At 51.0% G+C, this 107,504-nt stretch overlaps 5 protein-coding genes and 2 long non-coding RNA genes across 15 annotated transcripts in view; 4 read left to right on the top strand and 3 right to left on the bottom strand.

Annotated features, from left to right (window-relative positions):
- The first annotated feature begins 215 nt into the window (after positions 1 to 215).
- On the top strand, positions 216 to 13,169 carry LOC127033856 (myelin protein zero-like protein 2). The gene is made up of 6 exons (XM_050922145.1): positions 216 to 492; positions 5,225 to 5,391; positions 6,591 to 6,801; positions 7,062 to 7,209; positions 9,596 to 9,688; positions 10,245 to 13,169. Exons 1-5 carry the CDS (start codon positions 396 to 398, stop codon positions 9,654 to 9,656), a joined length of 684 nt encoding a protein of 227 aa, XP_050778102.1. The 5' UTR covers positions 216 to 395; the 3' UTR covers positions 9,657 to 9,688; positions 10,245 to 13,169.
- A 7,694-nt stretch (positions 13,170 to 20,863) lies between these two features.
- On the top strand, positions 20,864 to 35,824 carry MPZL3 (myelin protein zero like 3). Its single transcript, XM_050922155.1, is given in 8 exon segments — positions 20,864 to 20,891; positions 20,894 to 20,980; positions 24,769 to 24,935; positions 26,616 to 26,826; positions 27,971 to 28,136; positions 28,878 to 28,941; positions 31,044 to 34,375; positions 34,418 to 35,824. Coding segments are annotated over 7 exon segments (735 nt in total). The 5' UTR covers positions 20,864 to 20,878; the 3' UTR covers positions 31,071 to 34,375; positions 34,418 to 35,824.
- On the top strand, positions 31,169 to 55,038 carry LOC127033865 (junctional adhesion molecule-like). 2 transcript variants are annotated; one of them, XM_050922154.1, is made up of 8 exons: positions 31,169 to 31,257; positions 38,781 to 38,835; positions 40,760 to 40,923; positions 44,536 to 44,761; positions 45,293 to 45,431; positions 51,999 to 52,059; positions 53,606 to 53,701; positions 54,090 to 55,038. In XM_050922154.1, the coding sequence occupies exons 2-8, from the start codon at positions 38,787 to 38,789 to the stop codon at positions 54,330 to 54,332; spliced, it is 978 nt and encodes a 325-aa protein (XP_050778111.1). In that variant the 5' UTR covers positions 31,169 to 31,257; positions 38,781 to 38,786; the 3' UTR covers positions 54,333 to 55,038. The 2 variants fall into 2 exon arrangements, with proteins under 2 accessions (XP_050778111.1, XP_050778110.1); XM_050922153.1 differs by lacking the exon at positions 31,169 to 31,257 and adding an exon at positions 35,872 to 35,957.
- A 4,052-nt stretch (positions 55,039 to 59,090) lies between these two features.
- SCN2B (sodium voltage-gated channel beta subunit 2) lies at positions 59,091 to 67,442 on the top strand. Of its 2 annotated transcripts, none has more exons than XM_050922142.1 (4): positions 59,091 to 59,340; positions 63,951 to 64,117; positions 65,578 to 65,677; positions 66,821 to 67,442. In XM_050922142.1, exons 1-4 carry the CDS (start codon positions 59,271 to 59,273, stop codon positions 67,018 to 67,020), a joined length of 537 nt encoding a protein of 178 aa, XP_050778099.1. In that variant the 5' UTR covers positions 59,091 to 59,270; the 3' UTR covers positions 67,021 to 67,442. The 2 variants fall into 2 exon arrangements, with proteins under 2 accessions (XP_050778099.1, XP_050778098.1); XM_050922141.1 differs by having other exon boundaries at positions 59,093 to 59,340; positions 65,467 to 65,677.
- Positions 67,443 to 82,277: 14,835 nt separating this feature from the next.
- LOC127033757 (uncharacterized) lies at positions 82,278 to 88,410 on the bottom strand. The gene is made up of 3 exons (XR_007769203.1): positions 88,324 to 88,410; positions 85,109 to 85,204; positions 82,278 to 82,933 (listed from the first exon to the last, which is right to left on the bottom strand). It is a non-coding gene; the product is annotated as an uncharacterized LOC127033757 (long non-coding RNA).
- Positions 88,411 to 96,529: 8,119 nt separating this feature from the next.
- On the bottom strand, positions 96,530 to 101,670 carry LOC127033743 (sentrin-specific protease 2-like). 7 transcript variants are annotated; one of them, XM_050921892.1, is made up of 10 exons: positions 101,062 to 101,670; positions 100,784 to 100,899; positions 100,643 to 100,690; positions 100,116 to 100,184; positions 99,827 to 99,892; positions 99,362 to 99,450; positions 98,781 to 98,889; positions 98,151 to 98,259; positions 97,675 to 97,741; positions 96,530 to 97,464 (listed from the first exon to the last, which is right to left on the bottom strand). In XM_050921892.1, exons 1-10 carry the CDS (start codon positions 101,648 to 101,650, stop codon positions 97,209 to 97,211), a joined length of 1,518 nt encoding a protein of 505 aa, XP_050777849.1. In that variant the 5' UTR covers positions 101,651 to 101,670; the 3' UTR covers positions 96,530 to 97,208. The 7 variants fall into 7 exon arrangements, 6 of the variants coding, with proteins under 6 accessions (XP_050777849.1, XP_050777850.1, XP_050777851.1 ...); XM_050921897.1 differs by having other exon boundaries at positions 97,210 to 97,464; positions 97,675 to 97,745; XM_050921893.1 differs by lacking the exon at positions 100,643 to 100,690 and having other exon boundaries at positions 96,531 to 97,464.
- Positions 101,671 to 105,629: 3,959 nt separating this feature from the next.
- Positions 105,630 to 107,504, bottom strand: part of LOC127033758 (uncharacterized) — a 2,534-nt gene continuing 659 nt past the window's right edge. Inside the window, exons 2-3 of the long non-coding RNA XR_007769204.1 lie at positions 106,377 to 106,437; positions 105,630 to 105,710 (exon numbers count right to left, since the gene is read on the bottom strand). This is a non-coding gene — a long non-coding RNA (uncharacterized LOC127033758). The remainder of the gene's footprint in view (positions 105,711 to 106,376; positions 106,438 to 107,504) is intronic.

Raw genomic sequence — 107,504 nt, 5'->3', positions numbered from 1 at the left:
ACGCTCTCCTGCTCTATGCTGTATGTAAATATCCCGGGCCAGACTTTCTTCTAGGAGCAATCTGCCTAAAAAAACAAAATAAACAAAACAACAACCAAAAAAAAAAATAGAGGGCTGGTTTCCAGTGGGAGGAGGAGGGAAGCTGGGCGGAGTGATGATTGCTACACAGAGGGGAAAGGAAAATCCGCCTGGTTTGTGCACAGAGGTGTGGTGGCTCCACTTTTAGTTCCCAGGCTGGGTCCACTCTGAGAGTGACTCAGGCAGGAGCAGCACCCCGTGTTGAGAGCCTGCCCTGGCAGGGAGGGAAGGGCAGGACAAGGAGTTCTCGCTAGTGGCGTGTCTGGCTGTAGGACTCCTGGGAGCTCCCTTCTCCCCCGGTTTGGAGAAGTTCTCTTATGTCCCTGCTCAGTCTCTGGACTATGGACTTGCCTCCCCCTGTGCATGGCCCCAGCTGGATGGGGGCTGTGCTCTTCCTTGGAGGACAGCTCCTAGGTAAGGAATTATGCGGGCATTTTCCCCCTTGGCCTCAGCTGCCTCCTTTGCTTTACCTTCCTGTTGTTCCGGTTCCCTCCCTCCTAAAGCCAGTGCCTGTAGAATTCTGGCATTTCTTTCCGGGGCTGAGTGTCTTTTGGGGCTGATTTTGCTGAGAGCTACATGGAGTGACTGTGCATATGGACACAGGTCCTGGACAAACAGATTCAGGTGTGTTCCAGCTAGAGACGGAGGCCTGAGCATTCTGAGATTGGGTTACATGCTCTTTCCTCTCCTCTGGCCTCTCAGTCCCTGCTCCAGCCAGGAGAGAGGACTTTACTCTTTGAATTGGCCTGCTTTCACCACTTTTGTTAAAAAGAGGATTAAAGAGGCAGGTCAGGTTTCAGATCCACTGCAGCAATGTAAATCTGGAATACATACCCTGACTTCAGTGGAATTTTACAGGGTTTACATTCGCATAAGAGATCCAGAATTTGGTCCATAGACCCCATGTGGTCTTACATTGCTTCTGTCACTTCACTTCCAGCATGCGTGCATGCACACAGGCTTTTCTGTGATCTGTTGTGAAAAACATTTACACTTACAGACAAAGTTTGTACTAAGGTGTTTTTTCAAAATGGTGGTTTTCACTTTGATGTGAAAGCTGATCTTTGCCAAAAAGAGATTTTCAAATGCAAAACCATGAACAAATATTTGAGGTGTTCCTTCTTTTGAATGAGGTCCTGATTTCAAGAAGATGAACATCGCTGTGAAATGGCATGGGATTTTTTAGGCAATTGAGTGAGGAGGATGCCAAGAGCACAGATTCCAGGGTTTTGAATTACATGCTTGATATTTCAGAGCCTCACTAGATACTGCCGAATATGGTAGCATAGAGGGTAACAGGAAATAAGCCCATAAGGCAAGGTGAGTCTGGGTGATCAGCTGCAGGTAAAGGCAGTTGCTGTGTGAAGCCCGCCGTGTTGTACTGTATGGGTATTCCGGATGAGTAACACCTCTTTCCCTCAGCTCTAGTCTCGCCCATCTCCCATCTCTGGGCATTTTCCCATGCTGCCCACTTTGGGGGGAGGAGTCTCTATTCCTCCTCACAAGCCACTGTCTGCCCTCACTCAAACCCTCTTCTTCCAAGGTGCCCATAACAAGAGTGTATAATTGTTACATAAAGATGTAAAGCAAACTCACCCCCCATCCCCCTACCCTGGACTTCTGGTTTCCCCAGCATGTCACAGCATTGCCAACCACATGCATGTCAGGCCTCGGGGAGAACCATGAGATGTAAAGATCAGAAGTTTGGGGTGCTTTTACCTGCCTTCTGGTGCTGAGGCAGAAGGGATCGTGTTTGTCAGGCTTCTCTGTGAAACCACAAGGGCTGGAAACTTTTTTTGTCAATGAAAGCCGAGATTTTCAGGTAATAACCTGATTCCAACAGTTGGGCCTTTTCCAGAAAACAAAACAAAATGTATAATGAGCCTTGAAATAACATTTCCAGAGTTGGCAGCACCGTGTCCTGCCTGCTCAGGATCTGTCCTTTGTGTTCTCTGGGGCAGGGACTGACTTTCTTTGTACCCTGTGCAGGGCAGAGCATAGTGTTGGCACTACATGAATTAAGATGGGAGTAACAATGTCCCCACAGTTCTCTCACATTTCCCCCTGTGCTGTGTGCCCAAGTGATGGGATACATTGGAGGCGAGGGGGTTGATGTCAGCCTTAACTCGGAGTTTCCTGATTGGTTTTATTGGTGTCACCGTGCTGTCAGGGAGGTGTATTTATGAAAGGGGTCTATTACAGGAGTGGGTGGGCGAGATTCACGGCCTGCAATATGCAGGAGGTGTTTGAGTGACCAGTCACGAAAGTCCTCTCTCCATGGGCCAAAAATGGTGGTTTTTTGCTTTTTCAGTTCAGCTAAACCTATTGCGCTAACTCAAGTGAAATCTCCCTTAACACCTCTATTGACATAGCTTAACCCTTTTAGCTTGATTCTAGCAACTAGCTTGATTAGATTCTGATATCACACTGGCGTAAATTAGAAGTAATGTCACTTGGGCCTGGTCTACGCTTAAAGGTTAGGTCAGCATAGCTCCAGTGCTCCAGGCTACAGAAAAATTCACATCTCTGAGCACTGTGCAATACAGACCTAACCCTGCTGTAGATGTGGCTAGGTCATGAATGGGGTGGAGAAAGTGAATAGGAAAGTGTTCTTTACCCCTTCACATAACACAAGAACATGCGGTCATGCTATGAAATGAATAGGCAGCAGGCTGAAAACAAACATAAGGAAGTACTAATTCACACAATGCGCAGTCAACCTGTGGAACTCCTTGCTGTGGGATGTTGTGAAGGCCAAAAATATAACTGAGTTCAAAGAAGAATTACATAATATCAATGAGGATCATTTTATCGATGGCTACTAGCCAAGATGGTCAGGGTCACGGTCCCACACTCCAGGTGTCCCTAAGCCTCTGAGTGCTAAAAGCTGAGACTGAACAACAGGGATTGGATCACTTAATAATTGCTCTGTTCTGTTCATTCCCTTTGAAGCATCTGACACTGGCCACTGTTGGAAGACCAGATAGTAGGTTAAATGGACCATTGGTTGGATCCAATATGGCCTTTCTTATGTTCTTAGGTAAGCAGAAGAATTCTTCTGTTGACTTAGCTACCGCTGCCTGGAGAGGTGGATATCCTAGAATGATGGAAAACCCTCCTGTCATTGTAGGAGGTGCCTCCTACAATGTCGCTGCAGTGCTGTAGCTGTGGGGCGGTAGTTCATGTAGTGTAGACATAGTGAGGCTGTGTCTACACCACAAACATTACAGTGGCACAGCTGCTGTAGTGCGGACAGTTGCTACAGCAACGGAAGAGGTTTTCTGTCACTATACTGACACCATCCCCTTGAGATGCAGTAGCAAGGTCAATGGAAGAATTCTTCTGTAGACCTTCTTTTAAAATGTCTGTCATGGAATTGCAGTGCTGTATATTGCTGCTCTGCAAACAGATGCTATGCACACACAGAAGTCTCTCTGACTTTAGGCACTGCTGGGCAAGCACTGTTGTCTATAAATGTGGAAAAAGGGACCATTTCCAGTGCTCTCAACTACAGCAGCCCATGCTTCTTCAGTACAAAGCACTCGGGGCCCAAAGCCATGTCTGGATCAAGCTCTCCTGCATTCCCGTAGAGAAGTGCCGCTAAGCCCTACCCAAGGACAGAGGGAACACGTCCACCCTGAAGTCATCCTTGTGCAGTGTTTGTGTATCAGCTGATTAAGTCTGTGAAACACTTTGGGATCCTTCAGGTTCCATACATGCAAGATCATTGTCAATTAAATCTATCCCTTGCGATTCTTGGTGTAATTTATTAGCAGGAGCTAATAGGGCAGGCACTAGCCCAGACTGAGTGGATAAGGCTTCTGGTTTTTGGTTTTAACTGATAAACTTTGATGAAAGACCCCTGACACACACAGAATGAATTTGGTGTTTATTCACAAACATGGAAACACACTGGAAATGGTTACCTGTATCTAGGGGTGGTTACTTGTATCTACTTGTATTACTTGTTACTTGTATTAATGGGCAGCAGGTTTAAAACAAATAAAAGGAAGTTCTTCTTCATGTAGCGCACAGTCAACCTGTGGAACTCCTTGGCTGAGGAGATTGTGAAGGCTGGCACTGTAATAGGGTTTAAAAGAGAACTAGATAAATTAATGGAGGTTAAGTCCATTAATGGCTATTAGCCAGGATGGGTAAGGAATGGTCCCTAGCCTCTCTTTGTCAGATGGTGGAGCTGGATGGCAGGAGAGAGATCACTTGATCATTACCTGTTAGGTTCACTTCCTCTGGGACGCCTGGCATTGGTCACAGTTGGTACACAGGATACTGGGCAGGATCAGGGCCGGTACTACCACTAAGGCGAACTAGGCGGTTGCCTAGGGTGCCAAGATTTGGGGCTGCCACAAAGTGGTGCCCCCAATTTTTTTTACAGCGGTTCCTCCCCTAGCCTGTGGTCGCTGCTCCACTTTTCCTGCCTCCCAGGCTTGCAGCACCAATCAGCTGTTTGGTACCGCAAGCCTGGGAGGAGAATTAGAGCGGGGCAGCATGCTCGGGGAGGATGCGGAGCAGAGGTGAGCTGGGGTAGGGAGGTGCTTCACGGCTCCCGGGGGAGAGGAAGCCTCAGGGCAGGGGGGGAGCTGCCGCGGCGGTGGGGGTGCCTCAGGGTGGAAGGGGAAGGGGGGAGCTGCTGCAGGGCTGGAGGAGGTGGGGGGGACGCAAGGCAGAAGTTTCGCCTGGGGAGCGAAACGTCCTTGCACTGGCCCTGAGCAGGGTGGCCCTTTGGTCTGACCCAGTACAGCCGTTCTTATGTGAGGGCTCGTCTACACAGTAGGGTAGTGCACTCTACACAGGTGTGCTTTCTAAAGAACATTAATGTGTTGCACATCATTAGATCCTGCCAGGGCACACTAAAGGTTTCCTAGTGTGCTTTAATGTAGTGCTGTTTAACTGTATTAAATTAAAGTGCACTAGGGAACATTACAAAGATTACTCGTTATAGTATATACACACTAAGAGAGCCCTGAAACCCCTCCCCCCCAATTTTTGGACATCTACATAAAACTCAAATTGCTAAAAATACCTCCCCCCCATGACAAAAGCCCTGAGTGTGGACCAGAAAGAGTGAGGCGCTATCTTCTAGACTGTAGCTGCTTTTTTAAATGTCCATCCCCTGTTTTCCCTGCAGCACTCTGGCCTGTGGCAGCTGTGGACGTTCACACTTCCAGGGAAGTGGAGGCTCTGAATGGGACCAATGTGCGCTTAAAATGCACCTTTTCCAGCTCCAGCCCTGTTAGCCAGAGAGTGACGGTGACCTGGAACTTCCAGCCCCAGGGAACGAACTCTCCTGAGTCTGTAAGTGGGACCTTTATGCTCCAGTTGAGCGATAAGGTATTGCTCAAACAAGCCTCTCCCCATGCATAGAATTTGCTGCAATGGGAGTGTAACTAACAATAGAGGGTGTGAGTGTGGGTGGGGACTACAGATTAGCAGAGGCATGTGGGGTAGGTGACTGTGACTAACCCCCTCTGCGGTGAATTTTGGTTTCAGGTCCTATCTTTGCTGGCCATCTAACCTGGCTGGAGGAACCATTTTTAGGTCCTTCCGGCGTGTATGGTTAAACGCCGGGGGCCAAGTGCAGCTGCACCTGCTCACATCGCAGCCTGATTTGGTCCTGTGTCCCTGCCAAAGTCACAGGTCTGGCTTGTGACTTTGCCTGGCCCACAGTGGGAGGGGAAGTACATCAGGAAGGGCCATGGTTCAATGCACGTAACACAGCTTCAGCACTGGTGTCAGGAGAGGGCCAGCCTGAACCTGGTGTGCCCCAGGAGGGATCCCCCCCCCAGGGGTCAGATGGTCTCTGAGCTCTGCTGGGAGCGACTGACGCAGCACAGCTCCTGCCTGCCTGAGCCACACACCTTCTCCAGCCTGTGCTACCTTGGGGCCTTGCTGGCTCCCTACAGGCCCCTGGTGGATGTGAAGTTGCATCTGCTTTCAGAGGTGAGAAAATGGGGTCAGGGTGCAGGGCATCTGCAGCCACGGTGAAGGAGATATCAACAGGGGAGGGAGAATTTAAGGGGGACGTGTCCCCTCAGTCCCATCCCACCATCAGGGCTGGTTCAAGAGTTTTTGCCTCCCCAACCTTCCCCCTGCCCCCCTCCCCCAAAAAGCCGTGATCTGTGGGTACTCTGCCACCACCGCTTCAGTCTTCGGCGGCGGGTTCTTCACTCCAAGAGGGAGTGAGGGACTTGCCGCTGAAGATCCAGACGAGTCGCTCCTTCCCCATGGCTGCCCCAAGCACCTGCTTGCTGGGCTGGTGCCTGGAGCTGGCCCTGCCCACCATGCTTGTCTAGGCTCCTTTGCGTGGCTGCTTTCCATCCATGCTGCCTCTCTTGCTCCTCAGCCTGAGATGGAGACACCGGGATCCCTGTCCTGCTTTGAGCACTTGCAGAATGGGCTTGAGCACAATTCCAGACAGGCAGGTTCCTCCTCCACAGGGCAGGCGCCGCCTCACGCTGCACAGTAACGATGAAGCTTCCTCTATGACCCTCTAGGTGCTCTACTACCATGACGAACCCTATCCCCCAACCAGTGGGCGGTTTAAAGAGCGAGTTACTTGGGATGGGAACATTGACCGGAATGATGCTTCCATCGTCGTCTGGAACTTGAATCCCACTGACAATGGGACGTTCACTTGCCAGGTGAAGAACCCGCCAGATGTTGATGGCACGATTGGCGAAATCCAGCTCCGTGTTGTGCAGCAAGGTACGTGGCCTGGGGCACTGTCGTGGTCAATATGAAGATAGCTGTACAGGGAACTGCACAAGTGGATGATCTCCCCCCATGTATGGGGGAATGCACGAAGGGAAAGGGATTACCAGGGAGAGGTACCAGGAAAGTAAATTAATGCGATAAGGGATGTGGGTGAGGAAGGACTGAACTCGGGAGTTCCCGACTCCCAGCCCTCTGTTAAGTCCCCTCCCAACCAAACCCCCCTCTCTTTCACCTGTTTCTCTTCTGTGCAGTGCATTTCTCGGAAATCCACATCCTGGCTCTGGTCATAGGGTCTGCCTGTGCTCTGATGATCATTGTGGTGATAATGGTAGTTGTCTGGCGACACTATCAGAACAGACGAGGGCAAGAGAAGAGCACTGAGATGGTGGAGACAGAACTGTAAGGACAGGGGCTTCTGGGAAACTTCAAAGTATCTTCATAGGGGTCTGGCCGGTGCCTAGCATGGGGCAGCCAAGAGTCTCTAGTGCAAAACCTACCATCAGCCGGCAATAATGGACCCCTTTGTTGGTAGTCACACCAGGGAGCTCACAGAGTAAATGAGCTCCTCTTACCCCTGGAGGGGGTCCATCAAGTCAGGATAGAAGCCAGCTGTGGAGGTTTCTGTGTGGGGGAAGCTTGCTCTGTGTGTTCTAAGGATAAGCACAGCGCCATTGAGTAGTGGCTGATGCAGAGGATATGTCCTGTGTGATTAGGAGAAACACTAGCTTCTATTTGCTAAACCAAGGGGTACATCAAATACTCATTACTTTCTGATCAAGTGTAACTACAGCTCTGAATGAATTTAACTAGCTTGTTTGCTAGAAGGGAGCAGGAAAGCTTTACAGCGACTTAGAACTAGGGGCGACTCTAGACATTTCACCGCCCCAAGCAGGGCGGCATGCCGCGGGGGGTGCTCTGCCGTCACCAGGAGGGCGGCAGGTGGCTTCAGTGGACCTCCTGCAGGCGTGCCTGCGGAGGGTCCGCTGGTCCCGCAGCTTCGGTGGTCCAGCCTGCGAGAGGTCCACCGGAGCCGCCTGCCACCCTCCCGGCAACCGGCAGAGCACCCCCCGCGGCATGCCGCCTCCAAGCACGTGCTTGGTGTGCTGGGGCCTGGAGCCGCCCCTGCTTAGAACAGAACAGCTACAGGTTGGTAGGAAGGGTCAGTTTCAGAATGCTGTGAAAATGAGCTGGTGGCCACAGCATTTGCTTGTCTCATGGCTATCAAGATATTCTGTAGTTAAAGGTTTCAGGGCTTGGCTACACTCGAAACTCCAAAGCGCTGCCACGGGAGCACTCCTGCGGCAGCACTTTGAAGTGCGATTGTGGTCACAGCACCAGCGCTGGGAGAGAGCTCTCCCTGCGCTGCAGGTACTCCACCTCCCCGAGGGGATTAGCTTACAGCTCTGGGGCACTGTTTACACTGGTGCTTTACAGCGCTGTAACTTGCTGCACACAGGGGTGTGTTTTTTTCACACCCCTGAGGGAGAAAATTGCAGCGCTGTAAAGCACCAGTGTAGCCAAGGCCTCAGAGTGGGAGGCGTGTTCATCTGTATCAGCAAAAACAATGAGGAGTCCTTTTCATGTGCTATAATATGTATTCTGCTTACTGTATTTTTCACTCCATGCATCTGAAGAAGTGGGTTTTAGCCCATGAAAGCTTATGCCCAAATACATTTGTTAATCTCTAAGGTGCCACAAGTATTCCTCATTGTTTCTGTAGTTAAAGGCATTGCAGCTGGGTGATGTGTTTGGGGTTTAGTGAGCAGTTTGCAGGAGGACCAGAGTGAAGGCTGAATGCAGAACAGACAATGTTACGGGTAGTGGCATTAAAAGACTTTATCACAATGGAGCCATTGTCCAAAAGGTTTAGATGGTGAAAGTGGGGCAGTGATTGGGACCATGTCTAACCAGTTGTGACTGAGCTACTGTGCAATTTACAGGAACATACAGCTATGCTGTAGCCTAAACACATGTAACCAACTAATGTAATGAACTTGCTATGCAAATAAAGGAGCCTACAGGAAACCATGTCTTCTAGTATATAGAGTTAATGTACCCTGTGCACTCCCCGGCTGGCTAGCCAGCTGGGGCACCTGGGCAGATGTGTTAGGAACAAATTTGGGGCACCAGTGGAGATTAGTGTTGTTTTGTATCTCCAGGAGTTGTTGACTGCATCCCCGCTATTCACCTCCATCCCTCTGGGTGGGTCATGTAGTGCTACGACTGGTATTTTCTTTTCCAGCCAAACACAAGCTGGTGTTTAGCAGAGTGCAAATGGGTCAAAGATACATCAAGAGGGCTGCTGTGCTGACAGTGGGACTGAGGGATGAGTGTCACCTATGCAGGGATACCTCTGGGAAAGGGGTCACATCCAATTAAAATCCAAATGATAGATTTTCCCTTCTGCCCTAGTGCAGACCCCAGGAGCTGTCTGTGGACCTTCCACTTAACAGGCTTATTGGCAGGGAGTCTAGTTTTCAGTGATAAAAACCCCGGAATTCTCCTATTTAAAAAAAATATAAAAATCCATATTTTTCTGTGCTTAAAATGAAATGCCCTGGGCAGTGGGGCTCCTGCTGTCACTTCACTAAAATTTAATTAATAGTTTTTATTTTTTTCAAATGCAAAAACTAAAGATTGTTTTAAAAACAAACAAATCAACCAACCAAACTTCATGTTTTTCCAAGGCAAATGTATTTCTAGAATCTCTTCTTATTACCTCCTTGTGATTCAGAACCCAGGGCAGCTGGGCAGGGGGTCTGATGGCTGCTTTTGGCTTTTCTAGAACAGAAAAGGAGAAGCTGAAGAGTACAGAAGAGAAGGTAGCTGTCCCGTTAGAAGATTAAGGCTCTCTGACTAAAGAGTACATACAGTGCAGGTAGGTGCTTTCCAACAGCTTTCTGACCCGCTGCAGGTTTTGAAGAGGGTTTTTTTATGTGGCTGTTCCATGACCTGTGTGAAATGAGTGGGTAAGTCTCAGGTAAGTTCCTAGCAGACAGGTCATGGTATCCACATTATAAAAACTGCTACTGCCGTAGTCACCGTTAGTACTGAATGGCTTCCTCATTGGCAGCCTCAGAGACAGAGCAAGGATTGAATGGGCCATGGAGACAGAACTTCCCTCTCACCTCTACAGGAGGTTTCTCCCGGTCAGGGTTGATGCTCATTGGTAAGGAAGCTTGAACAGTTGCTACCCAGTATGTAGCTGTTTTGTGGATAAATAAGAGTGCCATTTTCATCTATGCTTTTAGATTCACTTTGCCTTCCTTGTTTTAAGGCCATAACAGGAAGAACATTCCTGCTGCTACTAATAGGCTCTGCTAGTGCATTCATACATCATTTTACCTTCCCACTTCTTGATATTGTCATCTGCCTTCACTATTTTAAGGCCCAAGAATGTTGTAGTAATATGTTGTCTTTTTTCCTTCCCGTAGCTTCTCCCCTGCAGAAGTTTCAGAAGCAGGTGGCTAATCTTGTGATTTCGGATGTTAGAACAAAGCTGAATTACAGATGTCTGATGCTGCAACTGTGGTATCCCTGTTCACCTTAACATTTGTGCCACGGCAAGATGGTGAGATTAAAATAAGTGTGAGATCTTATTTCCTTCCATTGAAACAATGCAGGGGAAATTTGGCCTATCAACAGAGAAGTTGTCTTTGGTCTTCAGTCCAGATGTAGCCATTTGGAGAAATATACGTCGTTTGCAGAATTTCATTTGATTCACTCTGTTGAAGAAACAAAATCCCAAGAGGACTATAAGAAATTCAAAGATTCAGGAACAGATTTTTTCAAAATTCTCGTCTTGGCCTGTGGAAGAACTGTGGAAAAAATGCCTTTAATTTTTTTGAACTGTTTTTTACTGTTTTTCCTCCCTCCCTTATAAAACAACCCCCTCGCCCCCCACCATATTTGTAGAACAGAAAAGGGAGGGGGGAAGAATGATAGCCACTCTGAATGAAAATGGGCAATGGTTAACCCATTCCCATTGCAAACTGTCTGTGCTTGCCACACTCTTATTGGTTCTTGCTTTAATTCTTACCTTTGGTTTGCACTATTTTTTCTCTCTCAGAGAAGCTCTTTAAATCTTTCTAAACAGAAGAATGATGAGACGGTTTGAACACAGGGACAGCTTAATGCGAGAACGGGGTTTTGATCCCGTTGTTACGCAACGTGGAAAGTGTTCCAGGTTTGGACCGTGTGCCATTTCTTTGGCTGGAATTGTGTTTAGAAGCGGATGCATTTTTCAGTTTGACTTCTGTTTGACATTTTAGGTGACTTAGTGTGTCTGAAAGTGACAGACTGAGAAGCCTGCCTATTATCAGCTGCAGTGTGGGCAGATTCTATGGTGGTCTCTGCCCATTCCTATTCTACTGATGCACCAAAATCCTGACTTCCCTTTGCTGATTCAGACCTGCCCCCCGCCCATTTCTATTGCTTCATCTCAGTCGTGACCTTCAGCACCCCCTGTTGTTTCCCAGGACCTAGGCACAGTTTGCAGATGCCCTTCAACTTTGGCTTGCAACGGTCACTTCTGTTCCTGCCTAGAGTTTCTCCTAAATAAACACTACCAGCTGTGCCTAATCACAGTACAGTTTTATTTCATATCAAAGTTCAATGGCTTAGTTCCATTGTATCAAGATTCTGGGAGGTCCAAAGCAGCACTGATACCTCTCAGTGAGGCAAGTAGCTTCCTTTTAGATAAGCAAATTCTGCACAAGGAATTTGTCTCAATGCTAATTACTGCTCCAGGTTACTAGTAGCACACCTTCTTACTAAATATGTGGTGAGCACATCAGATTCAGTGCTGCTGCAAATCTCAATTTAAAATAAAGGACACAAATCAATACCTCAGAGCTCTTTCTGTATTTAATTGGCAATAACTCAAAATATGAGCTTGTTTGTTTAACAAGTATTTTTGTTTTTATGGCCCTGCCTGTGAAATGCTTACTATATTATCTCAGTTCGTTTGTTTTCTTTTCTTATCATGGGTATCATTCATAAATTTGTTTTGTGGACATTCAGAAGCTATGACAGTATAACTACCACAATGTAAGCCTAGGGAAACTGCAAACCAGCCTGTCCTCAACACAGTTGTTCTGGTTTTTGACACAATGGAGTAGGTGCCCCCATATCATGACAATGAGTAATTATTTGGATAAAAGAGGAGTTTAACATACACCCCTAAGTGACTGAATGATAACATTTTGTTGCAGTATAAGTATGCTTGTGTGCAGCACAATGCTGTGGCACTGGACTGTGTATAAGGAGCAGCAACTAATACAGAAATTAATTGCCAACAGCTTCTTCCTGCTGTAGCTGCTGTTCTTCTCTCAGATCTTATACCCTTTCAGGTGCAGACACATATGCCCTCATTGAAAAACTCTAAATTGGAACTGGGATCCACATACAATTACAGCAGGATTCCAAGAAGGAACATTCCAAAGCAGTCCTGCAAAGCTCCCATTGACTTCAATAAAAGAAAGATTGGAGCAGTTGGGGAAGGAGCATATTTGTACAGTGTCCAGTCTCACTTCAAACTAAAAACAAAACATTGGACACAAGACATTAATATAGGTAAACCCAGTTTATCCAAACTCTCCAAATTTCACTTGACCCAAAATTTGTTTCTGTCCTCCAAGGCCCAAAATCATTTAGAGAATCTAGTGCAAGTCACAGCTATGGAATCTGTGCTGTTACTATTTTGAATCTTCAAATGAACTGGCTGCAGATTAAATTGAATTATCAGACACTGCTGTGCTGTGGAAACCCATATCCTATAGTCCAACATACCATCTGTAATCAGCTACCCATTTTAGTAGCAATTTTTAGAGCAGTATTCCTTCATTCTGTGTTTCATAGTTTCTCTACTTCCTCTTCTGCAAACATAATTGTCTAATTCTGCATGTCAATTTCAAGGCCCTGATCCTGCCAGCTGTTCTGCTTGGGCAGACCCCTTCAATAGAGAGGAGACCCATTTACTTCAACAGGTTTCTGGTTGGGTGCAGGAGTCTGCTCACATGGAACAACTTATAGGACCAAGACTCATGGGAAGTATCTAGATGATGTGCATGAGCATTTTTATACTAGTCAAACAGCTGCTTAGTTATAGACAAGTTTGATATTTTAATTTTTTTTGCTGTAAAACTTGTTTCAGCACAGAGAAACTACAGTAAGTAAGGGGCTGTGTCCCATCTGTGCAGACAGATATTCTTTTGTACTGTAACTTATTTTAAATGAGCTTTTCAAGTCATTGTATGTAAATTATCCATTTTTAGCATTAAAGCATGTCCTACTTGCCTGTTGTTTTTTAATTGAAAAACTAGGTTTACTGCACAAGTTCATTATGGCAAGAAAATGATAAATGCCACAATACATAGTGGAGAGACAAGGTGGGTCAGATAAATATATTTTATTGGACCAACTTCTGTTGGTGAGAGAGACAAGAGTCCAATAAAAGATTACCTCACCCACCTTGTCTCTCTAATATCTTGGGACCAATATGCTACAATTACACTACATAGTGCATATGTTTAGTATGAACTTTCCACAATGCCGGAAGAAGGCGTTTTTTTTACAAGACTCTACTATAAATAGACCTTGAACTGAATTATTTTTTTTTGGGAGACTGGACTAGTTAACTGTGCAGAGCACTGACATGCAGGAGTCCCTGGGTTGCTTGCTTGTAGGAGGCAGAAATGCATTAATTTCCTTTGGAAGGGAGCACTTTGCTTTGCTCAGTAATGATCCCTTTCATAAGTGGTGATTGTGATCGGCACCTGGGGCCGCCATACCAGACTGGGCTGTCCTGTATAGTAATTTTCCAGAGCTCAGTTGAAAGTTGATGGCCAAGGGTCTTTGAGCATCTCTCAACTACTTCCTGTGTTTATTTCCATGTGCTGACTTGCACAGTGCCTCCTATATCAGGACCAGCTTCTTATCCACTAAGTAACCTTCCTCAGACCCCTTTGTATAATACGCTTATTTTGCAGGGCCTTCCTGCTGATATCCAGTCCTGCCAGAGTGCGTTTATTAGGTCTTCTTGCAACTGATGGGCTGAAAAAGGCACAAACTAAGACTCTTGGACTGGGTTCTAGAACAAGTCTATAACAAGGTGGTTCTGAAGGAAGAGTGGCTTGAGGCATGAGATTAGAAAGCTACTGATCCACAAATACTTAAATAAATTGAACTCCCAAGGGAAGATGGTGCAGTGTTAGGGCAAACGAGTCTTCAAAATAGTATTGTAAGGCGTAGGCAAATTAAGTGATTATCAACACATGTAGAATCTATCTACCTACCTTGCTTAATTTCAGAATCCAGCTAGTGCTATTTTATTTGATGAGTGGGGAAGGTAGATGCTACAGATACATTTCTCCTTATCTTCCCTCCCTACTCATATGCCCTGCCTCCTAGCAAATCTTTCTCTAGAATCTAGCAGTAAAACTCCAATGTTTGCAAAGACTAGGTTACTTGTGAGGGATACCTGAGCACATTTATTTTGCTGTCTTTGACTGCCATCTCATGGAAGTAACTAAATCCAGAGTCATCTTTAAAGAAATACTGTTTGCCTTTCATCTCACTGTATCCATTTCAATCCAACATTCCTTTCCTGTCCTACCCACCTTACTAGTTGCACTACAAACTGGTTTATCCTAGATGCTTTCTCATTTGAATCATAGCTACACGCTGTCCAGCATATAATAATTTCCTCTGCTGAGGACCCAAACTAATTTAAAACTTTATGTCCCTAGTTTTGAGAACACCAGCTGCACTTCAGAATATATTTCTGCACAGAGAAAGGCACGGTTTATTGTACACGGTTGCCACTTGTTTTGTGCTTGTGAGAGGCTCAAAAATTAGCTTTGGAGGCCTATGAAAACACATCATATTGTGACACTACATTGCCAGATGATGACATTTTGATGCAGTGATGTCATTTAATGAAACCATGCAATGAGGTTTTTGAGACAATGCAGTCAAAGGAAAAGGCAAGTCTACGTGATTGGAGACTCTCTACTGAGAAGAGTAGACAGGCCTGTAACTAGACCGGATCGGGAGAACAGAAGAGTGTGCTGTCTGCCGGGGGCTAAGATACAGGATGTGGACTTGAGCCTGAATACGATCTTAGCGGGAGCGGGAAAAAATCCGTTGATTATCCTTCATGTGGGAACGAACGATACAGCTAGTTACTCGCTGGACTGTATCAAGGAGGACTATTTCAGACTGGGGAAGAGGCTTAAAGACATCGAGGCTCAGGTGATCTTCAGTGGGATTCTGCCGGTTCCTAGAGCGGGGCGACGAAGGAGGGACAAGATTATGGCGATCAACAGATGGCTCAGGGAGTGGTGTTATAAGGAGGGCTTTGGGATGTACGGTCACTGGGACGCATTTACGGATAGACAACTGTTTGCTCAGGATGGACTTCATCTCAGCAAGGAGGGAAATAGGATTCTAGGATGGAGGCTCGCCGACCTCATCAAGAGGGCTTTAAACTAGAAAGTTGGGGGAGATGGTTGGGAAATGTTCGGGAGATCTCCACGCCAGAACATAACCTGGAGAGGGAAGTAAACAAAGTGAGCGGGGATACCCTTGCGGCCCCAAGATTTGATCCAAGGAGGAATAGTGGAGTAGAAACCAGAGTAACGGGTGATGCTGGTGGCAGACAGTTTGTGCACGACGGGGCAAAGAATGTCACTGACGCCAAACGCCGAAAATTAAAAGGTTTGTACACTAATGCGAGGAGCCTAGGTAACAAGATGGAGGAACTGGAGTTACTCGTGCAGGAAGTGAAGCCGGATATTATAGGGATTACCGAAACCTGGTGGAATAGTAGTCATGACTGGAGCACGGGTATTGAAGGCTATGTGCTGTTCAGAAAAGACAGGAAGAAAGGCAAAGGTGGGGGAGTAGCCTTGTACATCAATGATGAAATTAAATGTAGCGAAATAAGATGCGATGGAATGGATAAGACGGAGTCCGTCTGGGCAAAAATCACGCTGGGTAAAAAGCAACTAGAGCTTCCCCTGAGATAGTGCTTGGGGTGTGCTACAGACCGCCGGGATCGGATTGGGATATGGATAGAGACCTCTTTAATGTCTTTAATGAAGTAAACACAAAGGGGAAATGTGTGATTATGGGGGACTTCAACTTCCCGGATATAGACTGGAGGACGAGTACTTGCACAAATAATAGGGGTCAGATTTTTCTGGATGTGATAGCGGATGGATTTCTTCATCAAGTAGTTGAAGCACCTACGAGAGGGGATGCCATTTTAGACTTGGTGTTGGTGAGCAGTGAGGACCTCGTAGAAGAAATGGTGGTAGGGGACAACCTTGGTTCGAGTGATCATGAGCTGATTCAGTTCAAACTAGATGGAAGGATAAACAAATGTAGATCTGCGATTAGGGTTTTTGACTTCTCGAGGGCTAATTTTAAAGAGTTAAGGAAATTAGTTAGGGAAGTGGATTGGACGGAGGAATTAGTGGATTTAAATGTGGAGGAGGCCTGGAATTACTTTAAGTCACAGCTGCGGAGACTGTCGGAAGCCTGCATCCCGAGAAAGGGGAAAAGAACCATGGGCAGGAGTTGCAGGCCAAACTGGATGAGCAAGCAACTCAGAGAGGGGATTAGACAAAAGCAGAAAGCTTACAGGGAGTGGAAGGAAGGCAGGATCAGTAAAGAAAGCTACCTTGCTGAGGTCAGAACATGTAGGGATAAAGTGAGGAAGGCTAAAAGCCGCATTGAACTGGAACTTGCAAAGGGAATCAAAACCAATAGTAAAAGGTTCTACAGCCACATAAACAAGAAGAAAACAAAGAAAGAAGAAGTGGGGCCGCTATACACTGAGGATGGAATGGAGGTTAGGGATAACCTAGGCATGGCCCAACATCTAAACAAGTACTTTGCCTCGGTTTTTAATAAGACTAGTGAGGAACCTTGCGATGATGGAGGGATGATAAACGGGAATGTGGATATGGAAGTGGATATTACTGCAACTGAGGTAGAGGCCGTACTTGAACAGCTCGATGGGTCAAAGTCGGAGGGCCCGGACAATCTCCACCCGAGGATATTAAAGGAACTGGCGCGTGAAATTGCGAGCCCGTTAGCGAGAATTTTTAAGCAATCGATAATCTCGGGTGTTGTGCCGTATGACTGGAGGATTGCTAATGTAGTTCCTATTTTTAAGAAAGGGAAAAAGAGTGATCCGGGTAATTATAGGCCTGTTAGCTTGATGTCTGTAGTATGTAAGGTCTTGGAAAAAATTTTAAGGGAGAAAGTAGTTAAGGACATAGAGGTCAATGGTAATTGGGACGAATTGCAACACGGATTTACTAAAGGTAGATCGTGCCAAACAAATCTGATCTCCTTCTTTGAGAAGGTGACGGATTACTTAGATAAAGGAAATGCGGTAGATATAATTTACCTAGATTTCAGTAAGGCGTTCGACACGGTTCCGCACGGGGAGCTGTTAGTTAAATTGGAAAAGCTGGGAGTGAATATGAAAGTTGTAAGGTGGATAAGGAACTGGTTAAAGGGGAGACTCCAGAGGGTCGTATTGAAAGGTGAACTGTCGGACTGGAAGGAGGTCACCAGTGGAGTCCCTCAAGGATCGGTTTTGGGACCGATCTTATTTAACCTTTTTATTACTGACCTTGGCACAAAGAGCGGGAATGTGCTAATAAAGTTCGCGGATGACACGAAGCTGGGGGGTATTGCTAACACGGAGAAGGACAGGGATACTATTCAAGAAGATCTGAACCATCTTGTAAACTGGAGTAATAGAAATAGGATGAAATACAATAGTGAAAAGTGCAAGGTCATGCATTTAGGAATTAATAATAAGAATTTTGGATATACATTGGGGGCGCATCAGTTGGAAGCGACGGAGGAAGAGAAGGACCTTGGGGTACTGGTTGATAGCAGGATGACTATGAGTCGCCAATGTGATACGGCTGTTAAAAAAGCAAATGCGATTTTGGGATGCATCAGGCGGGGTATTTCCTGCAAGGATAAGGAGGTGTTAGTACCGTTGTATACGGCGTTGGTGAGACCCCATCTGGAATACTGTGTGCAGTTCTGGTGTCCCATGTTCAAGAAGGATGAATTCAAACTGGAACAGGTTCAGAGACGGGCTACGAGGATGATCCGAGGAATGGAAAAACTGCCTTATGAAAGGAGACTCGAAGAGCTTGGCTTGTTTAGCCTGGCCAAAAGAAGGCTGAGGGGGGATATGCTCGCCCTATATAAATATATCAAGGGGGTTAACGTTAGGGAGGGAGAGGAATTATTTAAGTTTAGTACTAATGTAGCCACGAGGACGAATGGGTATAAACTGGATATTAGGAAGTTTAGACTTGAAATTAGACGAAGGTTTCTGACCATTAGGGGAGTGAAGTTCTGGAATAGCCTTCCGAGGGAAGTAGTAGGGGCAAAAGACTTTCCTGGCTTTAAGACAAAGCTTGATAAGTATATGGAGGGGATGTTATGATAGGATCGTTAATTTGGGCAATTGATCTTGAATTACCACCAGACAGGTCTGCTCAATGGTCTGCGGGGAGATGTTGCATGCGATGGGTACTGAGTTGCTGCGGAGAACTCCTTCTTGGGTGCTGGCTGGTGACTCTTGCCCACATGCTCAGGGTTTAGCTGATCGCCATATTTGGGGTCGGGAAGGAATTTTCCTCCAGGGCGGATTGGCAGGTGCCCTGGAGGTTTTTCGCCTTCCCCTGCAGCGTGGGGCACGGGTCGCTTGCTGGTGGTGTCTCTGCAGCTTGAGGTCTTCAAACCATTTTTGAGGATTTCAATAACTCGGTCCTGGGATAGGGGTTGTATAAAATTGGATGGGTGGGGTTCTGTGGCCTGCCTTGTGCAGGAGGTCAGACTAGATGATCAGATTGGTCCCTTCTGACCTATGAGTCTATGAGTCTATGAGTAATGCTCCCACCTCATGATGGTGAGAAAGCATTGGATAAAAGAAAAGTATTACCGCACTAACCTAAGGGTATGTCTACACTACGAAATCAGGTCAATTTTATAGAAGTCGATTTTTAGAAATTGATTTTATACAGTCAATTGCATATGTCCACACTAAGCTCATTAAGCTGTCAGAGTACTGTGGCTAGCATTGACTGTGGGTAGCTATCCCACAGTTCCCGCAGTCTCCACCACCCATTGGAATCCTGGGTTAAGCTCCCAACGCTTGATGGAGCAAAAACATTGTCACGGGTGGTTTTGCGTACATGTTGTCAGTCGCCCCTCCCTCCATGAAAGCAATGGCAGACAATCGTTTTGTGCCTTTTTTCCTGGGTTACCCGTGCGGATGCCATATCACAGCAAGCATGAGCAAGTGCAGAATGGTGGCAGAATGTGCCTTTGGACATTTAAAAACTTGCTGGCACTGTTGGTCAGATCTTGGTGCAACCAACATTCCCATTGTTATTGCTGCTTGCTATGTGCTCCATAATATCTGTGAGAGTAAGGGGGAGACGTTTATGGTGGGGTGGGACGTTGTAGCAAATCACTTGGTGTCCGATTTTGAGCAGCCACACACCAGTGCGATTAGAAGAGCACAGCAAGGCGCACTCTGCATCAGAGTGGCTTTGAAAACCAGTTTCATGATTGGTCAGGCTTTGATGTGACAGTTGTGTGCGTTTCTCCTTGATGCAAACCTGTCCCCTTTGTTGATTTTAATTCCCTGTAAGCCAACTACCCTCCCCCTTCAAAATAAAGTAACTATTGTTTTGAAACCATGCATTCTTTCTTTATTAATTAAAAAAAAATGAGATAGTGGACAAGGTAGCCCGGGTGGGGTGGGAGAGGAGGGAAGGCCAATGCCACATTGGTTATTGTAGCCACACTAAAAATTAAACTGCTTGAATGACAGCCTTCTGTTGCTTGGGCCATCCTCTGGAGTGGAGTGGCTGGGTGCCCAGAGCCTCCCCCGGCGCGCGTTCTTGGGTGTCTGGGTGAGGAGGCTGTGGAACATGGGGAAGAGAGTAGGTGCTTATACAGCAGGGGTCTGTGCTCTTGTTGGCTTTCCTGCAGCTCCAACAGACGCTTCTTCATGCCTGTTTGCTCCCCGCAACAGATGCTTCATCACGTCCATTGGCCTCAGTATTGTGTCCTGCCTCTGCTCTTCGCACTCACTTAATTCTTTCCTGGCCTCTGCCACTGAATGCCTCCGTGCATTAAGCTGTGCCCTATCAGTGTGGGAGGACTGGATGAGCTCGGAAAACATGTCATCGCAAGTGCATTTTTTTGCCTTCTAATCTGCAATAACCTCAGGGACGGAGATGATAGGGGGAGTATAGAGACATTCTGTGCTCTAAGATCCTGGGGGGACTGCATGGTCACCTGTGCTGCTGAGTTCACCACGCTGACCAAACAGGAAACTAAATTAAAAAGTTCCCGGGGCTTTTCCTGGGTACCTGGCTAGTGCATCGAAGTTCAAAGTGCTGTCCAGAGCGATCACAATGGAGCACTCTGGGATAGCTCCTGGAGGCCAATACAGTCGATTCGCGTCTGCACTATCCCAAATTCGACCCAGCAAGATCGATTTTAGCGCTACTCCCCTTGCCGGGCAGGAGTAGAGAGGTCGATTTTAATTGCCCTTTAGGTCGATGGAACGGGGTTGCTTGTGTAGCCGCGTTCATTATAAAATTGACCTAACGCGGCTAAATTCGACTGACCCCTGTAGTGTAGCCCAGGGCTAAGTCACGGAACGAGAAGCTTTGGTTGCAACATAATGATTGTGTACAGCACAAAGACCTCATGGCGTGGGGCTGGGGGTTTAACGTCATGGCACTGCACAATGATGTTGTGAGGCAATGTTGTGTTACGTCTGGAGATGGCCCCCCCCCGAACTTCAGGCTACTCGGCTGGGGGCAGCTGGCCCCAGTCTCTACCAGGGACCAGCTCTGGGTGTCTGCGCACATGCCCCGAGGCGTGACGATGTCCTGCTGGGGTCCTGGGCAGCACTATCGGGGGCTTGCACGTGGCTGGTGCTGCTGCCCCCCCGCAAAGAGCCGGTGCTGGGTAAGGAGGCGGCAGAGCTGGGGCCAAGCCCGTTGCCATGGAAACACCCTGGGCGCCATCTTGGGCCTGCACGCCCGGCCCTTCGGGGCGCCTAACTTCCGGTTTGGCCTCACCTGGCCCTTGCCCTCCCTTCCGCCAGGTAGGCCCGTGCTGGCTGCGCCGTCAGCACCGCGAGCGGCTGCCGGGATGCGGGGCTGGGCGGCTGGCGGCCTCCTGCTTCTGTACGGTGAGCGCGGGCCGGGGTCGAGGCCTCAGCTTCCGGCCGGGGGGGTGTCTGCGGGGCTGGGGCAGGAGGACCGGGGCTGGGGCATGGATGGGGGCCATGGGGAACTGGGGGTGGGGCTGGGGGGCCATAGGGAACTGGGGGTGGGGCTGGGGGTGGATGGGGGTTATTGGGGAACTGGGGTGGGGCTGTGGGGCCATGGGGAACTGGGGGTGGGGCTGGGGGTGGATGGGGGTTATTGGGGAACTGGGGGTGGGGCTGGGGGGCCATAGGGAACTGGGGGTGGGGCTGGGGGTGGATGGGGGTTATTGGGGAACTGGGGGTGGGGCTGTGGGGCCATGGGGAACTGGGGGTGGGGCTGGGGGTGGATGGGGGCTATGGGAAACTGGGGGTGGGGCTGTGGGGCCATGGGGAACTGAGGGTGGGGCTGGGGGTGGATGGGGGCCATAGGGAACTGGGGGTGGGGCTGGGGGTGGATGGGGGTTATTGGGGAACTGGGGGTGGGGCTGGGGGGCCATAGGGAACTGGGGGTGGGGCTGGGGGTGGATGGGGGTTATTGGGGAACTGGGGGTGGGGCTGGGGGGCCATGGGGAACTGGGGGTGGGGCTGGGGGTGGATGGGGGCTATGGGGAACTGGGGGTGGGGCTGTGGGGCCATGGGGAACTGGGGGTGGGGCTGGGGGTGGATGGGGGCTATGGGGAACTGGGGGTGGGGCTGTGGGGCCATAGGGAACTGGGGGTGGGGCTGGGGGTGGATGGGGGTTATTGGGGAACTGGGGGTGGGGCTGTGGGGCCATGGGGAACTGGGGGTGGGGCTGGGGGTGGATGGGGGCTATGGGGAACTGGGGGTGGGTCTGTGGGGCCATAGGGAACTGGGGGTAACTGGGGTTGGGGGTGATTGGGGAACTGGGGGTGGGTCTGTGGGGCCGGGGGTGGATGAGGGCTATGGGGAACTGGGGGTGACTCTGTGGGATTGGGGGTGACTCTGTGGGGCCATAGGGAACTGGGGGTGACGGGTTGGGAGTGATTGGGGAACTAGGGGTGACTCTATGGGGTTGGAGGTGATTGGGGAACTGGGGGTGACTGGGGCTGATGGGGCCCTGGGGAACAGGGGGTGATTTGGGGAGCTGGAGGGGACTGAGGGGCTGGGGGTAGATGGGGGCCCAGAGGAACTGGGGGTGGGTCTGTGAGGTTGCAGGTGATTGGGGCCATAGGGAACTGTGGGTGATTCTGGGGTTGGGGGTGATTGGGGCCCTGGGGATCTGGGGGTGACTCTGTGGGGTTGGGGGGTGATTGGGGAACTGGGGGTGACTGTGGGGCTGATGGGACCCTGGGGAACTGGGGGTGACTCTGTGGGGCTGGGGGTGGATGAGGGTCCAGAGGAACTGGGGGTGACTCTGTGGGATTGGGGGTGTTGGGGGGTGGATGAGGAGTTGGGGGACCAGGAGTGAGTCTGTGAGATTGGGGATGATGAGGTGGAACTGGGGAGGTCTGTAGGACTGGGGGTTGTGGATGGAGGGCCATGGTGACCTGTGGGGTTGGGTGTGTATCTGGTGGTCCAGGTTGGAGGTGGAAAGACCAGACATGGGGGCAGGGGCCGGACTGGTGGGACAGATGAAGAAGGAGGTTTGGTTGAGGGATGCAGGAATTAGGGAGGGATGTGTCTGTGGGATTAATTGAAAGAGGATTATATGTGGGGTTGGCAGAATGTTTAGGGGCAGCTGATGGAGGGTATGTCTGTGGTTTGTACTTTTAGGGGAGCTGTTTTAGGGGGTTCTGTTTTGGTGGGGGGTGTGACTAGTCCCCCCAGTTCTCCCCCCAGTATTTTAGGGGCAGAGAGGGTTTGGGGGCAGTTAAAGAGAAGAGGGAGACATTTGGGGTGGGGAGTGTAAGTAGCTTCAGATGGGGTGTCCCAGAAGTGATTGAGTAACAGTGACCCAGCTGCACCCCAGCAAGCTTTCTGAGTCACCCGAACACACCAGTTTTCAGCTCGGATCCATCAGCAGTAGGTGGCGGGGAGTGAGGGCTTTGCATCAGGTGCAGCCTTAGCATTTGAAATGGTGCGTAAGTGCGGTTGAAATGTCCAGGCTTTGTCTAGGGAGCAGAGCCTCCCCTGATGCCTGTGTTTGGGCCCTTGCTCTAGACACTCCATCATTTAGAGGTATTTGCAATAGAAATGGAGCAATAGAAATGGATATGGAGTTGGGGAGCGCTAGAATGGGAGTCAGGCCATCTGGGTTCGATCCTTGACTCTGTCAATGGCTTGTTTGGGCAAATCACTTCACCTGTCTGGGCCTCAGTTTCCTCATCTGTAAACTGTGCTGAGTGATTCCCATTCACCTTTGTAAAGCTCTTAGAGATGTTTGCATGAAAAGTGCTATATGGTGTAAGTGTTAATTTTTAGTGTCTTCTGATGACTCGTTACTACTTCACACAACAGTCAACCTGTGGAACTCATCACTGGGAATGTTGCCAAAAATATAAGAGGATTAAAAAAAGAACTAGATAAATTCATGGAGGATAGGTCCATCGATGGCTATTAGCCTGGATACTCAGGGGTGCAACCCCGTGCTCTGAGTGTCCCTAGCCTCTGAGTGCTAAAGCTGGGAGTAGAGGACAGGGGATGGATCACTTGATGATGGCTTGTTCTGTTCATTCCCTCTGAAATACCTGGCATTGGCCACTGTCAGAAGACAGGATACTGGGCTGCATGGACCATCAGTCTGAGCCAGTATGGCCATTCTTATCTTCTTACTATGTTTTTATGATGATGAAACAAATCCCTTTTTGAGTCCTTTGATAAACTCACTGGCCAGTGGTTTTTCCCCATCAGACTTTGTGAGACCCTGGCTACAATTCTTGACAGTTGTGACTTTTTCCCACCTTCCTTCGCTCTACAGTGCAGGCAGTTGGGCTAAGACTTGTTTACATTTGTGGAAAAAATACTGTAATTTGTTTTCAAGTCTCTGTATTTTGTATTTATTACTGCACAAGGCTTCTGTAATGCCATAAACTTACATAGCACTTTACAAACTTAAAAAGAAGCATGTTTTCAGCACCAAAGAGCTTACAAAATAAAGAAGACAGGCATGAGCAAACGCAGAACAGAACTTCAGAGAGGGACTGTATGTTGATTTATTAATGAGAAGAAGAGCTCTGAAGTTGGCACTTTTGACCTTCTCTCTGGTCTAGTTGTGTTCGATTACCTACTCTTGAACTTGTTTGTCCCCGTAACTGGGTAATGGAGGACTTTGGCAGTGACCTCCAAACAAATACCCTGTTTGTGATCTAAGCATGAAACAGTGCTGAATTCCTGCCACCATTAGAGGAATCCCCGTGTCTGCATTCCCCGTATTTCTTGGGGGTGGGTGGGTTCAAGGGATGGGATAGATGTATGTACAGATTCAGACAGCCATCAGTTATATAAAGTAATAATTGGAGATATACCAATCTCCTAGAACTGGAAGGGACCTCAAAAGGTCATCGAGTCCAGTCCCCTGCCTTCACTAGCAGGACCAATTTTTGCCCCAGATCCCTAAGTGGCCCCCTCAAGGCCTGAGCTCAAACCGTGGGTTTAGCAGGCCAATGCTCAAACCACTGAGCTATCCCTCACCCCAGTTCTTCACTGCGGTGGCTTTGCTATCTCACTTGTGTCCCTTACAAAAATTCCCATCTAATCTTTCTCTTTGGGGTTTGTTTCATCAGGTGTCTGCAATGCTCTTTCATTGGAAATTAACGTGGATCCTGAAGTACAAGCTTTTGTTGATGAGCAGGTTACCCTGAAATGCACATTCAGATCCTTCTCTCCCATAACTCAGAAGCTGACTGTAGACTGGACTTACCAGCCCCTCACAGGTGGTCGTATGGAGACAGTAAGTGCTTGCAGATGAGTGTCCCAAAGAATTTTTCTTGCAGCTGGCAGAACTCTGTGGGAAGGTTGAAGATCCTGTGGCATTTTGTGTAAAAAGTCATTGTTCGTGTCAGTGTGCTTTTCTGCTGTGTGGTGAGCTCTTTGGTTGTCACCCTCCACTCCAGAGGTGGCTACATTTCAGTGCTGCTGTATATACATAGGTTGAATTTCTTTAAAATCCTTTGGGCTGAATGGTACCATATAAATGCAAAGTATTATAACCCTGAGAGATGACTGTCCCATTGCAAACTAGACATCCATATAAATGCACTGGGGATCACGTGGTTTGGAAAGCTCCCCATGCAGAACATACCGTGGCAGCTTTGCCATATGGCAGAATGCAGGTATAATTTATCTTAGAGTGGCAGTGGTGTGTGTGGAGAGCCAGTCTGCAGGCACTGATGATGACAGATGGTCCTAAAGGATTTATGGGCTCTTACCAGTTGTTGGCAGTGGTATGAAATCCAGTCACAGGTGCATAGATGTAAAATACATTCATAAATGGCTCATTCTCTGTGTAAATCATCAGCGATTTCCTCTGCTCAGCTGAGGTTGAGCTCCTGGGAATGGTAGGTTGCAGCTGGAAGGAAGTGGTGGTGTCTGTGTGAAATAGGCTCTGGTAAGTCCCCTGTTGCCAGCCAGCAGGAGTGAACTGAAGGGAAGTTAACACTATTTTGTGAACTAAAGTCAGATCTGCTGAGCTGCAGCATTCAGTTATGCCATGCCTGTGACAGGGTTCCAGTGCTTTTACAGGGAGCTGGGGAGGGAACACTACAATTCCGGACTGGCACTGCCAGATGACCAAGGAACTGATTGTATGTGGTGTATTTGTAGCTGTGACCTGCAGAAGAGCTCTGTGTGGCTCGAAAGCTTGTGTCTCTCACCACTGACAGTTGGTTCAGTAAAAGATTACCTCACCCACCTTGTTGCTTTGACTGATTATCTTGAAAAGCTGTCTGTCTATGGTATTACCATAGTGTCTCACAGTCTTAATGTATTTATACCCACAACACCCCCGGGAGGCAGTGATGTGCTATTATCCCTCCTTGATAGATAGGAAACTGAGGCAGAGAATAACTAAGCGACTTGCCCACGGTCACATAGTCGCAGGATAGTACCCTAACCTCCAGAGCAGTGGTTCTCAACCTATTTACCATTGTGGGCCGCATATGCAGCTTTCTGTGTGTTATGTGAGCCACATCCACACACACTATATATTACTTGTACGGCCCTGAGGATGTCACATGGGCCACAGCTGTGTGCTGATTGGGCTGTAAGCGGGCTTCAGGTCGAGAACCGCTGCACCAGAGCATCCTCTTCTGGCTTAGATCCTCCATGGCCAGAAAGATGATGGTGACTGTGATGCGAGCCCTGGAGACTGGTGGGCAAGAAGGGAGATCCTCAGGGAGACCCTGACATGCATTTCCACCCTCTTTTCCCCCCTTGGTAAAAATATAAAAAAGATCTGAAAAGCTGGTGCAATGGTGCCCAGTGTTGTAGGTTTGTGAGCCCCTGGTGTATCTGAGGTGGGATGCCTGTGAAAGGGTGGTTCATTCTCATTCCGTTACTTTCCTAAAGTAGTTTTTTTCTCTCTCTTTTTTGGAGAATGACTTACTGGAACAATTATTGTCTCCCCCTTCAGATTTTTCATTATCAGTCTATTGCATACCCAGCTGTAGTGGGAACATTCAGAGACAGAATTTCATGGGTTGGGAATGTTGCCAAGGGTGATGCCTCCATTGCTATCCAAAACCCGATGATGAATGACAATGGGACGTTCACCTGTGCCGTGAAGAATCCCCCAGATGTGCACCACAACATCCCCCAGACCAAGCTGACAGTCACACACAGGGGTAAGTCTCTAGCATGGCAATATTCTCCCTATATATTTATCATGAGTGAATTCCTGTTTTGCCAGAAATCTTTGGAGTCTATGTACCGGATCTAGTGTCTAGCTTTCCTTGAACTACAGGTTTAAATGCAACCAGGGCATCAGCTCAGCCCCGCTCCTTTCCAGTTAGATAAATTGAGATCCATGAGGTTTGGTGTGTGTTCTTTTGGTGAAAACTTAAGGTTGTGTCTGTCCTGCATAGAGACAGAAGATGCCAACAGCATTTTCCTAAGAGCAGGCATCTACTCTGGTGTCTGTTTTAGGAGTTCAGATCATCCCAAACCTCACTGGGGGTCAGCTCATGTACAGTGGAACAGGAGGTGGCAGTGGAGGTGATGGGCGTCCCTGAGCAGAGGCTCAGTACGCAAGATTGGCAGTCCCGGGTTCCCACCTAAGAGGGTACAGCATTAATCAGGTAGCATTGCTGGGAGCTGATATCTTAACAATGACTTGACATTTCACAGACATTAACAAATAGCTGCCTTAGACAAATGCCTCATCTACCCTGTATGAAAGCGCAGTCCCTGGGCTTCCAGATTGGGTGTGTCCATCAGTTTGATGTGATCCCCTCTCACTTAGCTTTGAATGTGCTGCTCTCAGGCTAGGTCTACACTACACAGCTTTTACACAGCAATTGTGTTGCTACAGCCGGGCTGCTAAAAGTCACACCGTGTACCAGCTGTTTTTTGGCTCTCCGGCTGACAAAAAACTTGTAACCCCACCGAACAGGGTTAGCTTTGTCTGCAGAAAAGTGCTGTTCACACCGGTGCTTGTCATTGGCAAAACTTTTGTCTTTCGGGGATGTGTTGTTTTTTTTAACACCTCTGAAAGACAAAAGTTTTGTCATTCAGTTGTCATTGTAGACATAGCCTAAGTTGTGCTCCTTCACTGCAGCCAGATAGATTTAATCTTTGTCCTCCCCTCCATGGGAGGAGTCTTGTTCTGAATTTGAGTTCCCTGATAGGACTTTGTCACAAGTTCCTTTAACCCCAGCAAGCCCTGTGCTTTTTATAAAAATGGCCTGGATGCTGTGTGCTGGATTAATATTTGCCATAGAGATGAAACAAAGCCATATTCTACTGCTATTCTCTCTGTCTCTCCTGCAGGCTTTTCTTTCCAGCTAACTTCAGCAGTGTTGCTGTCCATCTTAGTGTTCCTCCCCTCTGCCATTGTGGTCATTCTGCTGCTGGTGAGGATGGGAAGGAAATTTGGAGTCCTAAAGCATAGAAAAAAATCTGGCTATAAGAAATCATCCATTGAAGTCTCTGATGAGTAAGTTTTACATTGAACCTAATCCCCATTTCTCCTCTGGTCTGGGGTTGTGGGTGGGTTTTTTCTGTCCTCCACATCTCATAACCCACAACATCTGGGGTTCTGTCAGTGAGACTTCATTGTCAATGAGCACAAGTCAGTTGGTAGTCAGTCTCTGAAAACACCTTGTGGGAATGTAACTGAGTGAAATGCATGCCGTACATCCTCTTTGTGGGGCAGTTGAGCTACACTGTTGTTGGGATAGAGAGCCTTTCACCTCCATCGCCAGACTTAATCCAGTCCAGGTCAGTAAGCCCTGTGGAGGGTCTCAGTCCAAATGTCTGTATCACAAAAACCCACTATTCTAATGTTAACTGGCTCCCTTGTAAATACACCACTTTGTTCTTCTGGGATGTCAAGTCAGAATTAAATTCACAATCTTTTTAACTAAAATATTTTGGTTAATAGCTGCTGAAATTTTCCAGCCAAACTGAAATTTCTGTGGTTAATAGTGTGATGAAAAGACAGCTGGAGGAGTTTGCATGGCAAACCTAAATCAAATGGCCAAACCTTTGAAATAAGGAGCCTAACATTCTGGTCTTCCGCTTTGCTAGTTAAAACGTAATTACAGAGAAGGCATTTCTGATGAATTAGTGAAAGGGACTGGGAAAGTGACCTGTGTGTTAGAAAACAGTCCCAGTCTCGGGGCTGTATTGGAGCATGAGCGGGAGACACGTTGACCTAACACTGCTCTTTCTGCAGGCCTGAGGACACTGAGCAGGGCACCTGCCTGGGGAGGATGGGCACGTGGTGTTTGCAGTGTGTGGTAAGTGCAAGTAAACCTTCTTGTAAGTGTTTGTATCGTTGTTAGCTCTTGTAGGAGTGAGGGCTGAGAGCAGTAGCTATAGCCAGGGATAGTGCCCAAGAGCTCGGTGTGAGCTCCTCACAGAGCTCAGCTGATGCCTCTTAGTGCTTTCCATGTCTGGTCTTTTTTGGGTAGAAAGTGCTGTATTATTGGGTGCGTGTGATTAGCTTGAGACCCACCAAATTCATTTCACATGAGACTTAATCCAGATCAAACACCAGGTTTCCAGTGGTGAAAATCCAGTGTGTTAATCTCTTAACTCACTCAGCTGCAGAGACTGTGGTGAGTCTCTTTACTCCAAAGATGGAGCAGGGTTAGTAGGCTGTCTCTGCTGGGTAAGCAGCGCGGAGAGGGAGAGGCTGGAGACAGAAACGCATACCTGCATTTTATTTTACTTCCAAAGGTGGTAGCATGGAGACTTGAGTTAGCTTGGGTATTTTTGACTAGAAATCTCCATACTCATGCTGTTCTGGTCACAACAGAACCCTGTTTAAACTCTCTAATTTCTGTGCTTCTATTTCTTCTATTTCTGTTCACCTGCTGTCACCCCATCACCAACCTCTTCTAGCACCTGCAGTGGCTTTGGTGTTAAACTTACTGTACTGGAACGTATAAACTCTCCTTCCACCCTCTGCACTTGCCTTGTTGGAAAGCATATCCAAGCTTCCCCGTGCTGCATTGAACCAAGCACAGCCAAAGGCACGTTACATCCCAGTACACGTGCCCTGATGTGCGTGATTAGAGGGAGCATTCTCATCATGTCCTTCCAGTATGCTACAGGGCTGGGGAATAAACCTACAACCCTCACTGCCATGTCTCTGTCTCATGTAGTTGCCTAATGTGCTCCACTTACCATGAGTCAAACCAGGGGCACATGGGAAGAAAGCAGAAAGTTTTTGTTTTTTGAAAAAAGTTGGTGTTGATGTGGGAGATGGAGGCTATTGCAGATGATGGATGAAGTAGTAGAGAAGGTTCCCTCGCACACAGTGGTGAAATTGTGTGCAGGGACTGAACTGAAGCAGATGGTATTTGCTGGAGGCAGCAGGCAAAGGAATAGAGACAGATGGGATCAAATGTGTAGAGTTTTAAAACAAGGAAGGATTAATCTGATAGTTTCCTCTGATCGCTCAGTAAAGTTTAGTTAGGTTGATTGAATCCTGTTAATTTCACGTTGAATGTTTCGTCAGTCATTTAAGACATTGTTCTTCGCTGACAATGGAATATTTAGCACTCTAGGAGGAGCCTTGTCTCAGTGATGCTGATGTAGCAGCATGTGGCGCTGCTGTGACGTGTTTTTCTTTTCATCTTTAAATATATAATAAAAATATTTTCAATTGTAAAATCAGTTGCACACAGCAAAACCAAGGAAGCTGCTTGGACTTGGATCATGAAAGGGGTGGGAAACCAGTGGAGGTGTTTGCTGATAAGGCAGGTACGTTTGTGCCTCTTATTCTGTCAGAGCAATGACCTGAGGTCACCATAAGGTGAGAGTGCCTGATTATCATGGTCACTAAGGTGAGATATTGAGGATCTGAAGGCATGGGGTTGCTAGGAGCAGAGGCAGACTTTAGCAGTAGGATTTAGATGCATTAACAGTGCTGTGTGGCTGCCCACAAGCCTGTTCGCAGGCATGCTGAGTGCATGTGCTTTTCTTTTAAATGCACCAGGCTGGGGGCTCTCCAGTCTCGTGTGGAGATTTTACAGGAAGGAAATGACTGCTTGAGCTGTTCTGGGTCAGTTCTCTGTAGGGAGTGGTGCTTTCAAAGGAAGGGAGTGTTCGGGGATTGGTGTGGCAGGTGCCTTGTGCTTGAGGTTTGGCTGTTACTCCTCTTAAACCTGCTCCACGTGAATTTCTTGCAGTGCCAGTGTAACTGGGCTCCTCAGTGACATGCCAGAAGGATTGGACAGCAGACTTGGCAGGAGTGCTGGTCTTTTCAAAATGAGCAGCTTCTGGAAAACACTTAATCTCTTGTCTGAACTGGCCCAACTCATGTCTGTGCTGAGCATCTGAATTGTTTCAGGTCTTCATGCCTAATCTCGCTCTCCCAATGCTTTCTGTCCAGGACACAGATGATGAGGAACCGTACTGATGGAAGGCCAAAGCTGCAAATGAAGGGAGAATGTGCAGTATTGAAAATCCCTTCCAGAAGACCACAAGAATCCTTGGATACCCAGTGGCTCTTGGCGCGTTGGGAGAAGAATTCTGAGATGAGAGAATCAACCATTATTCAGCCATAGGAATGATGATTTTAAAATCTTGTTATTTATTGAAAAAAAGTAAGTCTTTTGTATGCAAAACCCACTTGGCAATATCTTAAGGCAGAGGCAGATGAACCTGAAATATAGCTTTCAATTCAATGAAACCACAGTGCTTCCAGTTAAACAAGCTCATTCTCTCCTAACCATTGACTCAGCACATTCTCTGGTATAGAGTTTGTATCTGTCGGATTGTTCCCTATATCACATGACTGTCTTCCAGTTGCCTTAAGTTTAAATTGTCTAAAGCACAGGCTGGTTAGGAGGGAGAGGTAGCGCTTTAAGTAGGTGGTCTTGAGACACATCTAGTGAAAGTGTCTTGTGTTACACTGGTGCATCCTTGCTGAAGTGTTACACCAGCATGACTGAGGGCTGGATTTGGCCCACTGGGCAAAGGACATATCTGAGTGTGGGCTAAAAGGAGTTTTCTGCTTTTTCATTGCTTCCTGGTGTCACCTGCCTTATAATGATGAGATACCCAGCTTGTGCCTCCCATCCTTTCAGTTAGTTTTAAAAAGCTGCCAGCTGCATTGTAATGAAACCCTGGTATTATTTGCTTTGAATCTTCGTTACCCAGCTGTCTGCGGCCCCAGATAATTCTGTGCCTAGAATGAAGTTCTTTGTAAACAATGAAGTGTGACTAATTTGCTGCCCTTTCCCCTCTAATAATGGCAAATAGTGGCTAGGGTGCCCCCCGCTCTGTCTGCCTGGACCATCATCTCAGGGCAATGTCTAGGGGAAGAACCCTTTGGGCTCTATTGTAAAAACCACCAAATTCCTCCCCTTTTCATAGGCTTAGATGTTGAGAAAGCAGCTCAACAAAATTCTGCTGAGTGGGCTTCAAAATGGCAAAACTGACCATTACTAATGCTGCAGTGGCTGACTCTGTTGTGCTGAGCAAGGCAGACAGCATCTGCATGAACTGAACATTGTTAGCTGTCACATGTCACACTGTATTTTCTCTTCTACAAGTGTTACGGAGCTGAGAGTGGGGGAGAATGGTGCAGAGAGTTTCACTGGTCCATACAGTGAAATGCCTCCATATGTAACTGCCTTCATCATAGACAGGCCAGGAGGTGTCTAGCGAGTCGTGTGAGATTCATGGGCGGATAGAGGAAGCTACCGAGAGGCTCTGAAGTTGCAGAATGAGGTGAACAATGCATCAGTGTATTAGCAAATACTAAAGCACATTACAGAGGGAGGGCTCAGTGCATTGCTTGGCTGGGTAATCACTCAACACTTCAAGGGGAGAAAATTCTCCTGACTTTTCCTCCACCCACAGCTCCAACAGTAAATATTGTGAGGACAGAGGTGCTGTGCTCAAAGTCTTGTCTCCTGTTTTAGTTCTGACCTGTCTGTGTAGTGAGCAGTAGAGTCCTGTGGGACAAGGAGCAGTGTGGATAACATACGAGGCTTGGTATTCTTATGTTTCCAGGACCGGCTGAGCAATACTTAAAACTTACTGCCATCTCAGGAAGTCCATTCTATAGCTTCCATCCATTGAGGGCTGCATGGGATTCCCAGTACAGCTCCCAGACTGACCAACAGAGGCAGGAGTCTTCCTGCGTGCTTCCCCTCTGCAGGGACTGCACCGCAGAACACAACTCTGATGTTGCCTTTGCAACTCTTTAAGTTTCTGGGTGCCCCTTCTGCTTCTGTGCAAGTCTGGGAGTGTTACCAGAGTTACAGTGTTACAGAGTTGTATCTTGTCCAAGCCCATCCTTTGTTTTTCGACTGAAAAGTAGCTTGCCTCGTTCTGGCAGTCCTCCTGTGCCTCTGATTGCCTGCATTTACACAACAACAGGCAGGTGTAAAGATCCCAGTCTCCCGTTAAATGAGAGTGTTGTAAAGAGCCTTGTCCCACCTGCTATGACCCGCTGGGCTGGGGCCTGGCAGAGTTGCCATAATACCCTGCAGCTCAAAACTTGCTGTAACTCCAGGAGTGAGTTTGAACTTTTACGTGTGCAAGTGCTGAATGGGGAATTACGAAGCTGCCAGCAGGCTGGCCATCTAACTGCTGCCCCATGGTCTGCAAGGGGTGGAGTATCTTTCACCAACCCTGCCCAATAAAGAAGAGAGAGGAGAGGGGAAGCAATGACATTCATCACCGCTATCCCACTTGCTTTCTCCATGTGGCATTAGCTGGCTGATCCCTTTTGCTGTAGATGCGCTGCTGTGTCATGGCCAATATATCATTTTGTTTCATTCCAGGCCACGTTTTTCTTTCTTTGGCTAGAAATAGGCAGACACGTGGCAGGGTTTTAAGAGGAGCTTGTGAAACTATCTGGCCTGACTGATCGCTGTGAGCTTAAGAAAGATTCATGCTATGATGGGAAATGTGCGTGGGAGCAGATTTAAATAGAAAAGAGACCACATACTCCAATCCCCATCCACAAACTCTGGCATGGGTGTCTCATTGTCAGCATGGTGCTATGTGTCCTATCAGTGGGATGTAAGCTGTAGTGCCGTATGAATCTGACTGTCTAGTCCAGAGGCTGTGTCTTTAATAGAAACATGGTATTCAGGGCTGGCTGCTGGTAGCTGTCTTGACCACAGCGCACAATGATAAGAATTTTCCCCTTCCACAGCTAAAGGGTTTTTATAAGTTTGCACTTACTGGTGACGCAGTGACTGTCGAAGCCAAAAGTTACTGGCAGGTTAGAGGGAACTGGTTTTATGGTCTGGGCAGTAGCTAACTGCTCAGTGCTTTGCAGAAATAACCTCAGGTTTCTACAGAACTTTTCACTCCAAGGGAGGCCAAAGCATTTACAAACAGTGGCCAAATCCTGTGCTCGATTATGCTGGTACAAAGTGATACTAACTTCCGGAAGCTCATGGCTTTGCTCTGAATTTATAATGTGTGTCAGAGTAAAATTTGGCTTTTACTTGGTCAGCTATGTGGAAATCCAGCTCTGGATGGATCACACCAGCAGTGTAAGAGCACCCGTGTAGGGAAAGAAGTGAAGCAGGATATATGCTTGCGACGCATGGCCAGAAAGGGTTAAAAATCCTGCAAAATAAATGACTCAAAAGACAGGTGGGGAGATAATGTTTGTGTTTTTGTGTATTTACATATGCATAAGTAGGGTCAAGATGTAATCAACAGTCCCTGTCTATGCTGTACTCTGATAGTTCAGAAGTCAAAAGAACATCCTATCATTTAAATAAATTGTAAACACAGGATATCTCTGTGTTCATCTCTTTGAAATGTATAGAAAATAATCTGCCAATGGTGGAGGAACAAGCAAATGGCCTTATGTTAATTCTACAGCTAAGTACTGGTGACGGACCTCCTTCAAAGTCATGCTAATTATCTTTTGAACTCCAACTTGTCAAAAGACATGAAATTGTATAAAGATCCTTAGGTCCTGATTCTGTCATCTCAGATCTGCTTAGGCTTCATCAGGGGAAGTTTGAGGCACAAGATTGAGGTCCAAATTGTGCTGGTATGCTCCGAATATCATATTTGGACATTGAACTATAATCTGTGAACTATTTCTGAAAGAACTCTTTGCAGCTTCAAAGCTCACCATCTCTGCTATGAATCTGAACCTCAGTGAATTGAACTCATGTCTGTATGCATACAGAACTTTTAACTAGATCTCTCTCTTGTTTTTTAATAAAGTTTAGTTTAATTAATAAGAATGGGCTGTAGCATGTATTTGGGTAAGATTTGGAATATTCATTAACCTGGGAGGTAATGTGTCCCATCCTTTGGGATTGGTAGACCCCTTTTTTTTATATGAGGAAATAAGATTTACAGAAATGTTTACCGTACTTAACATATGTACCTGGATGGAGGCCTGAGGGAACTGTGTTGTGTGAACTTCTGAGTAACCAGTAAGGTAATAAAGAACCTGGTTTGTGCTGGCTTGGTAAATCTAAGTTTTGGAATATCCACCTGCTTTATGCGGATTGTCTGACCCATTCTTTGCAGTTCCCCCTAATTGAGTGACCACAGTTGGCTCCTCGCTAGGACCCTGATGACAATGCTGTTGAAATTGGGAGTTACAGTGGGGAAGGTAATTGTCAACAGAGCAGATAACTCTGTATGCCAAGTATCCTGCCTTTCCATTCAGAATCCAAACAGTAAAGTTAGTGGCATGACATCAAACACATGACTTCATAAAAGCTAGCATTTAAATAGCGGCTTCTTGGCACAAAGACATAAGCTGGGCTATACTACTCCTACAGTAACCGTATGCGTTGGGGTTCTGAGCCTCATCCCTCCTTGAGCTGGTTATTTTATAACTTACTTTGTCCCAGGAGCTCAGGCTAAGAGTGAGGGAAGGCCAGGGAGCTGAATTTTGAGACTCTGTGACCCCATTTAGGAGGACATGTATAGTAGATTTGATTGGAGCGGTCTGTTGTGATTAAAAGTTTGGGGTTCAGGCACCTTCTAAGTCTGTGATTAGCAGCTTTTCCCATGGTAATGTGAGTGCCGTGTGTATCTACAAGTATCTTTCTACAATCCTCTTCCTCTTTGTTCACCAAAACCCTGTCTGCCTTCTGATTGTTAGCACCTTCCCCTTTTAATGTAAAGCGACCATCTCCCTGCGAATGGGACAAATAAAAGATCTGAAACAGACTACGTTGTAAATCCTGCACGTGCAGCCTCAAGCATCTGATTCGCTTAGGCCATTGTAGAGGCTCTGTAGGTCTGTGAATTAGTCAGCAGAGAACACTTCGCGTGAGAAGCTGGAGGTCTGCTGCAAACTCTGGTGAGTGTCTGAATAATTTGTATTCATTTTCTTTCTGAGAGCAGAGCTCGGGAATGTTTAAATGCTCTGAGCTCAGCTACCTAGCAGCTGAAAGCTCCCAATGCTCAATAGCAGGAGAACAGAAGGGCACTGTTGGTTCCAAATCCATTGAGTTAAGGTTCTCGCGAGGGACAATTATACCATGGAAGGATGGTGATATCTTAGTGTCATAATATACTTGACAGAACCCCAATGAGCTAACTCCATTGTCACTTGCAACACACCGAGCACCCGCTGCCAGATATGCTTTGCGGAAATACTTAAAGTGAGTCAGTGATGGGACTCTGAGTAATAAGATGATAAACACGTGGAGGATTTGGTGATGCTAAGAGTCAGATTCTCCAGTGAACTCAGTGGTTGGGGGCCTGTGAGGTGCTGAGATGTTTTGAAACTCTGGCCATATGTGTCATGATAGGAGCGGCTGGATAGTGAGGACTTATGGAATCTTGCCCCCTATTTAAGTGCCTAACTGGAAATGCTGTTCTGACAATCTAGCCCCACATGAGAATTAGGAGGAGCCTGACCAACCTGCCCTGGGAATGCTGCAGCCAGGGATTTTGGAGCTGTGTGCATGGAGCTTTGCTTTGTTTATCATTCGTATGTACAACATATGCTCCAAGCAAGCCCTGAGTGCAGGCTAGACCTTTCAGGCAGAACTGTAATGGGCAGATTCTAAATACTTAATTGTTTTTACAAACATTTCTTTACTGAGAAGCACAAGCAAGGAGAATTACAGAGGTCCTTGCTACTGCTAGCTGGACTTTGATTCTACAAACACAGAGGGCAATGTAAGGCAGGGTCCATTTTATACCATTGTATTTAGCCAAGCACTCGAGCAGCTTGGAAAGTCTTCATTTCTCAATCTCAAAAACAAATTTGCATCCATGGCAGCTGGTGATGGCTCTGGATTCCATTCCGGGAGTCGCAGGGGCTTTATCAGTTTCCACAGAGCTGTGCAACTGCACTTGCACGAGGAAAAGAAATCTGCAGCCATATCTGTCTGTGAGAAGAGATGAAATCCTTTGTAGTGAGGATCCCCAGACTTGGTGTGGAATTTTCCTCTCCCAATTGGTTTTATAATATCCCAACATTTTATCATTTCAGACCATTCCATAGTACATGCATCCAGCCAGCACACTCTCTTACATCCCCAGGTGTGTGCCATCCATTTTCACTGTTTACTGTTGTTTGGGTGTTCAGCTCTGCAGAGCACAAAGGAGACAGTCTCTGCCTCATGGAACTTGCCATCTAAATACCCCAGACTGGTCACTCATTGCTTCCTACTGCGCCAGTGCTGAAAGCAGTGATTTTTATTCTCAGAGTGGTCAGGAATAAATATGATTTTACTTTGAACCAACTGCACGAGGCAGGTTTACTCTAGCTCCTTTTCATTAGCATCCTTGTTTCTTGGGGATTGATAAACCCCTTCTCAAAATTGTATTGAAATTTGTTTTAGGGGCACTGGCTTTTCCAGGGCTGCAGGAATGAGAGACAGACAGAAAGGCAGAAGAGTTTCAAAATAAAAAACAGGATGATTTAGTGGTGACAGTTTTTAGAGTAACAAAATTCTCTCACAAAAGACTGTGCTTGTGTTGTATGTGTATAGTTTTCTACTCTTGCTATTGCCAGCTTTGGATTCAACAGTGACACTTGTGTATTTCAGACTGGAGGATTTTTTCCCAAGAACTTCTTGTTAAAGAGTTGATCATCAGATGCTGAGCAAAAGCACAGCTCTGAGTATACCTGCATTCATTCAGCTTTTCGCTTTGCTTGGAACACAGTGTCACACTGAATGGTTCTTCCACTGATTTGTTGCTGTAAACACAGAGCTAATTCTGTCTGGCGCAGAAATGCAGCTGGAACAAACTTTCAGTTATTATTACAATTTTTTATTCATTTAGTAAAAAATGAGACATTGCAGGTATCCCAAAAGCAGCTCTTCTTGTAGAGGTTTCCACTGTTTGAAATCCAGCCCTTGTTGCTAGTGGCTAAAGGTGTTACTGTATGATCGGACCGCACTGAGGGGGGCTCAGACTTTTCCGGAGCGCACTTTCACAGGGAGATTGTCTGAAGATTAAGGCATCTGGATTGTTAATATCAGCATAAACACTTACTTCCTATCGCCTGCCTCAGCATCTGTGAACGAACCCAACCTAACCACCTCCCATTTCTACAGAAACCTTAGGCCTCAAACCAAGCTCACAGCTGATTACACAAAAGGAAATTTTTAAACCAGAGCGTGAGCTCTCGTCAACTTCCCCTTCACGTAGCTCAGAGTTGTCTCAAACCAGAAACGTTATCAGACAGCTGCCTCTTGGTTTTCAAAGAGTGTTGTAATGGCCGGGACTTGATGGATTGATTAAACCAAAACCCTGAGGCTCTGAGGGAGTATAGGTCAAATCCATCTCAGTGTAAGCAAAGGAATTATCAGTCCAGCAACCCAGTCCGTCTCTGACTCACCTTCTTGTGGGAGATAGAAACGCATGTGAGTGTGACATAATTACTGGACAGTGATGGAGGGAACTGCTCCCTGAAGGTGGGAGCTCTGTTCTCTGGGGTTTCACTAGGGTTGACTCCAGCCCTGCCTGTTACCTGAAGGGAGTTTGTACCAACGCAATAGCACAGTCACCAGAAAGTCCCCTGCCACCTGGCCCCTGTTTTGCCATGGTTTGGGTGTGCATCTTGTTTAAAGCTTGGGCCAAGGCTGTGACTAAGGTGCTGTGCATCCCCTGGGGAGAGCAGGGCCCCATGCAGCCTGTGTTAACTTCTCTCTCCCCTTTTTAGAGCGAAATGAGAATGGTACCTGCCCTGACTCTCATGCGGATACTGATGTCACTGGGTAAGCAGAGATCCTGCTTTTGCCCCCCTTGCCTGCACCCCTGGAAACACTGCCTGCTTTCCCCTCCCTTTGCTTAGAGACCCACCATCCCTCCTCCACAAGACGTTACTGAAGTGTTCAGCTCATGACAGTGGATTTCAGAGCCTAGGCCATCCACTGTGAGGGAGCTCATGGGTTTGGGAGCCTGGAACTCTTCTTGGCCTGCTGCTGAGTCAGCGTGGCCTGGGGCAAGTCACATCTCCAGCTTGCGCTTTGTGCCAGTGTAGACCAGGACACGTTGACGCAGCTCTATTCGTTTCCTCTGCCAGGGTTCTCCAGCAGCCTCCTGAGCAATAGCTATGTCACTGCTTGTGCAAACAAGCCGAGGACACAGCCAGCTGGGTCATTGCTTCAGGTCAGGGGTGGGGAAGGAAAGGGAAGGGCTGTGAGAACTGACATTCACGCACTAAATGCAGCCCATGCCCCGGTGCTATGCCAGCCTGAGGGTGCTGGAATGACCCTCGCCACAAGGATGCAAGGCCAGTCCGGTGGTCAAGGCACTAGTTTAAGACCTAGGGACCTGGGGTCAAATCCCTGCTCTGCCACAGACTTCCTATGTGATCTTGGGTCAGTCACTTATTCTCTGTGTCAGTTTCCCATCTGCACAATGGAGATAATAGCCCTGCCCTGCCGCCCCGGGGGGCTGGGAGGGGAACTGCATTAGAGTGTGAGTGCTCAGATACTCTGGTGATAGGCAGTGGTACACAAAAGTCATTCATGAGGAGCCAGAGCCTTCTGCTTCAAAAGAGCAACATAGCTGGGGTTTGTGTGAGGAGCGTTCCCCCACTTCCTATTCCGTGCAGATGTGCCTCCACCAACAGGAAGTGAGGCCGGGATTCCCCTGCTGGGAAAACTGGCACTGTGGGGCTGCACTGCCCGGCTTAGCCAGATCATATGGACTGGCAGCGCTAAGGCTGCCGCTGTGGTGCAGAGCAAAGCGGCCTTGTCCTGGCTCAGCTGGCACAAGCCCAGTGTGAATCTTGGGGTGCAGTTTTTGACAAGCCCTCCACCCCTAGGACTTGGTAAAAGGGATCTTCTGCTGTTGTGGTGCCAGGGCAGCTGTGCTAGGGGCTCACAGCCATGACCCTGTCCTGAGGAATGGCTGGGCCAGAAGCATTTAGCTTGTCTTAGCTGCACCACTGGCCCCTGCCATGGAGGGTACGAGGCGTGAATAGGAAGCATGGCCCTAGGGGAGACCATGCCCATAAGGGGGGGCAATAGCAGACCTAGCATTTGACCCTCAGCTCTGCCCACCTCCCAGAGGCCAGGTTAGCAGCAGCCCATCACGACATCAACCTGGCTTCAGGCTGTGGAGGGACAAGGCCCCAGTCTGGGCGTAACAAGCTGTGACGTGTGGAAAGCAGTGGGTCTGCATGTGGCGTTGCTTCTAGGCCTTCGAAATGCCCCTCACCTCCACTGACCTGGTCCGAGGGCTCCCTCTCCGGTGCTGCTGGGAGAGCAGAGAAGGAAAGCCCGCTCCGCTGGCTCTGATGTCACGGTCGGGAGGCTCTGTGACTCTACCAGCAGTCTGGGGACACTTGGCCCCAGGGCTGGTTCTGGCAGTGGAACAGCTGCATGGACCCTCCCTCTGGCGGGAAGAAGCTGCCCTGGCTCCTCGTGTCTTGGTGTTTTGTGAAGGAGCTGGTTCAGGGGCTGAACGTTTTGGGCAGTCAGAGGGTGGGGGAGGGCCCTGCCTGTGTGAAGGGAGCAGGGTCTGCCAGGCTGGATGGGGGGGGGGGTTGGTTTCTTTGGGTTGGAAGGGATGTCTCAAAGATCAGCAGGCCCCTGGCAGGCCCAGGTGGATCTAGGTACCACTGCTATTCTCTGCACCATGCTGGATTCTTCAGTTCCAGGCTCATCCCTCTTTCTTCCTTGGTGCCTGCAGAGAATGGTGGGGTGTTGGCTGGCCTGGTCATCACTCGCCCCGAGCTGAAGGCTCGCCTAGGGGACTCTGTCCTGCTGGAATGTTTATTCCAAAGCCTGGTGCCAGGGGACTGGAACGTGACCAAAGTGGACTGGCTACATATGCCGGAAAACAGTACTCAGGTGGTGAGTCCAATCACTGGGAAGGGCCCAGGGTAGCACCACAGGTCCAGGGCAAATGGGCCGCCTGGGGGCAGAGATAGTGTTCAGCAGGGTTGGCTTTAGGCCAATTCCACCAATTCCCCCGAATTGGGTCCCGTGCCCAGTGAGAATCCCTTCCCTCGCTAGAGGTGCCTTTTTAATTTTTACTTACCTGGCGGCGCTTTGGGTCTTCAGCGGCACTTCAGCGGCGGGTCCTTCACTCTCTCCAGGTCTTAGATGGCACTTCAGTGGTGGGTCCTTCGTTTACTCTGGGTCTTGGGCGACACTTTGGCAGTGGGTCCTTCAGTGCCGCTGAAGACCTGGAGCCAGTGAAGGACCCGCCGCCAAAGACTGAGAGCATCGCCCGGTGAATACAATCCTCGTGTGTTTTTTTACGTTTTTTTTTTTTTTTGGTCATTCCTGCCAGCGCCCCGTTGAAACTGTTTGAATTAGGCCCCGCACTTCCTAAAGCCAGCCCTAACCTTAGGAACCCTAATGCTAGGGTGGGAAGCGCTACCCATAGGAACCCTAACCCTAGCTCCAAGTGCCCTACCCATAGGAACCCTAACCCTAGCTCCAAGTGCCCTTCCCATAGGAAACATAACCCTAGCTCCAACTGCCCTACCCTTAGGAACCCTAACCCTAGGGCAGGAAGCCCTACCCATACGAACCCTAACCCTAGCTCCAACTGCCCTACCCATAGGAATCCTAACCCTAGGGCTGGGTGCCCTACCCATAGGAACCCTAACCCTAGCTCCAAGAGCCCTACTTTTACTAACCTTAACCCTAGGGCGGAAAGCCCTACCCATAGGAACCCTAACCCTAGCTCCAACTGCCCTACCCTTAGGAGCCCTAACCCTAGCTCCAAGTGCCCTACCCTTAGGAACCCTAACCCTAGCTCCAAGTGTCCTTCCCATAGGAAACTTAACCCTAGGGCAGAAAGCCCTACCCATACAAACCCTAACCCTAGCTCCAAGTGCCTTACCCATAGGAAGCCTAACCCTAGCTCCAACTGCCCTACCCATAGGAATCCTAACCCTAGGGCTGCATGCCCTACCCATAGGAACCCTAACCCTAGTTCCAAGTGCCCTGCTCTTAGGAACGCTAACCTTAGGGCGGGAAGCCGAACCCTAATGCTAGCTCCAAGTGTCCTACCCATAGGAACCCTAACCCTAGCTCCAAGTGCCCTACCTTAGGAACCCTAACACTAGGGCGGGAAGCCCTACCCACAGGAACCCTAAGCCTAGCTGCAAGTGCCCTACCCATAGGAACCCTAATCCTAGCTCCAAGTGTCCTACGCTTAGGTACCCTAACCTTAGGGTGCCAAGCCATACCCTTAGGAATCCTAACCCTAGCTCCAAGTGCCCTATCCATACCAACCCTAACCCTAGCTCCAAGTGCCCTATCCATAGGAACCCTAACCCTAGCTCCAAGTGCCCTACCCTTACGAACCCTTACACTAGCTCCAAATGCCCTACCCATAGGATCCCTAACCCTAGGGCGGGAAGCCCTACCCATACGAACCCTAACCCTAGCTCCAACTGCCCTACCCATAGGATCCCTAACCCTAGGGCGGGAAGCCCTACCCATACGAACCCTAACCCTAGCACCAAGTTCCCTACCCTTAGGAACCCTAACGCTAGGGTGGGAAGATCTACCCGTAGGAACCCGAACCCTAGCTCCAAGTGCCCTACCCATAGGAACTCTAAACCTAGGGCGGGGCGTCCTTCCCGTAGGAACCCTAATGCTAGCTCCTAGTGCCCTACCCGTAGGAACCCTAACCCTAGGATGGGAAGCCCCACCCATAGGAACCCTAACCCTAGCTCCATGTGCCGTACCCCTAGGAACCCTAACCCTAGGGCAGGAAGCTCTACCAATGGGAACCCTAATCCTAGCTGCAAGTGCCCTGCCTATAGGAACCCTAACCCTAGCTCCAAGTGTCCTACCCCTAGGAACCCTAACCCTAGGGTGGGAAGACCTACCCATAGGAAACCTAACCCTAGCTCCAAGTGCCCTATCCATAGGAAGCTTAACCCTAGGGCAGGAAGCCCTACCCATAGGAACCCTAACCCTATCTCCAAGTGCCGTATCCTTAGGAACCCTACCCCTAGGGTAGGAAGCCCTACTCATAGGACCCCTAACCCTAGGATGGGAAGCCCCACCCATAGGAACCCTGACCTTAACTCCATGTGCCCTACCCTTAGGAACCCTAACCTTAGGGCAGGAAGCTCTACCAATGGGAACCCTAATCCTAGCTGCAAGTGCCCTGCCTATAGGAACCCTAACCCTAGCTCCATGTGCCCTACCCTTAGGAACCCTAACCCTAGGGCAGGAAGCTCTACCAATGGGAACCCTAATCCTAGCTGCAAGTGCCCTGCCTATAGGAACCCTAACCCTAGCTCCATGTGCCCTACCCTTAGGAACCCTAACCCTAGGGCAGGAAGCTCTACCAATGGGAACCCTAACCCTAGCTGCAAGTGCCCTGCCTATAGGAACCCTAACCCTAGCTCCATGTGCCCTACCCTTAGGAACCCTAACCCTAGGGCAGGAAGCTCTACCAATGGGAACCCTAACCCTAGCTGCAAGTGCCCTGCCTATAGGAACCCTAACCCTAGCTCCATGTGCCCTACCCTTAGGAACCCTAACCCTAGGGCAGGAAGCTCTACCAATGGGAACCCTAATCCTAGCTGCAAGTGCCCTGCCTATAGGAACGCTAACCCTAGCTCTAAGTGCCCTACCCTTAGGTAGGGCCGGCTTTAGCCCTATTCCACCAATTCCCTCAAATTGGGCCCTGTGCCTAAGAGGGCCCCGTGCCCAGTGAGAATCTCTTCCGTGACTAGAGGCACTTTTTGAATTTTTACTCACCTGGCGGCGCTTTGGTTCTTCAGCAGCACTTCAGTGGCGGTTCTTTGTGTCTCTCCGGTTCTAGACGGCACTTCAGCGGCGGGTCCTTCGCTTACTCTGGGTCTTCGGCGACACTTTGGCAGCGGGTCCTTCAATGCCGCTGAAGAGCTGGAGCGAGTGAAGGACCCGCCGCCGAAGTGCCTCCAAAGACTGAGAGCACCGCCTGGGTAATACAAGCCCCATGTGGTTTTTTACATGTTTTTTTTAAGTCATCCCTGCCAGGGCCCTGTTGAAACTGTTTCTATTGGGTCCTGCACTTCCTAAAGCCGGCCCTGGTGTTCAGAACATGCAGCTCAGAGAGAGCAGCGATCTCTAAGGGAGCTGGAAATCCAACTCAGCCCGGGGTGGGGAGAAGGCTGTTCCCAGCCGACAGCTCTGCTGAGGTCGCTGAGTGAGGCGATTTTGATGCACCTCAGCCCAGTCCCTAGGTGCTCAAGTCACAGAATCCACCGTATCAGCTAGGACTGACTGACTCCTTGTTGGGCCTTTCAGCAGAGAGCCAGTGGGGCCTAGGCTGTGCTAGTGCTCACCCGGCAGAGCGTCCTGCCAGAGCAGGACCAGGCATAGGGGTGAGGGGCTGGGCGGAGCAGCAGACAGGGAGGATATTCAAGGAACTAAGTTCACCCTTGGGAGTGTCTTGGCATCCAGTCACATGACACCCTTGGTCACATGATGACCCATGTCCCCTTGCAGGAGGAGATGGTCTTCTACTACTACAGTAACCACAGCGTTCCCGTGGGACGCTTCAGGCCCCGAGTGCAGTGGTTGGGGGATGTGGCCCGCAAGGACGGCTCTGTGAGGCTGCAGGATGTACGGGCAGACGACAGCGGGACGTACACCTGTGAGATCCGGGTGCTTGGGCGGAGCAGCATCTTCAAAAACTACACCGTGCTGCACGTGGCCTCTGCCAGACGGAGAGGTATGCGCCCTCCATTGCCAGCTTAGGCCTCCCCTTGGCTATCGGTCAATTTCACAGCAGCCTCCCCTTTACCCGAGCCAAGTGCCTCCCTGCCCTGCCATCTCTAGTGCCAGCTACTCCTGTCTGGCCTGGCCCCAGGATGGGGCTGGGTTGGCTTGAGGGCCCCGTGGTCATGCCGTCTGCAGCCCTATGCAGTCACAATGATGTGCAAGCAGAAGTGTGGTTCTGGCTCACCAGGGCAGCTTTGCCACCAAGTGTGAGAAGTGGGGCAGAAATCCCGGGTTTAGGAAGCCCCTAGGCTCTGTGCTGTGCTCCCTGGGGATGGATCTCTGTCCCAGTCCTGTGGGAACTCACCAATCTGTTACAAAGGGGAGGAGATAGCCACCTCCCCTGGATGCCTTTGGGAGTGATGTGCCTCTTCCCAGGTTTTGGGCATCCGTCAGCATGGGCTGGGCAGAGACTGATTCCTGATGGCTAGTGTGCTGGGGTAGAGACACCGCTAACCCAGGTGCATGTGTCTCTCACTCCAAGGGTCTGGATTTGCAGGGGCCCAGTACTCTGAGAGCACCGGTAGCAGTGGCTGGGGGGCCATCCTGGGCTATGTCTGTGCGACCACCTTCCTGGCCCTGTTGTTGGGACTGGGGCTGAAGAAGTTTCTCCAGAAGCAGAGGTAACAGGCCCTGGCTCCAGGGCCACAGGCCAGGACAGGAGAGGGGGACACTGGTGGGATGTTGGTGAATTTCAGCACCTGGGGAATCCTGGCCTGTGACAGCTTGGGGTGGCCACACACAGTATCCTCTTGTCACGGAGTGACAGGGAGTCCGACCCTGCACCCCTCTTCGTGGGACTCACAGTGACTCTCAGCCAGCCAGTAAAACAGAAGGTTTATTGGACAACAGGAATGCAGGTTACAGCAGAGCTTGTTGGCACAGTCAGGACCCCTCAATCGAGTCCTTCTGGGGGTTCAGGGTGCTTGGATCCCACCTTAGGATACCCTGACTTCCCACCACCCAGCCCAAAACCGAAACTGAAACTAACTCCCTCCAGCCGGCCCCTTCCTTTGTCTAGCTTCCCAGGCAAAAGTGTTGACCTCTCCTCCCCCCATGCCTAGCTCAGGTTATAGGCTTTGGTATTGTCCATCCCCTAAAGTCCTCCCCTGCTCTCCCATCTCCCATGCAGACAGCCCCTACTCCATCACATCTCTCCCCGCTTTGAGACTGAACTGAGCGGGGTCACTCTGCCCAGTGACCTGGGGAAGTTCAGGGCCCCCTCTCCGGGACAACGCGTCCGCTATCAGGTTGGCACTTCCCTTCACATGGACCACGTCCATGTCATAGTCCTGCAGGAGCAGGCTCCACCTCAGGAGCTTGGCGTTGGCTTCTTTCATCTGGTGCAGCCAGGTCAGGGGAGAGTGGTCGGTGTACACGGTGAAGTGTCGCCCAAAGAGATATGGCTCCAGTTTCTTAAGGGCCCACACCATGGCCAGGCATTCCTTCTCGATGGCCGCTTAGTTCTGCTCCCGGGATAGCAACTTCTTGCTCAGGTACACGATGGGGTGTCTCTCCCCCTTTTCATCCTCCTGCATTAACACCGCCCCCAGTCCCGTGTCTGAGGTGTCGGTGAACACCATAAAGGGCTTGTCAAAATCTGGGTTTGCCAGAACTGGGCCACTAACCAGAGCCTCCTTCAGCGCCCGGAGAGCCTCCTGGCACTGCTCGGTCCAGACCACCTTGTCTGGCTTCCCCTTTTTGCACAGCTCAGTGATGGGGGCGGCTATGGCGCTAAAGTGGGGCACGAACCTTCGATAGTACCCTGCCATCCCAATAAAGGCCTGGACCTGCTTTTTGGTTTGGGGAGCGGGCCAGTCTCTGATCACCTCCACCTTGGCTGGTTCCGGCTTTAGGCAGCTGCTCCCCACCCGATGGCCCAGGTAAGATATTTCAGCCATCCCCACCTTGCACTTCTCAGCCTTTACAGTTAACCCAGCCTCCCCGAGTCGGTCCAGCACTTGTTTAACCTGGGACACGTGGTCCTCCCAGGTCTGGCTGAAGACGCAGATGTCGTCAATATACGCCACGGCAAAACTCTCCATCCCCCTCAGTAGCTGATCTACCAGGCGCTGGAAGGTGGCCGGTGCTCCCTTGAGGCCAAAGGGCAGGGTCAGAAACTCGAAGAGCCCCAGAAGGGTGATAAAGGCCGATTTCAGTCTGGCATCTGCGTCCAGCGGCACTTGCCAGTAGCCCTTGGTAAGATCCATGGTGGTGAGGTACTGAGCGCCTCCCAGCTTGTCCAGGAGCTCATCAGGCCTGGGCATGGGGTAGGCATCAGATACGGTGATGGCATTGAGCTTTCGATAGTCCACACAGAACCGGATTGACCCATCCTTCTTGGGGACCAGCACCACTGGCGAGGCCCAAGGGCTGGAAGATGACTGGATCACCCCCAAAGCCAGCATGTCCCTGACCTCTCTTTCTAGGTCCTGGGCAGTTTTCCCAGTGACCCGAAAAGAGGAGCATCTTATAGGAGGATGTGACCCGGTCTCCACCCTGTGGACAGTCAAATTAGTGCGTCCAGGCTGGTTGGAAAACAGCTGTCGGTATAGATGCAGCACCCCCCTGATCTCAGCGTGCTGGCCCGGGGTCAGCTGATCAGAGAGGGGAATCGCCTCCAGGGGGGAACCAGCTTTTGTCCCAGGGAATAGATCCACTAAAGGGTCATCTCCCTGCTCCTCCCAGTGTCCACACGCGGCCAACACCACATTCCCCCTGTCATAGTATGGCTTCATCATGTTCACATGGTACACCCGGCGGTGGTGCACCCGGTTCGACAGCTCCACCACATAGTTTACCTCATTTAGTTGCTTGATAACCTTGAAGAGCCCTTCCCAGGCTGCCTGGAGTTTGTTTCTCCTCACGGGGATGAGAACCATCACCTGATCCCCGGTGGCGAAGGCGTGGGCCCACGCCGTGTGGTCATACCAGACCTTCTGCTTCCTCTGGGCTCGGGCCACATTCTCCCTGGCCAGGCCCATGAGCTCGGCAAGTCTTTCCCGGAAGGTCAGGACATACTCCACCACCGACTCTCCCTCGGGAGCGGCCTTCCCCTCCCATTCGTCCCTCATCAGGTCTAGGGGCCCCCTTACCCGCCTTCCATACAACAGTTCGAAAGGCGAAAACCCGGTAGATTCCTGGGGTACCTCCCTGTACGCGAACAGCAGGTGAGGTAAGTACTTGTCCCAATTCTGCGGGTGCTGGTTCATAAATGTTTTTAGCATCATCTTCAGCGTCCCGTTGAACCTTTCCACCAGCCTGTTGGACTGGGGGTGATATGCTGAGGCCCAGTTATGCCGGACCCCACATTCTTCCCACAAACACCAGAGCAGGGCCGACATGAAGTTGGACCCCTGGTCCATTAAGATTTCCTTGGGGAACCCCACTCGGCTGAAAATTGTCAGCAGCGCATCTGCCACGGTGTGCGCTTCGATAGAGGACAAGGCCACCGCCTCGGGGTAGCGAGTGGCGAAATCTACCACCACCAGGATGTATTTCTTCCCCGACCGGGTCGCCTTGCTGAGAGGTCCCACTATGTCCATGGCCACCTTCTGGAAAAGTTTTTCTAAGATGGGTAAAGGCCTCAAAGCCGCTTTCCCCTTGTCGTGGGCCTTCCCCACCCTCTGGCAGGGGTCACAGGATTGGCAGTACTGTCGGACATCGGTAAAGACCCCAGGCCAGTAAAAGTTCTGTAGCAGCCTCTGCCTGGTGCGCTGGATTCCCTGGTGCCCTGCGAGAGGGATGTCATGGGCCAGGTACAGCAGCTTGTGGGGAAACTTCTGGGGAACCACCAGCTGCCTCCTGATCCCCCATGACTCTATTTCCCCTGGGGGAGCCCATTCTCGGTACAGGAACCCCTTCTCCCACAGGAACCTCTCCTTGCAACCTCTCCTCATGGTCTGTACTGCACTGAGGTTAGACTGGTCCCTGGGCTTCCACAAGGAGGGATCTTTCTGCAACTCGGCCTGGAACTCAGCTGGTGGGACAGGGATGGGGACCGGCTCTCTCTCGTTGGCTGGGTCTGAGGCCGCAGCCTCTCTGAGCCGTGTCCCTGGGTGTTCCCTCCCCACCAGGTTAGGGTCCTGCACCTCGGGCACAGTACCTTCCCCGTTGTCGGGGTGCAGTGCCCTTCGCTGACTCTGACTTCGGGTCATGACCACGGCACCCCGGGCGTTACTTGGCCAGTCCTCGAGGTCCCCTCCCATTAACACGTCTGTGGGCAAATGTGGGTGTACCCCCACATCCTTGGGGCCCTCCTTGGCCCCCCACTTCAGGTGTACCCTTGCCACGAGCACCTTGAATGGGGTCCCGCCCACGCCTATCAGGGTCAGGTAGGTGTCAGGCACCATCCGATCTGAGGCCACCACTTTGGGCCGGGCCAGCGTCACCTCTGCGCCCGTGTCCCAGTACCCAGTGACCTTCCTCCCATCTACCTCCAGGGAAACAATGCACTCTTTCCGGAGGGGCAGCCCCGCGCTCACCCTGTAAACCAAAAACCCGGAGCCTGGAGCATCCAGCCCCCCAGAGGAGCTGACCTGGGGACCTCCTCCCTCCTTCACAGGTTGTACGCTGCTAGTCCCCCTTTCCTGGGAATGTTGCCCCTCACCCGATTGGGTCTTTACCCAGTCAACCCTCTGCGAGTTGGGTCTGCTCGGTCTGTCCCTGAGGTGGGGCACTGGGCCCATATGTGGCCTTGTTGGCCACAGTGATAGCAGCCCATGTCTCGTGGGTCCCCTCGAGTGGGTCGGATGGACCTGACGCTGGATGTTCCTATTTGGTAGGGGTTCTCCATAGGCCCCCACTGGGAGGTCCTATGGTGACTCTCTCTCTGTGTTGAGGCAGGATTGCTCCTTCGAGACTCCTCCCTGTTATCCCCTGCCCGACTGTCCACAGATTGGTCAGCCAGCTGGTCTGCGTGCTGTGGGTTCTCCGGCTTCTGGTCCATCAACCACAGCCTCAGGTCGGACGGGCACTGCTCGTACAGGTGCTCCAGTATGAATAGGTCAAGCAGGTCCTCTAGTTTGGGCCCCAGCTGTCCACTTGCGGGCATACCCCTGCGCCCGGTTGACCAGTTGTAGGTATGTGACCTCATGGGTTTTACGCTGACTCCGGAACCTCTGCCGGTACATCTCCGGAGTCAGCCCAAACTCGCGGAGCAGGGCCTGTTTGAACAGTTCGTAGTCCCCTGCCTCCGCCCCTTTCATTCGGCTGTACACCTCCACGGCTGTGGAGTCCAGTAAGGGGGTGAGAACTGCGATCCTGTCTGCAGGGTCAACCCTGTGCAGCTCGCAGGCATTCTCAAAGGCCGTCAGGAAGGTATCTATGTCCTCCCCCTCCTTACGCTGGGGCAGCAAGTGCTTATCAAAGCTCTTTGTAGGCTTGGGTCCCCCCTCACTCACCGCAGCCGGGGCCTCACTTCTCCTCAGCTGGGCCAGCTCCAGCTCATGTTTACGCTGTTTCTCCTTCTCCTCCCACTCACGCTGGCGCTGGTTCTCCTCATGTTTACGCTGGATCTCCCGTTCCTTCAGTTCTTGCTTCCTTAACTCGAGCTCTTCCCATCTCAGCTCCCTGTCATATTCCAGCTGCATCCGCTCCATGGATGCCGAGCGTCGCCGGGAGGATCCCCTGCTGGGGGGTGAGCTTCACCGGGAGGATCCCCTGCTGGCCGGGGGGGGGTCACGGTGCCCTCGGTATTCACTGGGCTCCTCCCCACCCTTCCCTTAGGCCTAGGAAGTGGGGGTCTCGGAAAGCCCTCATCCGCCGGCTGACCACTCCCAGCGGGGACAGACACTGGTGCCTGCGCTGCATTTGCCCGGCTGCTTCCCTCAGAGACTGGGATTGGTTCATTCAAGCGGTCTTCCACCTCCAGCCGGGCAATCAGCTGGTCTTCCACCTCCCCGGGCGCAGCCCCCTCTGCTTGCACAGCTCCAGCAGGTCGCACTTGCACCGCTTGGCATACATCTTCCTGCTGGCCACTCACAGGCCGGGGTGCTCGCCGCTCCCCACGGTTTCCAGGGGGACCCCTAGTGCACCAGCCCTTCTTGAGGTCACCACCTCTCTGCCAGGGTCGAGCTGCAGACTCCTCCTTCTCACTGGGCACACACTCCCAGGGGTTAATCACCCCTACAATCGTTCCTTCGTTTTACTGCTCCCCAGTCACTTACTGCAGGAAGCGCCGTCCAGGGGGTGCAGTATATCGCACTGCTGCCACCAGTTGTCACGGAGTGTGGGGGAGTCCGACCCTGCACCCCTCTTCCTGGGACTCTCAGTGACTCTCAGCCAGCCAGTAAAACAGAAGGTTTATTGGACAACAGGAATGCAGGTTACAGAAGAGCTTGCAGGCACAGTCAGGACCCCTCCAGCGAGTCCTTCTGGGGGTTCAGGGTGCTTGGATCCCAGCTTAGGATACCCTGAATTCCACCCACCCAGCCCAAAACCGAAACTGAAACTAACTCCCTCCAGCCGGCCCCTTCCTTTGTCTAGCTTCCCGGGCAAAAGTGTTGACCTCCCCTCCCCCCTGCCTAGCTCAGGTTACAGGTTCAGGTATTGTCCATCCCCTAAAGTCCTCCCCTGCTCTCCCATCTCCCATGTAGACAGCCCCTACTCCATCACATCTCTGCTGCCCCCTGGTCCTTTCCCGGTCCCTGCTGGTTCTGGGAGCGGTCCTGGCAGGGAGGGTGGGGGGGTGTCCTCTTCTCGACACGTCTGATCCCACATTGCCCCAGTTTGACAGACAGATCTCCTGTCTGGTAGGGACGGGAGGCAGAGTGCTGGGGTCCCAAATATTCTGGCCCATGTGCCCCTGCATGGCCCAGATGGAGGGGGAGGAGCTGCACCCCGGGCTGGAGTACTCCCTGTGCACCACAGGTTGCAGCGAGGCCAAGGTGTATGAGGTAGATGCAAGGCCAGTCACTCAGAGTGAGAGTCCCTCTGCACCTGAGCATGGGCAGAGCCCCACACTCACCGGTATGGAATGGCTGAGCAGTGGACTTGGCCTTTCCTTGCTCCTTTCTGTCGCCAGGGATTCCTGACCAACGGGAAGGCCAGAGTGTCAGGGGAAATGCAGACAGAGCCTGGCACTAGTTCTGGAATTAACACCCTCAGGTATGGAGGGGAGGGGTGGAGATGATGGCTCCTGGGGGAGCCTGTGCAGCTCTTCACTTGCATGCAATTGATATTCCTTCCAGACCTATGGAGAGCGGGCCCCTGTCGAGGAGTCGGGATGACTGCAGCCAGGATAAAGCAGAGGTGAGAGCTCAGTCCCTCCTTGCCAAGCTGAGTGGGGCTAATGTTGCCAGACCCTGTAACAGGGAAATGCCAGAATCCAGGGGATATTCCTGGAATAAAAGGAGGATTTGGGACAGCCGAGCTGCTATCCAGCCTGCCCCAGGTACTGAATGCGCCTGTTCACACACGCCTAGGGCCAGAAAGGAAAGCCTGGCATTTGTTTTGCTGTATCATTGGCCTAGGGTAGGAGGTGACTGGAATTAACCCCAGATAATTCCATCCTGCGTGACTCCTAATTAGGAGATAATGTTCATGGAGCAGAGTGAGCTAATGGGCTCCTGCTGCTCCCTAAATGCCTAGGCAAAGGCGAGAGCTTTGTTTTCAGGTGTGGGGCCTGTGACAATGTTCTGTCCCAGCTACTTTGTTGCTGTTGCAGCCCAGGACTGATGTAGGATTTATCGTGGTATCGGAGGGATGTGGGAGAAGAGCTGCTATGTTCTGGAGCAGACGACGGTGTGCGATATAACTAGTGGAAGGGCAGTGCAGTAAGCTAGCGGTTAGGCCAGGGCAATGGGAACCAGGGCTCTGGAATTCTAGTTCCACTTTAGACACCTTGGCAAGTCACGTCACTTCTGTGCCTCAGTTTCTTTGTCTTCAAAATGGGGATCATGATCCTGCCTTAACATGCATGGGGCTTCGTTAATGAATGTTTTCAAAGTGCTTTGATGTCCTCAGATGACAAGCACCAGAGAAGGGTAAAGTGTTGTTGTGGCCTTAAAAGTACAGAGGCCCTGACCTCCCACAGCTGAATAGACTTCAGTGGGCAGTGGGGACTTTGCATTCCCAGAATTTGTGGGGATCTGTTGTCCCATTAGGAATAAACAGGCCCTTTACTTTGTCTAACAGTGTATCTATTTGTTCAGCTTTCATCAGAGGATGCAAGGTTTTTTTGACACTAGGTACTATGAAGTCAAGAAGTTTAGTATGAATCCCAGCAAGCACAAGAGTCGCCTCTGCAGTGACACTAGCTAGGATAAGCTGATCAATGTGCTCAATCCTCGTGCTTCAGAGTATGAGCTGCTCACTGGGGTCAGGAAGGTGTTTCCCCCAGAGGAGAGGACTGCCCCATTGGATGTGTTATGGGGGCTTTACACAGCTCCCTCTGCAGCAGCTGGTGGTGGTGGTGGTTGTCACAAGTTAGTGGGCATCAGTCTGCCCAGGCTGGGGACTCCACTGGCCAGCATGCACTTTATTTACTGTAATGTAGGTTACCTGGGTGGCTACTTTGATACAGCTGTGTTGGTAAGTGCCCCCCCTCGCCTAGCATGTCTGAGTGGGTGGGGAGGGGAGCAGGCTGAGGAGTTTGGAGCAGAGCTGGGCCCTCCGATGAGCTATTCAGCATTTGTCTATCATCCTGCCCACCCGAAGCTGGGAACTCTCAAAACAGAGGCTGCCTGGTCCTGCTCTGGAGAGCTCACCAGCTGAAATGAACCTCTGGAAATACTCTCTGGAACGGGCATGTCACAGGCCACACAATGCCTGAGTCTCTTTCTGATCTTCCTGGCAGGAAGGCATTTACTCCCTCATACCCTGTGCTGAGACACCGCAGGCTGGGCAGGAGGCAGAGCTGTGGAGCAGAACCGACATGACCTACATTACCATGGTGAGCTCTGTGTCAGGAGGTCCAAGCAGCTGGGGCAGGAGAAGGGACCAGGGTCTCCTCAAAACATAGGGCCTGCCATGCACTGGCATGACCCCACTTATATCAATAGCAGGACACAGCGTGGGCAGTTAGCCTCCAGCCCAGTGGTGAGGTCCTAGCCCACATATCTGGAGGTGATGGGGGATTGGGGATGTAATACCAAGGGTGACTTCTGAATGCACACTCAATAGAACTCTCTGTGTAAGGCAGGATCTACTCTCTCTGCAAGGCAAAGCAAACGGGGACCTGACCAATGTTGTGGGTTGATCCAACTTCTTAGTATAGCTCAGGCCTAACATAGCCCTCTGGCTCTGACACCGCTGATGGCTTTGCACCTTGTCCACTACAGCACCCCTCTGCCGCTTTCCATGGGGCGGGCACTGCTCTGCTGGAGAACAACGTGTACGTCCAGCTGCAGAGGAAGAAGATCCCAGTGGAATGGCTGGATGAGGGGAGATTGGGCACTGAAGGAGTCCAAGAAAGCAAGAAAACCTGTGAAAAGTCCAACTGGCCAGAGGAGGAATTCCCTTGTACCCTGGATGGGGGGAAAGCACCTCTGAGCCCAGTCTGGTATGACAGCCAGGGACATTGACCTCCCGCAGGGACAAACTCTACCCACTCCGTCAGCGTGCCGCAGGGCTGCCTCTCAGCCTGTACAAGGCATGGGCCATATCACTCTCGCTGTCCGGGTTATAATCTATTTGTGCTGTGGCAGCACCTGCCAGCCCACACCAGGATCGGGCCCCATTGTGCCCAGCGCTGTGTAGACTTGCTGCTCATTGAGGACATTTTCGAAAGGGTCACTTCACGCTCTGATGGGGCTGCTGCTGCTTTCGTGTCTGCGCCATGAGCCCAGCATGGCCTGGCTTGCGCACAGGGCAGCGGGAGGACACTCCTTGCTAACTGGGGTGGGCCAGGAGTGGGGCACAGGAGGGCAGTGAAGGTAGATGGACTTTGCTCTGGTTTCACCCTCATTCTGCGGGCGGGACAGTGCTCTGTGGCAGAGCTTCCACTCTCTGGCTGGGATATTGGCCGATGCCGTCAAAACCCAGTGAGAGAGAACTCCAAGGAGAGTCCCACCTCCAGACAGGGTGGAGGGGGTGGTCAGGTATTGGGTGCCCTGCAGCTGCCTGGGCTGGCCTGCTGCATGGGCACCGAGCGGGCTCTGGGCTACCCACCTGGCACCTTCCGCGAGAGCCGCCTGGGAAATAAGCAACCTGACGTCCTGGGGAAATCGTTCAGTTGAACTGTAGCAACCCCAGTGCTGTGTGTGTATAAACAGATGTGCAGCACCACCCCCTGCATGCGTTTGTGTCTCCATCTATACACTTGCAATGACTAGGAATATTCTAGATCCGTAACACCAGGGCCGGGGGCCTTTACTCTCTTCTACCTGGACAAAATCTGCATCTGAGGTTCCAAGTTGCTGGCAAACAACGGGACTGATTCAGCCCCTTATTTCTGAGCGGGTTGGTGCCCTGCCCTGCCTTGGTCTCTTTCTTTGCGCTGGGGCTAGAACCCTTCCCCCAGAGCACAGCCTCTGGCTCAGCCTCTGCTGGGGCCAGCTCTCCTGCCAGGCTCTATCTATAGCTGTTTGACACCTCCACGTGCAGTGATCTGAGATGGGCTCGCTCCATTCCTGGAAAGGATGGGGGACCACTCCCTGCTCCTAGCCTGAGCACTTGCACATGGGCCAATGCAGCAAAAGTTGTTCTTTGCTGCAGTCGTTTGTTTCACATTGCCACCCCACTCGTTTTTTGTTGGTGAGGCAGACTAACCAGCTTGAGTGGCTTAAAAATATGCCAACAAATTTTTATTGAAGTTGAAACAAATATAAGGTTGAAAATAATGACTAAGGGCCTGTTATGTCAGAGTTAACAGTGCCCCAGCCAGGAATGCCTGGGGCTATTCAATGTAGCTGGGAGATGTCATGCTACACAAGCAATAGACCTGCTTAGTGATAGAATATATAACAATCCTGTACTTTAATGGACCGTCTGATACTTCAGGTGCCTTCTCTCTGGCAGGGTCACGAGGCCCTTTACAAACTATATGCAGTGCTCAGTGTGTGTATGTGTGTGTGTGTGCACGCTTCCCTGTTCGTGTCCCACAGTTCTGCTAACCTAATTCCAGGGCAAGTCTCATGCTATTTGGTGTGTCTTGGAGTCCCAGCTCTGGGAGTCCTGTTGCTGTGTGAGAATCTCAGCTTTTGTTTAACAAGAGAGACACTTCTAGCCCTCATGGTTGCAAGGAAAAGCTTGAAAATGTGACCCAAGTGCAACCTAAAGGCTTAGACATTTGAAGGCAAAGAAAGCAAAACCCAACCCCAAATCTCACAACTTTTAAGCCAATCTCATGATTTTGGGGGTCCGATTTGTGATTTTCTACTGCCTAGGCCTGGCACCACTGGCCGATGGTGCCAGCGTGTCAGTTCATGGCAGTTTCCCTGCCTGCCTAGCTGAGCAATGGACTGTTGCCGGCATAAGGGCAAGGAAGGAGGTGCTGAGCACAGCTGAGAGCCTAATCCTGCACGAGTGCTGCTGTCCGCCAAGTCCTGCCTGGCAGGAGGGAACAGGGAGCTGAGCACCTCGCTCGCCTGACGAGGAGCCTGCTCCTCAGACACGTGTGCTCCCTGTCCTCTTTTATTCCCTGAGCTACTGTGAGTAAACGACTGACCATGCGAGTGGTTGGACCTCTCCCCTGCTCAGTGAAGGTGGCCTCTGCTCGGATGGCCTTAACTTGTTCCCCTTTTTGACCCAGCATGGTTCAGGGGGGTGTAGTAGAGAACACATGGGCTCACCCTCCCACATCCAGGGGACCAGCACCCCGGTGCTCCCTACTGCACAGGGATCAACACCACCACGCGAACTGGAGGTTAATGCTGTCCACGGAGCAAAGGCCACATGCTTGCATCTCACAGGCTGGTTTGCATGTCACAGTTGGGACATGCTGTCTGCAGCGATTCCCATGCCCTGGCTTCTCTCAACACATGCATTCCACGGATGATGTGTGAACTCTCCCCAGCTTCAACTGACTAAAGCCCTTTCCTGTGTTGCTGTAGCTAGAGCCCCTTTCAGTTCAGAGGCACAGGAGGGGAGTAGCCAGGTGATACACAAGTGATACACTGCTGGGGGGCTGCCCAGCAAGCCTCACTCATCCACTGAGTGCCTGGGATTCACCAAGCTGGGCCCGCACGTTAGGGAATGTGTTCTGTGGGAGTGTTCCCTCCGCTCCCCGGCTGGCGAGCCAAAGTGCAGGGCATTACTTGTGGGTCCTGCAGCATCAATTCCCTCCCCATCCGTACTCATTTGCCCCTGGGCATTAGATTAGATCCCATTCCCTCATCCCACCCATCAGTGAATTCAGTGCTGGTGAAAAACCAAGGGGCTGGCTGGATGAGCTACTTCCAGGTATGGTGGGGGCAGGTGCTGGGTGAACGTCCCTATGCTGCTCCCTACTGAGGGAGTGAATGTCCCAGTGGAGCACCAAGGCCCTAGAGAGCCCATCAGCCTGTTGGAGGTCAAGGTGCAGAGTCAGTCTGGGACATGCCCAATGGCATGAGCCATGGAGTAGCTGGGAACATCTTGTAGCCATTCAGGTCGGATGCTTGCCCTGCTCCTGAGCCCTCACTGCCTGCCCCCTCTGCACCGACTTGGAAGAACAGCTGTGGGTGTCATGCTGTCTGGGATGGGGGAAGTGAGCACGCACCATTTGCTGCAGCCAGAGCTGTTCTCAGAGGCCACATGGAGCTGCGCATTCCCTCTGTCTGGGCTGAGCCTGGTCTCAGCACCGCCTGGCGTCTGCTGCACGTGGAGAGCCAGGGAAGGCTGTGCTCTGCAGGAGAGGCCGGCCAGAGATGGGCAAGCTCCATCCACGGGGCTGGAGGAGAATTCTGCCCCCAGAGCCGAGGAGAGGGGCTCATTGCTGCATGGCCTGTCAGTGGGGCAGCCCCAGCCGGGTGTGGCTGATGCTCCCCGGGGTGGGGGATGAACAGAGTTCAGATGTGGGCTTGGGCCACAGGAAACGTGACGCAAGTGACATGCACCTAACTGACCGGTTAAAGCAGAAGCCCTACGCAGGCGAGGCCCAGGGCTGTAATAGCAAGGGGGCTGCTAGTCAGCACTGAGGCATGGGCAGAGCCGTGTGCGGCTAGCTTGCATGTTAATAGCAGCGTTGTTTCTCTGGCCGGGCTACATTTTCCCCAGCGCTCTGCAGAACAGGGCTCTGAGTCCCAGGCTGGGTCCTGGCTGAGGGAGGGGAGCTGAGTTCCCATCTGTGTTTCAGTCTCCACTAGGCCGTGAGAGATTTTCCTGGCATGTCTTCATGCCAGTGGGCGACGATTGCAGCGCTCATGTTCCTCTCCAGCCCTTAGAGAAGGGAACTGCATTAGCCCCGGAACTTTCTTCCAGGAAAGCTGCCCCTACTTCCAGCTTCTAGTAAGAGCCCGTACCGCGGCTCTGCGCTGGAGATGGCTGCATTGCCTTGGCTGGCCGGTAGGGCCCGGTGTCTGGTGGGTTACTGAATCCTGGGACAGCAGTGCTCAGGGAGTTGGCAGCGGGGTGGGGAGATGTTAAGGAGGGTGGGTGGTGGTTTGCAGCTAGGGCCTGGATACCACAGCCTCATAATGGGGAAGGGAAGCTGCTGGCTCAGCACAGAGCCTGTTTCCTTCTCCTTTAGTAGGGAAACCCCAGCCTGGCCCTGACCCAGCCCGAGCCCGGGACAGCATTTGCCCTACCAGGGCATCTTCTCACCCCACTACCAAGCAGCTGTTATTCCAAAGCTCCGGCATTCCCCAGGAAAGCGTGATTGGCAATCAGCCCCTTGCCCATCTCCTGCCTCCAACTCAACACACCTGCGCAAGGCTAGCAGGAAGTAACTCTGCTGTAGGGAAGCCAGGCGGGGCTTGGAAAGCTACGAGGTAACACCCAAGGTAACAGAGCTGGCACAATGTACGGAGTGGTGGGCAGGCCGGCTGGGGGTTAAACCGAGCCAGAACACAGGCCCCATCGCCCAGGTATGTGCTTAGCTAAGGTGCTAGTCACCAGAGCGCAGTGGGAGGAATAAACCCTGCAGAGTTCTTAGGCCGGAAGGTGAAGAGGGACTAACCGTTTGCAGTAATACAGCCCTTCCTGCCCTCCCCACAGGCACGAACTGGCTCACGAAGAAACCCACTCTGCTCTTTGATAAGGTGGCAATTTTAAACAGGATCAGGCGCCAGAACCACCTCCCTGAGTGCAGAGCAGGAGAGAAGCTGAGAGCATGTTCCTTTGCTTCTGAAGAAATTTTGATGCCCTCCCATGTCCTTTGATGAAATCCACCAACCATAAAATTTACTGCCTTTTTTTTTTTTTTTTAAATAGCAGCAACCCTCCAGCCGGCCATATTGGAGGTTGGGAAATAAAGCAGCTCTAAAATTATGTGTGTCTTGGAAATAACCCAGTGCACTTGAAAAAAACAAAGCCAAACAACAGCAACAAAAACCAGCCACAACAAACACCACAACCTTCGCCCTACACAAAGGTCCTTGAAAATGAGCAAGGAGCCTTGGGTTCTCCGGCCCACCTTGTGCCTCACTGGGCTCAGCCTGCTTGTCTCTCTGGGTAAGTGTCTATTGCACATCTTGCATGCAGGCATCCGACAGGGACCCAGCAGTCCACAGCTGGGGAGCACCATCCTCATTAATGCAGCTTCATCACCCCCAAACATACTCTGGGGGAAGGGGCCTGGCGGGAGCGCGAGGGACGTGGGGCTGGCTGCTGCCGGCGTGAGAACTGGGGACAGAGAGGGGCTAATGTGCAGGTTCTATTGACATTACCGATGAGAAAGTAACCTTTTTTAAAAGTAGGCTCCGTGGCTGTGCCTGCATCTCTGAGCTAGCCTGCGTGGCTCTCTGCGTCTCGCCAAGGCTGCCTGCTGTAGGTGGGGTAGCACCTGGCGCAGGTGGAATGGCTGGGGATGTTGCTCCTTTGCTCAGATCTGGCAGGTTGAAAAGCAAAGAGTCTAACGTGTGTAGTGTGTGTTCTAATGCAATCGAGGGGCTGCCCCTTGTTTTGTTGGCTGCTGGTGGGGAGCCGGGTGTGCAGCATGTTGGGCTGTTGGGCTCCGTTCCTTGCTTTTCTGCCCTGCCATGGAGACAGGAATGTGTGTCAGCAGCTTTTTGTTTGTATTGATTCCCTGCAGGCAGGAGACAGTCAGATTAAAACATAAGTAGTGTTGGGGTGGAGGGGGGTTGGCGCTGTGCTTTCAGACACTTCGGGACATGGAGGAGAAAAATGACAGCAACTCCCCATCTTTAGCGACTAGGAATCCTGCCTGTCGTTTGCTTTGGAGAGGCTGCATATAATGCTACCCCCAAAACTGGGGGAAAGGGGTGTAAGGGGACAGGGCATGTGGGGCAGGGTGGAGATCCAGGAAGGACGCAGTCTACAGCTATCAGCAGCAGGGACTCAATGGACCCTGCATTAGCAGGTCTTCCGGCAGTGCCCATCAGCCCTGGGGAAGGAGCCCATGTTGCATGCTTTGATGTTTGCATGGAGAGGAATAGATGTATTTACACTGAGGAGCTGACTGTGCCACGTGGTGTCCCCTGTATCCTCTCCCAGGAGCCCTTAGCTGTGACACTGTCAGACCTGAGCCAGGTGACTAGCACGGATGTCGCAACCCCCTCTGACTTCACCGAGAGAGCCCCCAGGGACGCTGCATGGCGTCATCTTTCCCACAGTCCCAGGGGGTCCCTGGGGGTCGTGCCTCTGAGAACCCCATGGCCTGACGTGCCCACAGACTTGTGGGGCAGGTCTCCGTGTCCCAGCAGGGCAGGTCACCCTCAGGGTTATCGGACAAGGAAAGGCACCAGCCAGTCTCAGTTTAGGATTTTCCAACTCCCTTACTGAGCTTGTCACCATCGATTAGTGACAGTGTTGACAGGCTGGTCAGAGCGTCGGGCTGGGCTCGCATGAGCTGAGTCTGCAGCCATGACCTGGCCAGAGCCTGCAGCACTGAATGCACCTGGCAAGGTTTTTTCTGACTGAGCCTAAGCCCATGTTGCAAACACTGCCCAAGCCCCAGTGCTGGCGGTGCTGACCAGGTCAGCTCAGCGCGCCACCCTAGAGCAGAGTGGGGTGGAAGCCTGTCTGACAACTGCCGCAGTAGCTGGAGTGGTGCAGGATGCTCTGTTCTCAGGTGCATACTTTACCATCTCCAGCTTCCCCCTCCAAATCAACATGAATCCCCTGTGCCTGGTGCTAGGGATTCTTTCCTCCCTCCCTCTCTCCAAGAGGCTGGGCTGAGGCTTTTCCCACAGCCTGGCATTCAGCCAGCAGGAATCACTCCCCAGGGCACACCTACTGCCCGGGCTGGCTTTCGCCAGCACTCACCATGGTGCTCTTTGAGCATCCCTCTGGCAGCACGGCCTGTCGCAGCAGCCCTGACCTGGACTGGCCTGGGCTGGATTTGTACATGGTGTGTGCTGTAGGGTATTTAGTTATGGAACTGCTATGGCTTCATTTTTTGTGTGCAGCACCTTTAAATCTTTAAAAGCAGCATCTGCAGAAGCAGGAACAGTTTCCAAAGGCATGGGCACAGAGGAGACTCCCCGCCCCATGGCGCTCAGCTCTTTCTGATCTCCCCTTCGTTGCAATCTGTCAGCTCTAGGGCTGCTCTTCACATGTGGGATTGAGGTGCTAGGGCTTAGGTTTGGATCTCAGTTTTCCAAGCTCTGTTCGAAGGAGCGGCTCAGCCCTCCCCAGAGCAGTAACCTGGAAGGATGCTACAGGGCTGCTGATTTGGTATCTCATAATGATCAAATGTGCTCAGCTTACAAGACAAAAGATTTCCTAGCTGCCACTGCTGCAAACCCAGCTGTGCGTCTGCCTCTTCCCCAGCACCAGAAACTAACAGGCAGGGAGCAAATTAGCTGGCTCAGCTACACCAGCGTCTCGGTCAGCAGGTTCCCGCCACACGGTTTCAAGCCGAAGCCAAGACGGTCCTGCATTGTCAGACAGGCCCTGCTCAGCTAGGCCAGCCAGCTGTCTGCTACGCACATGCAGCCCGCTCCCATGAATCCTGGCCTGGTTCTGGGTTCCAAGGACGACTCCTAGCCACACTGCCCTGGCCCCCTGTGTGAGGTCAGGCCCGCGTGCTATGGCAGCCCATAGGGGGGTGGTGATGGGGCTGGGCGCAGAGACCCAGCTTTCCGTGGGGCTGAGCAGTGCAGTTCCCCGCCGCCAAGCACAGCCCAGGAGGGCCAAAGCGCGTTGGCAGAAGCCTTCGGCTGCAGGTGCTGTGCGGCTCCTGTCCTGCACCAGCCATAAACGCAGTGAGTCAGACCCTCCTGATGGGGCTGTGTCCTGGGGGAAGGGGCCCCTGCTTCTGCTCGCACAGGGTCTCCAGCCCCTGACTGTGATGGGGCGCTGATCTGGCTGCCTGAAGCATTGCAAGTGGGGCGTGGGGGTTATGAATCTGGTGCTGGCTCGGCTGTGCTTGAGACTGGCATGCGTGTCAGTCTCCATAGAGCAGGGCTCTGCAGCGCCAGGCCAGGCTCTAGGCTGCAGCAGGGAAGGGGAACTTGGGCCTGGTGGCCGTTCAGCCCTGGGCCTCTGCTGAGTGGGTTGGGGGTGCGTTTCTGTGACCCAGATGCTGAATCAGGACCCACCTGCTCATTCCAGCAAACCCCTGCCATTGTGCACTGCATTGGGGTGCGCTGCCCAGTGGGGAGAGGCCCGTGCCCCCCGCCTTTAGTTCCTTGGCCCCTTTCCTGCAGCCTCTTACCCTCTGCTTAACTTCTCCATGTTCATGTAGCTTGTCCCGGTGGGGAACTGCCAGCTGGGCTCTGCTGCACAGCACAGCCGGGCTCACCCTCCAGCCAGAGCTGAGAACAGCAGGGACGACAGCAGAGTGAGGGGGACCCACGTGGTCCCAGAGCCGTCAGACGGCATCAGCTCTCGGGTTTCCCAGGACAGCCTGGGACCTGCGGGCGCTCTGGAGAATCCTGCCCTTACAGGCCTGGCAGGGGGAGCAGGGGAGAGTCAGAAAGGAGGAGTGAGCGAGCAGAAGAGAGACACGCAGATCTGGCCCTGCTGTGAGCAGCATGAGCCACTGTGGTCTCTGGTCTCCCTAGTTCTGGATTTGGCCAACAGAGTGGGTGGGAGCCAGGGTGGGGCTTGGCGAGGCGCTTGGGGTGAGGGGCACAGGGAGAGGGGGATGTGTGGGGAGTGGGAGGCAGAGGGAGCGCCATGCCGTGCTGCCCCATGGCTGTGTGTGTTAATCTCTCCATTTCTGCGCTGCAGTGTGGACTCCATTGCAAAAACCAGCTCTGTCCTCCTTTGCCTGTAGGAGCAGCTGGCAGCTTGGCTGCCTTCTTCCAGCCAGAGAGTGTTGCTAAAACATCAGCTAAGGGGGAAAATAAAGTGAATCTGCATTTTCCCCGCAGCCCGCAGAGGCCAGTGCTGGCAAGGGCTGGTCACTCCCCCAGTGCATCCTGCTGGGAATGAAATCTGATGAGCGCAGCCATAAATTTCCCCAGCAGATGTGGCATTGAGCCCTCCACAGCTGATGCTGCATCCAGGCCTCTGCATAGCAAACTTGATTTAAGCGGCCGGCTGTGAAGAGCATTCACCTGCAGTCAGTGCTGAGTGGGGATGGGCCAGGAGAGATCACAAGGCCTGCAGCGCAGTCAGCAGGCAGGGGGGCAGTGGAGCATGGGGCTGTGACAGGTTGCTAAACCAGGCAAGAGGCTTGTGTTCAAATCTCATGTAGATGGGTTATCCCACTATCCCATACACACAACCCTCTCTCTAGCCAGGGACTAAGGCAAATCCTTTCAGCTCAGCTCTCCCTAAAGGGCAGACGGGCCAGTCTGGGATCAAGCTGTGTCTGTCTTTTGTGTCCGAGGCAGCGGGTGCGTTGCACCCTGCCGCTGGCTAGGGGGGAGCTGAGAGGTCAGTGCACTGCTGTGGGCTGATTAGCGTCCCTTAGAAAAGCCCCTTTTCCTATGACCGTGTCCGGAGTGCCACAGTGTCCAGAGTGCCACAGCAGCCGTGATGTGTGTGTTCTGTGTACCTGCCGGTCTCTCTGCCCCCTGGACAGCTCCACCAGCAGGCCAGGCCCACAGCCCCCAAGGGGTGGAACTGACATTAGCGCTTGCAATGTTCTGAATTTGTTCACTTCTTCCTTTCTTCTCCTCCCTCCTGTTTCATTCCTGTCCCTTCACCAGCGCCCTGTGGGCTGGGCATGGAGATCACGGCGCAACCTACCATCAGTGCTTTGAATGGCTCTTCCGTGCGCCTCTCCTGCACCTTCAACTCCTGCTACAAAGTGGAGAACAAACAGTTCTCCCTGAACTGGACTTACCAGGAATGTGAGAACTGCAGCGAGGAGCTGGTGAGTACCTCCTGCAGTCCAGCCCTGAACCATCAAACAGCATGAGCCAGGCCTGCCCCAAAATCACAAGAATGGCTTAAAATCATCAGGTTTACCAAAGTACTAACTTGGGGTTCTCGTCTGCTTTCAGAGCCAGCAGGGTCTCATTTTCAAACTTTTCTGTGCTCCAGGCGAGCTGGGAACTTCCTACCTTAACAAAAGGGAAAGAAAGCTGAGATTCTCCTGCCCCGGCGACTCTGGGAGCGGGGCTTTAAGGAAAACCTCGAATGTCAATTGGCTTGTTGTAAAATGTCAAGAGTTGGTGACCCAGATTCGAGTCCCACAACCCTGTGTATGGTCCCGCTGCTGACTGGGACTCGCTCTGAGGCTGTCTCAGTGTGTGCTCAGGGGAAGCTCCAGCTGCAGTACTCTTGTCCGGTGTAGACACTGTCTGCGCTGACGGGAGGCGCTCTCCCCAAGAGGCAGCAGCCAGGTTGATGGAATAATTCTTCTGTCGCCCTAGTGCTGTCTACACCAGGGTCAGGTTGGTGTAGCTACATCTCTCGGGGGGCAGGGGGAGGAATTTTTACACTGCTTAGAGATGTAGCTATGCCGATGTCAGTTCGTAGTGTAGTACAGGCCTGAGTGAGGACTGAATAGATAGAGAGCAAGGCCCCAGGCTTTGGTCCTGAGAGCGTTCCCTGGGGGTGAAGGGGAAGGAAGGAGACGCTGAGTGGGAGAAGGTATGGGAGGACGGGGATCACTGACCCAACGCTGGGTCTATGCAGGTACCCAGATCCCACTCCCATGTGAGTAGTAAAGCCCCCTGTGTCCGGTAGGAACGTCCCATTTCCTGGGATGTGGCCACTGCTCAGGCCAGCCGCAGGTGAGACTAACTGGAAACGAGGCAGAAGAGGGTTGTAAGCCAGAGATGAAGGATTCTTTCCAGGTGCTGAGTGACTGGCTGGACCCTTCCGTTTGCTTAAACTTTCCTGCTACGGCTGGGGCAAAGCCCAGGCAGGAGACAGTCATGAGTGACCAATGCCCTGGCCCTGGCTGGCAGCCTAGATCCCAATGCCCTGGCCCAGGGTGGCCACTCTCAGCTTGTGATACCAAAGGGATCCCTCCCGTTCCCGCTGGCAGGCCCAGGACGCTGTAGCTCTCAGGGGAGCTGTGTGATTGTCCGAGGGCAGGGTGATCCCAGTGAGGCCGGGGAGCTGAGCTCTGAGCGGCGGGTGCCTCAGGGAAAGGAGGCGAGGTGCTGTGGTCTCTGACTGGCCCCTTGGGTCTGGCCAGCTGAGCTCTGTGGTCACCAGCATGGGTGTAGCACCCGCTGCATTCTCACTGCCCCGCCCTCCATCTCTGCCCAGTTCCTGCAGTTCCGGATGAAGATCGTGCACTGGCGGCTGGATCGCTTTGGGAACAGGGTGGAGTTCACCGGAAACCCCAGCAAGAACGACGTGTCCTTCACCCTCCACCAGGTGCAGCTGGAGGACGAGGGCACCTACAACTGCTACGTGATGAACCCCCCCGACAGGCACCGGGGCCACGCCCGCATCTTCCTGAAGGTGATCACCGAAGGTGGGTGCGCAGCAGGCTCAGCCCGGCTCGGCAGCAGGGGGCTGCTGGGTGGGGGGACAGACGGGGAGGGAGCTGCTGTTTTATATTGAACGATGCTGGAGACAGCAGAGGCAAGAGCTGGCACAGTGTAGGCAGCTGCTCTGACCCACGCTGCCCTGCCCCTCCGTCCAAGCCCACATCCCGCGCCGCTCCAGCTCTCCAGGCCGACGTGGGCAGGGATGGTTCAGTGGGGACTGGGCTCATCTGGCTGGTGACTGTCACCAAGGGGGCCAGGAAGTGACCCCCGGCCTTTCCTGCCCACGGGCTGAGCTGCCTTCTGCCACTCCCTGCCTGTCTCTGGGGCGGTGTGACAGGTCAGGGCATGTTTCCGTCCCCTGGGGACTTGGCCCTGCCATGGTCCCAGAGCCAGGCTCCTCACCGGGCCAGGAGCGATGACAGGAGGAGGGCGGCTCCGAGGCTGCCTGTAGTTCCCCTTCTCTGTCTGGATTAGCGTGGACATAGGCACAAATCAGCATCCGCGGTGCCCCAGTTCCTGCCCAGCCCCAGGGAGCTCTCTGCAGCAGCTGGATGACTGGCGTTCACAGGGGATGGGGGCAGGCGGAGGATGTCAGCCGGCCTGAGCGAAGGGCTGGGACCCCTGAGTCCTCGTCTGGGCTCTGACACTGACTCCTGCGGTGAGGGGCAAGGTGGGGATCGCCTGGCTCTGTGGAGCCTGAGGATCTGCAGCCTGCTTGGGCAGCACTGTCCCTCCTCAGACAGCTACTGCAGGGGGTCTCCAATCAAGGAAACTACCCCTGCCCCTTCCAGCATCAGCTGGCTGTGGGGCTGGTCTGAGTGCGCCCTCCCCCAACAGGCCCAGGGGCAATGCCAGCCGTGACCCATGTGATTTACGTGGCTCTGTAGGGGCTTGTCCTCCCATCTCCAGGCCATGCCTCTCAGCACATCCCACTCCCACCCATGGCCTGTCTGTGTGTGGGGCCCTGCACGCCTTTTCTCCCATCAGACCCCAAGTAAGGTAGGGCAGGGCCTGGATTTGCCAACGTGGTCCCATTGGTGCTGGCAGGAGCTGCCTGGTTTCCCTGTGGCTCAGACTCCCTCGTCCCCCCAGCCTCCCTCCTCACCTGCCCTGCTCTCTCTCTGCAGTGCCCCCGGAGCGCGACTCCACGGTGGCAGTTATCGTGGGGGCCTCAGTGGGGGGCTTCCTGGCCGTGGTGATCCTGGTGCTGGTAATCGTCAAGTGCGTGCGGAGGAAAAAGCAGCAGAAACTGAACACAGACGACCAGAAAACGGAGGAGGAAGGGAAGACAGATGGCGAAGGGAACCCTGAGGAGGGCACCAAGTAACGGCCCCCTCTCCTTCCCCCTGTATAGCGTGACCCCTTGTGTGCTTCTCCAGAAAACGGATTTCAGACTCCCCAGAATTGCTGAGCATCCCTCGTCTGCGTAGCCAGCCCCAACCGCCAGGAATCCAGACTTCAGCAGGGCCTGGGGAGAAGACTGCTGTGCGCCTGGCCTGGGCTAGGGCTTAGTGGAGGTGACCTGTCCACTGCACGAGACTGCTGCCTGCTCCCGCCTACCTCTCCCTAAGAGCCAGGAAGAGCCCTGAGTGCCAAGGTGCTGCCCAGGGCAGGGGCTGGAGCAATCCAGAGGCTGTGGCTGAGAGGGAGGGAGATGGAGTTGGGGAGTGGGAGGCAGGACCTCCCCTGAGGACCGTGGAGGCAGGGAGTGAGCAGTGGCTTTGGGGAGGGAGAGAGGGCTACAGCCTCTCAGCGTGATGGGCAGTGGGGATGCGGGGGGGGGGTGGGGGGGGCTAGCAAGCCCTTCTGCCCTACGCCCTGGCGCTGGTGTGAGACCTTAGTGTGCTGGCCAGGGGATAGATTCCTGTGAAGGCCAGAGGGTTCTCCTGTGCCTTGTACTCATGGTAGAGCCTCGAGCACAGAGGACCCTTTTCTATGTCAAGTAATCCGATCGGTCTCCCTGGAACCGCTCGAGCTCCATCCTCACAGGCTAGTCTCCTCCCCAGGCCCTTCTCACCTGGTGCCATCCATAAAGGCACCAGGCTCCTATCTGAACTTTGTAATGAGCATTAGCAGGGCACCAGTGTTATGGGAAGGCAGGGGGCACAGCGCCTCTGTTGGGCAGGGAGACGGGAAGGCAGGGGACGCAGTGCCTCTGTTGGGCAGGGGGGGTGGGGGATAGCGGGGCAGCGCCTCTGTCGGGCAGGGGGACGGGAAGGCAGGGGACGCAGTGCCTCTGTTGGGCAGGGGGACGGGAAGGCAGGGGACGCAGTGCCTCTGTTGGGCAGGGGGGGTGGGGGATAGCGGGGCAGCGCCTTTGTCGGGCAGGGGGACGGGAAGGCAGGGGACGCAGTGCCTCTGTTGGGCAGGGGGACGGGAAGGCAGGGGACGCAGTGCCTCTGTCGGGCAGGGGGACGGGAAGGCAGGGGACGCAGTGCCTCTGTTGGGCAGGGGGGCGGGAAGTCAGGGGACGCAGTGCCTCTGTTGGGCAGGGGGACGGGAAGGCAGGGGACGCAGTGCCTCTGTTGGGCAGGGGGGGTGGGGAGTAGTGGGGGCAGCGCCTCTGTTGGGCAGGGGGACGGGAAGGCAGGGGACGCAGTGCCTCTGTTGGGCAGGGGGACGGGAAGGCAGGGGACGCAGTGCCTCTGTCGGGCAGGGGGACGGGAAGGCAGGGGACGCAGTGCCTCTGTTGGGCAGGGGGGCGGGAAGTCAGGGGACGCAGTGCCTCTGTTGGGCAGGGGGACGGGAAGGCAGGGGACGCAGTGCCTCTGTTGGGCAGGGGGACGGGAAGGCAGGGGACGCAGTGCCTCTGTCGGGCAGGGGGACGGGAAGGCAGGGGACGCAGTGCCTCTGTTGGGCAGGGGGGCGGGAAGTCAGGGGACGCAGTGCCTCTGTTGGGCAGGGGGACGGGAAGGCAGGGGACGCAGTGCCTCTGTTGGGCAGGGGGGGTGGGGAGTAGTGGGGGCAGCGCCTCTGTTGGGCAGGGGGACGGGAAGGCAGGGGACGCAGTGCCTCTGTTGGGCAGGGGGACGGGAAGGGAGGGGACGCAGTGCCTCTGTTGGGCACGGGGGTGGGGGGTAGTGGAGGCAGCTCCTCTGTTGGGCAGGGGGATGGGAAGGCAGGGGGCGTAGCACCTCTGTCGGGCAGGGGGGTGGGGGATCGTGGGGGCGTAGCACCTCTGTCGGACAGGGGGACGGGAAGGCAGGGGGCATAGCACCTCTGTCGAGCAGAGGGGTGGGAAGTTGACAATTGGATGCAGGTCCCTGTGTTTTCTAGCTGGTTGTTTTCTCATCCTTGGCGGGGATTGACACAATCTAAATTGTTGCCTCATCTCCATCCCGGCCAAGGCCCATAAAGGAGAGCAGGGAAGTGTGGGTGTGGGACAGTTCGGCACTTGCTGCTGCAGGATGATCCCAGGCACCCCTGCCATGAGACCTTGGCATTGGGAGAGGCTTGTCCCCCCGGTACTCCTGAGCCAAGAGGACCCCTTGCTGCCTCCTCTTAGCCAGCATCTCCCTCTTGGAAGCAAGTGGACAACTCTGGGCAAATGCCAGGTCTGATTCTTGTGCCCCAGGAAATAAATTCTGAGCAAGCCTTGCCTTCCTGCCACACACTGGTGGGCGAAGAGCCACTGCCGAATTGCCAGGAATATAGTGACTGCAGCAGCCCCCTGCAGAGAGATTGTTCCGCAGCTAAGCAGAGCCATGGAAGCATTACAGACAGGGACCTCTGGGAGGGGGGGCTGTCCATTTCCTTCTCCTTTGCCCACCCACCCAATATTGCAGATGTAACCCTGCACCTGGGTTCCCTCATAGGTGAACAGAGAGTCTGGGCTGCCCCCCAGGGAGAGAGTGGGATTGCACCAGGGGTGTGATTGGAGACGAGTGTCCCCGGGCTGGGCACTGGCAGGGGTTTCATGTTTTAAACATTCATGTGATAGGTGGGGTAGGGCCTGGCTTGGGTCCCTTAGGCTGTGAGTGCCAGAGCTGGCCACAGGGGACTTACCCCAGGGATACAGACATGACTACGTGGAGCCCCAGCGAAGCCTCTTTATGCACAGACCCTTCTGAGCACACTGCGCTGCGGCATGCTGGCCTGGGGCTGTTTCTGGTAGAGGGAGAAAGGCAACCATGCCAGGCTGCACAGGGCAGCTGGGTTAACATCAGGTCTTGGAGAACAGGGGAGCCGTACTTTGCCAGCATTCATGCTTGTTACCAGCCCTTCACAGACCATCCAGCATCCCAGGGCCCGGCCCCTGACCCTGCAACTGATTTTCCATGGCCTGGATCCCAAGGGCCTGATTCTCTGCCCGTGCAAGGACTGGAAACAAAGCTGTCGGGCCCTGGGTTTGTTTCCCAGGAGGAAATACTGACCCATTTTGTTTGCAGTCAGTGCATGGAGAGGACTCTGCAGGGGTTGGTTTGGGCTGAGCGTGGGCCTGGGAGCCAGGAACTCCTGCATGGCAACCCTGGCTCTGGCAGATGCCCTCTGTAGCCCTGGGGCAGGTGTTACTTCCCCTCTCTCTGCCTTGGCTTCCCTGTCTGTTACACTGGGGTAACAGCCTTGCCTCCCTGGAGGCTGTGGGGCCCAGTCAGCACGCACTGCTGCTGTTGAGACGTTTCCTCCTCTTGTTAATGTCACCTGAACACACTGCCATGATTGTGCCTTTGCCTTCTCCTGCAGGGATATATAGTGCGAGGAGAAGCAGGGGCTTTCTGGGCTGGGTTGTCCCCAGTTGTTGCTAGCCGGATGATGACCATCAGCCCATGCATTGGTTCAGAACACTGCTGCTTTGGGGAACCTTTTAATGGCTTGCTGCTGGCCTGCGGAGCATGTAGTGGAGGAAGTGTGTATCCGCATGCGTCCGAGTCCATATTTGGGCCCAGGCAGCTGAGCCAAAGTTACTGGCTTTGTTACTTTTCCCGGGGTGGGTATGTCTGGTGGAAAATCTCATGCTGGTGCCTGTAAAATTGAACTTGCTGAGTGGGTGGAGGCGGGGGGACTCTGGGCTGCTGTTGGGAAGGTTTCAAGGGAAACAATGGGGCCAGGGTGGGGCTGGCCTCTGCTTTACTTGAGCAACAATGTGATGCAAAACCTGCCTCTTCCAAACATTCTTAGGAGCAAAGGACAACATGCCACTGCCAAGTCAATACACTGCCAGTCAGCCCAGCGAGGCGGCATCCCTGCAGGTCCCTCAGGAACCTGCCCTGCTCTGCTTTCCCTGCCAACCTCCGCAAGTGGGGGGTAGTGGGCTCAGCCTCCAGAATTTCTACGGCTTGCTGGAACGGAGCCTGTTCCTATTCCCTGCCCTGTGCACAGCAGCTCCACAGCTGGGGGCGTTTGCTATGGGGGCTCTTCATTTATTAAAGATCTTACTTACCCCCTGGCCTGGATAGCACAGGTGCTGTGAATGGACAGATCACTTCCACAGGGGGCTCTGGTTGGGTCCCAACCTGCTGTGGCCCATTCTAAGCGCACTGGATTGTGGGAGGTAATGTGGGCTCGAACAGGGGCTGGGGGGACCAGAACTCCTGGGCTCTAGGCCTGGCTCTGCTGCTTTCACTGTTACCGTGGGTCTCTATGCCTCCGTCAAAGTGGGATTAGGAGGCCTGCCTCACGGGTGGTTGGGGGCTGCGTCCGGATTGTGTGCGAAGGTCCTGGGGCCCCTCAATGAGAGGGGCTAGAGAATGGCAGCATTGGAGTAGTCGCTGGAGGATAACAACAGAACCCGGTGGTTGGAACTCCAGCCTGTTAGGGATGCTGGACACAGGTGGGAGGAACTGGCCCGGGACTCTCCCCCTGCCAGCTCAGACCGGGGGGGACCTGTCTCTTCATTAGAGGGGCCTCTTCTTGCCCACCTAAGTTTGCTCCCCTCTAGCTGCCAGTCCCCGTCACACGTGCTTGGTCCTTGCCAGGGCAGTAGCAATGCACGGAACCCCGTGGGGCTGCTGCTGCATGACTTGGCACCAGGGTCACTATGCTTCCCTGGAGAAGGGGCTTGGGGGAGCTCAGAGCTCCTCTAGGAGGCTCTGCAATGCTGCCCACACAGCCCTTGGCCTAGACCCTTTGCCCTCCGCCAGCCTTCCTGGCACCCCCTCTCTAGAGCTCAGACTGGTACAGTGCTGTATTGATGCTGCAGGAGATGCTGTCACACCAGGAAATGAAGGGACAGAGATGTATTTGCAGTGGGGAAGTCACCTCCTAAAAGCCTGTGTCCGTTTCCTGGCTCTGAACCCTCATGGCTTTGCAGCGGGGATTTTGCATTTCCTCCCTCTGTCCCTATGCCCTGTCTTGTTGTGCATTATCATCAGTTACATATACAGTCTGAATGCGCTATTTATCTCCAGACTGTTGGGTGGCTTCCCAATCCCTGTGGGGCTTCCACTGCCGTGGAGGGCTGGGCACAAGCCACACAACCACCCAGGTCTCATCATCTCTGGCCCAGTTAAAAAGGTACACAGAGGAGAGCCAACCGGAAGGCAGGTTCTCCTGGGACCGGCGCCTGCTCCAAATTTGGGACGAGAGGCTTCTCATGGGACACAGAGTGACTCTTGTGGCCAAAGAGCTTTGACTTTGGAAAACATCTCACTGCTGACCTTGTTTCTGCCTTTTACTTCCTGCACACATTGTCCTTGGATTGCAATTTGCCAGTGAATTTGTACAGAATACACAGTGTAAGTATATCGCTGTATAAATACATACACAGGAAGGCGTTGCTATAGGTAATGTCTCTTTCGTTTTGGTTTTGTATCTTCTGATCTAGTTGGCCAGATCTGAAGATGTTCTCATCAAAGCCTGTTTGCGGAATGTTTCTATTGCTCTTTGTACATTTCAAACAAAATAAACCCCACTCCCCCAAAAATCAGACTCTGCCCTGAACATTATTGGCTGCTGTTAGTTGGGGGCAGGGTGCAGGGGGTGTGTGTTTGCCACTGTCTCTGATGCTTTGACCCAGATGAGTCGGCTCAGCCTGACCCTTCAGCATTACTGTCTGGCAGCAGGAATAAAAACAAAACACACACGTCTCCTGACAGTATGAAACTGGTCGCCTTCCTTGGGATGTGGGTTGCCGAGGGAAGAGGGATGATTGGGCCGTTCATACGTCCACACTTGGGAGCTCCTTAACAGCAAGGCCCAGAGACAGGATGGAGAGGGACGTATGTAGGGAGTTGCTTGCACCATCTGACAGTCACGTGTTGGGGTTTAAATGGCATTTCACTGGTGCCTAAGCCTGTGGCTGCCCCTCTGCATAGGGGGTGAACCTCACCCTAAGCGCCAAAGTCTTGTCCCTGGAGGCATTCAACAAAGTGCTTAAGCACATGCTTAGGTCCATTGCTATTCAGCAAAGCATGGGCTCATATGCTTGCCTTTAAGCATGACCTTGAGTCTCATTGACACCAATGGGAATTAGGCAGGTGCTTAAAGTAAGCATGGATGTATGTGCTTTGCTGAGTCAGGGCCTAGCCCCAGCAGGTGCAGCGGCAGGACAGAACGAGATGGATTGCTCTTCCTGGCACGGCCCGGGCAGGCTCTGCTAGCGGGCAGCATTAGCACTGGCTTGTCTGCAGTCAGCCAGGTGTGGAGACACGCTGACACTGATGCAAGGGGCATGGGCCTGTGGTCTGGGCTTCAGTGCTGACAGAGGGCTTGTAAGAATCCCACCAGCCCCCTCCTGCTCTTGCCTCCTTGCCTTTGGAAAGGCAACATGGCCCCCGGGCTTTGCTGAGCAGGGTTACTGGTAAGGAGAGGCAGGGTGTGACCACCCAGAGCCCTGATCCTGCCTGCTACTCCGCTCTCCTCTCAGTGGGCCCAAACCTGTGTGGTGCTGCACACCCCGAGCCCACTGATAGTGCTGGCACTCAGCACCCACCACAGCAAGAGCCGTTTTACAATGGGGCACTTGTTTTTTAACCCTCACATAGAGCTGTCGGGTGAGGGGTGAGTTAGGCAGAGGGTCACCCCCACGCTGGGCCTGGGGCAGGGAGAGGTATTCGCCAAAGGGCGCTAGCCCACCCTCTGCAGTGCTGCTGGGAAGGGCAGACCCGCCCCTTGGCATGGAGACAGGCAGCCTGTGCTGGGCTTTAATCAATAACAGTGCCGCGACAGGTGGAGCCACTGGATGGACAGTGCCACTGGAGGAACTAAAATCACATGTGCTGTTCTGCTGTCAGGAATCAGTCTGCTCCTCTCTGCACCCTCCTGCTGGGCTGCTGAGTCCCAGGGGCAGGCAGTGCAACCACACCTGACTTGTTAGCCCTTGGACAGGAGGTGGCAGGCATGGCCTGTGCCTCCCACACCAACGCACCTGTGCAGCTGCAGCCAGTGGGTAGACGTGCACTTGCACCAAAAGGCGTCTGTAGGATAGTGTGTGTGTGTGTGTGTGTGTGTGTGTGTGTGTGTGAGACACTGTGGGGTTGTGTGATTGTATGTACATGCGTGATTTTGTGTGTTCACTTGCACATATGTTTGTGGGTATGATAGGGCATGCACACACATGATAGGGTGCATATCATGGAGTGAGTTTTGTAGCTAATGCCTGAAGTTGGCATGATACAAACCCTTCCCAAATGCCCTGATTTCAGCCTCTCCTGCAGCTAGGGGCAGGGGATTTATGTGCTAACAGGCCAAAGGCACTAGAGCACAGCCTGTGACCAGTCTGTGTGCATGCCATGCTCCCCTGAGCTATTACTGCCAGCCACTGGCTTCCTCCAGCACAGAGCCGCACTGCTCCTGCTGTCCCACAAGCCAGGGAGTGAGCAAGGGCAGGGCGGGTAGCTGACCAGCCATGGGAGCTCCCCTGTCATCCAGGAGGCCATCCCACATGCTGGAAGCTGCTGTTGTGCCAGTGCAGGCAAGGGACACTGCACAGTGGCTGGGGTACACTGCGGGGAGCCGTGCGGATGCCTGCCTCTGGGCTGGGAGGGGGCCAAAGGGCACAGTCATCTCCAAAGCCCTGACGTTACCCTGCACGACAGCACCACACTTCCGCCTCCCCTTGTCTGGCTGGGTGCAGCGTCCAGCCCTCTCAGACACAGCAGTGCTGCTCCCCGCCGCGCTGCTGGGCCAGGCTTTGCTGCAGAATGGCTGCTGCCTGCTCGCCCCTCCTGCCGAGCTAGCCATTGCCTGTGAAGTGTGCTGGGCAGACACTAAGGAGGTCCCTGTTCCCTTGCTCCTGGCTGTGCAGGCAGAGTCCAGTGAAGGCTGCTCCATGGGGTATGACCCTCCCTGGCTCCCATGGGAGCCCCTTTGCGAGGAGGTTGGTGGCTGCGCTAGGTTCGCCCTGAGTGGTGAGGGCCCTGGCTGTCCCTGTGCTTACCTGTGCTGAAGTGCCACCCGCCTGGTACGGATCCCACCGTCAGGCTTCCCACTGCACTGTGCATCCCAGCCCCTGCCACCCTCTCCATGGTTCAACACCCCTCGAAGGCACTGGGGTTTAGGATCCCTGCCAGTTCGTGGCTTGCAGGCATTTGAAATGGCCCCTGGTGTGGCAAGACTGGGCTGTGGGCAGTAGCTAGGGGTTAGCTGTTGTTATCTCTGATAGGGAAAATAATCCCCCCTCCGTATTTAACCGGGGCTTTGGCTATCAAGATTTTACAGGCCCAGGCCCTTGGCTGAACTAATTTAACTTCCTTAAAACTTGTTTTTCTGCTCTCGGACCACAAAGACATATTGTCTGGGATAGGGAACTGGTCTTGGGACAAAGGGCCCCCTGGGTGCCATTTCAGCTTTGGGTGTGTAAGCAGAGTCAGGATAAGCTCTACCCTGACATCTGGTGGAAAGAATGTCAGAGAGTGTATTTGCATAGGCACGCCTACCCTATCCCAGACTGCTGAGCGGTGGGACTGCTTGGTGACAAATGACTCACCCTCAGTTGGGTGGTACTTGCTAGATAAGGGACATGGGTTCCAACTCCCAGTGAATGGAGAGAGGCTGGGGACAGGTATCTGTGCCTGGTGGTGCAGTCTCCTTGTGGAGCTGGAAGCACCAGTTGCACCCTCTCCACTGTAGAATGCCAGAGTTGATTTTTTTATTCCCTCAAGAATCTAGATACAGGTTACTGAGCTGAACGCACTTTGGGCTAATGGTGCACTAGCACTGGGGCTCCCCCACTAAGAGCTGAGATCACTAAGAGCTGAAATGACTGAGCTGAGAGCACTGAGTACTGTGCTAACTAGTGGGGGAGCCTGAAGATATACTGTGGAACAGAGCAGCTGGTGGAGTGGAGCAGTTGCGGGGATGGCTGGAGTGGATCACGGGACAGCTGGTGGCAGCAGAGTGGCTGGCAGAGCGGAGTAGCTGTGGGATGGGTGGAGCGGCCCACAGAGTGAGCGGAGCCGAGCAGTTTTGCAGAGCAGCTCATGGAGCAGAGCAGCTGGTGGAGCGGAGCAGTTCCTGAGGACGGCTGGAGGAGCAAAGTGGAGCGGCTGGTAAAGCGGAGCAGTTCGTGGAGAAGGCGGAAGCAGAACCCACGGAGAGGCAGGGCAGTTGGCCCCGGACACGTAAGGTGCCCCTTTCTACCAAGGCTGGGGGGAGGGACCTCTACAGATAGACTCTCGAACTCTGGGGTGGCATTGACCAGAGACTTTTGGGTTGTTGGACTTTGGGGTGATTGGACTTAAAACCCTAAGCGGAAAAAGGACAGTGCCAAACGCACTTGGAGGTGGGTTTTTGTTTATGGTTTGTGTTATAACCCTGTTTGTGGTGTTTCTCCAACGGGATGCCGCATTGATTCCTTCCTTTATTAAAAAAGATTTTGCTACACTCAGACTCCGTGCTTGCGAGAGGGAAAGTATTGTCTCCTAGAGGCGCCCAGGGGGGTGTGGTATGTGAGTGTCCCAGGTCACTGGGTGGGGGCTCGAGCCGGTTATGCATTGTGTTACTGAAATGGAACCCCTGGATACTGAACCCGGCCCTTGTTGCTGCCAACTCAGAGGGGCAGAAGGGTTACAGGTGATTATAGTGTGGCAACAATCTGCTTGCTCAAGGTAACCGCAAGTAGGGGTAACAGAACAGTCAGGCCCACATGACTGCCAAAGAACAATAACAGGATAAAATGTATAAAATAACTCGCTAAAGTTGCAATATATATGCCATATAAGAAAAATTATCAATTATGTTTTGCAGTGTTAGCAACATAATTACCAAATAAGGATATATCGCTGTGTGACGTTTTGTGGTTTTAGTCTTTATAACCTTGGTAAAATTGTAAGTAAAGGGCAGAGCAGCCTACCCATTTCATGGGGAACCGCTGTGTCTCCCTGTGTGCACACTTGTACTTTGATATATCAGTAAAGGAGCTTTAGGCTGTCTGATCAAAAATCGATAGGGTGGTGGTCTTTTGCCCCAACATCTCGAACCTCAGAACAATGTGAATGGAATCAGCCTCCCTCAGAGCTGGAGCCAGAGCCTGGCTCAGGAAACCCTGCTTCAAGCCAGACAGGGCAAGCTCAGGCCCCTCTGCTGCATGCAGGCCTGGGCCACCATGGGCTCTGTGAAACCCCAGGGCACACACACACACCAGGCCTGCTGTGTGCTTGGCATGCAGGGAGTGCCAGGCTGGATCGTACGAGGGAGTCATCCTGGCCAGGATCTTCCCTCTAACAGCAGCCAGATGCCTCTGCGGGCAGTGCAGAACCCTGAGCTGAAAGCAGCCCCTGATGGAGAGCGTATGTCATGCCAGACTATCTGTTATGCCCTCTGCCTTGGCCATCACTTTTCTCCCTGGTCTCTGACATTCCCCACCAATTATCCATGGAGCAGCTTTTCTCTCGGTTGCTGAATCAGCATCAGCAAGATACTGAGACAGGATGCAGCCCAAGGAGCTGAGTTGTTTCTGCCACACTGCCTACCTCTGGTGGGCTCAGGGACTCCCTGGTGCCTCTGTGCCCCGGGGGCCTGCAGCCACCCAGCAAAGCCAAGGCCAGTGACATGCGATTTCTTGTGAGTGCATTGTCCCCATGCCCCGCAGAGACCCAGCAGGGAAGCCAGGCTCTGTAAGAGGCAGGGAAGTGTGAAAGCCACAGCCATGAACCGGGCTAGCAGCAGAGGGAGAAGTGGTGACTAGACACTTTGCTAAAGGCCCCTTGCTCATTTTGGCAGCTTTGAGAGCAGGTGTGTTGCTATTTGTGCAGACAGTGTGCCAGTCCCTGCAGCTGCTCCTTGCCTACCTCTAGCTCCCTCCTTCCCTTTCCTGTCCATTTATGACCTTGAGAACCAGTCTTTGCAAGTATAGGAGAAAGGCACCGGAGGAGACAAGGGGACAGGACTGCTGCTCTCTGCGTTACAGCTAGAGATTCAGGCCTGATTAAATTCAGAGGATGGGGGTACAGTGGGGCTCCAAGCCCAGGTACAGATAATTCATGTACCTCTTCCTCGCCCCGATTCCAGCCCTCAGCAGAGAATTAATTGTTTATTATTTAAACTGGAAACCTCCATTATTATCTGGAGCAGAATTCAAGGGTCATTCCATGTCCTGGCTACAAAAGCAGCTTGTAAGAGCATAGAGGTCCTAGGCTCCTTTAAGAGGGAGCAGGGTTCAGTGCACCTGTGACTGATTACCTGCTACCCAGCTGGGTTGAAGGGAAGGCACCTGGGCCCTATGCTGGGGCAGCAGGAGAGGAGAAAAGTGCTCACTGCCTTCCCGTAGTCCAGGGGGCTGTCAGAGGAAGCTGTAGAGAACAAAGAGGCCCTGAGTAACCAGTGGATGACTGGTAAGCAGAGCAGGGGAAGGATGTTTACATGTAGATCTCAGCCCATAGAGGTCAGCAAAAGAATTACACAAATGCTTAAATGAAGGAAGCAGCTGAGATCCCAGCAATGCAGGCCCCAGGAGAGGAGGGTTGTGTGATGCAGTAGGGACTGTCTGTGTGGGGAGTGAGAGAGCAGGGGAGGACTTTAGGAGATGGACGATGCCAGAGCCTGTAACCTGAGCTAGGTAAGGGAGGGGAAAGGTCAACACCTTTGCCCGGGAAGGGGACAAAGGAAGGGAGTGGCAGGAGGGAAGCAGTTTGAGTTTGGGCTTGGGGCTGTGTGGGCGGAATTCAGGGTATCCTAGCTAGGATCCAAGCACCCTGAAAGCCCAGAAGGACTCGGTGGAGGGGTCCTGACTGTGCCTGCAAGCTCTGCTGTAACCTGTGTTCCTGTTGTCCAATAAACCTTCTGTTTTACTGGCTGGCTGAGAGTCACTGTGGTCCCAGGAAGAGGGGTGCAGGGCCGGACTCCCCCACACTCCGTGACAACTGGTGGCAGCGGTGGGATATACTGCACCCCGTGGACGGCGCTTCCTGCAGTAAGTGACTGGGGAGCAGTAAAACGAAGGGGTGGTTAACCCCTGGGAGTGTGTGCCCAGTGAGAAGGACTTTGCAGTAACAGGGTCCCCCGGGGGATTGCAGCGAGCGGTCCCAGGGGCGGAGGAGTCTGCAGCTCGACCCTGGCAGAGGGGTGGTGACCTCAAGAAGGGCTGGTGCACTAGGGGTCCCCCTGGAAACCGTGGGGAGCGGCGAGCACCCCGGCCTGTGAGTGCCCAGCAGGAAGATGTATGCCAAGCGGCGCAAGTGCGACCTGCTGGAGCTGTGCAAGCAGAGGGGGCTGCACCCAGGGAGACGCACCAAGGACCAGCTGATTGCCCAGCTGGAGCAGGGAGACCGCATAAATGAACGGAGCCCTGTCTCTGAGGGAAGCAGCCGAGCAGATGCAACGCAGGCACCAGTGTCTGTCCCCGCTGGGAGTGGTCAGCCGGCGGACGAGGGCTTCCCGAGACCCCCCCTTCCTAGGCGTAGAGGAAGGGCGGGGAGGAGCCCAGTGTATACCGAGGGCACCGTGACACCCCCGGCCAGCAGGGAAGCCTCACGGCGAAGCTCACCCCCCAGCAGGGGATCCTCCCGGCGACGCTCGGCATCCGTGGAGCGGATGCGGCTGGAATATGAAAGGGAGCTGAGACGGGAGGAGCTCGAGTTAAAGAGGCGAGAGCTGGAGGAGAAGGCGAAACAGCGTGAACATGAGGAGAACCAGCGTAAACATGAGGAGAACCAGCGCCAGCGTGAGTGGGAGGAGAAGGAGAAACAGCGTAAACATGAGCTGGACCTGGCCCGGCTGAGGAGCAGTGAGGCTCCGGCTGCGGTGAGTGAGGGGGGACCCAAGCCTACAAAGAGCTTTGATAAGCACTTGCTGCCCCGGCGTAAGGAGGGGGAGGACATAGATACCTTCCTGACGGCCTTTGAGAATGCCTGCGAGCTGCACAGGGTTGACCCTGCAGACAGGATCGCAGTTCTCACCCCCTTACTGGACTCCACAGCCGTGGAGGTGTACAGCCGACTGAAAGGGGCGGAGGCAGGGGACTACGAACTGTTCAAACAGGCCCTGCTCCGCGAGTTTGGGCTGACTCCTGAGATGTACCGGAAAAAGTTCCGGAGCCAGCGTAAAACCCGTGAGGTCACATACCTACAACTGGTCAACCGGGCGCAGGGGTATGCCCGCAAGTGAACAGCTGGGGCCCAAACTAAAGAGGACCTGCTTGACCTATTCATACTGGAGCACCTGTACGAGCAGTGCGCGTCCGACCTGAGGCTGTGGTTGATGGACCAGAAGCCGGAGAACCCGCAGCATGCAGGCCAGCTGGCCGACCAATTTGTGGACAGTCGCACATCGGGAGGGGCAGGGAGATGACCCCTTAGTGGATCTATTCCCTGGGACAAAAGCTGGTTCCCCCCTGGAGGCGATTCCCCTCTCTGAGCAACTGACCCCGGGCCAGCACGCTAAGATCAGAGGGGTGCTGCATCTGTACCGACAGCTGTTTTCCAACCAGCCTGGACGCACTAATTTGACTGTCCACTGGGTGGAGACGGGGTCACACCCCCCTATAAGATGCTCCCCTTTTCGGGTCACTGGTAAAACTGCCCAGGATCTTGAAAGAGAGGTCAGGGACATGCTGGCTTTGGGGGTGATCCAGCCGTCTTCCAGCCCTTGGGCCTCGCCAGTAGTGCTGGTTCCCAAGAAGGATGGGTCAATCCGGTTCTGTGTGGACTATCGAAAGCTCAATGCCATCACTGTATCTGATGCCTACCCTATGCCCAGGCCTGACAAGCTCCTAGACAAGCTGGGAGGTGCACGGTACCTCACCACTATGGATCTTACCAAAGGCTACTGGCAAGTGCCGCTGGATGCAGATGCCAGGCTGAAATCGGCCTTTATCACCCCTCTGGGGCTCTATGAGTTTTTGACCCTGCCCTTCGGCCTCAAGGGAGCGCCGGCCACCTTCCAGCACCTTGTGGATCAGCTACTGAGGGGGATGGAGAGTTTTGCCGTGGCGTATATTGACGACATCTGCGTCTTCAGCCAGACCTGGGAGGACCACGTGTCCCAGGTTAAACAAGTCCTGGACCGACTCCGAAAGGCTGGGTTAACAGTAAAGGCTAAAAAGTGCAAGGTGGGGATGGCTGAAGTATCTTACCTGGGCCATCGGGTGGGGAGCGGCTGCCTGAAGCCGGAACCAGCCAAGGTGGAGGTGATCAGAGACTGGCCTGCTCCCCAAACCAAAAAGCAGGTCCAGGCCTTTATTGGGATGGCGGGGTACTATCGAAGGTTCGTGCCCCACTTCAGTGCCATAGCCGGCCCCATCACTGAACTGTGCAAAAAGGGGAAGCCAGACAAGGTGATCTGGACTGAGCAGTGCCAGGAGGCTTTCCGGGCGCTGAAGGAGGCTCTGGTTAGCAACCCAGTTCTGGCAAACCCAGATTTTGACAAACCCTTTATGGTGTTCACCGATGCCTCAGACACGGGACTGGGGGCGGTGTTAATGCAGGAGGATGAAAAGGGGAAGAGACACCCCATCGTGTACCTGAGTAAGAAGCTGCTACCCCGGGAACAAAGCTACGCGGCCATCGAGAAGGAATGCCTGGCCATGGTGTGGGCCCTTAAGAAGCTAGAGCCATATCTCTTTGGGCGACACTTCACCGTGTACACCGACCACTCTCCCCTGACCTGGCTGCACCAAATGAAAGGAGCCAACGCCAAGCTCCTGAGGTGGAGCCTGCTCCTGCAGGACTATGAGATGGACGTGGTCCATGTGAAGGGAAGTGCCAACCTGACAGCGGATGCGTTGTCCCGGAGAGGGGACCCTGAACTTCCCCAGGTCACTGGGCAGAGTGACCCCGCTCAGTTCAGTCTCGAAGGGGGGAGAGATGTGATGCAGTAGGGACTGTCTGTGTGGGGAGTGAGAGAGCAGGGGAGGACTTTAGGAGATGGACGATGCCAGAGCCTGTAACCTGAGCTAGGTAAGGGAGGGGAAAGGTCAACACCTTTGCCCGGGAAGGGGACAAAGGAAGGGAGTGGCAGGAGGGAAGCAGTTTGAGTTTGGGCTTGGGGCTGTGTGGGCGGAATTCAGGGTATCCTAGCTAGGATCCAAGCACCCTGAAAGCCCAGAAGGACTCGGTGGAGGGGTCCTGACTGTGCCTGCAAGCTCTGCTGTAACCTGTGTTCCTGTTGTCCAATAAACCTTCTGTTTTACTGGCTGGCTGAGAGTCACTGTGGTCCCAGGAAGAGGGGTGCAGGGCCGGACTCCCCCACACTCCGTGACAGATTGTGCACCCCCCTGAACTGAAGGGTAGAAGCTGGGGGCTAGAGATTTTCTTTCAACTTTTTTCACACTGAATGAAGTAGAAATCGTCGAGTAGGGAGATTTTCTTGTTGTCTTTGCACTGTGTGGAGTTCTTAAGTGGCCCTGCAAGTAGGGAACCTGTGGCAGGGTGCTGCAGAGCCCTCCTTATTTGGCTGGGGGTTCCTTGGTCAGTGGGATCTGATCCATGGCCCCTCTGGGTCTGGCACTGGAAGAGTTCCCAAAATTGCACAACTCCTCAGTTCCAGCTATATCTGCAACTTGCATGTCTAGAGCACCTTTCATCCGCCAGGGTCCCAAATGACACAGATCTGGGGCTTACTTCACCTGCCAGTGAAATGCAGCTGCCCCCAGGGCAGAACATGGCAGCTAGAATGACAACCCCTCCCATACCACAGATTGGGACAGGAGGAGAAGGGAATGCTGTATCTGGGTGATGCTGCAGGGGAAGTTTAATTAGGCTGAGGGTAATTCTCTGAGCTGGGATTGGTCTAGGACAGCAGGTTCTGGGAAATCTCCTGGTTTCATGTACGGCTGAGGGCTGAAGTTCTACATCTCGCCCCGTGGGTGGGGCCTCTAGCACCAGCCTGAGGCATTGGATGGCCTGGAGCATGGTTGGGTTCTGCCCCTGGGGGGAGATCACAAACAATCCGCTCAGTCGGGCTTCCATCAGCACCTGGGTTTCCCTTGGCGAGCTCCCATCAAGCCCCATTTAGCTTAGATGAACAGGGAATGCCATGCTGCCCTATGTGCAACCCGCTTGTGGCTCGCAGAGCACATTTCGGAACCCCGCTTCCCCCAGCACAGGGCAGAGAGGCTGCATTTAGCTTTCCCTCCACCCTGCTGCTAGTGTGGGCAGGCTCCAGCACAACAGAACAAGGTCTGTGATAGTTTGCAGTGTGTGTGAATGGGGATGACTGACCTGCTGATGTGCAGGGTTTGTGGCTGATCAGTCTGGTCATGCCTGGTTTGCATACACCTTTCCAGACTGCACAGTCTGGTTACAGGATGGGTTCAATGTGTGCAGTCTGCCCATGGATCTGTCAATGTAAACATGATGCTAACCTGACTGGAAACAGCTTTCCTATTCAGTATGTCGCTGGGTAAATGAAAATTGCCCTTGGAAACATTTACACCTTCCAGTCCCCATGAAAGGGGGGAAGGTGATCACATCGCTACAATACACCCATGGAAACTACACATTCCATGGTTTAAAATGGACCCTAGTCCATACTCTGTCCCCCTCGTTACTGCCCTGCCTCACACCTCTTGTTGGTACCTAGGTGCCAATAATAATAGCATTTAGCATTGTCACACAGTCCTGGCCCTTTATACTACCTCTCGCCTAGGCTAGTTTCATTCTTGTACTGCAGCCAAAGCCGAGGTATCTGAGTACCTGCCTGATTGATTCCATTCACTGATTCCAAGGCCAGAAGTAACCACTGGGATCATCTCGTCTGACCCCCTGAATCGCACAGGCCAGAGACTGGCCCCAGAATCATTCCCAGAGCAGAGCTTGTAGAGAAACATCCAATCTGGATTTCAAAACCGTCAGTCAGTGATGGAGAATCCACCGTGAGCCTGGGTCAATTGTTCCAGCGGTTAATCACCCCATGTGCCTTACTTCCTGTCTGCCTTTGTCCAGCTTCAACTTCCAGCCACAGGATCTCACCCCTTAACTTTCTCTTTGTTAAACTAAATGGATTGAGCTCTTTGAGTCTATCACTATAAGGCATCTTTTTGAATCCCTTAATCCAGCGGCTTTCAGCCTTTCCAGGCTACTGTGCCCCTTTCCGGAGTCTGATTTGTCTTGCCTACCCCAAGTTTCACCTCACTTAAAAACTCCTTGCTTACAAAATCAGACCTAAGAAAACAAAAGCGACACAACCCACTAGTACTGAACAGTGGCTGCCTTTCTCATTTTAACCATATAATTATAAATCAGTTGGAATATAAACATTGTACTTGCATTCAGTGTATAGTATCTAGAGCCGTATAAACAACTCATTGTCTGTATGACATTTGAGTTTGTATTGATTTCGCTAGGGCTATTGTAAAACTAGGCAAATATCTCAAAGCGTTGATGTGCCCCCTGGAAGACGGTGGTGTCCCAAGAGAGGTACATGTGCCCCTGGTTAAGAGCCACTGCTTTAATCATTCTTGTGGCTCTGCTCTGATCCTCCAATTTATCACCACCCTTATTGAACTGTGGACACCAGAGCTGGCCACAGGATTCCAGCAGCAGTCGCACCAGTGCCAAACACAGAGGTGAAAAATCCTCTCTGCTCCTACTGGAGATTCCCCTGTTTATGCAGCCCACAGAGGTGGCTCCAGGCCCCAGCACGCCAAGCACGTGCTTGGGGCGGCATGCTGCGGGGGGCGCTCTGCCAGTCGCCGGGAGGGCGGCAGGCAGGCAGGCAGCCTTCGGCGGCATGCCTGCGGAGGGTCCGCTGGTCCCACGGCTTTGGTGGAGCCACGGGACCAGCGGACCCTCTGCAGGCACGCTGGCAGGAGGTCCATCGGAGCAGCGGGACCAGAAACCGGCAGAGCGCCCCCTGCAGCATGCCGCCGTGCTTGGGGCGGTGAAATGTCTAGAGCCGCCCCTACAGCCCAGAATCGCATTTCACAGCATCACACTAGTAGCTCACATTCAGCTGATATCCACCACAGCCCCCAAATTTTTTTCAGTCACTCTTTCCCAGGCCCCCATCCAGTTGGTATGGCCTACATTCTTTGTTCTTAGATGTACACATTTACATTGAGCTGTAGTTAAAATGCATATTGTTCGTTACACCCAGCTTACCAAGTGATATAGACTGGTCTGAATCAGTGACCCATCGTCCTCTTCTTTCTTTACCACTCCCCCAACTTCTGTGTCCTCTGCAAACTTTCAGTGATGCTAAATAGGAAACAGAAAGCAGGAATAAATAGTCAATTTTCATTACCACCTGCATCGTAATGGATTTTAATGGCAGTTCCCATCCTGCTAGGAAGGAGAATTTTGTACAGGGGCTCAGAAATTGGTTCTTGGCCCTATGCTATTTAACATCTTTATCAGCGGCCTGGAAGATTTATTAACAATCTGGAAAAGAGGTTAAGTTAGGGTGACCAGATGTCACGATTTTATAGCGATAGTCCTGATATTTGGGGCTTTTATTTATATGGACTCCTATTACCGCCCCCCCCCATCCAGATTTTTCACCCTTGCTATTTGGTCACCCTAGGTTAAGCAGAGAGGTGGCAACATTTGCAGATGACACCATTATGACCTGCTGAACAGCTCTATGGAGCTCTAAGGCTTGTGTCTCTCACCACCGGATGTTGGTCCAATAAAAGATGTTACCTCCCCACCCCCTTGTCATGTTAATGCCCTGGACCCTCGCCTCTGCAGCAACACTGAAAACAAAATTCTTTAGCTTAGACAAGACCAGAAGAGATTTTAAGGACTCTGGAAGAACCTAACCAAAATAGATGAATTGTGGCAACACGCTGTCATAAAAAAATGGGTGGTGTTAAATGCAAAGTGGTGCATGTTTGGAGGGAATAATCTGAATTACTCCTACATCTAATTAACAGTATCAGCTCAGGAAAGGGATGGGGCATGAGGTGAACATATTGATGGAGAGCTCTGTCCAATGTGCACCGGTGGTGGTGGGGTGGGGGGAAGGTTAGGGTACACCAAAAACAGGGGGCAGAATCTAACGCTGCTCTGTAAATCAAAGTGACAACCCATCTCAAGAAGGCTACAGTGGAATTAGAGGGGTTCAGAGAAAGGTAACAGAATGATCAGGGGCCTGGAAAAACTTTCATAATGGGAGACTCAATAGACTGGGCTTGTTTACCTTAGAGGCAAATAAGAGGGAACTTGACAAAAGTCTATTTAAAATAAGGAGCAGGGTGAAGAAGGCAGCTCAGGCACTCGTGTTTATCATGTTTCAGTGCACAGGAACCAGGAGACAGTCCATGCACTCAAAGGGGGGACATGCCAAACTGACAAGTGGGAACACATTTTCACACAATGCACAACTGACCTCTGGGACTCTACCACACTCTGTTTAGGGACACTCAGAGCATGGAGTTGCCTCCCTGACCATCTTGGCTAATACTCCCTGACGGACCTATCCTCCATGAACTTATCTACTATTTTTTTTGAACCCAGTTATAGTTTTGGCCTTCACAACATCCCCTGGCAACAAGTTCCACAGGTTGACTATGTATTGTTAGAAGTACTTCCTTTTGTTTTATACCTGCTACCAATTAGGTTCATCGGGAGACCCCTGGTTCTTGTGTTATGTGAAAGGGAAATAATGCTCCCCTGTTCACTTTCTCCACCTCATTCATGATTTTATAGACCTCCCTCATATCCCCCCTCAGTTGTCTCTCTCCTAAGCTGAATAGTACCAATTGTTTTAATCTCTCCTTTCATATGGAAGCTGTTCCATACCCCAAACAATTTTTCTTGCCCTTCTCGGTATATTTTCCAATTGTAATATGTTTTTTTTAGTGCTGGGGCGACCAGAACTGCATGCAGTATTCAAGGTGTGAGAGTCCCGGGGTGGCATTATGATATTTTCTGTCTTATTCCTTTCCTAATGGTTCCTAACTGGGTTAGCTTTTTTGAGCTCCGCTGCATATTGAGTGGATGTTCTCAGAGAACTGTCCACGATCTCTTTCTTGAGTGATAACAGCTAATGGAGACCCATCGTTTGATATGTAGAGTTGGGATTATGTTTTCCAATGTGCATTACTTTGCATTTATCAACACTGAATTTCATCTGCCATTGTGTTGCCCTGTCATCCAGTTCTGTGAGATCCCTTTGTAACTCTCTGCAGTCAGCTTTGGACTTAACTATCTTGAGTAATTTTGTATCAGTTCCAAATTTTGTCACCTCAGTATTTGCTTCCTTTTTTCAGATATTTTCTGATATGTTGAACAACACTGGTTCCCATACGGATCCTTGGGGGACACTCTCTCCCTTGTGAAAACTGACCATTTATTCTGACCCTTTGTTACCTGTATTTTAACCAGTTACTGATCCAGGAGAGGACCTTCCCTCTTAATGCATGACTGCTTACTTTGCTTAAGAGCCTTTGGCCTGAGGCCAAGAGCTCAGCAAAAATCAAATAAGAGATGAGGCATTTCTATGAGTACTAAGCAGGGCCGGTGCAAGAAAGTTTCGCGCCCTAGGTGAAACTTCCACCTTGTGCCCCCCACCCCTCTCAGCCCTGCGGCAGCTTCCCCCCCACACTCTGAGGTGCCCCCTCTGGGGAGCTGTGCAGCGCCTCCCCACCCCAGCTCACCCCTGCTCCGTGTCCTCCCCGAGCACGCTGCCCTGCTCTAATTCTCCTTCCCTCCAAGGCTTGCGGCGCCAAACAGCTGATTGGTGCTGCAAGCCTGGGAGGCGGAAGAAGTGGAGCAGCGACCACATGCTTGAGGAACTGCTGTAAAAAGAAAAAATTGGGGGCACCGCTTTTTGACGCCTCCAAATCTTGGTGCCCTCGGCAACCGCCTAGTTCGCCTTAATGGTAGCACCCGCCCTGGTACTAAGAATAGCCAGAAGCATAATAGTAAATACAAGAAACTAACCAAGAGTTTGGGAAGGGCTGTTAATCATCCTGCTTCAGAGCACGAGCCAACCGGTAACTACTGGGGGTCAGGAAGGAACTTTCCGTGGGGGCAGATATCCCATAACTGGTGCGGCTGCTGAATTCTTGCACCTTCCTCTGGAACAGCTGGCTCTGGACTCTGATGGAGACAGGACCCTGGACTAGACTGACCCTGATCTGATCCAGACAGGCAACCCCATATTCCAAAGAGTTCTAAGGGGCCAACTTCTCTGGTCCTGTGGCATTACTGCTGGAGGAGAACAGTGGGATTTGATGGCAAAGAACTTTCCTAGGACTAATAAGTGACCAATCCTTGCTCTGAGCAGGAAGGGAGGCAGCAGAAGCAGAAGGACACTGCTCTGAAGGGAGGAAAGGAAAGGGTGAGAATGGGAAAAGCTGCCAAGCACTCACCGCAGTCTGCTGCATTCGGTCCTTGTTCAGGTTTCTAGGTGCTCGGTCTGTCTCTGTGTCTCTCTCACTTGGGACTGCACGGCAAAGCATCTGATTAGAGAGTTTGTTTTCTCCCTCCCACTTCCCCCACCTCCTGCTCACTGGCTGACAGGCTTGAATTGAAAGGTCGGTTCGACAGGACCTTGCAGGAACTATATGGTGCTGATGGGAAGTTACATTTCAGCATCTCCTCTCTCCCCAGCCGGGGAGTTCTGACTTTCCCAGCAAAGTGCTCTGTGGCCCTGGCGCCCCAGCTCCATCTTCCTCCAGAGGGATTGGAATGCTGGGATGTGCCCAGCTCAGGGGGAGCAATGGTGGGAAGGGAAGGAAAGCAGGGTGGTTACGTAGCTGGGAACTGGGGCTCACATCTGTCCCAGGGGCTTTATTCCCCCCCAACCCTTCTGGTCTGCTTCTGGCATCTGTGCTACAAAGAGTATGCGGGGAGCTGAGCACTGCCTCAGGAGGATCCACAGGGATCTGCCTGCCCTGCTTAGTGCAAACCTGCTTTATTATCCAAATGGCAGTGGGACGGGAATGTGTCAGTACAGCCTGGGCTTGGAAACCCTTCTGTGCCTCAGGGACATAGCAACTCCTTTGCAGCCTCCTCACTCATGTGCCTCGTGTGGGGAAGGCTTGGCCTGTGGGTGGGGCGAATGACAAGCATGAGTATGGGGCCAGGGAAGGTGGGGAGCAGGGGGCACAGAGGCCTGGCCTATGGGACACAGGGGCATGGAGGCAGAGGAGGTGGGAGGTGCAAGGGGCACAAGAGGGGGACGGCTGGGTGGACATGGGGGCAGATTATAGTGTGTTATCTTTGCTAATAAATGACAAAGTGTATTGCCAGAAGCACGGGGAGGCCTTTGAATTTGGACACAGACTCAGGGCCTGGGCTACCACTGCCTGCACCCGTGAGCTATGCCTACAGCACTTTGTGTGATGATGCTACCGTGGGACTTGAAAACATCCAGCATGTGTTGGAAACCACTGGGGTTTCCCTAGATCTGCATGAGCCCCTGGGAAACGGTAGAACAGTTGAGTCTGGATCCACTGAGCCCCTCCAGAGACAAGAGGGCAAACCTCACTCACACTGACACAGGTTGACCTTGCCCCATGCACCCAGGAGAACTGTGCCTGCCCTGGCACTCAGCACTGCAGTACCAAGGTGAGACGCCAGACAGGGGGCGGTGGGACACTCTCCCCAGTGACAAGGGGAAGGTGGGTTGAAGATAAGATCCCGGCGCACTTAGGAGTGCAGTCTGTGCGCGTTAGGTGCGGGGCTGGGGTGGGTGAAAGCCACAGGCCAGTTCTGCTCTCACGGGCCTTTCAAAGAGGTTGAAGGCCTAGGTGTGCAAGAGCATAACTTATCCCTGCTGCCAGGACCAGGAGGGGGCACAGGGATATGGGAGCAAGCCCATAATAACCGTGGGGAAAATACCTGCCTGCCACCACTGGGAATCAGGGGCCTGCAAAGAATGATCCTGGAAACTGGGAAACCAGAACCCGGAGGGCTTTAGTGCCAAGAAACTGCGAGACCTGAAGAAATTAATGGGAGAGAGGGGAAGTGGATGAGCAGGGGCTACACAACAAACGCAAGGGAGGAAGAGAAGGGGCAGATGGCCAGGCCTGTTTGTGCATCAAGGCCATGTCCATTTGGAGGCTGTTGGCTGAGTCTCCATCCTTCTCTCAGAATAACTCTAAAGCCCTTGAAATATGAGTCTCCCTCTTTCCCCTGGGCAGGTTTCCCTGTGACTAAGTGTTTGCACATGCCAGCAGGAAGGAGCCCTTGAGCTCTCTCTGCCTGCTATGCTGAGAAGGTGACACCGTCCAGTCCAGGACTGCTTGGCTTTTCCTGTAATCGGACACAACTAGATTCTGCAGAAAAGGGACCTGGCTAGGCAGCAGGCGAGAGTCTTCTAGGCCTCCACACCCCTTGGGTCACTTTTGGAAAGCTGGAAGGGGACCCAGGTTACACAAATGGGACCAAAGGCGGGAGACACCTGCTGCTGTGTGGCACCCCCAATAGCATGGACAAATGGGGTGTGAAGAGCTCACCCTCTCCTTGGAGATAATGGGACAGCTCTGCACGTGCTGGGACAGTCCTTTTGGAATGCTCTCTGAACCTGGACTGGCTGTTTGGGTGGGTCAGCAGAACTGGCCACGGGCTTGTTCTGATCTGCACCTGTGCAAAGTGTGCACCTGGTGTGAGTGGGGGTGGGCATCTGAACGGGTAGTGTGCTACACCCACATGGGCAAGGTGCAGGGCAGAATGCCAGAGAACAGAGGGGCGGGAGAGACGTGGGGAGCCAGCGTCTCTGGATGATGAGGCCATTCCAAGAGGAAGAGGAGTTCTCCGAACCTATGGGGCCTGCTGCACTGGCCTGAATGTCTCTGGGGAGAGTTGACCGAGTTGCTAACTGTCGTGATTGGATCAGGAGTCTTGTGACAGTTGATATTTTATTTAAAGGTTGAGTTCCTGGAGGCCTGTAATTGCAAGAGAATTTCAGCTGTCATGAAAAGGGGAGTTCCCAGCTCTCCTGGCTGCAGAGAAATGCTGGGAAATGCAACCCCCACAGGCTCAGAAAGAAGAGGACAAAGACCAAAGTTATTTGTGGTTAAATCTTGCGGTTTTAATGCCAGTCTCATGGGTTTTGACCACCAGGGTTGGCAGTGCTGGATTCTGGCACTTCCTTTTTCCTGCTGGAAGGAGGAGTGTGCAGGCAGCGCCAGCACAAAAATAACGGAAACACAAAAGGAGATCAAACATTTCTAAATCCTAGGAAAGGCTCAATTCAGGAGTGTTGGTGGGGAAGGGTCAGGAGGGGGATCCTAGTCCACACAAACTGGTTCTACCATGTCCAGGCACTCACCACAGCTGCTGTCTCTTCGCACTCCACACACCGGCCTCTGGACAGGTTCCTTTTCTCACTTCAGAAAGCTGCTAGATACCAAACACCCACATTCAGACCTCAGTGCAGCCCCCCCCGCCCCAAGGCTGCGACACCCCCCATCCTCTTGGGATGACATTTCTGCCTCTCTTCCCCCATCCTCCCTTTCTATGTCTTTGCTCTCCTGAACAGCTGGTCTCCCTGCACATGTTCTCAGGTTCATTCAGTTTCTATTTTAACACTCAATGATCGATCACATGTCTGCGTATAGAGGGCACCTGCGCTCGTTTCCCCTGCCTGTCACTGCACTTGGCCTGGACCATGTAGCAACCTCCGCCTCCCACCTTTTCTCTTCCTGTGCAAATCAGTTTCCAAAAATAGTTAAGTAAGTACAGCCTGCTGATGTGCAGAACCATAGTGCCTACTCCCTGTAGAATATCTCCCAGTATCCCCACCCCCACACACCCAGCGCGATGCAATCCCACTCCACGCCCCAGGCGAACAATGCGGCCTTGGTACCAGCTGCAATGTTCTTTGTGGACCAACATGTGCCTTTTCTTGGATCGCTAATCATCCAACTTGCTGCTGCTTTGGTTTGAGGTGATCACCTAATTCTCCTTCCTACCCGATGGTGCATATTTCTAAAAGCCTCCTGCTTAAATCTTCCATTATTCTTTCCTCACTGCTCAGCCATAGCAGCCTGAGGTTCAGCCAGGATGAATTTCTATTGCCAGCTCCCCGAACTTTTTCTCAAACATTTCCCACCTTCCCGCAGCTCCAATCAGGAGCCATCTGGGCTTTGCAAGCTGCCTCAAAAACTTTGGTGTTACTGAGGCCTGGTCTACACTACGCGTTTAAACTGATTTTTAGCAGCGTTAAACCGATTTAACGCTGCACCCGTTCACACAACGAGGCCCTTTATATTGATATAAAGGGCTCTTTAAACCGGTTTCTGTACTCCTCCCCGACGAGAGGAGTAGCACTGAAATCGGTATTACCATATCGGATTAGGGTTAGTGTGGCCGCAAATCGACGGTATTGGCCTCCGGGCGGTATCCCACAGTGTACCATTGTGACTGCTCTGGACAGCAATCCAAACTCGGATACGCTGGCCAGGTAAACAGGAAAAGCCCTGAGAACTTTTGAATTTCATTTCCTGTTTGCCCAGCATGGAGCTCTGATAAGCACGGGTGGCGATGCAGTCCCAAATCCAAGAAGAGCTCCAGCATGGACCGTACGGGAGATACTGGATCTGATCGCTGTATGGGGAGACAAATCTGTTCTATCAGAGCTCCGTTACAGAAGACGAAATGAGAAAGCGTTTGAAAATATCTCCACGCTATGATAGACAGAGGCCACAGCACAGTGCTGTGTGACAAGCGTAACGGAAAGCCAAAGAATCAAATGGACTCTCAGGGAGGGAGGGAGGGGGTACTGAGGATTCCAGCAGTCCCACAGTCCCCGAAAAGCATTTGCATTCTTGGCTGAGCTCCCAATGCCTGTAGGGTCAAACACATTGTCCGGGGTGTTTCAGGGTATATGTAGTCAATTTACACCCCCTCCCTCCCGTGAAAGAAAAGGGAAAAAATTGTTTCTTGACTTTTTTATGTCACCCTATGTCTACTGCATGCTGCTGGTAGATGCGGTGCTGCGGCAATGAATAGCAGCATCCTCTCCCCTCCCCTCCCCAGTGGCAGACGGTACAGTATGACTGCTATCCATCGTTGTCATCAGCCCATGAGTGCTCCTGGCTGGCCTCAGGTGAGGTCAGCCGGGGGTGCCTGGGTAAAAATAGGAATGACTCCCGGTCATTCCCGGTAGATGGTACAGAACGGCTGGTAACCGTCCTCATCATAGCAACTGGGGGTTGAGTTCCATCAGCCCTCCCCCCCCCCTTTCATGTTTAAAGAAAAGATTCTGTACTGCCTGGACTATCACAGCAGCGGGATGCTGGGCTCCTCTCCCCCCACTGTTTAATGTCCTGCCTGGACTATCATAGCAACTGGAGGCTGCCTCCCCCTCATTTTATCTCACTAAAAAGTCAGTGTTTTTATTCCTGCATTCCTTATTACTTCATCACACAAATGGGGGACACTGCCACGGTAGCCCAGAAAGGTTGGGGGAGAAGGGAATCAACGGGTGGGGTTGTTGCAGGGGCACCTCCCCATGAATGGCATGCAGCTCATCATTTCTGTGGGATCTGACACACAGTGGCTGTGCTCTCTGGTTCTCTAATACACTGGTTCTCTAGTACACTTGCCCCATATTCTAGGCAGGACTGACTCTATTTTTAGACAAAACATAAAGAAGGGAATGACCCAGGGAGTCATTCCCATTTTTGTCCATGTGCCCCTGGCCGACCTCAGGGAGGCCAGCCAGGAGCACCCATGACAGCAGCAGATGGTACAGAATGCCTGATAACCGTCATCTCATCGCCAATTTACAATCGCACAGCAGATGGTACAGAACAACTGGTAACCGTCTCGGCTACCTTGCAAAGGCAAATGAATGCTGCTGTGTAGCACTGCAGTACCGTGTCTGTCAGCAGCATCCAGTACACATACGGTGACAGTGACAAAAGGCAAAACGGGCTCCATGGTTGCCATGCTATGCGTCTGCCAGGGAAATCCAGGGAAAAAGGGCACAAAATGATTGTCTGCTGTTGCTTTCACGGAGGAAAGAATGAGTGACGACATTTACCCAGAATCACCCGCGACACTGCTTTTGCACCATCATGCATTGGGATCACAACCCAGAATTCCAATGGGCGGGGGAGACTGCGGGAACTATGGGATAGCTACGGGATAGCTACCCAGAGTGCAACGCTCCAGAAATCAACGCTAGCCTCGGTACATGGATGCACACCGCCAAATTAATATGCTTAGTGTGGCCGCGTGCACTCGACTTTATACACTCTGATTTACAAAACCAGTTTATGTAAAATTGGAATAATCCCGTAGTGTAGACATACCCTGAGTGTTTAACCACGTTAGCATGTTGAATCTCTGAAATCCTGCTCACTTGGGCCCCAAGAATCAGTCTTATTTATCGCTCCTGCTCTGTTCTCTGAGATGAGGCTCAGCAGAGCTGCTGACTGTGTTCGCTCTTCAACAAACTGCATCAAACAGCAATTGTGCTATTGCAAGTCTCTTCCCTCCCTCCCTCCCTCTGTTTGTGCAGAGCTGTGATATAGAATTTTCTGATATCCTAATTAATGCATCTCTGGCCGGTACACAGCTCCTCCTTACTTCACAAACCATTCCCTGATGCACGTTCTTTGCCTGTCCTGGAGGTTTTAGAGGAGTATCCGTGACTCACCTCACCTAACTACCTTCACTGTCCTCAGCTTCCATCCAAACTGCCTTCTGCTGCATCAGCAGAACAAACCGCAGACTCTGAACACATGAATGGTAGGTCCTCCCCAGCCTACAGGGATGGGTCAGCCCCTCAAATCTTCCAGGCTGGGGGCCCGGTCCAGCAGCTGAATCACCCATACCCGAGTCCTCCCAGTGAAGGGACAATTCACACGACTATGGGTTCAGCCTGACGTTCTATATTCAGTGAGCTATTCATGAGCTATGGTCTTTCCAAGCTCCCCAGTGAATTTGGGTTAGATCCTGAGCCTGTAGCTTAGGAACCTCCATCCTGTATCCCATCCATTTCAGGAATAACCATTGTTCTGTTATTGCACCTTTCATGGCCCTGGTATTTACAAAAATCTCTTCTCCCTTCCCAGCAAGGCTTTCCTCAGGAGCCAAGAAGTTTTAAGCTCCAAAGAAGCAGTGCCCTGCAAAGGAGGAGATTGATTCTCTAATGCAGTTGAGAGGAAAGGTAATGAACCAAAATAGCACAATTGCATTATCAGAGGTCCCCCGTAAGAAAGCTCTTCCTTGTTCCGGCTTGGATGTGGTCCGCAGAAGGAGAGGGCTAATGGATGCAGCTATTAGGAAGAGGTTGTTGATGTTCAGAGTGCATGCTCAGGCAATGATCCTGAAATAAACTCTCAGGGCATGAATGTAGGCTCCAAAGTCTTCTCTTTGGCTTCTCTAACATCCCCTCTTTATTCTCCCATGTGGAGTCTGGGCCTAGCTAGCCATGTGCTGCTAGTTGTGGTTTCAGAGACTGGAAGGAAATAGGTCCTAGACAGGGATGGTCTAGACAGTATTTGGTCCTGCCATGAGGGCAGGGGACTGGACTCGATGACCTCTCGAGGTCCCTTCCAGTCCTAGAGTCTATGAGTCTGAGTTGCTGTCTGGAGCACTGGATGGATGCCTCCCAGTCATACACCAGAGGGATTTGCTTTGTTTATCCTGCCAATGTGGATTCAGGCATGGAGAGATCTGGGATTGCCATAGCCTGGCATCATGGTCATCTGCAGTGACATGGGGGATACCTAGGCTCCGTGTCCGGCTTGCTTCCAGTGTGCTCAGGCCTACAGAGCTCTGCTGATCACTAATTAGGAGCTTAAATTCTGGGCTGCATTTTACCCCATGGTTGTCTACTAGCTGCATGAGAGAAACATTTGAATGGCTGTTCCCATTTGCCAGGTCCCTGTTCCCTACAGGGTCCCATCCTGCGAGATGCTGAGGGAGGACACCGGTGCACCACAGGAGGTGCTCAGCACCTTGCAGGGTCAGGCATTCTGTTGCTGGATGCCACAGAGACAGGCACGCTAGAAAGAGCTGGTTGAGCTAGACTGAAGCCTTCTCTACCCAGATGTTTTAATTCCATGAACCAGTTGTTCCTTTATCAGCCTTCATGCCCCTTCATCGTTGGTTTTACAGCCAGCAGGGTGTGTCAGCTCCTCTAGTCTGACCCGTAAACCCCAGGCTATCACATGTCATCCAGGGACCAGGCCCTGCCCTGAGAGCTTCTGCTTGACTAAAGCATCTTTGCCAGAAAGGCAGCACTCTCCATTTGAGGACAGCAGGAGCCTGAGAAGCCACCACTTCCCCAGCTAGTCTGTTCCAATAGTTATGTTCTTCAAGCGGGTGATTGGGGCCAGTTAAAATCAGTGGATGCTCGTTACCTCTCAGAATGAGAACCGAGGTGTGAGGCCGGGCCCTCCAAAACGGAGACACCCCAACCAGTAGCCGCCGTTGCACATTTTGGCTTCAGCGCATATAGGGGCAGGTGCCATTCTTAGTTCCAGATGTGGATTTTCTACTCAAATTAACAGCACTTTGCTCCCGCTGAATGATAACTTTCCTTGCAATTACACAACCCCTATACACCTCTCTTGCACAGGATCTCTGTCACTTTGAGCAACCCTCCCGTTTTCCAACTAGCTGCAGTTTCTGTCACATAAGGAAACTATCTGTGCTCCTGCTCAGGAATTGCTGCCGCCTGGTCCATGGGGTTGCAGATCGGGAGGGATGGAGTTTGTGGTTGAAAACACTCACGATCTGCTTCCTCCGCCTGGTCCATGGGGTTGCAAATCGGGAGGGATGGAGTTTGTGGTCGAAAATACTCAGGATCTGCTTCTTCCTGGCTAATGTGCCAAATTGACCTATTGGATGATCGAGGCATGCTCTTTCGCTTTTTTGTGTGTGAATACGTGTAAAGGGAAGTAAGGTTTGGGGGTACAGGGCACACTCCTGACCCCAAGGTGATAACCAGAGTGGCCCCTTTCATTGTTTCCACTGGCTTCCTCCTTGCTTAGTTCCAATGACATGGCTGCCTATGCACCTGTCACTGGTCCGGAGATGGTTGCAAATCGGGAGGGATGGAGTCTGTGGTCGAAAACACTCAGGATCTGCTTCCTCCTGGCTAATGTGCCAAATTGACCTATTGGATGATTGAGGTACGCTCTTTCGCTTTTTTGTGTATGAATACGTGAAAAGGGAGGTAAGGTTTGGGGGTATGGAGCACGCCTATGATGACACCACTTTCATTTTTTAAAATTACTTTTACAATTTTATAGTTTGCATCATATATATGGACAGAAATACAGAGAATAATTTATTTAACATCAAAAACATTTATTATAATCTGATGTATACATAGAAATATATTTCTTTGGGTTGCATTATGTTTTGAACAAGAGGCAGTTAAACAATGGGTTTTCTTTATTGCTTTTTTTTTTTTTTGGTAATGAAGTGAACTATGCACATGTCTTGCATTTGTACTCTTTCTTCTCACATGTGAGGTTTTCTTGATTGGTTCCTTCTGTAATGCATGGTATATGTGCCCACCTCTTGCAAGAATCACACTGGACCTTTGATAAGTAACAATTAAGAAATGAAATCACAGAAGTTATGTTATACATACTTTGCATTCACTCATCCTATTCCTTCCACATGTGAACGTTACCTAATATATAACTATTGGCATGAAGAAAATGTTTAATGTTGTGGAATTTTTACAAGGATCATGATCCTTACGCAGTTTATGGCATATATTTCTCATGTAATTCTATGTTTCTTACCATCGTGCAATCCTCACTTTCTTTTTCACAGTCAATAAGGTTGCAGTATATGCAGTAGTCCTCCACGCTTTCTTAAAAATAAATATAGCATTACGAAATGATGAATACGTTACGACCAACACTGAAAATGCTAATCTTGATTTATTAATTGTCAATATTGTAATCCAGTCAATGGTTTGAACACATATCTTTTCCTTTTTTTGGAATAATTTTTTCAAATTTTAACTTTACTGCACCTGTATCTAAAAATTCAAATTTCATTTAACTGGTCGATCAATAGCAATCATTCACCCCATTCAAATTTTTGTGTACTTAAAGATATTATTGATTCATAGTCACCATTACAGAACCAAACCTGTGAGATATCCCACTTTAGGGGTATTAAGATAACTGTCTGTTATGTGACAAAATTCCACTCTTCATGTTATCCTCACATGTGCCTCATGAGTCCACAATACATGGTAGAAAGTAATTACCTGACTCCTTCATTAGAAGAATTGCTATATGTCTTCTAAACGCAGTATTAGCCTTCTGTGTTGTTTCCACTGTACTGATGTCTTTGTGCTGCAAATATGTTTCTGCAAACTAACAACACTGATATTTAGAATAAACCTCATACTTACTATACGGAAAGTGGGCTGGTCCAGTGTACCGGTAAGAATTGGCCACTGGTTCCAGACCATACATGGCTGACGTTATACTTCCGATGTGGCAGTGCTTTATGCTTTAACAGCACTGCCCCCTTTATCCCATCGCCCCCACATCTGCGGCCCTGCCATAGGGTCCGGCAATGCTGTTAAATGCTCCTGGCAGGGCTGCCTACTGTGGGGGTCCAAAAGGGGCTCTGGGTTACAGTGATTTACAAGGGCCTGGTGCTCCTGGCCACTGCAATAGCAGCTGTCAGGAAGGGCTGGATGGTAGAATCTGGTCCCCCAGCACCGCACCTGCCACTGGAGAACCCATCCCTTCTTGTGGCCACAAGCCCACCCCCATACACCTTGGCAAGGACACCAGTGCAGTGCCCACTGGTAATCTCTGGCATTTACTTTCAACATGGATAATTAAACATATATAACCAATAATAATGCCAATTTGGTATTCAATACCTTTAAGATGAGTGGTCCACAGCTGTGGCCATCACTTTGTCTGGGATGCTGCACAATTTTACTGTTCCAATCAGATGAGGATTTACTAGTTAATCGTTTGATGAAGTTTCTGAAATTTTTAGAGAGTACATTAGCAGACTGCATAAATGAGCTTTGCTTTCCTTTTTTTCCCATTCTGGTTTCTGGACATAGATAAAAATCCATTCTCTCGCTTTTTACTTAGTCATTGAAATGACTTATTGCTCACATATAGACACACTTGTTTTCATATTATTGTCTCACACTTACACAGTGTGTCACCTGAGTTGCTGTGCCCCATGTTGATAATAACACATTCTCAATCATGCAACATGCTACTGTTTCGTGTGTGTCCACATTCTGTGAAGTCGTTCCCCAGAGTCACATCACACAAGTTCACTCAAAGTTCATTATTAAGCACATTTGGTACAAGTACATGCTGTTTCAATGTTTATTTGTAGCTAATAGGAAGACATTATTCTCATTATTGTAACATTCCCTTTAAAAAAAATTTCAATGGAACAGTTAGTGTCCACTGTGAAAGTAAGTATCTAATAAATCACCTCCAATTCCTCAGGCATGTTCTTTCATATCTGATCTCATCACACAAGGGGTCAATTATTAACAATTCCTTTTTTTTCATCAAGGCTATCTGTAAGTTTAAATATATTCATAAAATGTATTGGTAATGTGATTATTTCAAAAAATTTATACTAATTTATCAACAATCAGTATGCAATTAACATATTATTGTTTGTAATGTAACAGTAACACACAACATATAATCATATTGTGAAATCAATCAACTCTTTGCAGAATGTGTTCTTCCATGTTACATGAACAATGTAAATTGACAGTATCAATGTATTTTTAACAATCACATTCCACTTTCCTTTGCATGCGCTGAACTCACAGAAAACCTGCAGCATGGCAAATTATATCACCACTACCATAGCTGTGTTACAAATCTCTTATTTATTGCCACATTTATTGCCCATAATCCAGAAGCACAATACAAAACATCTTACCACAAGAACCCAATGACCTGGTGTGTGGTAAGGAAGCAATAATATATCATTTTGAAGTAATTCACTCTGTATTTATTTAAAAGAAATTAGAAATGTAATTATAGTTTCCAGTGAGGCAAACCATGAAATATACATTATACTGTATTTCCCAAATTCATTACATGTATTACTATTAGACTACTCCCCCACATCAAACATATCATTGTATTTGCTGTTTCACACTGTGTTTAACTCAGTGACTGAAATTGTTCTTTTTTCATTTTATGTATGAAAGTGTGTTAACATTTACCTTCACTTTCATTTGTGTAGCTCTGCCTGAGAGAATGACAGTGGAAACTACTGATGAGATGGCTTGTACCTGTTGACAGTCAACAAAGCTATTAATGCATTAATAATTGTGGCACGTCAAGAACATAATGAATTTAATATAGACAGACATGAAACGGATCCTTAGTGTTACAAATCAGATACGTATATGTAAGAAAGTCCTATAAAAACAAAATGATTTGTAATCAATGTGCTCTGTCTTACTTCCTTTAAAAAGTGACTAAGCTGTTCGCATACTTGTGTTCAATTAATGGACCCACTGAACTGTACAGCAGAACTAATGTGGCCCTCTATTGTATGTCCGATATGCACCTCCAAATACATTTTAGTAAATGTTTGGCAGCAGTATATACACAGAAATGTTGAAATTTCAGGTGTCTGTTGATATTTCAAGGGCATTTGGACTTAAATATGTTGTGCCACATATACCCGTGATTGTTTACTTAGTGCATCAGTGTATTGTGTCATGTATCACAGTAACTAGCCTACCTTTCCATCTGCTTTCTCAACTACACAGTTCAAAAATGCATCAATAACCTACAACACATGATGGAAGAAAAGCACAATTACAATGGTATTTGAGTAATCAATCACATCAACAAATACATGTTTAGTGGTACTTAAATGTACCTCATCACTTATCCAGCTTCTCGGTTTCAGGCAATGAAATGAAGAGCCATACAATTTTATGTTTCTCACTTTGGCCTCCAGTCTCTCTGTGTGTTTGCTGGTCATTACCAATTTTACTAGGAAAAAAATATTAACACATATTACATGCATGGTAATACAGTTTCCTTTTTCTCTGCTTTAATACTGTCAATGCCGCCACTTTGTACATGAAAACCTTTAATATAGTTCAAGTTATAAAGTATGTTAATCTGTTTAAGAAAGGTGTGGTAACCAATTACCTTTCAGAAGCCATTGCTTGTCTTCCACTTCCTCTGTAAGCATGTCATCAAAACTGTCATCAGCATCACTTGTATCATTGTTTGACACATCTTGCCCTATATATTCCTCTTTTTCTATTGCTGTGACCTCTATGTTTTCCACTTTGCTGTCATGAGATACAGTGCCATCCACTTCTCTAATCTCTTCCGTGGGTGTTTCTGGTTCAGTGTCACCAACTCCAATTTCAGTTCCAGTTTTTCCCTCTGATGTGCTTTCAGCAGCTAATGTTGTTGGCTCTTTTACTGGTTTTAAGTGTGCAATACTGTACATGGTTCCTAACTGTTTCCCTGAGATGGTTTGTAATTTCACTCTCTTACCTTCAACACTCATAATTTTGTATGGTCCCCGATATTTAGATTCCAATACTCCTCCTTTTCTTGTTCTCTGTCTAGCATTCAGTAACAGAACAGAGTCCCCAACTTCAAATGTTATTTCCCCATATTTAGAAGTCTTTCTTTTAGCATAATGTCTTTGTTGTTTTTCTTGTGCTTTAGCAATGTTACTTAGGGCCAGCGCAATGTCAGCGTCATGTCTCGATTTCATATTCATGCTGTACTCTTTGCAGAAATCTTCCACGAACCTATTCAGTTCTGGAATCTTTGTAAACAAATGGAGGAGTGGTTGTATTTGTAAAATGAAGGCACACAGAATGCCATCTGTACATGAAAGGTGCTGGGAATAACATACACTTACCGTGTAATTCTCTAAGACATCTTCTGGAAACACTGGGTCATCACAAAACATTAGTCGGAAAGGTGAAATTTTTGTTGTTGCATGTATTTCAGTTCGCAAAGAAAACAAAATGGGTTCAAGTAATTTATCCCAATTACTCATCAACCATCTTCCACAGTGCTCTGTAACAAAGGCACATTGATTTGATTGTTTAAGAAAAGAAAGTCACTTGTACGGTCTTGTTTGAAACAGATCATACACAATCAAAAAGGTGTAATACGTAATGAAAAAGATTTCCATGGAACACATTGCTTTTGAAGATTTTTTTGTGAGTTGCATCTTCTAGTATAGCACATTCTACTTGCCATTACTACTGTACGATTCCCACCCATTCACTTACCTTTTTATGGATTTATTAGCGTTTTCAGCCAAGCCATTGGTTTGTGTGTGGTATGGTCTGGTGAAGCTACATTCTATTCCCAATTTATTACATACATACAAGTTAAGCTGAAAGAAAAAAAGTTACACCATAAACGTACATATAGACTTGTGTAGAGGAATGTTCCTTTGTGTATCTGCCACTACTTTTATGTGTAATTAGCAACAGGAATAGCATGTCTTCTCATATTTGTTTTGGAAACAAGCAGTTGTTCGTTTCTTTGTTAGATATGAAGAAAAATAATTTTATAGCAACACTGATGGTGACCAACAGCAGTTTATATATATAAAAAGAAAAGATGGTGGTTGTTTGAGATCTATTGGTGACCTGACAGTGAGTTTGAGTACATAGTACAAATAACCAGAAAAAAAGAAATCATTACCTTATTATTGAATTCTGCACCACGATCTGTCAGTATCCGCTGTGGGCATCCACGTCGAAGAATCATGCTGAACATGATCTCTACCACCTCAAATGATGACTTTTTTCTAAGTGGAAAGGCTTCCACCCATCTTGAAAGATAATCTATGGCTGTAAGTATATACTGGTATCCATCCTTTGTTACTGGTAACGGTCCTATTAAATCCATTCCCACCAATTCCCAGATCCGAGTGACCTACATGCAAGGGTACCAGTTACAGTCATACTTCACATGTTTATTACTAAATGTTCTCAATGAACCCATATGTCAGAAGCAGAGCACACAATGTAGTATGGTTACAACAGCCATAGAATCCAAATGAAAGCCCACTCTTAAATGCAGAAGAAAAATAAAGAAAGAATAAACAAACAAAAAGAAGTACAGGAATGAGTGACTGAAAACAATACCAGAGTAAAGCAGAAGAAATATCCCCAGCCAGTGCGAAGGCATATTAGAGGTAATTGCTGCACTATGCTGTGCCACTTACATGCATTGGACTTGTTTCAAAATCAAATCCTCATTGTATTGCAGAAATAACCATGGACAATGATAAACAATAACGTGTCTGATTCAAAAATTCACCTTTATGCTTTTCAAGGTGATATCCAGATTTGATTGCTTTCCCTCTTTCTGGCAAGTCAGACACTGTGCAACCTGTTTTTGATGGAACAATATGATGACATGAACATTTCGTTATGGAAATAGTATCACAAGGGAACAGAGTTCACATTTGCACACCAAATATACTTTTATATTTTTTTCATTCATTTTGAACTTCTATTTCAATTGTAAATACCATTCAGCAGGATTTTGTTTCATTACTTTACATACCCAACTGGCAATGTCTTTTGTCATCCCTGGCCAATAGTATTTTGATGTCAGCGCATTCCTGGTTTTGAATATTCCTAGATGTCCACCCTCTGGACTGTCATGATACCTTTTAAAGCGTTGCAGGGCTTCTTTCATGGTATGCACAATGACAACCTTTCTTCCTTTTGCTGAATGGAACAATCTCCCCTCTGTTGAACATAGAAGATGGAGCACAGAGGATGATTAAAGTTTATCTGGGCCCTGGGACAGAGCAATTGTTGGGCCCCTACCCACCCTGTCCACTGGCTACACCACCTATGGCCTTATCCCTTTCGTCCTCTTCCCCAGGATCTCAGCCATGTTCCACCTGGGCTCCCCACCATTTCGCCGGCCCCACAACTCCTTGGCTCATTTCCCACCCACCCTGCTGTCCCACACAGCACCAGGACTGGAGAAGCTCTGTCCCTGTGTCATGGCTGTACCAGGGAGTGAGAGCTCCCACAGTCCCAGGGCCGTGGTGGAGTTTTGGATCCTGCGGTTCTTTAGGGGACTAGGAGCAGGGTGCTGTGAAGTTTCCTGCCCCACCAGGCACGTCTCCTGGAGATGGGGTCCGGCATAGGGGCTTCCCCTGCTGCCTTGTGGCTTCTGCCAGGGCTGGGGTGTGGGAAAAGTGTTTAACTTAAGCTATAACTGGTTATTTGCAAAACCATTAATTAATTAAAAGGCATATGCCTATCAAAGACATCTATATACAGTCTGGTTCACAATGCCTTGAGTACAAGGGGGAAATTTCAGTGTATAGCAGGGCTGCCCAGAGGGCGGGGCAAGTGGAGCAATTTGCCCGGCCCCCACGAGAGTTTTTCAGGGCCCCTGAAGCAGGGTCCTTCACTTGCTCCTTGTGCCCTGGAAAACTCTCGAGGGGACCGGGCCTCCAGAGCTTCTTCCACTCTTGGTCTTCACCAGTGTGGGGGGGTCCTTCCTCCAGGGCAGAGGGATGCCCCACAGCTGAATTACTGCTGAAGCGGGGCCCCCCTGCCACCAGAGACCACAGGCCCCAGAATCCTCTGGGCGGCCCTGGTGTATAGTTAGAAGTTTTTGCTCATTGAACATATAGTGATTGTTGGTGGTGCTTGCAGCAGACTGGATAACATAATTAAGAAATGAAACAAAGTCATCAGTTTTTTTTTAATAAAATTTAGACTCATTTCTCACACAACTGCACAGCGCACTCCTTTTGTTGCACCACTGGCATAGACAGATTTTCTGGAAAATTTTAATAAAAATAGAGATCCAAATTCCAGTCCCATTGAAGGTAAGGTTAACACTCCAAATAATCCCAGTGTTGGGACATCATGACCATCATTTACAGGCTGAAGTTTCCTGTGTTATGCGTCAGTACTATCTTAAAACAAGTATTCCTTACCTTCCAATGAAAAGTTGACAGCATATCTACCCAGGTTCAGTCTGCCTGCTTTATTCATTCTTTCAGGATATGTGCTACTCCTTATGTATGCTAAAACATTTGCAATTTTTTCTTCAAAAGATTCCTCTGAGAATTGTTTACAAGAGAAAACAGTTACTCAAGTGGCATATCAATGCATATAAGACTCGAAGTTGAGTTAGAAGGTAAGCGATGTATATTGCAAACCCATAAGCAAGGAAACCTACATCAACAATACATCATTCATAGGCCAGTGACATGACAGACATAAATAAATTGCAGGCATGTGCATAATTCTGAAATATTTGTGGCTTGCAAATTTTGGCTGTATTCGCTCAATGAAGAGTGAATGTTATCAGAGATAAGGAGATCACTACAAGATTGTAACAATGTATAGACATAGTGACTCAGGACAGTAAGTGTAACAGCAAAAAAATGTCAATTAAAAAAACAAGCAGAGTTGCTTGAAGATAATGAGTTTTGAAAAAATATGTAATACTTAATAATATATGGGGTTATACTTATGTCACAGAACTAGGTCATTGAGTCCAGTCCCCTGCCTTCACTATCAGGACCAAGTACTGTCCCTGACAGTTTTTTTTGGCCTTGCTTTTTTTTTTTTTTGCCATGATCCATAAATGGTCCCCTTAAGGATTAGGCTCACAACCCTGGCTTTAGCAGGCCAATGCTCAAACCACTGAGCTAGCCCTCCCCTCCATGGGAACACATGGAAAAATTCTACTTACTTGCCATTATGTGTATTGAGGTAATTTTTTGCTTGGTGCAACTTTTTGGGAGAAAATAGTTGTCTGGAAATCTGAAGAATCTGAAATAGAGAAACCCCTATAACATACACATATCAGTATCACCTCATTCTCAGCAATGTCTTTAATCAATCGTTTTAATGTAATTAAACTAATCAATCCTAATATAATGTTACTTGATTATCTAAGAAATTAGATCCCATCATCTAAATTGTTTTACACACAGCAAAATTACTTATATATCAGCCTAAGAAAATAAAAAAAACAGACACCACACAGATAAACAATATAGAAATTGGGAGCAATAAAGAAATCACCATGATTACAGGCATGCAAACCATTTAAGAAATGATTATACAGTTATTGTAAAGATTCTTTATTATTCAGGCAGTTAGCCAGGAATACCTTTAGTATTTCTGTACTGTTACCAGATTTGCCCATTACTTGGGGTTACTCATTTATTGGGGTTACTTGTCTGGGTTTTCCCCCTGATAATTCTACCGTTCTGGAGGGGGCTGGTTGTGTAACTCTATCAATGTACTGGTTGTGTGCCCACTGGAATGAGTCAAACAGCACTTTCAGGCTGACACCTTTGTTTGTCCCAGATGCAGCATGTCCCTATCCCCATCTTTACATCACAAGGAGAGCCTAAACAAAGTAAGTTACATTTTTACAGTTTAATACCTGAGTTAGAAAAGGAAACAGAGAGAGAAAATGAGGAAACTCACCCACTCCAGGAAGCTTGAACTCCTGAGTCTTCACTGATGATCTTAGCTCACAGTCTTGAATCTGTCAGGAGTAGATGTGGTTACCTAAGGAAGTGGTGGAATCTCCTTCCTTAGAGGTTTTTAAGGTCAGGCTTGACAAAGCCCTGGCTGGGATGATGTAGTTGGGGATTGGTCCTGCTGTGAGCAGGGGGTTGGACTAGATGACCTCCTGAGGTCCCTTCCAACCCTGATAGTCTATGATTCTATTCTCTGATTCTAACTCAGGCAGAATTTGGGTCTATGCATGCATAAGAATTCTTACTTAAGAGTGAGCAAATGGTTTTGTAGAGAAAATATGCAATAGGTTGAATTGGCTGAAGGGAGAACAGTAGATTTGTTTATGGGTAAACCAATGACTGCAGGAATTTCTTTAGGCTAGATAATAGGAGCTGATCACTTCTTACTATGGGTGATGTTCCTTCAGGGGGCTGACAATGAAATTTGTCTGCTTCAGTATTTTGGATATCAATCAGATATCAATCAGAGTTTCACCACTAGAATTTGTCTAAATGCTAAGGTGGGTGTGAATGAGGGTAGGGAAGTTGCCTCAAGCTTGTCACCAGGGTTGTAGGTATGCAGGTATGTCTCACACCTCCATTGACTGCTCCATGCAAGTTTTTTCTCTGATCACTTTTGGTTTGGGGGAACAGACAGGATACTGTGCCTTAGGGCTTGTCTACATCAGAAAGTTGCAGCGCTGGTGAGGGAGTTACAGCGCTGCAACTTAGGAGGTGTACACATCTGCAGGGCACCACCAGCGCTGCAACTCCCTGTTTGCAGCGCTGGCCGTACTCCCGTTTTGTCTCGGGTGTAGAGGATCCAGCGCTGGTGATCCAGCACTGGTAATCAAGTATAGACACTTACCAGCGCTTTTCTTGACCTCCGTGGAATAAGCAGGTATCCCAGCATACCTGAGGAAGCCTCTGGTAATCAAGCTGGTCTCCTTTCCCGGTTTGCTCTCTCGTTCCCCGAACCCCCGAGCAAGCAGGTCTCCTTCCCTGCGGTTTGCAGGGTGGTTCGGGGAACGCGAGAGCAAACCGCGGCGAAGCTGGTCTCCTTTCCCGGTTTGCTCTCTCGTTCCCCGAACCC

The sequence above is a fragment of the Gopherus flavomarginatus genome, chromosome 13, assembly GCF_025201925.1.
Source record: "Gopherus flavomarginatus isolate rGopFla2 chromosome 13, rGopFla2.mat.asm, whole genome shotgun sequence".
In the NCBI taxonomy this organism is placed as follows: Eukaryota; Metazoa; Chordata; order Testudines; family Testudinidae; genus Gopherus; species Gopherus flavomarginatus.
This window is presented reverse-complemented; position numbering and strand designations above follow the sequence as displayed.

Bases quoted from the DNA above. Each gene is read 5' to 3' on its own strand.
- LOC127033856 (XM_050922145.1), top strand. From the start codon at position 396: ATGTCCCTGCTCAGTCTCTGGACTATGGACTTGCCTCCCCCTGTGCAT. The intron at 493-5,224 runs GTAAGGAATTAT...TTTTCCCTGCAG, and splicing joins CCTTGGAGGACAGCTCCTAG to CACTCTGGCCTGTGGCAGCT. The intron at 7,210-9,595 runs GTAAGGACAGGG...TGGCTTTTCTAG, and splicing joins GAGATGGTGGAGACAGAACT to AACAGAAAAGGAGAAGCTGA.
- SCN2B (XM_050922141.1), top strand. From the start codon at position 59,271: ATGAGCAAGGAGCCTTGGGTTCTCCGGCCCACCTTGTGCCTCACTGGG. The intron at 64,118-65,466 runs GTGAGTACCTCC...ATCTCTGCCCAG, and splicing joins AGAACTGCAGCGAGGAGCTG to TTCCTGCAGTTCCGGATGAA. The intron at 65,678-66,820 runs GTGGGTGCGCAG...CTCTCTCTGCAG, and splicing joins CCTGAAGGTGATCACCGAAG to TGCCCCCGGAGCGCGACTCC.
- LOC127033743 (XM_050921892.1), bottom strand. From the start codon at position 101,650: ATGAATATGAAATCGAGACATGACGCTGACATTGCGCTGGCCCTAAGT. The intron at 100,691-100,783 runs GTACATTTAAGT...CATGTGTTGTAG, and splicing joins GAAGCTGGATAAGTGATGAG to GTTATTGATGCATTTTTGAA. The intron at 99,451-99,826 runs GTAAGATGTTTT...TTAAACTTACAG, and splicing joins CAGGTCATTGGGTTCTTGTG to ATAGCCTTGATGAAAAAAAA.
- LOC127033865 (XM_050922154.1), top strand. From the start codon at position 38,787: ATGAGAATGGTACCTGCCCTGACTCTCATGCGGATACTGATGTCACTG. The intron at 44,762-45,292 runs GTATGCGCCCTC...TCTCACTCCAAG, and splicing joins GGCCTCTGCCAGACGGAGAG to GGTCTGGATTTGCAGGGGCC. The intron at 45,432-51,998 runs GTAACAGGCCCT...TATTCCTTCCAG, and splicing joins AAGTTTCTCCAGAAGCAGAG to ACCTATGGAGAGCGGGCCCC.